At 39.7% G+C, this 144,179-nt stretch overlaps 1 protein-coding gene and 1 pseudogene across 4 annotated transcripts; both read right to left on the reverse strand.

Moving 5' to 3' along the window:
- Positions 1 to 23,751: 23,751 nt before the first annotated feature.
- LOC133752410 (U2 spliceosomal RNA) lies at positions 23,752 to 23,870 on the reverse strand (annotated as a pseudogene).
- Positions 23,871 to 41,158: 17,288 nt separating this feature from the next.
- SATB1 (SATB homeobox 1) lies at positions 41,159 to 121,035 on the reverse strand. Of its 4 annotated transcripts, none has more exons than XM_062215143.1 (12): positions 120,412 to 121,035; positions 117,564 to 117,798; positions 113,717 to 113,893; positions 112,839 to 112,965; positions 111,983 to 112,106; positions 91,686 to 91,797; positions 88,982 to 89,436; positions 81,975 to 82,187; positions 71,751 to 71,906; positions 45,751 to 45,954; positions 45,082 to 45,177; positions 41,159 to 43,510 (listed from the first exon to the last, which is right to left on the reverse strand). In XM_062215143.1, exons 2-12 carry the CDS (start codon positions 117,772 to 117,774, stop codon positions 43,004 to 43,006), a joined length of 2,382 nt encoding a protein of 793 aa, XP_062071127.1. In that variant the 5' UTR covers positions 117,775 to 117,798; positions 120,412 to 121,035; the 3' UTR covers positions 41,159 to 43,003. The 4 variants fall into 4 exon arrangements, with proteins under 4 accessions (XP_062071127.1, XP_062071134.1, XP_062071148.1 ...); XM_062215150.1 differs by having other exon boundaries at positions 120,401 to 121,035; XM_062215164.1 differs by lacking the exon at positions 45,082 to 45,177 and having other exon boundaries at positions 41,159 to 43,507; positions 120,412 to 121,034.
- Positions 121,036 to 144,179: the final 23,144 nt, after the last annotated feature.

Below are 144,179 nucleotides of genomic sequence, written 5' to 3' on the forward strand. Positions count from 1 at the left end.
AGTACCTCTTTATAACAGCCTTGAGACACTTGTAGATTACTGAAGGGGAAGCTGACTTAAACACACAGCTGGTCAGCTGTACCCTTGCCCTTTAGGACCCGCACTAAGGTAGTATAGGATGCCTGTTCGGCTATTGCAGGCCGGGTTCCAGGAGGAGGACGCACATTAAGTCAGCTTCGCTTTTCCTTTGCAAAACTTCGTCCCAAGTCGTAACAGATTCTCCTAATGAGCTCAGCTTACCTAGTAGTGTTGCCAGATAAAAGCTTATCTAGTAGGGCTGCCAGATAGAATACAGGGCACAGCATTAATCTGAATTTCAGACAAACAACAAATAAGCAGTGTAAGTAAGTATGCCCCAAATTTCACATTCCAGAGGTATAAGGTATAATCCATAGTCCACCAAACACCCAATGCTGTGTATGTAGACTTATAATGAAAATTTTATTATGATAAAATCAATTAGATTGAATATTATACATAGGAAACATTTCATATATTTTATACATAAATAACTTATACTATATACTTATACACATTAAGTCCCGAATATTGCAAGGAACATACTTGCATTAAAGATTATTATTATTTTCTTGAATGTCAGATTTGACTAGGCCTTCAGTTTTTGTTTTGTTTTGTTTCATTTTTGCCTAATCTGTCAATTCTACCAAGAAGAAAAGGATTCCCAATAAGCCAAGGTCAAGGCCCTCACGACCCCTTTCACCTGCGTGAAAGGGCACACATCATTACCAGCCCACTAGCTGGAAAAGAACACCCCAAAGAAGGAAGTGGAGGAACGAGATTCTCTCCCTAGGGGTCAAGCAGATGCAGGTAACCATTTCAGCTGAAGCTTCCCCACAAAGATGCCTCCTAGGAAATCAAGGTGGCCCCAGCCCCTCCACCAGGTCAACCCTACGTAAGAACAATGCATGGACTGGGAACAGCCAGCCTGCTTCCCAGTCTCTGAGCGCCAGCACCTTCATTCTCGCCGCCACCCCATCGCCACCTCTGAACAGCATGGTCCCACAGATGACCTTGGATAGAACTCACCAACATCAGCACGCTTCTTCCACAAGGGTGGAGAGCTGGCAGGTTACCAGATTTCTGGACATCTTCCAGTCCTTACACTATGATGGCATGCTGGTTAAAAGAAGGGTTCACAAGAGCTTTATAGGACACATTGTATTTTTAAAATTTCCCACCATAAACCCATGCGGCCAAGGACATAGGTCAAGTTCTCATTTCCTGCTGCTCATCCTGCTATTTGCAGTGGTTCATGCCTGCAGAATAGCTGTCTAGCTCAGCAGCAGAGAGACTTCGGCCTTGCCAAGTGTTGTTTCTTCGTGGTCATACTTCCAAACAGCTTTTGCGTTTTTGGTAATGTGTCCACAATCGTGACCATGGCAGTGACACTCAAATTTGCATATATCAGAGTCACCTGGAGGTCTTGCTATAACACAGAGCTTCTGAGTCAGTCGCTCAGGGTGAAGTTTGAGGGTGTGCATTTTTAATACCAGCCCTGGTGATGCTGCTGCTGCTGGGCCAGGGACCCCACTTTGAGAACCGCTGGACTACAGGTTAAAGTTTTTGCTTGTGACCAGATGTTGCCCTCTCATGGAGATACCAGTAACCTACTAAGGCGACATTCTATAGCCTCCAGTCAATTTTAGAAGAATCCTCTAAATATTATATTTATCATAATGTAATATTATAATCATTATAATGTTTATAGATCAATTACATTGAAGGACAATAAATCTGTGTCTAATTAATTACAGTAACAAAGAACAGTGTGGTTATTAAATCTTCTCTTTTAGTTGGACTTTGAAATTTCTCTCTATACCTGAGGATACAGTTGCCTTCCTACCCCAAACCACTACATATTTAGTATTAATATTTAGAGAAAATAAAGCCTTTGCAAATAAATTAGCTTGTAGTTATAAAGTGGTAATTAGAAATAAGGTTGTCTTCCTTATTTTAATAAGTAATATATATTTTAATACAAAATTTTTAAATAGGGAAGATAAAAATTAATTTTAAAGAAATAAGGAAAATATTTTTAAAAAGCCATTAAAATTACCATTACTCCTACTGTTTAGACAACCTCCAAGAATTTTACATATCTTTTGTAGCTTTTTTGTTTTTCTTCTTTTGTTCCTTAATGAAACCACATTGTACATGCTGTTTTATATTATTTTTAATCAAATAATAAATCAGGCATTTTCTTATGCCTGACAAACTGCCTACAAAGTTTTCCCTCACAAAGATATTTCATCATTCATTGCACTTATCCTCTACTGTTGGGTATTGAAATCACTTCCTTTTTGCAGTGAGCATTGTGGCACAGTGGGTTAAGCCACTGCTAGGGATGCCCACACCCCTGAATCCTGGCCCCTCTGCTTCTTTTTTTTTTTTTAAGATTTATTTATTTATTTGAAAGTCAGAGTTACACAGAGAGAGGAGAGGCAGAGAGAGATGGAGGTCTTCCATCAGCTGGTTTACTCCCCATTTGGCAGGAGCTGAGTCAATCCAAAGCCAGGAGCCAGGAGCTTCTTCTGGGTCTCCCACGCAGGTGCAGGGGCCCAAGGACTTGGGCCATCATCCACTGCTTTCCCAGGCCATAGCAGAGAGCTGGATGGGAAATGGAGCAACCAGGACTCGAACTGGCGCCCACATGGGACATCAGCACTTTAGGCAGTGGATTTACCCACTACACCACAATGCCAGCCCCCTCTCTGCTTCTGATTCAGCTTCCTGCAAATGTACCTGGGAAGGCAGCCCATGATGGCCCAAGCACTTGAGTCCCTGCCACCCACATGGGAGACCCGGCTGGAGTCCTTGGCTTCTGGCTTCAGCCGGGCCTATCTGTGGGAGTTGTGGGCCTTTGGGGAGTGAACCAGTGGATGGAAGATTTGTCTGTCTGTCTGTCTTGCTCTCTCTCCCTCTGTGTGTGTGTGTCTGTCATTCTGCCTTACAGGAAGTAAATAAATCATTCAAAATATATTTTCATTTTTACTAACATAAATAATGACATGAGAAATTTCCAGGTTGAAATATTATCCTGGCTGGTTGCCACAATACAACTTCATCTAATTTCCAAGCAGAACTTCAATAAAGACCAGAAAATGATAAACAGTTACAGAAATCTGAAAAATGTTGAGTTGTGAACAATGTAATGCTAGAAACTGGAAAGATGAACTTCTAACTAAAAAGAAAAAAAACCAAAGCTATTTAAGTTTTACCTCATGAAATGCCCAACCTTCACTACCTGTGAAACGGAAACCACCTAAAGGAAGAAGAAAAAGAAATAGGAGAAGGGGGGAAGGGGAGAGGCATGGGATGAAGGAGGAGGAAGATGAGGGAGGGGGGAGGGGAGGGGGAGGGAGAGGGAGGGGGAGGAGGAGGAGGAGAAGGAGAAGGAGAATAAGAATGATTATTTTGTGTACGCTCCTGTACTCCCATGGTCTGTGCCCTGCTGGAGTTCAAGATCTTCACTCAACAGAAAGTTAGAGCTGTTCCTTGCACTACTGTTGCTGCTGCGTGATGATGCCTCTGTTTCCCTGCATCACCCTTTACGGTAGACGCCGCAGCGACAGCTGTACCCCGACTGCAGGTGATAGAGCAGTGGGGATGCTGCTGGTCACGCTTCCTGCCGTGGTCAATGTAGGCCCACGAACAAGCCTGTGAGTCGTGGACAGGGACAGGCAGGATGCTGGAAAGTGTGTGCCCGTTCCCAGCATCGTAAAGCCAGGCTACAGCGGCAGAAGATACCACGGAGCTGCAGGAGGTGGATGCATTCCACCTACTTGGAATTGAACTTGGAGTGAGTTCATCGACAACCCAGGATCCAGTTGCCAGAATTAATAAGGAATTTATCCATTGTACAAGTAGACAGAACCAAGGAACCTGCACATCTTTTTGGTTGGCATATTCCAAGGCTATTACAAAAATGAAAAAAAAAAAAAGCATCAGTAAGTCTATGAGAAAATAATGCCAACTTGGAAGATTCTGGTGAGGAGTGTTGCAATGATATGAAATAAAAACAGATAAGGATCAAGTGTGGAAACACTGCAGGTCAATTAAAAATACAGCAAAAGAATTTAAAAATGATATTGGAGATCCAACAGAGCAGTATTAATGGAGAGTGCAAACTTGGGACCCTTGAACAGACTGCAGGAAAAATCCAGCTCAAACATGGAAAGAAAATCTCAAGGACATGAAAGTAAAGACAGAGATACCTATTGCGAACAGAAAGCTGAAAGCCATATTATCGAATAATCATAACTCGTAAAGAAAAGCTAAACAAATGCAGCGGGAGAACATACCACTGAAAACAATATTCCCAATCTAAGGAAGACTTCATGAGATAATAATTTGCAGGAAAAAAAAACACCTGCTTCGGGGCTTATTCTATGCAGTGGTGTAAAAAACATGGCCACAAATTCAGTGAGATTCCTCTTGTTAAGCGCTGGAGCTTAGAAGGTGTGTGTGTGGTGGGGGAGGGGCGAGAGGTTTAGTGACTTGCTTCCAACAGAATGTGGAAGTCACTGTATGTGACTTAGAGTTGAGTGCCATTCTATCCCTTGCTTTGGGAGAAGTCAGCTGCCATGATAAGCAGATTCATGGAAAGTCCCTGTGGAGAGGAAGCAGAGCCTCCTGAAGATGGCCAAACTGAGGCCGCCAGCCCACAGCCAGGAGCGTGAGCATCTCAGAAGCTAGGCTCAGATGCCACAGCTCAGCCTCAGTCTGGCCATGGGCTGGGCCAGAATCACCCAGTAGGACTCTACTGAGTTCTCATGCCCAGATACGATGACATAACAAATATTTGTTGTTGGCCGGCGCCGCGGCTCACTAGGCTAATCCTCCACCTGCGGCGCCGGCACCCCGGGTTCTAGTCCTGGTCGGGGCACCGGATTCTGTTCCGGTTGCTCCTCTTCCAGTCCAGCTCTCTGCTGTGGCCCAGGAGTGCAGTGGAGGATGGCCCAAGTGCTTGGGCCCTGCACCCCATGGGAGACCAGGAGAAGCACCTGGCTCCTGGCTTCGGATCAGCGCGATGTGCCTGCCACGGCGGCCATTGGAGGGTGAACCAATGGAAAAAGGAAGACCTTTCTCTCTGTCTCTCTCTCTCTCACTGTCCACTCTGCCTGTCAAAAAAAATATATATATATTTGTTGTTTTAAGCATCAAAATTTTGGATTAATTTTTTATGTAGCAGTAAGTAATATATCATGGTACCATTTTTGAACTATGAATGTATTATTATAAAATTATTACATCTGAAATATATGAAAAGGTAGTTATGTGCTTATAAGAAAACACTCTATACCTAAAATTTACTTAAGAGGAAAAAAATAAATAAAAATAGTCTCAGACTTCTCTTCTACAACACTAAATGACAAATATCATTAAAGTAATAGCTATTTAATTTGGAAACTATATTCTGACTAAAGGATTTTATATAGAGCAAAGACATTCCCAGGTATTCAAGAGCTCTTAAAAATATACCACACCATGGGTGCAAACTGTTGAAATCTTTACTTAATATATACTAAATTGATCTTCTGTATATAAAGATAATTGAAAATTAATCTTGATGTGAATGGAATGGGAGAGGGGAGGGTTGCGGGTGGGAGGGAAAAAGCCACTGTAATCCATAAGCTGTACTTCGGAAATTTATATCTGTTAAATAAAAGTTTAAAAAAAGAATTAGTCTACTACTTCAAAAAAATTTTTAAAAATATACCACAACCATTCACTTCTCGAGAAAAAAAAGACACCTTACAGGTAACTCAGCAAGAAAACAACTCAAGAAAAAGGGAGGAATTGATACAAATACATCAATAAATATGTCTAAAGTATCGTGACATTATTAAACACTAGTTACACAATAATTACAAGTGCTGAGTTGTTCTCAAAATCAATGATATATAATTTAAAAAATAGTTATAATAATGGACATGTGTAACACCAGATTATAATAAGACAGATTGAGCGTTGGTGTATAGGGGGAAGTATACCAAATTCTGATTTACATGGGGTGAGAGAAAACTCAGAATTTGTTGTTTTACCATAGTATTGAAAACTAGAGAAATATAGATTAAATATTATAATGCAATTATTTAAATTAATCATGGGTAGACTTGAAATCAGAAACTACCTTCATATACTTATTCAATGATGAAATATAGAAATGTAATTTAGGCTGCAAAAGTAAGAAAAAAGTGAAAAAATAAAGAAGTATAAAATAGATTGCTTAGAATAAGGGGGTAGGGGCTGGCGCCATGGCTCACTTGGTTAATCCTCCCCTGCGATGCCGGCATCCCATATGGGTGCCGGTTCTAATCCTGGTTGCTCCTCTTCCAGTCCAGCTCTCTGCTGTGGCCCGGGAAGGCAGTGGAGGATGGCCCAAGTGCTTGGGCCTCTGCACCCGCATGGGAGATCAGGAAGAAGCACCTGGCTCCTGGCTTTGGATTGGCACAGCGCTGGCTGTAGTGGCCATTTGAGGGGTGAACCAACGGAAGGAAGACCTTTCTCTCTGTCTCTCTCTCACTAACTCTATCTGTCAAATAAATAAAAATTAAAAAAAGAATAAGGGGATAGATTTTAAAACTATATTTTTAAAAAAGATTTACTTATTTATTTGAAAGTCAGAGTTACACAGAGAGAGGAGAGGCAGAGAGAGAGAGGTCTTCCATCCGATGGTTCACTCCCCAATTGGCCACAACGGCTGGAACTGTACCTATCTGAAGCCAGGAGCTGGGAGTTTCTTCCGGGTCTCCCACATGGATGCAGGGGCCCGAGGACTTGGGCCATCTTCTACTGCTTTCTCAGGCCACAGCAGAGAGCTGGATAGGAAGAAGAGCAGCTGGGTCTTGAACCTGCGCCCATATGGGATGCCAGCGCTTCAGGCTAGGGTGTTAACCCACTGCGCTACAGCGCCGGCCCCTTAAAACTATAAGTAAAGAGTAGTAAAATATATTAAAAGCCAAAACTTGTACTGGGCCAAAGACAAAATCCGACCATAGGCTGATAATGTCATATATCAAAAACTGACACAAAGTTGTACCTTTAAAGCATAGGTAAAATAGATGTAGTAAATATACCTTACATATAAAAATTTCATTATATATTTACTATATTCCAGCCAAAGAAAACTATTAATGGATTAATGTTATACAAGGTAAAATTCAATGCAACAGATAAAGGAAATCTTTCTCTTGGAGGGTAACTTTTATATTAATTAAAAGGTGTGTTTTACAAGGAAAATTAAAAATTGCAAGCCTTCCTGTGTCAAATAAAATTACCACCACATTTATATAAGGTGAAAATTCTAAATAAAGTAGAATTGCAGGTATATTCAGTGCAAATGTTTACTCTTTACCCTAAAGTTGATTAAATGGAAGGAAAAATATAGCATAATTGGGGACATCAAAATCATAATTTATAAAGGAAAAATAAGGCAGTTTTGACTTGTTTAAAAAACCCAACTATTTTTAAACCAAAATTATTCATTTATTTGATAGAGTGACAGAGAAGAAGAGAGAGAAGGATGTAGAGAGAGAGAGAGAGAGGGAGAGAGAGATCAACCACTCCTCAAATGGCCCCAGTGGCCCAGGCTGGGTCAGGCTGAAGCCAAGAACCTGGAACTCCACCAGATTCTCTCGTGTGGGTAGCAGGGGCATCTTTTGCTGCTTCCCAGGTGCATGAGCAAGGAGCTGGGTCAGAAGTGGTACAGCCAGAACCCCAACCAGCACCCGTATAGGGTATCAGTATTGTAGGTGGTCATTGACCCTGCTATGCCACAATACCCCCAGCTGCAACGTCAAGCTTATATAGGAAAAAAATACATAGTAATCAAATTAACAAATTTGAAAAAAAAAAAAAACCTAGAACATAATTGACAAAAGGATAATAATCCTACAAATTCAAATTTAAAAGATGAGCATATAAAATGATGAAAATATAAAAATAGGAAAAATAATAAACAAGAAAAAGAAATTAAAATTGGCAAGGGGCTCTGAAAAACATTTTTGTTGAGGAAAATAAAGGTCTAAGAGTTCAAAGGTTGAGCAATGTGTGGAATAATTTTACTGCTGAACCTAAAACCGAATTACGGAACTGAAGCTCTGAGAAACAAGGCCGGAGGCTGAGACAATGAGGTAGGTGTGCTAACGTCAGAACACTGCACAGCTCTCTGCCCCATATTAAGAAAGCAAATCTCTGTGTGCTTTTGGTGAGCTGGTGTTGAACTGGGCTTGGCTCTACGAGCACAAGCCGACTGCTCACCATCCGCTGCACAGAGAGGGTGACACCTGCTGCCCCTGCTTCGCTTCTGTGTCCTGAGGGAAATTCTCCCTGCCCTGACCAGCAGGTCAGGTGACCAGGGCAGGGTGTGTTCATTTCACAAGACTTAATTTTTTTTCTACAATAAGCTCGTATAACTTTTGTCATCAGAAAAGAGAATACATATATTTTGATTTGGAAAATCAAATGTAAATTTTGAACCAAATTGAAGCATGAAGCAATTCACAGGGACCTTCAAGAAAGCATTACAACATGAAGAAAATTCTTTTTAAAGACATCACTTAGGGCGCTGGATTCTGTCCCGGTTGCTCCTCTTCCAGTCCAGCTCTCTGCTGTGGCCAGGGAGTGCAGTGGAGGGTGGCCCAAGTGCTTGGGCCCTGCACCCAATGGGAGACCAGGAGAAGCACCTGGCTCCTGCTTTCGGATCAGCGCGGTGTGCCGGCTGCAGCGTGCCAGCCACGGCAGTCATTGGTGGGTGAACCAACGGCAAAGGAAGACCTTTCTCTCTGTCTCTCTCTCTCACTGTCCACTCTGTCAAAAGAAAAAAGAAAAAAAGACATCAGTTAGTCTTTCCTAATTTTGAGGGACAGAATTTAGGACTGGGACCAATTCAAGAAAAAGATTCAATACCTCAATGGGAACCCCTTTATAATTGCAAGTAGGAAACTCCAAGGTCATTACAGCAACACAAAAGCCATCAAACCTTGATAAATTTCATATTCCTCTGATCTGGTGTACAGGTGAAAAAATGGGGAAAAATTCCCAAGACCTACTGACCCAGTTGACAGCTAATAGCACAAGTCAACATAACTAGGTAGACATAGCACAGTAAGTTAATATATCAAGGGAGCTTTTTTCTGAAGCAAATTATGAGTTCATAAAATACTCATAAGCCTAAAATCTGAAACATGTGCTCTAAAGGCAATCCAGTATGGCCCAAGTCAGTGGAACTGATTTCCTATGGAAGGTTTCAACAAACAGTAGCAGATTGTAATACAGTCCAAAGTATTTTCACTCAGACTCTTGCGTTCCACGTGACCAAGAAGCTGGTCAAGTGAGCTGCTCAGCCCCATGGAAGACATGTTCTCGTGGTGTGTGTATGTGACCAAGGAGGAACATGGAAAAGGCAGAGTCTCCCACAGGTAGGGCCAAGAACCACGGGAGCAATGGACTGGGCAGTGACTCAGGGGCACAACCAGGGCTGTTGAAAGGACATTTGTTAGATTCTAGCTCTGGCACGCAGTAAGCTTTCTACATTGCAACAGATCAGCGGCCACTGTGGACTTCTCACTCTCTCCCTCTTCAAGAGGGTGTGTTTGCTGGGCTTACTCTGCCCCAGCGTCCTCTTCAGTTCATACGTCTCCAGATCAGAAAAAGCCACATGTACCCCTGGTGTATACCATCACAAGATTTCTGTTCTTTGAGCCTGGTCCTAGGATTTGAGGACATTTTTGTATTGTCTCCTTTAGGAAAGGATTATGTGGCCTTGCATACAGAAGGGAAGGAGAAGAAGATATGGTGGCCAAGATGGAGGACTGTGGTAAGATTGTATTATTCAAGATGTTTGCTATCTTTCCCTGTGGTTGAATTTAATGTGATGCGTCTTCTGTTGGTTGAAGTCAGTTTGGACCATGATAAGTGAGCAGGAGACATACATGCCACTACTGAGCAGAACTTTTAAGAAGTACTTTCCTCCCTGGAGATGAAGGGAAGGGAAAGAGTTGCAGCCGACTCATGGTGAGCACTTGGAATCCTTTCAAAGAATTTTTTTTTTTTTGACAGGCAGAGTGGACAGTGAGAGAGAGAGAGACGGAGAGAAAAGTCTTCCTTGTCCGTTGGTTCACCCCTCAATGGCCGCTGCGGCCGGCGCACCACGCTGATCCAAAAGCAGGAGCCAGGTGCCTCTCCTGGTCTCCCATGGGGTGCAGGGCCCAAGCACTTGGGCCACCCTCCACTGCACTCCCGGGCCACAGCAGAGAGCTGGACTGGAAGAGGGGCAACCGGGACAGGATCCAGTGCCCCGACTGGGACTAGAACCTGGGGTACCGGTGCCTCAGGCGGAGGATTAGCCTATTGAGCTGCAGCACCAGCCTCAAAGAATTTTTTTAATCATAAACCACTATGACTTTTACATCATTATTTTGCATTATCATATCTTAACCTAAGATGACTGATAGGGTCTACACACGATCTGGTTAAAGTGATTAGTATCCAGTTAAGGTCTCTTTCTCACCTGGACTAAACATTTACTTTGTTTTTTTTTTTAATCCTTTCTTATGTTAATGTGAGAATATATGCGCTTTCCTGTTAAGATACCTTTGACCCAGGGCCGGCACTGTGGCACAGCGGGTTAAGCTGCCACCTGCAATGCCAGCACCCCATATGGACGCCCATTTGGGGTACAGGTTGTTCCATTTCCAATCCAGCTCCCTGCTGATTGCCTAGGAAAGCAACGGGAGATGGCTCAAGTCTTTGGGCCCCTGCACCCACGTGGGAGACACAGAAGAAGCTCCTGGCTCCTGGCTTCGGCCTGGTCCAGCCCTAGCAGTTGCAACCATTTGGGGGCATGAATGAAGGAATGGAAGACCTCTCCGTATCTCTCCCTCTCTACCCCTGTGACTCTGCCTTTCAAATAAATAAAATAAATCTTAAAAAAAGATTTTTTAAAAACATATAGTGTTGTCATCGCTGTCTTTTATCTATAAAATAATAATAGTTATGTCAAGCAGATAACTGGAAGTTCAAATAAATAGTTGAGGAATGACAAAATTGTGGAGGTCGCACAGTTGTCCATACCGAACCCAAAACAGATCGGATTTTGAGGAAGAATGCCTTCATTGTAGTCTAATTAAACAAGCAACCATTGCAGCTGCTGTTTCTAATCAAAGCAGAGGAACTGACCATTGCTGCTGCTTACAAAACATATATTTTGAAACTACAATCGCAATTGAGTTTATATTGAGGAAAATTCCCAGTAAAGAGTAAAACTACTGCATTGTGACTATGTTTTAATTTTTCAAGTAATTTTTTTGTTAGCATGGCAAGTTAAAAAAATTGAGCAAAAGTCATATTAGATGCCATAGTTACATTGATATAGTGATTTAATATGTGAAATCAACTTTGGAGCATTACCATTTTTAATCTTGGAAATATTCCAATTCCACTGATTGGGACTTCATAACTTGTTTGAAAGCCTGCATTATATCTGATTGTTTACAAGGACTTTTTGGAATAAAATTGGATCAACATCCTTAAAGTTGTCAAGTGACCATGGTTGCTTAACTGTCACTGTTTCTTTTTTTTTCCAGAAGCTCTGTTTTAAAACCAGAAGCATCAAAGATCAAACATTTAGCCGGCGCCGCGGCTTACTAGGCTAATTCTCCGCTTGCGGTGCCAGCACCCTGGGTTCTAGTCCTGGTTGGGGCGCCGGATTCTGTCCTGGTTGCTCCTCTTTCAGTCCAGCTCTCTGCTGTGGCCCGGGAGTGCAGTGGAGGATGGCCCAAGTGCTTGGGCCCTGCACCCACATGGGAGACCAGGAGGAAGCACCTGGCTCCTGGCTTCGGATCAGCGCAGCGCACTGGCCATAGCGGCCATTTGGGGGGTGAACCAACAGAAGGAAGACCTTTCTCTCTGTCTCTCTCTCTCACTGTCTAACTCTGCCTGTCAAAAAAAAAGATACCGATGTGAAATTAAGGAAAAGTTATTGTTCAATTTAGCTAGAAAAGTCCATGTTGTCAATAAATACTCAAAGAAATGCAGATGGTTTCATCCAAGCTTCCTACATTCACCCTTATAATTTACGCAAATCTTTTTGCGTACATCAACATGCACATTCATTCCTCTATAGTGCTGAAGCTTTTAAAAAAGTTTAAAGGAATATGTTTTCAGACTTGGGAGCCAGGTGGCAACTAATAAGGATGACGCTCACTTCCAAATCACAGTCAATATCATATTTCATTCATTAATATGAGGGCTTTTGTTTATGATAAAATTTTGAAGAATGTTGGTTGATGGCAGAATGCCCAAAATCAGAAGAGAAGATGAAGATGCTGGAAGAGGTAACGGAGCAGCCAGAGCTTACCCGACTCTAGGGACTCCCTTCCAAAGGTCTTTGTGAAGCTCCAAAGCAAGCAAGTTTTCTTCCGGTTCTAAGGAGCAAATTGTGGCATGGAGTTGAGGCCAAGAGTCACGTCCCGCTTTCTTTGCACAGTGTATTGGGACAGCCTACAGACTCGGTGACTGTAGGATCACAGAGGGCAGACATGCTCACAGCGAGCTCCCCTGGCAACGGCAGGGGCACAATCTCAAAGCAGCTCCTTGAAAGACAGCTCCCTGTGCAAAGTGGGTTGGAGGAGGAACAGGAGGCAGCAGTTGTCCATAGCACACAGCCTCGTTCGTCAGCACACACTTAGCAATCAATGCAAGATGTTGAACCACTTGGATGCTGTTATCCTCTGGCTGTCAATCAGAGCAAAAGCCAGTTGTAAAGAACTGGTTCACCAGCACATGGCAGTGGAAGCCAAACCCTCTGCGGATTCCCAGACATGCAAGAGATTTGCAAAGAAGGTTCTAGTCTGGGCAGACAGGAGCCACAACAAGAGCTCTGGGTTTTTGAATATTCATCTGTACGTTCAACTGGCTAAGACCTTGGTTATAATAGCGTTACATCTGGGTCAAGTCTTAAGTTGAATGACACATTCGCCTTGGGAATACCAGCTGCCATCCTGAGGCTAAGGGGATGGAGAATTTTTTTAAAAAGCAGAAACAATCCTTAACTCACATCACTTAGGGAGCAATGCTCTGACTGAGAAGAGCACACTTCAAATACCTTCAGAATATGAGCTAGGAAAACATTTAATAAAGAACAATATATGATGCTAAGAATGCCTTCCATTATAAAACAGTGGAATTTCACCACCCATTTTTGGTATTTTGCAGTTTCAGAATAAAAACTAAAGCATTATGATTTAAGAAAACCCTGTTTTCTCACTGTACCACTTCTTTTCCTTGCAAGCTATGATCAAGTGCAGAAATATATAGTGATCTTATTGTACGATATTTAGAAATAACAGCAAAAATGGGACCTTTTTCTCAAAATGTTCCCCAGGTAGTTTCTCAATCACAGGTTTCCCTTTTCTCAAAGTACAGAACTTCTGAATGATTTGCATGCATCTATACTCAGACATTGATTTTGCTATTATCTTCATCGGGCTGAATCTCCAGGCATCCCTCAGTCCGTCTCTATCCCAGCGTTATCACACCATCTTCTGTACTTAACTTTTCCCTAAGGTCAAAGGAAGCTCTCACTTGTACCATTGACTCGACAGAAGGACACTATGACATAGAACATGTTTCTAGAATTGTCCATAACCCAGAAATTTTGGTGGCAGTGTGAGATATATTACAGCCAAAATAGTAAGGCAGGTTTTGGTAGAAGTTCTATTTCTGGAAACTTATTTATAAATTCTGGTCTGGATTCTGCCACAAATTAGCTGTGTAATGTTGAGTCTTAATTAATCTCTCTGGGCCTCAGTTTCCTGATAGAGAAATTGATCTAAATAGCGAAGCATAAATTATGTGAAACAGAAATCCTATGAGAGGCTCCTTTGTCAAGGGGGCCTGCAATCAAACAGATGCGGAAAATATGTCCTGTTACGCCCATTCTTCAAGTCTGTGTGATTTTTATCACAAGCCAACCAACTTACAAGTATTTAGTGGTGGAATCCTTTTTTCAGGTTAACAGCTTTAAAAATGCAGATAAATGAAGGATTCTTAAATGGTCCGCATGGATGCTCCCAGTTATGAAAATTCTTTAAAAATATTATTTTTAGGCTTTATGAAAAATTGTTGATAAGGAGCAAGATCATAAAACAAAATTACAAGTGAAGATGTCAATAAACAAATCTTTATTCTTGTAGACCAATAGTAAGGACATTCACAAAATCAAAAATAGTTCTGTTAGAACAAAGACAGGTTTTTATCTTTCAGACTAACTTTTTTTCTCAGCATACTGTTTGTATAATTAAAAATCATTCTGGGGGTGGGTGTTTGGCACAGCGGTTCAGAACAGCTTGGTATGACTGCATCCTAACTGGGAGTGCCTGGGTTCCATTCCCATCTCCATTTCCGATTCCAGATTCCTGACAAAATGCACTCCCTGGCAGGCAGTAGATGATGATGGCTCAAGTACTTGGATCCCTGCCACCCTTGTGAGAGGCCCGAAGTTCCAGATTCCTGGCTTTGGCCTGGCCCAGCCCTGGTTGTTGTGAGCCAATGAAGGACAGCAAAACAGGAGATAGACAATCATTAGTAGATAAAGATCATTCTACTGTTTACATCATTCTCTGTCAAACTTTTTGTTAGTTTTTTGTGTTGTGTGGCTTATATAAGTAAATGAACAATTTAAGTTTTCAGAAACTATTGGTTCAAGATGTAGCTGGAGCAGAAAGCCATTTTACACACACACACACACACACAAGTGTGTGTCTTCCTCTTGCACTTACGAACTTCCTCGGGTTGTTTGGTTAAATCATCCAACCACTGTGGGGCTTTGTCCACAGGACTAGAAAAGAGTTCTGCTGATCTCATCCACATGACCCACATTTGAAGTCTGTCCTGCCTTCCACGGCCAACTTCATCTGTGTAGCCACATGGGAATGCTGACACAATCTTAGTAGTTCTCCTTTGCTTAGTAAACTTTAGATAGAAAGATGGGTTTTATACTGTACCTTCAAATATAATTTGTTGAAAATGAAAAATGTTGTACTAACTAAATTTCTGTTTCAAAGGATGTCAAGGTGTATAGCTAACCAAAATTTTAGCTGTTTAATGCGTTGTCCTTTATAAGAGCCCTGAACTCTGTGGTTTAAAGGAAAAAAAAAAAAAAAAACAGGGACAACTCGTCCCAGGGGACCAAACAGAGATTTTCCTCTGGGAAGAGATAATTATTCATTGAGCCAAATACAAGGTAGGTTACAATGGAAATTAGATTTTAATATTTACTAATTCTAACAAAGCAAGAGCTGAAATATCCTATTTTGGTGCCCACAGTCCCAGAAGAGAGACTTCTCCTCTCAAGTCCTTCCATCTTGGTGGCGAGACCAACTGTGATACTGAACGTGTTTTGTCTGACATTTCTTTTTTTTTTTTTTAAGATTTATTTATTTTATTTGAAAGTCAGAGTTACACAGAGAGAAGAGAGGCAGGGAGAGAGAGAGGTCTTCCATCCACTGGTTCACTCCCCAATTGGCTGCAACAGCTGGAGCTGCGCCGATCCAAAGTCAGGAGCCAGGAGCTTCTTCAGGGTCTCCCATGTGGGTGCAGGGGCCCAAGGACTTGGGCCATCTTCTACTGCTTTCCCAGGCCATAGCAGAGGGCTGGATCAGAAGTGGAGCAGCCGGATCTTGAACTGGCACCCATATGGGATGCTGGCGCTGCAGGCCAGGGCATTAACCCACGGCGCCACAGTGCTGGCCCCCTGTCTGTCGTTTCTGTAAGAACAGTTCAAGCAATGTGGCCACAGCTGGTAATACCTTAGCTTCCAAAACGTCTCTCTTCTCCTGCAAATATTCACAGCCTCTGCCAGCAATGGCATTGCAGGGTGTGTGCCCACCATTTTTCTGGTAAGTTTGGGCTTTGGGCACAAAAGCAGGCACAGATCTGATTGATGACTTCAACCAGTTGACTGTAGATGTTTTCATCACACCAAGCTCCAAACAGCTCCAGCATTCTGTCAACTCCTTTTTGATACTCCAGAATGTTGACTAGAGAATATTGATTACTATTATTTCAAGATTAGTGGTTGGGGCCAGCGCTATGACACAGCAGGTTAAAGCCCTGGTCTGCACTACCAGCATCCCAAATAGATGCCGGTTTGAGTACCAGCTGCTCCACTTCTGATCCAGTTCTCCACTGTGGCCTGGGAAAGCAGTAGAAGATGGCCCAAGTGCTTGGGCCCCTGCACCTGCATGGGAGTCCCTGAAGAAGCTCCTGGCTCTTGGCTTCGGATCAGCTCAGCTCTGGCCATTGCAGTCATTTGGGGAGTGAACCAGCGAATGGAAGACCTCTCTCTCTTCCTGGGTCTACCTCTCTAAGTAACTCTGTCTTTCAAATAAATAAAATAAATCTTTAAAAAAGAAAAAGAAATAAAAAGCCAGGAAACAACTTGAGAAGGGGCAGAAACTTAAAAAAAAATAGTGGAACTACCTGCAGTTTGAAGGGCATTTGATTTTTAAAAAAAAAATTTTTGACAGGCAGAGTTAAACAGTGAGAGAGAGAAAGAACCCTGGGTGCTGGCGTCACAGGAGGAGATTTAGCCTAGTGAGCCGCGGCACCGGCCGAGGGCATTTGATTTTATTAATAATAATAATAAGGAATGGAAAAATATTTTAATATTTTTAAAAATACAGACAATTCTGGGCCAGATGTTTGCTAGAAGACAGTAAAGTGGTTGTCTTTTTCTTTTAGATCAACAGCAATGGAATATAATTTCTATAAGTTAAAATGTACCCATTTAAGTGGACTGATTAATTTTTTTTAATTTTAAAGGCAGAGTTACACACACACACAAACACAGATAGAGAGAGAGAGGGAGAGAGAGAGAGATGAATCTTCCATACACTTGTTGACATCCAAATGGCCACAGTTTTTGGCTGTGGCTGGGCCAGACCAAAGCCAGGAACGCCATCCAAGTCTCCTACATGGGTGGCAGGAGTCCTAGCACTTGGGGTGTCTTCCACTACTTTCCCAGGCACTTTGGCAGGGAGCTGGATTAGAAGTGAAGCAGCTGGGACTCTGGTGTCACAACCTGGGGCTTAACCCACTGCACTACAACACCAACCCCGAGTGGAATGATTTCAACTGACCAAATCCAAATTGTACAAAGTTGTACTGACAAATTCATCACCACAGCTGATACAACATTTACATCTCCCCAAATATTCCCTTATACCCCTTTATAGTCAACCACTGCAAAGCTCTGTCTTATTAATTTGCTTTCTGTCACTGTAGATTGATTTTGACTGCTGTAGAATTAGACATAAGTGTAATAATATTTTGTACACTCTTTTGTGTCTGGCTTCTTTCATTCAGTATAATGTTTTGCAATTCATAAGATGTGGGTAGGGAGGTAGCACCAGCAAAGGGGAGATGAGGTTTGCCAGTAGCCCCTGTGTTGCCCAAACCACTACCTTCCCTGCACCACCCCAAACCCTCACCTTTCTGTGCACTGTCCAAATTCTCCTTTCTAAGCACCACCCAAACCCTACACTTCCATGCACGTCCAACTCCCCACCCCCTTCCACATAGTAGAAAAAGGCAATTTCTTTGGTTTTGCCACTTAGAACCGATTCCATCTAAGAATATCCAACATAGTTACTGGCTGCCACCCCATGATAACCTTAAGTTCATTATCATGTCATTCTAGCAAACTTACTGTGGCCTCCGCTCCCACACCCATCCTACACTTAAGCCATGATATTTCTGAGATTTCCAAAAAAAAGGGTAAGGAAATGGATCGCACTTGGACCACCCCAAACTGCACCCATTTTGAATATTTGACTAAGCCCCACCACATGCCATCCCTTATGCTTCTAGATCATTCGGAGCTGCAGCCCTGAATCTTGCTGAGTGCTGCAGCTGTCTACAGAGCTAGCCCACACGCCTTCCTGAGGGTGTGTTTTTGCTTTGCGTGTACATACACTTGCTTCTCTACTGAGCTGTATCTACATCTCCTCCTTAAATTCCTTCTTGGATAAGGAAAAGAGCTGGACCCAGCCAACCCACACACATCCACGCTATCGTATGTATTAGTAACCCTCTCGTTTTCATTGCTACCTGGTATTCTATACTATGGATAAGCCACAACTTGTTGACCTGCTCACCGGGTAACAACTATTTAGGTTTGGAGCTATTATAAACAAAGCTGATTGAGGATTTGTCTACAAGTCTTCATATGCTTTCATTTCTCTAGGGTGAATATCTAGGAATGAGATGGCTGGATCACATGGTTTTGGTGCTTAAAAAAACCAAGGAGTGTTCTCTATAAATCACTGGTTTTTTTTTTTTGTTTTACATTATCCACTGAGCTGCCTCAGCTCCCTTAAAAAGTATCTGTTCTTAGAGCACATGAAGAGAAGTGCTGGAAGGAAAGAAAAAGGAAGAAAAAGTAGAAGTTCATCCTCTTGTGTCCTCTGTTCCATGATGCCTGACTTGCCTCACCAGGAGGAAGCCCCCAAACAACCCAAACTAGTTGTTCTGTCAATCTCAGCTAGTTCTTCCTCAATACAGTAACATCATCTTCTTTCTGTGCTTTTATACTGTCTTGGCTTCAAATTTTAGGTTTACAGTCTTCTCATGGTTCTAAAAATCCTTATTACCTTCAAAGAGAGATGCTGTATTTTTGTAGGCATTGCCCTAATCTCTAAAAATCTTAAATAAAAATATGTCCAGACCCTCTGGTGGTTTTAGTGTGGAAAACACCATTTATATTCCATACCAAGTTAAGTCAATCCAACAAATAAAAAATATATGTATAATATTCCAACATTTATACCACATAGTTTTAAATTAATAAAGAGTGTTGGCCGGCGCCGCGGCTCACTAGGCTAATCCTCCGCCTTGTGGCGCCGGCACACCGGGTTCTAGTCCCGGTCGGGGCACCGATCCTGTCCCGGTTGCCCCTCTTCCAGGCCAGCTCTCTGCTGTGGCCAGGGAGTGCAGTGGAGGATGGCCCAAGTCCTTGGGCCCTGCACCCCATGGGAGACCAGGAGAAGCACCTGGCACCTGCCATTGGATTAGTGCAGTGCGCCGGCCGCAGCGCGCCTACCGCGGTGGCCATTGGAGGGTGAACCAACGGCAAAAAGGAAGACCTTTCTCTCTGTCTCTCTCTCACTGTCCACTCTGCCTGTCAAAAATAAAAAAAAAAATTTAAAAAAATTAATAAAGGGCCAGCGCCGTGGCTCAACAGGCTAATCCTCCGCCTTGCGGCGCCGGCACACTGGGTTCTAGTCCCAGTCGGGGCTCCGGATTCTGTACTGGTTGCCCCTCTTCCAGGCCAGCTCTCTGCTGTGGCCAGGGAGTGCAGTGGAGGATGGCCCAAGTACTTGGGCCCTGCACCCCATGGGAGACCAGGAGAAGCACCTGGCACCTGCCATTGGATCAGCATGGTTTGCCAGCCACAGCACACTGGCCGCGGCGGCCATTGGAGGGTGAACCAACGACAAAAGGAAGACCTTTCTCTCTGTCTCTCTCTCTCGCTGTCCACTCTGCCTGTCAAAAAATAAAAAAAATTAATAAAGAGTGGAGGAATCCCTTGGTATGTACCAGGGGATTCCAATTCAATCCCATCAGGGTGGCATGTACCAATGCCATCTCACTAGTCCAAGTGATGAATTTCTGTTCACAGTTGATCATAATGATAGGACTAAGAGTCAAAGGGATTACATAAACAAGACTAGTGTCTGAAAATACTAACCGATAGAATAAAAAAGGGAGAGAACGATCCAACTTGGGAAGCGGGATACGCAGCAGACTCATAGAATAACAGATGTCCTAAACAGCACTCTGGCCTCAGAATCAGCCCTTAAGGCATTCAGATCCGGCTGAAAAGCCCATGAGAGTATTTTAGGCATAGAAAGCCAAGACACTGTGGCAAAACAAAAAAATGACCTAAATGAAATCTCCGTGAGTGAGATCCCAGTGGAAAGAACAGGTCATCAAAGAAGGAGGTACCTTTCTCTGAAGGGAGGAGAGAACTTCCAGTTTGACTATGACCTTGTCTAAATATGATCAGAGTCAGCGAACTCAAAAGGCTTCCACAGCCTTGGCAACTCATGACAAGAGCCTAGGGTGATTACTGATGCCATAAACAAGAGTGTCAAATTGTTAAGTCAACAACAGGAGTCACTGTGCACTTACTCCTCATGTAGGATCTCTGTCCTTAATGTGCTGTATATTGTGATTTAATGCTATAACTAGTACTCAAACAGTATTTTTCACTTTGTGTTTCTATGTGGGTGCAAACTGTTGAAATCTTTACTTAAAATATACTAAACTGATCTGTATATAAAGAGAATTGAAAATGAATCTTGATGTGAATGGAAGTGGAGAGGGAGCGGGAAAGGGGAGGGTTGTGGGTGGGAGGGTAGTTACGGGGGGGAAAGCCATTGTATTCCATAAGCTGTATTTTGGAAATTTATATTCATTAAATAAAAGTTAAAAAAAATAAAGTTTTGCCAAACATTTGTGAAAATGAAATTAAAAGATAAGTTTATTTTTATGCAAAAAAAATTAAAATCCATGCAAACCAGGGGTCTTAAAAAAGATCATGGAAAATATATGCTATGAGAATCCTTTGCATGTATTTCAAAAATTTTTTGTATCAAAATAAACTTTTAATTCATTTCCACAACAACAACAACAAAAGAGTGGAGGAAAGAAAAGCTCTAAACAGTAGTATGTGCTGGTGTATTTTTGTACAAATGTTAAATACCCATAGGAAATCCTGACCTCTGGTTTCTGGAAGGTAAGATGTAAGTATTATCTAAGTTGGCCACTAATGAGATGTTGGGTTTTATGTTTCTGCTTCACTTACGAAGCACTAGTAAGTTAGTTCAGTTCAAGTGTTTCTACAATTTCTAGCTTTGGTGGCGGTAGGGCTGGTTGTGAGCAAGTGAAGAGCCCTGTGGTGAAATAAAGACCTTACTTCACATACATGAGGAATATTGACCTTTTAATCTCATTTGAAACCATTTGACTTTAAGTGAAAGTAGATGTGGCTTTTTGGAAGAGTCCCAGAACACCAGTCCATAAACGATCATGAGAATGAATGCCACAAATATTGATTTTGAAGTCACAAATAAATGTTAGCAAGCAGTTGAATTCACAAATGGAGAATTGCTGAATAATGTGTATCAACTGTAAGTAGAGTCACATGAAGTGTAATGTTTTGAGACTGGCTGTACTCAGTGGATTGCTTTTATGATTTATCCAACTTGTTTAATTTATCAAAATTTCATCCTTTTTTATTGCTCACTACTAGTGTGTTGTATGCATTGACTACAATTTGCTTGTTTAGAGGGCATCTGGACTCTTTCCAGGTTTTGACAACTACAGATGCAGCTGTTATAAACATTTGTGTCTGAATATTTTGTGTAGACATACTTTTTCTTTTCATTAGGAGTGGAGATGTCAAATCACAAAGTGTGTATATGTTTAAAGTTTTAAAAACGGAACCAGTTTCTCGAAGTGGCTGTATTGTTTTCCATTTTCATCACGAGTGTAGCAGGGTTCCAGTAGCTCCACAACCTCTCCAGTTCCTGATATTTTCAGTGTATTTTATACTTGCTATGCTAATGGGTATGCAGTGGATTTCACTGAGCCAGTATTTCCCTGATGGATAATGATGTTGAAGATTTTCTCAATATCCTAGTACGCTCTTTGTTGAAGTGTCTTTTCATTTCTCTTGCTCTTTTTAAAAGATCAGGTCCTTTGCTTTATTGCTGAGTTTTGAGCATTCATATATACTTAAATATAAATCTTTGGTTGAATATGGGATTTATAAATATTTTCACCCTGTCTATACCATATCTTTTCTAAACAAGTGTCTTCTGCAGAGAAAAATTTTTAATTTTTATTGTGTCAAGTTATCTAGATTTCCTTTTATGACTTGCTTTTCTTTAACAATTTACTTATTTATTTATTTATTTATTTAGAGAGATCTTCGATCTGCTAGTTACCTCTTTCAATGGCCACATCAACAGGGGCTGGGCCAGGCAAACTTGGGAGCCAGGAACTCTGTCTGGGTTTCTCACATGGCCGTCAGAGACTCAAAAACTTGAGCCATCATCTGCTTCTTAACAGGTACATTAGTAGGAAGCTAGATCAGAAGTGGAGTGACTGGGACTTGAACTGCCATATGTCCCAATAAGGCATGGAGGCATTCCAAGCAGCACTTAACCTACTGTAGGACAATGCTGGAACCTATGGCTTGTGGCTCCACCTTACAGCATGTTTGACTAGTTGCCAAATTTGAGATGATATCATTTTCTCTTCTGTAGGTTTTGTTACTTTGCATTTTGAGCCATTGTTCCATTTTGAGTTAATTTTATAGAGATGTGAGTTTGAGTTTAATTTTTTGGATATAGGTTTCCAATTGATCCAACACTATTTGTTGAAAAGATTATATTTTCTTCATTGAGTTGCTTCCACATCTCTTCAAAGATCAGTTGGACATATTTCATGAGTTTTTGTGAGTTTATTTCTGGCTTCTCTAATCTGTCCCATTGGCCAATGTGTCTATCCTTTTACCAATATAACACTGCCTTGATTACTAATACTTTACAATACATGTGAAAATTGAAAAGCACAATTCTCCCAACCTTGTCCTTCTTTACAAAATTGTTTGAGTGTTGCTTATTCTTTTGCATTTACATATAAATTTTAGAATGATTATATATAAATACAAAATTTCTTTTGGAATTTCAACTGGTTTTGCATTCAATCTACAGATGAATTTTACACAAATGAGATTTCCACTATGCTGAATTTATCACTCCACAGACATTTGTTCATTATTTCTTTCATCAGTATTTTACAGTGTATAGTACCGGTCCTATAATTTAATTTATTGTAATACTATAAATAATTTATTAATTATTTCTTTCATCAGTGTTAATATGTATAGTATTGGTCCTATACACCTTTTGATAGATACACAATTATATCTTTAATTCTTTTACTTATTTTTTTATTTGTTTTTATTAAGGTGAACAAATTTCATGTAATTCTTACTTACAAATTTAAGAGCATAGTGATACTTCCCACCTTACCCTCCCTCCTTTCCAGACTCTCGCCCTCCCTTCTCCTTCCTTTCTTATTCTTTCTTTTACAGTGCCATAATTTCAGTTTATTTTATAAACACAAGCTTAATCCTCCACTAAGTGAAGAATTCAACAGATAGCACAAAGAAAAAAAACACATTGATTCCTGTGCCTTTACTAAATTCACTTAGTTATAGAAAATTTGGTAGATTCCTTTGGATTTTATAAATCGAAAATTACTTTCCAATATGGATAGTTTAACTTCTCATCTCCAAAACATACACCTTTATTTTTCTCTTGTCCTATTACAAGACAATACAGTGGTGATTGCTTCTTTCTGACCCTCAGGTGGAAAGCATTCAGATTTCCAACATTAAATCTGATGGTACTTGCAGGTGTTTTAGTACATCTTTTAGTAGCTGAGGAAGTTACTTTCAATTTCTTGGTTGCTGGGAGTAGGAGTTTTTCAAATGTTTTCCTGCATTTTTATGATTGCATAGGTTTTCTTCTTTCAGCTGATAATACGGGGAACTGCATTGGATGAATCTCAAATAATGAGCCAGTGATGCATTCCCTAGATAAGCTCCACTTTTTTGGAGTATATGATTCATTTTATATATTGCTAGTTTCAATTTGTTCTTTTGAGTATTTTTGTGTCTATATTCTTGAGAGAGATTCATCTGTAATTTTCTTTTAAACTGATAAGAGCAGACACTACTCTTGATCTTAGCCAAAAGGCTGAGAAGCGGTTGTAGTTTTCTTTTTAATGCCTTCGGTTCTGTATGAGGATAATGCTGAAATGAGAAGTGTCTTCCCATATTTCATTTTGTGGAAATAATTACATAGATGTAGTCCCTTTTTTTTCTCAATAAATATTCAGTAGAATTCAACAGTGAAATCAATCACCCAGAGGTTTGTTTTTAGAATTTTTCTGAAACTCTGAATTAAATCTCTTTAATAATCATTGGGACACTCAGGCTATGTGCATTTAATCTTGGATGAACTGTGGTAGTTTGTGGATTGTAAGGAACTGGTCCACTTCATCTTGGCTGCTGAAGGTATGTGCACCAACTGGTTCTAAGTATTGCCTTTACTACCCTTCTCCACCTGAGGATTCTTCAATGGTATCACCTCTTTCATTCCTGATACACATAACTTGGACCTCTTTTTTTCATTGTCATTTTAACTAAGGGTTTATCAATTCCATTGCTATTTTCAAAGAATCAGCTTTTGGTTGTATTTATCTTCTCTACTGTTTTCTATTTTTTATTTCTTTGATTTTTGCTCATTATTTTTTTTTCTTTCTGCTCAATTAGATTTACTTTGCTCCTTTTTTTTCTAATTTCTAAAGATAGTTACAAGTTATTTTTTAAGATCTCCTTTATTTTATTACATAAGAATTTGATGCTTTAGCTTGCCTTTTAAACACTGCATTTGTTAGAGTAGTTTTATTTTTGTTTACTACAAAATATTTTCTAATGTCCTTTAAATTTCCACAATCATCTCTGGATTATTTATAAATACATTGTTTAACTTGTAACTTAATCTGAGATGTTCTTTTTATATTTCTGCTAGTGGTTTCTAGTTTAGTTCTGTCTGGAGATAGACTCTGAGGGCAAGGTTGGGGCACAGCAGTTTAAGCTGCCTGCAGCACGGGCATCCCCCATGAGTGCAGAGTCCTGGCTGCTCCACTTCCAATCCAGCTGCTTGCTGATGCTCCTAGGAGAGCAGTGGTAGATGGCCCCAGTGCTTGGGTCCCTGCCACCTACATGAGAAACCTGGCTGGAGTTCAAGCTCCTGGTTTTGGCCTGGCACAGCTCTGGCTATTGCAGCCATTTGGGGAGTGAACCAGCAGGTGGAAGATCTTCTCCCTCTTTCTCTGCAATTTTGCTTTTCAAATAAGTAAATAAATCTTTAAAAAAAGACATATGCTCTGTATAATTTAGCCTCTTTCACTTAAATTCTCCTAAATTTAGCCTTCCTTAATTTTTAACTTGTCACCTTATTAATAACCTCACTCTACTGCAATAAATGTACTGAATGTGGGAATGCACCCTGGAACGGATTGAAAGCAAGACAGTATGATGCTTGAATCTCATTGGTAAAGATGCTTTTCTAGCACATGTTTTTAATGAAAGTGGATTCATTTTGTGCATTTGTTCTCAAGAAAAATTTCAAATACTGGGGACCTATTGTTCAGAGAGTCATACAGATGATGTACTTAGATTTGTGAATGGAATTCCCATTCCACCCTGCCTTCATCCCATCCATTTTAGGAAGTAAAAAAAGGAACTCTGTAACATTTTCAAAACAATTAGACAACCTTGACACATTTGCAGGAATAAAGGTTTGAAGTGGGTGTCCTAGAGAGAGATTTTTCGGCTGTCTTAGCATTTTTCTCATTGCAAGTTCTTGTATTCTTGTATTCCGATATGTCGTACTTTCCCTGTCAATAGAATTTTATGTTGGGGGGGCGGGGATGGGCCGGCACTGTGGTGTAGCAGGTAAAACCTCTGCCTGCAGTGCTGGCATCCCATATGGGCACTGGTTCAAGACCCGGCTGCTCCACTTCCGATCCAGCCCTCTGGAATGGCCTGGGAAAGCAGTAGAAGATGGCCCAAGTCCTTGGGCTCCTGCACCCATGTGGGAGACCCGGAAGAAGCTCCTGGCTCCTGGCTTTGGATCAGCGCATCTCTGGCCGTTGTGGCTAACTGGGGAGTGAACCAACGGATGGAAGACTAATCTCTCTCTTTCTCTCTCTGCCTCTCTTCTCTCTGTGTAACCCTGCCTTTCAAATAAATAAATAAATCTTAAAAAAAATAATAATTTTATGTCAGGGGTTGGAGCATCCCAACCAGCATCTTTCAGATTTCAATACCCTAGACATTTAAAACCTCTGCTTACCTCCAGTCTTCTGATACTCCACTGGCTAAAGCAAACCCCACATCAAGATGTGGGAGAGCGTCCTTGGCTGTGGCAAGCACGTGGGTCTGAGCACTGCCTCTAGGGAGTCAGGAATTGTGACCAATCAGTCAATCTCCCACAAGGACCTGTATTTTGCAATATTACCAAATATGGTCTTGTTTTAGTCTTGTTTCCAAAGAGGAACAGCCACAGGGTCTTCATAGGGGTCTCCAAGGTTGAAACTATACAACAGTGAGATGTTGTTTGTTCTATTGTATTCTTATTTTTTCATGAATGTGTGGTACGATTTTTCAGTCACAAATGTATGACATGATAGCAGACGAAATGCAGGAGAAGATATGAAACTCCAGCTTTTCTGAGGGGAGGCAGACATTTAAGAGATTTACAAAATGTAAAACGATATCACCGTTTTCAATAATTATTTTCAAACCTATAGTAATCTAAGTAAAGAAAAGTTCTTTTTGGTCTTCAATAGATTTTTCCCTGTTTTTTCTTGTGATAGAAACTCAGACAACATAGAGAGAGTATACCATCTTTAATATTTTTAAGTGTACAGTTCTGTAATGTGAAGTATATACACACTGGGGGCCGGCGCCGTGGCTCACTTGGGTTAATACTCTGCCTGCAGCGCCGGCATCCCATATGGGTGCCAGTTCATGTCCTGACTGCTCCTCTTCCAAGCTAGCTCTCTGCTGTGGCTTGGGAAAGCAGTGGAGGATGGCCCCAGTCCTTGGGCCCCTGCACACGAGTGGGAGACTGGGAAGAAGCTCCTGGCTCCTGGCTCCTGGCTTCAGATCGGAGCAGTGCCAGCTGTTATGGCCATCTGGGGAGTGAACCAATGGAAGGAAGACCTTTCTCTCTGTCTCTCCCTCTCTCTGTCTGCAACTCTACCTCTCAAATAAATAAAATAAATTTTTAAAAAATAAAAGTGTATTCACATTATTGTGTAACAACCACCAAAACTTGTTCATCTTGTAAACCTGGAACTCTATATCTATATAAAGCACAACAGCTTTTCTTTCCCTTCTTCCTTTAACCCCTGATCAACACCATTCTATTTCTGTTTATGTGAATTTAATCACTTTGGTTAGCCCTTAAAAGTAGAATCAAGTAGTACTTGTCCCTCTGTAACCAGATTATTTCATTTAACATAGTGTCCTCCGGATTCATCCATCTTGTAATGTGTGACAGAATTGCCTTTTTTAAAAAATTATTTTATTTATTTGAAAGACAGAGTTACAGAGAGATAGAGCCAGAGAGAGAGATCTTCCATCTGCTGTTTCATTCCCCAAATGACCACAATGGCCAGAGCTGAGGCGATCTGAAGCCAGGAGCCAGGAGCTTCCTCCAGGTCTACCACATGGGTGCAGGGGCCCAAGCACTTGGGCCATCTTCTACTGCTTTCCCAGGCCACAGCAGAGAGCTGGATCAGAAGTGGAGCAGCCGGGACTAGAACTGGCGCCCATATGGAATGCCGGCACTGCAGGACAGGGCTTTAACCCATTGCACCACAGCGCCGGCCCCATCAGTAACTTATTTATAACTAAACTTTTTACTTTGATAGGATTGTAGATTCATATGGAATTGTGAGAAATGATACAGAGAGACCTACGTACCCTTTACCGAGATCTCCCCAAGGAAACTGCGAAAACTGCAGCGCAATAGCACCAAGAGGTGTTATCACCAAGAGGACGATGACGTCCGCAGAACCCAAATTCAGAGCATCTCCATCACCAAGAGGGGTCAGAGCCACTTCCCTCCCATTTCCTTCTTAACCTTCCTATTGACATTTCTTTTATTTAGATATTTAAAAAGTGATATAGTACTCTCTGGTCTCCACAGTTGCTGAAGAGAAGTGTTCTGTTTATCAAACTGTGTTTTCCCTATACAAAGGACTTCAAAGAGTTTGGGGGCAAAATGGACTTTCTCATAAAGGAATGTTTATTTTGGTGCAAAGTTGTGTTGAATCCATGCATTTCTTTCATAATATGTAATTTTTCCCTGAACTCTTTGAGCACCACTCGTATGTTAGGTGCCGTTTCTCTCTTGCTGTTTTAAAGATGATCTTTGAGTCTTACGGTTCTGTAGTGTGATTAGAACACGTCTCTGTGTGGATGTGCTTGGCTTTATCATGTGTGAGGTTTGCTCAGCCTCTGGACTCTGTGGTTTTACATATTTTGCTCAGTTTGAGAAGTGATCCTACAGTTGTTGGGTCCTGTCTTCTTTGTCTTCTTTCTAGGACTCCAGTGATATAAGTAGTAGATGGTTTGTTACTGCCTACAGATTTCTAACATTTGTTTGATTGGGTGCTTCTTTTAGAGTCTTCTCTCTGTTGTTCAGTCAAAAACATCAAATATTGTGTTACCCAGTACTGTTTTTTTTTTTTTTGGGGGGTTTTTTTTTTTTTTTTTTGCCTTCTGGCTCCTTTAAATGGCTATTCAATATATCCAATTTTTATCTCCTTTTTGAAAAAAGATTGATTTTTGTATTTCTCAATTTAATTGTGGAATTTAGCACTTGTGACAGGACTGTTTTTTAAATATACCCTCTCCCCCAAATTTGCTCATTATTCCCCATAAACATGAAAAACTAAAACTTTCTCTGTTGGCAGCTTCTATTTATTAAAATGTACATCAATAATACTTGGGTCATAATGAAATTTTAGCCGACCAGTTTAAGAGCAGTTTTGAGTTCAGAGCAGAGTTGAACGGCAGGTACAGAGACTCCCATGCACTTCCCACCCTTATTCTCACATGTGCGTAGGCTCCTCTTTATCAACATGTTCATCACCAGTGCAGCGCGTTTGCTGCGGTTGATGAAGCTACACTGACACGTCATGACCACTCCATGCCCATCACCACATGAGAGTTCATTCTAGGTTTGTACAATTAGGGGTCCAGAAAAATGTGTATAGTTATGTATCGACTAGTAATGCTATGGCACGGAGTGCTGTTGTCTTAAGAATCTATGTTCCATCTATTGCATCTCCTCTCTTCTTGAACCCGGATTGATTTCTTCTTTACATCCAGTGTGAGATTTTCCTGGGTTTTCATATGATTGTGGTATTTTGTTGAAACCGGGGTATTTTGGGGTACTATGTTTCCAGACTATATCTTACTGGTTTTAGCTGGTTTTCAGTTGACACTGCTTCCGCAAGGGAATTGGGGATGCCACCTTTTTACTGTCAAGTGAGTGTAGGAGCTCTGGCTCCCTGCTGGGACCCCAGTGATAAGTTCCTGACTGGATGAAGTAGGAGTCTAGTCAGAACTACCCTGGGGTACTTCCTCTCATACCCTAGGTAGAGTGGTTTTGTCACCAGTGAGCACACAAAAGTCTTCGTGGTCTACCAGGCTTCTCCCCCTGGGGCTGCTTGGAGATACTGCAGCCTTTGGAGAGTAGAAATTGGTGCTCTGCGCTCAGCTTTCCTGGCCTGAGTGGAGGTGGGGCACTGTTTCCCTGTGTTGTTTGGCTGGAACAAGGGAATTATTGCCTAGGAGTTTTCTTTCTTTCTTTTTTTTTTTTTTTTTTTGACAGGCAGAGTGGATAATGAGAGAGAAAGAAACAGAGAGAAAGGTCTTCCTTTTTGCCATTGGTTCACCTTCCAATGGCCGCTGCGGACGGCGCATCTCGCTGATCCGAAGCCAGGAGCCAGGTGCTTCTCCTGGTCTCCCATGGGGTGCAGGGCCCAAGGACTTGGGCCATCCTCCACTGCACTCCTGGGCCATAACAGAGAGCTGGACTGGAAGAGGGGCAACCGGGATGGAATCCTGCGCCCCAACCAGGACTAGAACCCAGGGTGCCGGCGCCACAAGGCAGAGGATTAGCCTGTTAAGCCACGGCGCTGGCTGCCTAGTTTTCTATTTCGCTAGGTTGGCAAGAACAAGGTTTGGGCAACTTCTCTTGTCTCTTTCCATCGGTATTTCTACATTTCTGGCTTCTTTAGCTCTGAGCCTGGGATGTATAAGAGAGAGACAGAAAAGAAAAGAAATAAAAGAGAAAAAGAAAACATCCCAGAGAAATTACTACCACATAGTTCCTTGGTCCTGCGGTCCCCAACTAGTCTGCCTTCTTGCCAACTTCCAGAGTTTTAGCATTCGTTTTATGTACACTGTCCAGGGTTTCTAGTTGTCCTTGAAGAAGGAACAGGGAAAAATATGTCTCTTCTATTTTCCCAGGAGTGGGAAAAACCACTTCTCCATCACTTTTAAGAATATAAAGAAATCCCGAGACCAAATGTATTTGAGAACTGTTGGTCAAATTCAAAGGGTTCTTAGGTTTTGGAGTTCAGGAGCATGCAAAACAGAAGTGTTGTAAGGATGTTCTCCATCAGGTTGCCTTCTATTAACTGTATCACATCGAGACAGTAGAAGACAAACTGTTCCCTCATAAAATCTCGGAAGTTGCTATGCTTTTCAAATGTAACATTAGAAAATTTTTACCTCCATCATCTTTCGCGTTTTTTCTCTGCTCTCTCCTGTTGAGTGGAAACCCAGTTTTACATCAGCACCTGTGAAGAGACTGCGTGGGGAAGCTCCTCCTCCTGTTTACCCTTCCAAATATGCAAGTTTAGAATAATACGGCCTGTCTAATCCTCCGCCTTGCGGCGCCGGCACACCGGGTTCTAGTCCCGGTTGGGGCGCCGGATTCTATCCCGGTTGCTCCTCTTCCAGGCCAGCTCTCTGCTATGGCCCGGGAAGGCAGTGGAGGATGGCCCAAGTCCTTGGGCCCTGCACCCGCATGGGAGACCAGGAGAAGCACCTGGCTCCTGGTTTCGGATCAGCAGGATGCGCTGGCCGCAGCGGCCATTGGAGGGTGAACCAACGGCAAAAAGGAAGACCTTTCTCTCTGTCTCTCTCACTATCCACTCTGCCTGTCAAAAAAAAAAAAAAAAAAAAAAAAAAAAAAAAAAAAGAATAATAATACAGTAAGCAGAGGATAACGTTCTGGCGAATGAAACACTTCACAGGTTCATTTTGTGGGCTTGCGGGGATAGCATTTCACAGTCGCTTTGCAAAGTCGAGTAACTTTTTCTGTGCAGGACACTGCACCACACACACCCCAGGTCTGGGATGATCATCCAATGTATTCCAGGAGGCTCTCAGAAGTTGGCTGCTGTTTCGGGGTAAAATTGTATCATGTCTTTCTTATGTTTTTTCTTATGTGTCTCCTCCAGAGGCTATTGTGATAAACGAATTTATCACGATCAAAAATGAACGAATGCATGTATGTATAAATAAAATCCAAATAAATATTGGGTGCAATCCAGACACATTTAGGCTGTACAGCTGCCTCCCCTAGACACACTGACAGCATTCCTGCAGCTCTGCAGGGTTCATGAGCCAAAGAGTTAGGAGAAATGAGGGCAGTCTCCTTCCTGACTCCCCGGTTCTCCAGCGGGCAGGGGGGTGTGTCTCTGGGGCATGGCACCCAAGCACCAGCTCTACAGAAATAGCCTTTCGGCAACAGTGTAGGCTCTCCATGGAAGAAGGAAGCATTTACATCCCCATCTTCTTGGTTTCCTTCAATGCAATTCCCTCTAGACTGAATTATTTCCCAAAGGGCCATCAAGCCAAGTGCCGATTTAATCTTCAATCCTCCAAGGAAAATCTTGCAGTTGTCAGTGGCACGCCCTCCCCAGCGTGGAAATAAGAGAACGCTAGCTTTCTGCTGGGCCAGGCAGCACTGGTTGCAAATGCTCTCACCGTCTAATCAATCTCGCAGCGCAGATGGATGTGGCAATTAGTGCAAACACAATTTTGCCAAGAATATTAACACTTCAAGAAATCATGAAGAAAGGGTGAAATTTCTACTCAGAAATTTTCTAAATTTATAGACTATTTACTGGTAAGCAACAGTGGGGTAGGAGATCTGGTTTTAGGCTCTTGCGTAGGCCAAGGTAATTAGTAGAAACAAAAGAATTAGGTTCTTCATACATATCAAGTGAAATGTAGACTTGAGAATCAAAGAGTTTTCTGGTTGGTACATATTCCAATTCTTCTGAAACAACACCAAAATGATGACTTTGTTTTGATATAAGCTATCCAGAAAATTGTTTAAAATTTTTCCCATTGCAAGCCTAGGCACAACTTAATTATCCAGGGCAGGAGTTCACAATATTTTCTATGAAGGACCGGAGAGTAAATATTTTAGGGTTAGGGCTGCTGCTGTGGCTTAGTAGGCTAAGCCTCCACCTGTGGCTACAGCACCCCACATGGGTGCCAGTTCATGTCCTGGCTGCTTCTCTTCTGATCCAGCTCTCTGCTGTGGCCTGGGAAAGCTGTAGAAAATGGCCCAAGTCCTTGGGCCCCTGCATCCATGTGGGAGACCTGGAAGAAGCTCCTGGCTCCTGGCTTCAGATTGGCCCAGCTCTGGCTGTTGCAGCCATTTGGGAAGTGAACCAACAGATAGAAGACCTTTCTGTCTCTCCCTCTCTCTGTCTGCAACTCTACCTCTCAAATAATTTTAAAGCAGACAGAGGGAACGCATAAATGAATGGGCACAGCCATATTCCAGTTAAACCTATTCACAGACAGGTGGCCTCCAGCCTCAGCCCCTGGACCACAGTTTGCTGATTTCCAGTTGTGGCCACTGATATTATCATCCCATCCCTTCTAATCCCATATATAGAAATATGTTTTTTTCCAAAATTAGGGAATTTGCTGGAAGCACCAAAATTATAAATAGGTAATGTCTCTAGAATTAAGAAATCAGTTTTTCATGTGAATCTCAGATTTTTTTAAACTCATATTACAGAAATATGTAAGAAGCATGTTTTCCCTCTGAGTAATCTCACTTCCCAGCCTGGCTTTTTCTCTGCTTTCCAACGTGTCTCTCTTTCTTCCCTTCCAGCATCCTACTCCCTTCTCCTGGCACTCCTCTCTTCTCCCCTTCCTTTTTATTCTCTTGCACAATCCCCTTTCCATTCCCTTTTACACATTTCAAATTTTGTTCAGATAGGATTGTGTTGGTAGCATGACAACCTAATCAGAAGCTATGCCCCTTGTGGCTAGTAAGGTTAGAGCACAGGGTGTCAATGCAAAATTAGCTCCATTTTGAAAGGTGAAAGGCTTGTTGGGAGATGTACCTACCCACTGGGGCCAGGACACAACTTCTCTGTGCCTTGGTTTTACCATCAGTGTTACAATAATAACATGTCTACTTTACAGGCTTGTTACAGTTTCTTATAAATTTGTATTCAAAGGGCTTAGACCCGTGTTAGCACACAACTTTAGGAACAAAGCAAGGACACACACCCACTCTCATCATTTCTATTCAACATTGCACTGGAAATTCTGGAAAAGAAAATAAAATAAAGAAGGCATTTAGATTGGAAAGAAGAAATAAAATTGTCTTTGTAGAAGATATAATTGGATAGGAAATCTGGCGAAATCTACAAAAAATGATTAGGCAAGTTTAGACTAGGGTTCAGGATAAAAGATCGATATACAAAAAATGTATAGGACCAAATGATTGGAAATAAAAAAATTTTAAATGCAATTAAATATTGAAATATGAAAATATAAAATAATTCAGTAATAAATCTGACATTAAATACAATTAAATGAAAATATGAAATAATTCAGTAATAAATCTGACAAATGACTGGAAATCAAAATGATTGGAAATAAAAAATACAATTAAATGAAAAATGTGAAATAATTTAGTAAAAGTCTGACAAAAACATGCTAAAACTGTACATTGAAAACTACAAAATATTGTTGACAGAAATTAAAGATCTACAGAAATGAAGAGATATATTGTGTTCATGGATCTAAAGTTTCATATTGTCAATTGACACATTCTCCCTGAAATGGTCTATGCCGTTAAGGCAATCCCAATCAAAATATGGCAGATTTTTAATATAGAAATTAATAAGATTAATCCAATATTTGTAGGGAAATGAAAAAACCCAGAGTCACCAAAATAAGCAATAATAAATTTAGAAAATTATGATTATCTCGATTCAAGATTTATTATAAAGCTACAGTAAACAAGACAGGTGGCATTGGTAGAAAGGTAGATAAACAGCAATAAAACAGAGTCCAGTTGGAACACACACACACATGATCATTTGATTTTTGACAAAGAAGCAAAGACAATTTAGTGGAGAAAGAATAATCTTCTAAACAAGAAGTACTGGAAGAATGCAAAAAAGAAGGAAGAGCAAGAGGAGGAGAAGGAAAAGAGGAAGAATGAATGGATTTTGATCCAGATCTTGTTTCAAAAATTAACTCAGAATAGAGCCTAGACCAAATGTAGACCTTAAATCCTAAAGCTTCTCCAAGAAGAGATAGGAGAAAATCCTTTTCATCTTGGATTAGGCAAACAAGACCTTGAAAAGAAAAAAAAATATTAAATTGGACTACACCAAAATCAAAGACATCAGTTGCTCAAAAGACGTAAGAGTATGAAAACACAAACCATAGACTCTAAATATCTATGAATCACATGTGTAATGACTTGGAACTCTGATACATAAAGGGCTCTTAAATCTCAATAAGAAGATGACAAGCCAACAAAAAGTGGGCAAAAGAACAGATAGTCACAGAATATAAATGGGCAGCAAGTCAACTCATGAAAAGATATTCGATTAAAGAGAGGGAATTCAGCAGGGAAACACAAAATCATGATGAGATATCACTTCCCACTTGTCAAAATGTTTAAAATTAGAAAGACTGATCATATCGAGTGTTGACAAAGACATGGAACAAAGGGAACTCTCACAAATTGCAGGTGGCAACATAAAATGTACAACCAATTTGGAAATCAATCGATCAATTTCCTTAAGATGTTAAAGATATGCCTATGCTATGAAAAGCTATATTACTCCTAGGAATTTACTCAGGAGAAATGAAAGTATATGTGTTTATGAAGGCTTGTATGTAATGTTCATAGCATCTTTATTTGTAATGTGCAAAAACTGGAAATAATCCAAATAAGTGACTATTAGGTACCTAATGGATAAACAATTACACTATATCTGTAAAAGGGACTATTACGCAAAAAAGAAAAAGAAACAAATATGAATATTATAATAAGTATGCTAAGTGAAAAAAGCTAGCCAAAAGTGAGCACATTTTGAATACTTCTATTTAAATAAAATTATGGAATGTACAAACTAACCTATAGTGACAAAAAATAGATCGCTGCTCTGAATGGCTGTTCATCATGTTTCCCTTTGTGTATGTGTGTGTGTGTATGTGTGCATATACACATATAGGTCATAATATATTTTTGATACATACATCAAAATTTATACACATTAAATATGTGTAGTTTATCGTATGCCAATTATACCTCAATAATTTTAGAACCCCTCTAATAAATTGTACAGGATCTCATGTCAAGATTCCCTTTTAATTTGTATTATTTTCTATCCAAATTTTGCATTAATTTTATCCTATTTTATTGTAGCATACATGGAAGTCTTAGCAAGTTCTTTTTTTTCTAACAATAGTATTTTCTCTTTTAAAATGTATTTTTGTTTGTTTGTTTATTTGAAAGGCAGAGAGACAGAGAGGGATCTCCCATCTGCTACGTTACTCCACTAATACAACAGCTTGGGCTGACCTGGCCAAAACAGGGAGACAGGTGCTCAGCCTGGGTGTTCCTGAGGGTGGCAGAGACCCAACTACTTGTTGCCTGTCAGGGTGCCCATCAGCAGAAAGCTGGAGCGGGGAGTGGAGCCAGGTCTCGAACTCAGGCACTCCAGTTTAGCATTGCAGGCATCCCAAGTGGTGTCCCAACGGCTAGGCTATACGCCATCTCTTTTGAAAGGATCATGGGACATGCTCTTTTACAGACTAACAAGAGGGTTTTTTCACATATGTTTGTTTGAAATGCATGGCTAAGAGATCGGATTTCTGGGATTTCTCTCTTCTTTTTTTAAGACTTACTTTTTATTTGAAAGTCAGAATTACACACACACACACACACAGAGAAAGAGTGAGCAAGAGAGAGAGTGTGTGTGTGGGGGGTCTTCTATCCGCTGGTTCACTCCCCAATTGGCCACAATGGCTGGAGCTGAGTCGACCCAAAGCCAGGAGCCAGGAGCTTCTTCCAGGTCTCCCAAGTGGGTGCAGGGGCCCAAGGACTTGGGTCATCTTTACTGCTTTCCCAGGCCATAGCAGAGACCTGGACTGAAAGTGGAGCAGCCAGGTCTTGAACCGGCGGCCATATGGGATGCCGGCACTTCAGGCCAGGGGGTTAACCCACTCTGCCACAGAACTGGCCCCAAGAGATGGGATGGGTATCATTCCACACTATTTGCCCAATGTTTCTTCTAAATCATCTGATTTTACTCATTCATTCATTTACCAAACACCTTTCTGCAGCAGAATTTGAGTACTATAAGTACCTGATATGGAAGACATGTGATCTGATATGGTTGATCATAACGGTAGTTTCAGCATTCCAGGGGAAAATTTAAACACTAGATAAGAAGCCCTCCTTCTGTGAAGGCAGAACTTCATCTCCGTGACGTTATTGTCTTCTTAGGCACTCAGAATAATGTATTTTCAGAATCATCCTGACACATCTGACATGTGAGTGGTTTGATTTTACTTGATATAGTCCCCTTTTAAAAAAAAAATAGGATAAATGCCAAATGCCTATGTGAACTTCAGAATTTATAGCACAGAATTATTAATTACATTTAGTTCCTTTAAAAAAGTCAAACGGACTGTGAATTAATTCAATGTAGTTTGAAACACAGGAATGAACAAGTCCAGTTAACTTTCTTTTCGTGTTATTTCTATTTCTTGCAGCATATCTCTGCTAAGATTTCCCCTCCCCCAGGCTAAGATTTCTGTCCTTTTCAAGTTCACACCTCAAATATTCTACCTTCCTATGTTTTTCAGGTCTATTGTATTAGTGCCAATTCTGCATTCTCTCTGCTTCTCACCTGTTTCTATTTATTTGTGTATAAGATGTCAAAGGAAAATGAAAAGTAACACCTCAAAATACCACCTTGAAAAAGAAAATGCCAACAAATTCTCTTCCACACCTGAAGCTTTTAATTCTTTAATCCACCATGGAATGTTGTTTAATTACATATTTTATTATGCATAACTGAAAATTATGTACTTTAGTTTCGACAATGATATGAAAGCACGTATTGTTTATAAATAGAGAGCGGCTGCCTTGTCTCTGTTTTTTTATGTGCCAAATATTTGTGGAATTCTCACAGGTTCGAAAAGTTGGCTTTTTGAAATTCTGAGATCTCAGAGGAAGACTTTAACATGTTCTCTAGCAATCAGAGAATTCATTACTTTGCAAAGAATAAGATGACATCACAACATTTTTGTGGGCAAAAATCATGGAATAATTTGGATATTCTTACTGAAGTTTCACGTTAATTTGTTAATGAGTTTCACATACTATTGGAAGAATGTTACCATTATTTAACTAGGTGTCCATTTTCCCTTTCTGTGTGAATGAAAATCTCTTTTATTAGGTTTGTTCTTTGAAAAGTATTGGGTGCATATGGATCTTATACCAGGACAGCAGAATTTTGAGGTTAATATTTCATAATGAAAGATTCCATCTATTTAATTGCAATTACTTAGCAATTGACTTTTTCTGAAAAATTTGAATTCATTATTTTTTCTGCATTTCAGAAAAAAAGAGACGTAGATATTGAAGCTTAGAAGACTTGGGTCTTGGTCATGGCTACTGGAGAGCTGTACAGGGCTGGGCAGTTGGCGAAGCAGTTGAAATACTGCTTGAAATGCGCGTGTCCCACATCACAGTGCCCTGCGCCTCATTAAAACAGCTTCCCGCTAGCGTGCATTCTGGGAGGCAGTCCTGATGGCTCAGGTAGCCGGCCCCCGCCACTCCTGCGGTGGACCTAGACCTAATTCCTGGTCCCTGGCTTTGGCCTGGCTCAGCCTTGGCAATTGCAGACATCTGGGAGTGAAGCAGAGGTTCGTGGATCTTTCTCTCTGTGTGTGATTGCCTTTCAAATAAATACAAAGTAAATTTAAAACATTAAAGAGAGCTGAACAAATCAGTTAACCTATTTGAGTTTTCCTTCCCTTTTCTCTGAAGTGGGAACTTCAGTGCCTGCTGTTAAGTACCTCTTAGTCATATGGAGAGGTTTAAACAAGGTAATGTTTGTCTCAGTGCCTTATAAAATAAAGAATTCTACAAATGTTGTTGCTATTACCATCTTAAACACATTTGAGATAATGGTAGGAAGGGGCAGCGGCGGAGGGGGGGAACTCAATAGGTAAGAAGACTGTACTTGACCTGGCAAAGCAAATATTTGGAAATTAAGTTGCAAACAAAGGTGGAGTAAGTAGGTGAAACCCGTCTCCTCAGTAAGATGCTGTTTGGCAGGTTTATGCTCTGGGCACATGTTCATTTTGCATCACATCCTAAAGGCTCAAGGAATTGAGGGGCGCATTTGAGTATTTGAGCCTTCTTCAGCGTTCTCACCTAGTAGGCACGTCCAGATCTCTTGTGAGCGGAAAATCAGAGCAACACAAAGGACACCGTTTCTTTTCTGGGAGGTGTAAGGGCGCGCATCAGACTCACTCACTGGAATGAGAACTTGTTAGTCCCACAAAGGCAGATTCCCAAGTCAACAGTAAAGAAATACTGTTCGGCATTTAACTTAGAGCAAAGGACGCCTCTTCAGAGTTTACTCCACACAGCTACATTCCCTCATTCACCTTTACCATAGAGAACAGGGACCGAGTCAGTGCTTTTGATCACAGTAGGTGTATTAGGAGCTGAAAACAATCGATGGGGAGAGGGCACTTCATATACAAGCTTGGTACAAGGCAAGAATCTGTAACTGCATTTTGCTAAAAATTAAATTTGGAGATAGGTAGCTTCCACATAAGTAGGGTAATGTAAGAAAAGCTTATAAATGTTGCTCATTTTTTAAACATTAATTCCAAACTATTTTATTTAACATTTGTTAATGTTAAGACAGGTATAGTATTCTGGACATACACCTTCCATCACATTTATTGTTTTATATTTTAATAAAAATGTGCATTAATAGATTGTAGTTTAGTTTCTGTCGAAAGACATGCAAATAGTATGTACATTAAAAGGATTGCCTCTGAAGAAACACTGAAGCCATAATATTCCCTTAAAAAGTAAAAAATAATTATGTGAAGATTATGATATTGGTATCATCTTCTAATATTTGAGATATATTTTTAGACCTGCTGGTTTCCACATTCTAATGCAAATCTCCAGCTTGTTTAACACAATAGTCCTATTTCTATCAGTTATATAATAGGGTATTTCCATTAAGTGATTTTTTATAATTTCACCAGTTTAGAATACCTCATTTATTGAACTCTCTGAAATTTTACAACAATAAAGGACTTTAATAGCAGCCATATATTAACAATAGGGAATAGGGCAGAATTTCATAATGGGATGTATAGGATTCTCATTTTTATTGAGTCACTTAAATGTTTTCTATTTAAGCTATGTGTTTTAAATAAGTAGTTATAGATACCATTCCTTGGGAAAAAACTTTTAAAGTTGAAATTCCTTAGTACTAAATGCTATTACATGTTTTATACATAATATGTACAGACTTTGTTACCAAGTGCCCTAAACTAGGGCACACATATTGGTTACCTTGGTTTTCAAAGGTGATGTGTCAACTCTGCACATTGTGTGGCAAGTAGATACCATCAACATTATTTTCTGCATAATGTGCAAGTACTATATGGCCACGGAGTGTAATACAGATCAGTGGCAAAGTGCTGAGTGAAGGAATCCATGACAGATTCAGATGCACAAGGTCGAACATTACCCGTAAACTACCTGACTCTGCCAAGGTTGTAACAGCAAGAACCAGTATGTCATGCCTAGCTTTCGTTTCTGAAATACTTGGACACAACGAAACTTGTCAAAGCGATTTTATCACAGCCACAGGCAAAAAAAAAAAAAGAGTACTGAAAGAGTACTGACACTGGGAGAGCAATGTGGAAGATGACCTGGGCAAAGCGTGTCGTCTTCCCTGAAAATAATTTGGCTCACTCCATCACTGAACATCAGTCATTAATATGTGCTTTCTAAGAGATTAGTAAAATCATGCTGACTTTATAAAGAGCTACATGAAAATTTTGTTGACATTGTTGACTTTCATTGAAAACATTATTTCAAAAGAATTTAGGAAATTACTAGGAATGGGAAAATCTTATTTGCAACCTAACATGTCTTCTCTCCCAAATTACTAAATTTCATACCAATTTGACATCTTAGGCAGTGTTGGGCTGGTTATTAAAAAAAAAAGGACATAAATTGTTTTCTGCTACAGACTTTTCTTGGAGAAAAGAAAAAGTTTTGAAAAATTAAAAAGGCATAATAATTTCTATTTTTAAAATATATTAAATCTGGTTATTTTTCTAATTCAAATATCTTTGGTTCAAATAATTACTTTTCTGAGTTCTACTGAGCAAGAGTTGTTGCCTCATTTAATAAAGTTTGGAAACCAGTTTGCAATAAACCAGCTGCCTTTCGAGTAGCTCGGCTGTGCTTCAGAAGTGAGCAAAAATTTAAAACTTTATTGGGAGTTCTTGATGATTCCATTTCAGTTTCTTAAGTAACAACAGTTCATCATTAAAGCAGCCCAGCTGCCTACCAATGGGCTCTTCAGGACCTGGGGCAACAGTAGGCAGAGAAAATGGTGACTCCACAGCCAGATCTCAAGAAACCCAGATATCCCCATTAACATCAAGAAAAAAACCATAAAAGAGGAACAAAAGAGGGTAAAAAAAAATCACCAAGACCTGAAATACTGTCCTCAAACTTCCTGTGACCATTAAGCACACTTCCTTTTATATCCTGGCTAAGTTTACTAAGTCTTGTGTTACAAGAGTTTTGAAGATGGAGCTTAAACTCCAAGTGTGTTATTCTTATGTTCATCATGTGGTTTTTACAGTCTGGACAGAAACAAATGAATTCAGAGTTATTAACTTATTCCACTCATAACTCGAAACCAAACACCAGGGTCATCGTTGTAGCATACTGGGTAGGGGCTGCTGTGGCACCAGCAACCCACGTGGACACCAGTTCCTGGGCCTGCTGCTCCACTTCCCATCCAGCTCTGTACTGCTGCTCCTTGGAAGGCAGCAGATGGCCCAGGTGTTTGGGCCCTTTACCCAGAGGGGAGACCCGGATGAAGCTACTGGCTCTTTTACGGCCATCTGGGGAGTCAACCAGTGAATATCACTCTTTGTCTCACCCGCTCGCTGAAACTCTTTCAAAATAAGTCAATGAACGTTTAAAGAAAATGCTTCCTGAAGAGCTTTTATTCAGAGGGTTCATTTGCCCATCTACTTCATTTCTTACTAGTAATGGCCTTTAAAAATACTTATACTTTAGCTTAAGAAAAAGTGTTGCTACAGTTAAAATACTGTGAAATAAAAGCAGGTTGGACCACTCTAAGGACGTAACTGTCAGAGTGTGAATGTAGGTTTTTGTTGGAGTTTGCTATGTTGTTTATCAAGCAAAATATCAACCAAAAAACATGGTTATCATTTTCATTGTGAAATTTCATAACTCTAAAAATGAGCAGGTGTTTGTGACTTTTTACAATATTTTAAGTGACTTCTCAGTTGTTCTTGCGAAAATCAGTAAAATATCATCAAGAAAAATAGTATAAACATACACTTAGGTGAGAGGACCATCCTTTGATTCTTCTTCAAGGTGACTTGACATAAGCAGACAAACCCTACCATGTCATACCATACAAACAATTTTAATTGTGTAGTTACAGTCAATAACCACTCCTAATCAGAACGTTTCTGCATAAAGAAAATTGTGATACACTTATAAAAACAGCCAGCTGTAACAAAATAGCTGGTGTTTTCATAGCCATAAACTCATAAAAAAGAAATACACCTTTATACAGAAATTTTATACAGATGTACCTTTAAAATTGATTGTAAACCAAAGGAAGACACATTGCAAACATCAATTATTTCACATTAATTGCATAATTTTCTAAGGTGATCTATTAGTTTTATTTACCTAAGCTTATTTGCATGATAGTAAAAATTGCATACAACAATAAGAGTGAAGCTTATAGTATGAATTGCTTGGATAACATAGAGCACTTTTTATAGGCAACTGTGTAAAGCACATTTTCTCTATTTAAAACTTTTAAGACACTTTGTTTTACTGCCCATCAAAATACATTTATAAATAGAAAAGAATATCAGTATGGTAACAAGAGAAGCAATATTACATTTAACGGAAACTTCCAAAAAATTAATTACAACATGATGCTGCAGGATCTACAAATAAATAATGAGGACTAAATTGTGTTTCACATTTTCTTTTCTTTTTCAAAAAAAAAAAATAATAAAAGGCATGTAACAATGTGAATGAAAAAAATTACAGTGAACTTTTATTTCCAAAATAAAAACAAATTTGAATTACGGCAGTGCCATATAATACAAGGCATTTGTTGGCATATGTCATCTTTAAACTGCATTCCACAGTCTATAGTTCTTTTGTAACATACAATAGAGTAACAAACTCTTTTTTTTTTTCTTTTTTAAAATAAGGGGCGAGTTTCCAAAGATCAGTGTGGAGTGTTACAGAAATAATTAAAGGAAAGGAAATCATAATCACAGAAGTTATAATGCTTGTTTGAGGCTCCAGAATAATAATCATTGAAAAATAAAGATCACTGGTACCATGCTTACAGGTACACACCTCGGTGTGTTCCGTGAACACAAATTTTAATACCAAACAATCCTCGATGCTTCACCTGGGGCTGCCGAGCAGTCTGGAACACAGAGTAAAACTTCTAGTGCAGTCTGCATGACTCCTTTCCCAACCTTCCCGTCTGTGCAAGTTTCTGAAGATTCATTGGCCAAACAATGAACAACAAAGGTTTTCTGAGAGAACGCGAGGTGGACTTTTCATCTTGTTAGTAAATACCAGTGGCGCCGTTGAATGAAAACACTACTACTATCTCAGTCTTTCAAATCAGCGCTAATGTCTGTGTTCCCTTCCACGGACAGCTCCTCTTCTAGCTTCACCGAGAAAAGGGAGTTGGCATTTTTGTCTTGGACGCTCTCTTCCAAATCCTTCAGCAGCTCCTCCTCCTTGTACTCGGCCACATCCACCTCGAGACCGGAGTTGTCCTTCAGCTTGCCGTGGAGCTTGAGATAGTAGCGCTGGTTCTGAAAGAACTTGATGATGGTGTACTTGGGGAGGTCGAGCTGGGCGGACAGAGTCTGGATGGCCTCTTCGTCAGGGTACAGGCCCACGTCTTGGATGAAGCTCTGCAGGATGCCCAGGGCTTCCACCGAAATTTTTGTTCGCGGCCGTGTCTTCTGCCGGTTCTCCTCGTCGGACTCGGCGGGCGAGGCCACGGTGGGCTGCCGAGGCGGGAGCCGGGGGCCTGCCTGTGGCTGCGGCTGCGGCTGCGGGGGTGGCGGGGCTGGCTGCTGCGCCTGCGGCTGCGGCTGCTGCGGCTGCTAAAGAGAACAAGCAGACAGTCAGGGCTCTGCCTCCCCGCGTCTCACACAAAGCACACAGATAGCTGCTGCTTTCGTAGGGACATGCGTTCCAACTGAAAAGGCAGAACAGCTAAAATGGCCTGCAGCATTTAGAAAAAAAAAAAAATCAAAATGATACGCACTAGGAAGGTACGAATTAACAGGGCTTCGGGGCCTCCCGTGTTGTACGGAGGAAGTGGACGCTCAGTGCTCTGAACACCTGAGCCATACACTTCATCAGGCTCCATCCACATCAGAGGCAAAGACGGCAGAGCAAATTATGATGTCAATAATTAACACACATTCACAATGAAGACTGAGACGCAAAGATTTCAGACACATTTTAGAAAGGTGAGCTACAGGTCCGTGGGGACAAAACTGTGCGTTCTGCCCCCTAAAATCGGATCGCTAACACACGGAGCCAGAAGAGAAGATGAGCATCTGTTCTTACTCAACGTTAACTCTCGGGAGTACAAAGCGTTTTTTAAATTCTCATGTTTGTGAATTTTGTTAGGTAGTTATACTTTAAGACATAGTATTTCTTAGCAAATTGCACTAGGATGACACTGCAAGTTTTTCTTTCTTACCAGAAAACAAAGGTGCAATCCACCATACAATGGCTAGTAAATTGTTTTGTCTATAGTAAACTCAGATGTGATTAGGATTTAAATTTAGCATACAGACACCTTTTCATAATTAGTTTCTGCATATGCACCATAATTTCTATATACAGTTTTAACAAACGTGACACATTAATGTCCTGTACACTCAATATCCATGATTTTTATCAGCAAACTAAATCAATCTGGTAAGCAACAAAGTACTGGGCCTGAGCATTTTTTTTTATCCCTTTAAGAAGCGATTTTATTAAAAACAATTTACATTTTCAAACAAGTACTATTTTTTAATATTAATGTATGTCTTTCTCTTTTTTGTTTTTGCTCAAACAGTAAGTTTTTCAGCCTCTTGTGATTATTTTAGTGTTTGATATCTTAAGGGATTCTCTTTTTCAATTTGTTTTGTCTTTAGTAACATGCAAGGATTTTCCCCCCTGGTAGACAGATAACTCTATTATCGTTTTTAGCCACATATAGATGCTCCCCCACCCCACCCCAGCAATACTAAGAATTAATGCAGGGGATTCAACAGATATAAGGATCTTAAGACTCTGGAAGACAATGGCATTTTCTCTTAAAAGAGAAATCTAAAAACATTTCCTTAGATTTAAGAGAAACAAATTATACAACCCAAATTCAACTGCAATGCATCTTCTAAGCAATCAAAGCTTTATGAGCACCAACAATGTACCTGATCCTGGAACTCTTCTGATCTAAACTCACAGGGGAGTTCTCTAGGTGGACGAATGGAAGTGAGTTCCTTGCCATGGCAAACCAAGCACATGGCTGAATCTGCCGGCACAGTGCTCTTTGGCCGTGGCCATGGTTAGTATGTGCTTCGCAAGCTGGAAAATCCTAACCAAGGGAGCAGGTCTTTACGCCACCCCCTCTGCCTCCCTTTCTTGCTGGCATGGGTAACCTGTGCCCGCTCACCTGAGGAGCAGCACCGAGCCATGGTGCAGGGGTCGGCAGGCCCGGTAAGAAAACGCCTCTAGACTCTCCTTTCCCAAGGGTGGTGGGAGAGGGGCTCTAAAGGAAAGACAAACAAATATGACTCACCCCTAACCTGCACACTATGAGGGTGGGGAGACAGCTACGCGGTGAAGGCAGGCCCAAGGAGCGTATAGCAAGATTTCAATTAGAATTCCCTCCCGTCCTCTTTCTGGACAGAGCCCAGGTCTAAAACTCTGATTCCACAAACTTCCTTTATACAAACAGCAGTAATTCCTTTCCTCAGGGACAGTATGGTATTAAGAGGTGGTGTTTTAAATTCTGATTTAAAAAAAAAATTGACAAAAAAATTAAGCTCTCACAAAAACCCAATACGAGCAAAGACACACTTGCCAAAACAGAAGTGAGAAGAGGGGGTTCCTCTTACTTTGGGGTGGGAGATGAGGGAACAGAGACCCAATACACGCCCTGGAAAAAGTATGTTAATGTTTCTTTTATCTCCCCAGACAAGATGGCGGTGTACTGCTATTGTTATTTCCGGCAAAAGAGCCTTCTGTTTAGACGGATGCAAGAAGAGAAACACTAATTTCCCTGCTAAGTTTGAAGCTTTGTTTACTTGGTGCTGTACTGAATTGGCCGAGGTAAACGAACCTGAATCTGCTCTGCCGGAACATGGATGATGTGGGGAGGCCTGTCGCCATGGTGATGCACCGCGTTGCTCTCCTGTTCATAGATGGCATCCCGCTCTGGCTGAGGAAGACTGAGGAACCTTCGGATCATGGAGAGGTTCTCCCACAAGGTCCTGTTTTCTGGAGAAGGATCTTCTTTCCAGCGTAGCAGCTCACACAACCATCCCTTGGAGACAAGGGCATAATAGGTCAGTTTGTGTTGGGGGCTGTGGGGGAGGGAGCTGGCATTTTCCATTAGAAGCTACAAAGGAAAGGCTGTATGAATGAACTTTGTCTTAAGCACCAAACACTCCAATCTGTGCTATGATTTTTTTTTTCTTTTAACCTGTTAAGATAACTGTTGTCTTAAGGAGGCAGGCTGATTTTAATAGATGTTCAGATTTGCATCTTAAAGGAGGGGCATGTTTTCCAGACTCAAGTGCAACAGAGCTCTCAGAACACTCATCACAGACTTTGCAACATGTGGAACAGGAAAACAAAGTCAAGTGTGCCTCCAGGCTTGCCCAACTTTCTTGTCTGGTGAGTGACCACCAGAGGCCACAGAGGACATTCAATGGGTGGGGCTGATTTTAGCAATACCTTTTTTCCCTAAAAGGATTTCTTAAGTTTGCAATTTCTGTATTAAAAAGCAAACTATACAAATATAGCAAACTGTATTTGTGTGTAACAGAGAAAGGACATGTGGCAGTTGTGTGAGAAAAGGTATAATGATTAGAATGGTCAGGGCCGGCGCTGCTTGCAGTGCTGGCATCCCTTATGGGTGCTGGTTCCATTCCTGGCTGTTCCACTTCAGATCAGCTCCCTGCTAATGTGTTTGAGAAAGCAGTGGAAGATGGCCCAAACACTTGGGCCCCTGCACCCACGTGAGAGACTGGGAAGCTCCTGGCTTCAGATGGCTGAGCCCAGGCCCGTGCAGCCATTTGCGGGGTGAACCAGCAGATGAAAGACCTCTTTCTCTGCCTCTTCTCTCTCTGTAGTTCTTTCAAATAAAATAAATAAATCTTTAAAAAAAGAATGGGCATGGAAATTCTCCAGAAAGCAATACAAAAAAGGGACCTTGGAATCTCATATTTCTATCTGCTGTGGTTTGTGCATAAGATTTATCAGACAAGAATTTTAGTAGGTTTCCCAGGTTAACAGAGAACATGTCCAATGAACGTTAAAATCTGGATCTTTTCTGAAACCTCCTGAGAGCCAGCATTTGATCCTGGGATTACATATCAAGCACCAAACGGCCCAACACAGTGCCTTTTCTAGCCACTATCTTGACTGTCAGGCTCAGTGGGATGGTGATGGCCCGCTCAGACCTGCACTGGCCACGGCAGCCACCCCTCAGCTGTTGTGAGCCTGCTAACAGGCCTGCTCCACTCTGGACAAGTTTCTTGGAGCCATCTACTTGGAGATGCTTGGAAGGTTCCTTCACTCCCTCACGGATCCCTCATCTTGGGCTGCCAGTGTGGTATTGTCTCACCCAGTGTCACAAAATCCCTGGCCCCTGCCCTCAAAGCAGACAACTCACTCTACCCTTCAACCTGTTCTCTAGGGACCCCCATCTCTATTCTTCTTGCTCCCTTCCCTATCAGTCTAGTGCTGGATTTTAGCTGGGACCATGTCCTCACTGGACCCATTCTCCCCTCATTTCTTCCAAGGCCCCCACCAAATAAGCACCTGATTCCTCGTCCCAGGCTCTGCCTTTAAGGGATCTGATGTAAGCCAATGGAGTTTCTTGGGAATTAAGTAAATTAGTTTAATGGAAAAAAAAATTAGTCCAGTTTATTTTGTACTTTTTATACCTGGTTAAGGAGGGTTTTGTTGTTCACTTTATTAGAGGTGAAGGCAAAGGATAGCATGACTTCCCTTCCTTTGCCAGATGAAACCAATATGGAGAAAGGCCTTCTTCTGACTGCAATACACAGAGGACAGGAGCAAGATCTGTTTTTCTCAAAATAGCTTATTTGAGAGGTTTTAAAAGATGGAAAACTGATTTATGTGCTTCCAGGGCCCACCTCCTAGCCAATGTTAACTGTTGCTAAATCTCATGATATCTAAGTTTTCTAGGAAAGTTCTGATATTCTCCTCAACATTTTTTAATTAAACAAATATGTATAAGAGGATGATCTGATGTACTCATTCAGTGTCACTGACTACAAAATCCACAGTGAGGAAAACAGGCAGTAAACTCAAGATTTACCTCAAAGAGTATTAGCTAACAAGACAATAATAATCACTGCGATTACAGTGTCACTGAGCAGTCTTCTCTTCCAAACATGACAGATCTATGCTTATTTTCAGAATACAGGATGACATATTTCAGCTCTATAAAACCATATTTGAGTATTTGAGATCCCATTCATGATGCCCTGAAGACGTTTGTTTAGTTTTTTTCACAACTAAATATTTATTTTCTGGATTAAGCCATGAAAATCTTACATATTTTCCTACATCTAAGCTAGTTTGTTAGATTATTTGCTCCTTACTTTCGCTGTTGGGTAGGTAAGGAATACGTCTTCCTGTAGGCTGGGATACTGTGTAATGACTACTTTCCCTCTTCACCATTTCTGTTTCTTTCACCTATGACAACTGACAAGATCCCTATGTCTGAACACAGCAAGTCATATAATTTTATTTACCTTTCAAGAGAAGGCAGAAGGTTCATAAAGAACATTTTTTTTTTTTAACTTAGCTGGTATTCTACTGTGGCAAAAATTACTAAACATTGAACATCTACAAATTTTAAAAAATGCTGGTAACTAAAAATTGCTAAAAAGTTAAACTAAGAATGATTTATGTAAGAAAAGCTTGGAGAGAACTGAAAAATTCCAATGATTTTTCACATCCTTTAGAAACTTTTAAAAGTAATGCAGAGATCAGTTAGCGCCTGTATATATGTGAAAAAACATGTGGATCACAGATGTTCTTTGGAAAAGAAAATCATTAGTTCTTTTAAAATGGCTAATAATGATAGCTAATTCCTAAACAATCACATTCACACTGTTTTAACAAATATTTCAGAAAAAGAGCCCTGACTCATTCAACAAATATTTTGCTTGTATTCTCACTTCTGTGTCTCTGTACTTATGAGACAGATCTTTATTTTTATTAATTGCCCATGACTAACATAACAGTTCCAGTAGTTTGCTATTAACCTCTAACCTTAAATAATACTTCTAATTCCTTATCTAAAAATAATTTGATGAATTATAAGTTGAAGCATGTCTCTGCTAGCGTTTCAAGAGACATGATGATTTTAAGAGACTGAAATTGGATGCTTCTTAGAAAACCATTTAACCGTGCAGCTGGGAACTGTTAGTTCTACAAGGGTATTCCAAAAAACAAGGCGGGGTGGGGGTGTATGTGTGTGTGCTTTTCTTGATGTGTGTATCTCTTAATCAAAACCAGACTTTTTATATGTGTGTTCTTTGTCAGTGTAGAAATAAATGGGCTCATTCCCAACTTAAGTGGCAAAAATAAGATTTATTCTACTACTGCTACTTAAATACCTTGGAATATTTTGCCTACTTCAAATCCGATTGATTGTGACTCTATTAATGATGACAGTAATCTGATCTCTGTTTTATAGAAAGTGACTCAGGAAGCCAAATGCTTTCTAATTTCCCAATACCTTTTTCTAGGTCAGTTTTCACAAGTGCTATTGTCAGGGTAAATGAACTTGGGAAAGCAATGAATAACATGTCAAGAGTATTTGCAATATTTGACAAATAAAAATAATGACTTCCAAAATGACAACGGTATAGATTTACTTGGGATGAGAGATGGGTAATGAAACGCAGTCTTTTGTTGCAAGATGTGAACATCACCATGTTTTAAAGAGAAGTATCTTGCACTTGATTTACTATAAGACCAAAGGCAGGAGTAGGAAATTACTCTCAAAATTAAATTAGATCACAATTGTTTTAAACAGTAGAAAAGACAAGGGACTAAGAAACTTAAAACAACGAGACTGATGCATTCTCAGAAAACTAAAATGGTACAAGGAACAACCTAAACTTTAAATGTAGTAAATTTGCCAACCAACATTACGCTGCATATAAAGAGGGCAAAATATAAACAGTAGCCACATGTAAATAAATTAGTAAAACTTTCAGGATGTTACTACTTTTCAAACTGACAAAGTTTAATTTGACACCTTCTGTTCTAAACCCTTTGTTTCTATTCAAAATCACGCCTTGAGCTGTTGCTATCAATCACAGCACTCCCCCTATTACTTAAAAAAACTGGCATGGACCCTGAATAAGCTGAAAATGCCATGCAGATGAATTCTGGGATAATATGTTCAAACCTGTTATATACAACACAAATCCTGTAAAGTTATGTATTGTAAACCTACATTTTATGAGAACTAAAAGTCTTAAATCCATCTGCCACAAAGGAAATACTGTTATGTACTTTATAGTAACCAAGAACCATCTGCAAATGTCTTGCTACCGTAAGCAAGAAAACAGTGCAAAAGATGCTAAACCTGAGACTAAAATAAGTAACATTCCTTTGACTGGTTTTGGTTAGAGTTCTATTAAAGAAATGTATTATTTAAAAAAAAAAAAAAAAAAAAGGAAAAGAGAAAATGCAGAATGACTGCCAAACTAGCACTGCAAAAAAGCAAAACAAACTCAATGACAACACAATGGCAATTTATTATGGTCCATGAAACACATGACTGTATGCTCATTTTAAAGGAAAAATTAGCAGTTCTAAACTCAATATTCTAATGATGTGCTTTACTGACAGAATCTTGTTGTACCACATTAAATACAAATCCTGGCACCTTCATCTCTCAGCTGCTAATTTCCAACCAAACTAAATCTCTGATTTCCACTCCACTCTTTTTACAACAGTTAATTCAAGTCAATTCACTGCTAACATTTTAATGAATAAGGGGTGTAGCACAATGATTTTGAGTCAGGAAAGTAACCTGCTCCCACGACTGAATTTACTGTATCTATAAAGACTTACACACATAAATAGAAAACCCTTACAGGGCCTGGACTGTGACTTTTTTTGGTGTATGTAACACAACTAGTTTTCTAGAAGAAAACATACTTCAGCCATCTCTGAGAAAAAAGTAATTTAATGCAATATGCATATATTATCATTATGTACATATACATTTTAAAACTAAGAGTTATAAAAAGAGAAAGAAAATGACAATTCCTGCTGCAACTAAGAGGGAAAATACATTTTAAAAAATAGAATGGTAATTGGAGTTCTAAAAAGCAAAACATTTTATAGTCTGTATTTATTCCCTTTCACCCTCATCTTTTATGTGTTATTTGCAAGAGTATTTTGTTCTAATCTCTGGGGCATATAGTATAATAATATATGATATTAAAAGAAATCAATCTAAATAGGAAAGTATTTGATACAAACATTTTAGTGGAAAGCATGAATTACATTTTAGCAAGTAGTAGGAACAAGGATTAAGTACATAATCCATTAAATCGTACTTCTAACAAAAAATTCAGTATTGTAGACTAAACTACACCAGGCATTTTGAATGAGTACATTTTCAACAACAACTAACTATAAAGCTAGCAATTTATCATTCAGCAAATAATTTTCTACTTTTAAAAGAATCTGTAAGTGTTACTTATGCTAATGAAGACAGTTTTTAATCTGCCCACAAACATGCTAATAGAGGGCAATTTTTTTTTATTTACAAAGCTGTCGGCACTCAAGGGTAATTTCATATCAGTGTTCTGTAAGCTGAGGGAAAATGGGTTCTAATTGTCAGAGCTACTGAATCCTTCACCTTTCCTGGAAAGGTTTAAAGATATCACAAAGGATGCAAGGTGGCTAACGTTGCTTCCCACCACCCCTTTAACTTTACAGAAGGGTTTCATTTTCACATCTTTTATGCTTTATGTATATCCTGCTTCCAGTGAGTATTTAAACATACTATTTTTTGGGGGGACAGGGGGCGGGAGACACTTAAGGCAAAGATGGTGAAGACCTAACGGAGGTACAATCCCACTTCTGCGTATGAGGCTTGAGCGCTTTCTTCGTGTACCAACTTTCAACTTCTTCCCATAAACAACTAACACTTTGAACAGTGACAAACAAAACAGTGGCAAAGCAACACTGAAAGCATTTTAAATTATTTACTAGGTTAAAAGGGTGAAATGATACTTTAAATACATCAAATTTCATCATCTAGGCCATTTTTTGGTGGCAAAGTGGTATTGATCTTTCCAAATGCCTAAAATTAACTATTTTCCAGAAGGTCATTATTCGATTAAAGGCATTAAAGTTGAGGGCAAGAAGCGATGTACTTTTTCTTCTTCCCCATTTAAATCATCATATAATTTAATAGAAATCATCCCATCATGTACTGTAATAAAAATGCTTAAGATATTGTTCTTTACCTCACATATTAACCTTTAAATGTTATGAAATTCTTCAGAAGGAGAACCTTTGCTAAAGCAGATTATTCTATAACATAATGAGAGACCCCCACCATTAACATCAATAAAGATACGTATTCTCCTCTATGGAATTAGTAGAAAATGCATTAATCTTTCTCTCCAGTTTAGTAACATCTACTTTGTATGAGGAGAATCTCAGCAGGCACTTGAAAGTAACTATTCCTGTTAACATTGGTCTTACTAAAGAAAACAGGAGAAATAAATATGCGTAGAGACAATACCAGTAAATGCATTTGCTACTTACAAGTAGCACTTTACATCTACTTTATTAAAGATGGGCTTTAAAAGACACATTTTAAAAGACAAATGTGTGCATGTATTCCCCAAAATATTTATTTTCTAAGTTTTTAAAAGTCCTAATTTTAAACTCCTAAACTGTTACTTTTTACATTCTCTCTAAACCCTCCAGTTTATTTAATAACATCAACAATTTTACCAGAAATTTATGAGTTTTCATATTGGGGTTAACAGGACACAAAATGGCTATCCAAAAATTTCCCACTTGACTAAATTTTGCGACTTTGTCATTGAGAGTTTCAATACCTCCAGCAGAGCTTCTAGAGGTTTCTTATTAGCATAAAGAAATAATATTTATACAAACTGGGGAAAAGCTTTCAATAAAATTTAGTGAATTTAGAAGGAATACTTAGAATCACTAGTAAATGGTGTTTATTTTTAAAATTTTGCTTACAGTTCAATCAAATAAAGGAAAAATAATTTGTTTCCTATGGCTTTTATATATTCACTTCTTATCTATTTTCTCAAAGCCACTGACTTTAGGGCACACATAAAGATGGTGATTTTTCTTTTGCTATAAATTATTTGTTCCATAAAAAGATCATCAGATGATAACTAAGCCAGAGTAGATAAAAAATGGTTTTTAGTGAAAAAGATTGTCATGCAAATAATCTCACATTTTAAAGAATGTCTTCAGAAGGGACAATCTGAGAAGGTAAAGAGAGGAAGATAAAAGTATAAAATTCTAGACAACATATTAAAGTAGCAAACAAGTAGATCATCTCTTAATTCAACAGAGAGACAGAATTTCTAATGAAGACCTGAATTTAAAAATATTCGGAGAACATCTCATTAAAAGTTTACTTCTTTACTCAAATATTTCAACCCTCTTTTCTGAATAGTTTCTTCAAAGCTGAAACCAAACAAATAAAACTCTGGCCTATGTGACTGACGCTTGAACCGAGACTCTGAGAAAAGAATTTCTTATTATTTTTCTTCCCTCAGCCCAACACATATTTTTGACAATTACATAAATTTCAGTGATAAGATCTGGCTTCTGTTTAACATTTATACACTATGCTTTCAAATCCCGTTTTAGTTTTCTCATGTTTCCTAGCTGGTGTCATAGTCCCAAAGTTCACGTACAGTGTTTTCAGTCCTAGCCTCTGTTTCCTTCGTAAAGGACGGTCTATTCCTCCCCTCTGCTCACCATCAACTTGTCAGAGCTGGGGCACCTTCTCCTTGAATTACTCTCTTGGACACCACACACTCGAATTACTTGCAGGGAACAATTGTTTTGATTTCTGAACAAAAATGCTTTTAGGTAATCATTCTTTTTCCTCCCATAACTTAGGGTGAAAAGTACATCCGTGATGACTCCAGCTGTGATGAGGAATCACTGTTCTCACACAGAGCTGATGTGATTCCCACCAAAAGCAGATTAATCTGACATTTACTTTAGCCTAAGCAACTTCCTAATAGGTAAATAAACACGCTTAAACTTTCCTGAATCCTCTTAACTATCTTTGCAATATCCTCAATAAAGGGATCCCAGGATGAAAATCATGGTATTAGCCTCCTGCTCTCAAGCTCTCCAATTATACTGTTGATCGTTATGACCTCTAACGGCTTCCTGGTATAGGGTAAAATCTACACTTTGCCAGGACTGCATTCAGGGTTCCAGTCAATCATACTCAACGTCCTAATTCACTGGACTTTTTATTAGCGACTGCCCAACACTGCCCCACATTCTAGTCTCCATTCTTCATATGGTTCTAACAAGAAAGCCTTTTCCATTTTTTTTCCTGCCCATCCAAATGCTTTGTCATACTCTAGGTACTCTGTATGCAATAAAGGGTCATATCCTATACAGGCATTCATCTACGTGGACTTGAGCAAACTATTTTTCTGAGCCTCAGATTTATACTGTACAAGGTACAGATAATGTATTTAATGTTATTTAATCTCACAGGATAGGCTCATACAAATACAACAGCATACATTTAGCCCCTCAGAAATGTCTTCAATTTGTTCCCTTCTTTCCCGTTCCTATTACTCTGGCTCAGTCCCTCAACCTATCTTCCATTATCTAATGCTGATAGGGTCCTGGTCCTTTATTCTAGTCCACTCTCAACTCAGCAATCTGAGTTACATTTATCACAAACTAAAGTCAACATAAATAGCCTTTTAAGTGGCAAAGTCTTCACTTTCCTTCAAGCAAGGGGTCTAGAAACACCCTGAGGCTCAGACTTCAATGAGTGCACAAATGTGCCAAGACTCACCATGACAAACTGAAGAGGCAGTAATTAGGGGGACAGAGAGAGAGAGAGGAAAATGGCACAATCTGGGCCATTCAGTTAGTGGGAAGAGATTGTACGTACCACAGTAACTCCTGGAGGCTCAGGTAAGGTAGCAAAGTCCTACAATTTATGTTTATACTGATGTTGCTGCATTTTAAAAACGTTTCCAACTGAGCACAGCTTACTACGTGGTTTAAGGAGGCAGGGAAGCAGTCTCAAAAGTTTCTGTGAGAGGCAATTGCCATGTGATCATTTAAAAAAAGCTCAGGACAGGAAATTCCTTTTCCTAAACCCCTCACCCCAAATGAGTGTGTGATCTTATAATGTTATAAATTTATCATGTTGCCTCCTATAGTCACTATTGAAAATTTACTATATTTATTTTCATATTCAAAATTATGAAAAAAAAAAAAAAGCTGGTGAACCTCCATATAGCCACGTACAAAAAGTTTATGTAAATGGGTTATTTTTAGGTAGCAATTTACCTGAGAGGTGGAAAATTTACTACCTGGTTGTTTTAAACAAGTATTTCTGCTACTGTATTTTTAATTGATTTACATAAAACTTTCAGACACAGCAGCTATTTCCTAAAATGAACTATCCTCCCCATTACGCATATTTAGGGGCTTGGAATTAAAAATTTAAATCTTCCCTCTATGATGTTCTAGGAGAAATAACAAAGAATTTTTGAAACTAGGGGAAGGCAATTTGGGATTGTAAACGTTATGGGAATCATATCCTAAGAGGAACAATCAAGAGCGTCATTATGCACTCCCGACTTGCTTATGATTTTGCTGGTAAAATAACACCCATGTTGTGGCCAAAACCACATTATTTTATTCATTATGTAAACCTGCTAATCAGAACTTGGCTTAATCTGAGAGACCCATATTTTGCGACTCATAAGTAGGCATTAAAAAAAGAAAACATAAATATTTCTAGAAGTATCTTGTGGGTTCCCAGGGCAAGGGTCCGGTCACAATTTCCCCAATGAGAGGACAGAGGAGGCTGGGGCTCTGCACAGGCTGCCTCACTCTTTACACAACAGATCTCTTTTCACATCTGGGGAAAGCAAATTCATAAGGGGTTCAGTGGGGAGGACAGCAGGAGTTGGTGTCTGACCCTACTCGGTCCTCCTCCAACCCCCACATGGTCCCATTGACTCCTTTAGGAATATGCTGGTTTATATGAGAGCAAAACCATGAGCAGATGACATTTGCTCCTAAGTCACTCCATCTTTCCACAAATAATTACAGAGTGCCATCTATGAGCCAGCCTCTATGCAGACAGAAGACGACAGAGATGTGGGACAGATGTAACCGTGATTCATTTCTCCTTTTACTTCTGGTCCAGTGATGGAAGAATCACGTACTGTTCAGGGTTAAGCTCATAGTTAAGGTACAGTTCAACCGGTAAAGACTTTCTAATCCACAGGCAGAGGCCCTGGCTCACAAAGTCCAGCTCTGTAAGTGAGCATCTGAATGCTGGAGAAAAGGCTGCACATTAACTTTCTGCTTTTGCTGCTTTAAACGTGATTGGGATCCCCGCTAATGTGCTTTACGGCCGGGCTGGAGAACTTTTTTTCTGCCAACAGCCATTTGGGCATTTATAACATCATTCATGGGCCGCACAGAATTATCAACTTAAAAATTAGCCTGCGACAGATTTACTGAATTTCAAGTCCTGTCTGCAGTTACCTTGGCAGGGTCAGACGAAATAATTTTATGTAACTTTTATGACCATGGGCTGGACATTTCCCACCTCTGCATTAGAGTGAAGGATACTCAAAGAATAAGCACATTATAAATAAGGGAATTTTAAAGTTTTCCAGGTAAACTTAAGGGTTCCTTAGCTAAGGTTTTAAAAAATGTGTAATTCCCCCACACCTCTGTCCAATTAATTGATACTGTCTCTTTAGAGCCATAGAACCTTCTGGTAGTCTGGTGGAGCTTATGGATGCCTTCTCAGAACAATGCTTTTCTGTGCCTTGAAAAATTTTATGTATTAGATTACAAAGAAAATCAATTACACTGAAACGTGGCTATCAACGATTAGTTAGAGTTATATATATGCTTCCTTGTCAACACACTAACTAGCAAGATCTAGTAACATCTAATAACTATCAAGTTTACAGTAATGAGCAAAATTATTTTCAAGATCTGTTTAACAATTACTTGATATGAAAAGTCTGATTTTTATTGGTGTCAAATTCTTATGTATTGGTAATACTACGATTTTTTGCCTATATTAATAAATGAATAAAATGCTAATTTTCACTATGAAGTTAGAGAAGATGAAGTATTTTTTTTCTCATCTCTATGCATGGTCCCATTGTGGGAGGTAGGCCACAGGTTAAAAACTCCCGAAGGACATGCTTCCTTCCCTCCACAGGTATGTGTGTGTGTGTGCACCTGTGGTGCCAGCTTCCCATATGGGCGCCGGGTTCTAGTCCTAGCTGCTCCTCTTCTAGTCCAGCTCTCTGTTGTGGCCCCGGAGGGCAGTGGAGGATGGCCCAGGTGCTTGCGCTCCTGCACCTGCATGGGAGACCAGGAAGAAACACCTGGCTCCTGGCTTCAGATGGGCGCAGTGCTGGCCATTGCAGTCATTTGGGGAGTGAACAAACGGAATGAAGACCTTTCTCTCTGTCTCTCTATCTATATCTCTACCTCTCAAATAAATAAATAATATTAAAAAAGGTCCTAGTAGACAGAAAAACTTGGTATTTACACATTCATGAAACAATTTCCTTATCACAATTTTTGCCACACAAGCATCATGCCTATTAGAGTTAGGATAGAGGAAAACAGCTAATCACGAGGGCAGTGCCCAGACTGTCTTGAGCAGCCCCAGGTTCCCAGCAACGTTAATTTCAGTAGCACCCTTGTTGCAGTATATGTAATGTGGTAGGAGTGGAGAGGGTGGGAGTTGATCAGAAGTTTCCCACCCCTACCAATCCTCAGATCAATCAAAACAGGAGACTTTTATCTGACTTACATATTCCAGTTCTGGCTGAGATGTCATTCATAAAACAATGGTTCTATAGCTTAAAAAATTTTTTTTGATTTTCTGGTTCTGTAACAAAATGGGTTTTACAACCTTTAAATAAAATAGTCACATTCTAATGTGGTTAACATCATGCCATCCAAAACTCTAAAGGTAAACAAGACTAGCAGACTGTCCTTTGAGAACTTTTTCAAAAACCATGGATTTCTGAGACAGGGCTAAGGTAGCAGGGGCAGATACAGGATGGTGGCAGAGTAAGGATGGAACAGCAGCACAGGCATTTGATGTCAGGGCTGTGGGGGGATGGGGATGGAGTAGGTGAGTGGCTATGTAAATACTAGAAAACCAGCAGCTATCAAACATTGGTCCTTGCTCTTCCTACCACTTCACAGAGAGCAAATGGCTAAGAAAGCCTTTCAGACTGGATGACAGGGTAGAAGGCAACTAGTCAAATGAAGGATGAAAGAAGGAAAAGAGATTAGGAAAGTTGGCAAGGAGAGGCAATAGGTAGAAAATAACAGCATGTAATCATTTCACAGCTATATATTAAATGCAGCTCAATATTAAATTTACTCAGAAATATAAACACAAACTTCTGTCTTGAAACTAAGGTTGATGGATAAGGCTATAGTTCTCATGATTATCCAAGAGCCAATTTAGTCTCTTTAATCAAAATACTAAAACAAAGCCATTACCCATTAGGCTATTACCCTTCTCCCCATCTCCAAACACAGAAGCAAAAATTAATTGTAAGCCAGAAAGGGAGAAAGCAATGTAGACAGTAGTAACAGCTTGACATGGACAAAGCTGGATTTGCTAATGGCATTTGTCTGTTTATGAATGTATATTTTATTTACAGCCTTCACTTCCTTGACCTTATTGAAAGCGATTTATTTTTATCTAACTACACTTCATTTAAACCACCAAATACTCCAGCAATCAATCAGGCAAGTAGCACCCATGACAAATAGTACTATACATAAAATGGGCAGAGATTTAAAGGAGATGTTTGGAGACAGACACTTTAGGTAGCTTTTAGATGCCACAGGCACCGATTTATGAACTTGCAAATATGGGTTTAAATGGATCTCATCAAATGAGTAGTTTCTCCCTATTCCCTCTTCATTTTCCTCCCACCCTAACTTCTTCCAAACTTGCAATTTCTCAGATGCTGAATATTCTCACCCGGCCTCGTTTTTCCCTGTTTCATGTGTTTCTTATCTTTCTCAGAAAACTTCTGCCAATTCAATGAGAGAAAAACAGCCATCAAGGGTGGAACTTCAAGCATCAGTTAAAAAGCAAAAAAGACGTATTTAAGGCGGAGCCTAACAACCTTCATCATGTATCACGCTGACAATCACGGCTCTGCTCACTGCATGTGAAGTCGTCTACACTTCAAGTGAATTCAGCTCCTATCGTACTCCATGCCGCACTGACAATAAAAGAGAGATGTTCCAGCCATCTATTAACAAGTCTCACCATCAGTCTTAAACTCAGCCCTTGCCACATACCATGAAGTTCATAGACTGGATCCCAACAATTAATTCCACTAATTAGATGCCACCCATAAATAACCCTTCCTGGCTCCAGACCCCAAAATAACTCCATACCCTCAAACTAAGCTGGTTCCATTATTCAAACCTTATCTCCTCGGTGAATCGTTCCCAGACTAACACACCTGTTGGTGTACCCTCAATCAAAATGGCATCATCTTTCACACTGTACACCTGTCTCAATCACAAAAAACTCACAGGACCTGGATCTGCAGGGGACACTAGACATAATATGACCCAACCTCTTCTTGCTTCCTGAAGAGGAAATTCAAAGTCTGGGAGATGTTAAGCGACTTGCCTGGGGCTGCACAGCACGTCAGCACTGAAACTGGCACCATCACCACATTCTCAGTGTTTTTTTCTGAAAGATGACTTTCATATACAAATGGTTACATAAAACTGTGCGTCTGCACATTAGCAACCATACCCTGTTTCTAACTAATACAATCGGAAGCCATGTCCTCTAACTCTTTTCAACTCTGAATAAAAATCTGAGTTGTAAACAATATTGATGATTTCAGTAACAGAAAGTGAAGATAATGGCTCCAAAAAAAAAGAGTTCTAAGGAGTTGGTTTTCCTCCCTGTACCTCACTTGAGGGTCTGCAAACATGCAGGATGAGCACCTGCAGGAGGGCTGAGGCCGGCAGGCCGACCTGGGCAGGATGAAGTTTGTAAATTACATTTCCACTCAGTCTTACCTGTGACTTGTTAACAGACACGTGGAAACCATAATCTTACTAGACAGGAACCTAGAAGGGTCCATAAAGGAAATTTCCTTCAAAATATTTCCTTCAAAAAGTAGACTCCTGTAGTCTTACAATTTAATGAAAAGATGCAGTCTTCCCTCGCAATCAGAATACTGAACATTCTCAAACTCTGTAATGCCACAGCATCCCTAAGCACCAACTCGTTTTGCTCTCTGTCTGGTTCTTGTGTATCAATGAGTGCTACGCACAAAGTCTAATACACAAAAACTAAAGTTTAGAAACATGAAAGGCCAGCGCCGCAGCTCAATAGGCTAATCCTCCACCTGTGGCACTGGCACACTGGGTTCTAGTCCCGGTCGGGGCACCGGATTCTGTCCCGGCTGCCCTTCTTCCAGTCCAGCTCTCTGCTGTGGCCCGGGAGTGCAGTGGAGGATGGCCCAAGTGCTTGGGCCCTGCACCCGCATGGGAGACCAGGAGAAGCACCTGGCTCCTGGCTTCAGATCAGTGCGGTGCACTGGCCGCAGCGCGCCAGCCGCAGTGGCCATTGGGAGGTGAACCAACGGCAAAGGAAGACCTTTCTCTCTGTCTCTCTCACTGTCCACTCTGTCAAAAAAAAAAAAAAAAAAAAAAAGAAAGAAAGAAAGAAAGAAAGACAGACAGACCAGGGCCTAGCTAGGGTGATTTTTCCCAATGTAGGTGAAATCTTTCATTTGCAAAGAAACAATCCAGGGCTTCTTTAAATGGCAAGTTCCACCAGCGATTATAAAACATGCCTCAATCTGCATGCAAGTTTCATCTCTAACTTACCTTGCAGTGGCTACTAAAAACTTTACGGTTAGTAAGGGGATGAAGAACACAGTCTTAAGTTTTATTTAACTCTACTTATTTCTTAAAGTCATCCCCATATAGACTCATAGCAAACCCCTTATCTGGGAGCCTAACATATAAGTGACTACAACTGGTAGGGATTTATCTCATGGATTAGCAATGCGTGCTTTCACTTCCGTGTTAAGAAGGATTCTGCAGTGGTATCTGTACTCAGCAGGCAAATGTTTTTATATGGAGGATGTTGAGATTGAATCAAATATTCCACAATAACCACACCTGGCAAAATGACTACAAAGGTAAAATGTTTCTTTAAAAATATACTGAATCGGCCAGCGCCATGGCTTAACAGGCTAATCCTCCGCCTTGCGGTGCCGGCACACTGGGTTCCAGTCCCGGTCGGGGCACCGATCCTGTCCCGGTTGCCCCTCTTCCAGGCCAGCTCTCTGCTATGGTCCGGGAAGGCAGTGGAGGATGGCCCAAGTGCTTGGGCCCTGCACCCGCATGGGAGACCAGGAGAAGCATCTGGCTCCTGGCTTCGGATCAGCACGATGCGCCGGCCGCAGCGGCCATTGGAGGAAGACCTTTCTCTCTCTCTCTCTCTCTCTCTCTCTCTATATATATACATATACTGAATCTCCAAAGGTAGAGTAAGACCATGCCAAAAAACAAAACAAAACAAAACAAAAAAACCCCAAAACAAAACAAAAAAAAACCCCAAACCCTAAATTAACCATAAGGACTATTTAGCAGCTTAGAAAGAAGAAAGGTTATAACTAAAGGGCAAATATTTTATTTTTCCTCTAAAGTGATATTCAGGCTAACAGAACTTGAGAAAATTACTAAGCAAGAGGGAAAATGAAGTGAGACAACAAAGGGAGATGCTCACTGTTCCATGGGAAATGGCACCTCTTATCAGACAAGAGGAATCACTGTAGAATTCCAGGGAGCTTCTAAGCCAGGTTCATAACTGAAGTAGTAAAGCAAAGATAAAAAGAGAGTGTATTTTATTTGGCATTAAAAGACATGTAACTAGGCTATATCTATGTTTAAATGTTCTCTAAAGTGGGTTGTTGTGAACCTACGCTGGAGGATGGCTCTAAATCACCGCTGGTCGTAGTGCTTCCTCCTTTCTTAGAGTTAGCTTTCCACCAGCTTATTTGCCTTCTTATGGCTCCAATAATTTAATGTTTTTTATGGCTGGATTCTTTTGAGACTGGCGATAACTTTGGCCTTATATGGTTGCCTACTGCGCCTGTACCTTCTGTCTGGTATCCCCAACGTTTCTACAGAAACAGAATTTACTGGTTCTCAACTGTACTTTTCAAAATGATTCCGCAAATCAACAAATGTCTAGATGAAATATACTTCCTGTTTGGCGCCATTCTTGTCTTTGGATTGTCTGGTATCTGACCATAAAATAACAACTTTTCACTAAAAAAAAGAAAAAGAAACTCTCCTTTAGAAAAACTGCATGTGCCCACTTTTAGAAATCCTTTTAGAAATTGTGTTCAAATATAAGGTTGAACTCTGAAAAAAATAAAAAGGCATAGGAGCCCTTTGATTACCCCCCCTCCCGGGAAAACAACAAAAACTTTACAGAAAACAAAATGGAAAACCCAAAGGAGCATACAATCTTTTTCTCATTTGAATTTTGGTAAAAGTATAAAAATGGAATTTGATGACAATTTTGACAAACCCTAGAAAACACTAGGTAACTTTTCCAGTTTTCTAGGCACTTAACTTCTTATGACTGCATTTTATTTTATTTAAGCACATCTTAAATACACACACATACCCCAACCCTAAAAAAAAAAAAAAAAAAAAAAAAAGGCCTGAAATTTTAGTTACACCACATGTGGTTTTCATTTGTGAAAAATGAACAAGCTGTTTGTGGTTAAACTGTCTAATCGCCTGTTATCAATCTAGCGCTGCATTCAAGATTTACAGGATACATCAGCTTCTGTGCCACATTAGCTGTAAAAAAAAAGGGGGGGGGGGGTGGGAGGAAAAAGGAGGAGAGAGTTTATCCCGAGGAATAATATTTCCAATGCAGCCACACTCGCACTACATCTGGTTGTGCTGGTAGCGGCAGTTAAATTGAAATATTTCACAGCGTGTGTCAGAAACATGCAGAATGGTAATTATGACAGATCTGATTAAGCCGGAGTGCCACAAGCTCCCTGGCCAGCGCCGGTTGTGCAGGTGTGACCTTGTGCGTGCCTGCGTGTGTAAATAAAATTAATTACAAGCGAGAGGGTGAAGGCTTCAGTGACATCACAAAGCGGAGGAACTCCCAAGGGGGAGACCTAATGGAATATTTTCCCTCAGTCTAATAATACAGTTCATATTGACTTGAGGTAATTAGTGGGATCATTAAAGCAGTTTTCCCGGCGTATTTGGCTGCCTGATCAGATTAGTGAAAATGTTCTTCAGAACAAGCCCTGTGTGGTCTGCCAGAGAGGAGGAAATAAAAAGCAACAAAGCATATTTTGGAATGATAAGCAGCGCTGGACTTTTACTCCAGCACAAAATCTCTACTTCTCTCTGGAGCCTACAGATCTAACTGCCCTGTCCATTTTAATTCTTCTATTCGACTTGTGTATTCTTACACATCTCCTGAATGATTTCTTTCGTCTCCTCCTTCCCTCTGTTAAATCAGACTGCTTTATCACTAGGAGCCATCCCCAACTCCCCAACAAATCTCTCCTAAACAAGGCAATTTTAAAATTGGGGGAAGTATCTTAAATGACTGCTTTACTGTTAACAGACACTATGGGACCAATGGGAGAAGAAAAAAAAAAAAAAAGCAGGGGAAGGAATGCCACTTAGAATTCACCTGCTAAACAAAAGATTCCTCTTACAAAACACATTAACAGAAATTTAAATGTTTCCTCTCATTTGGATCTCAAAATGGCCTTAGTGTAGGACAAAGTTGGGGCATGCATTCTTCCAACTGAATAGAACATAGAGCCCTCCTCAAGAAATGGGCCATTTGTTTGAAAATACTCTATTGAGCATGCTCTACCTTGCCACTGGAATATGCCAAGCGCTGTCACAGATGGCAGGCTCTGACAGTTCCCATCCGTAGCGTCGATACTCGACAGTTCAGCACAAGATCAGTGACATTCTGTCTCATTAGAACCACGCTAATTATCACAGCTAGTTTCAGGGGAAACCATGTGTTGCAATGGTCAATTTGAAGGAGTCTGTGCATCAACAAACTGGTAATAAGGATCAGACACCTTATTATATGACAGCATGCTGCCTATGATCTGATTTACTGAATCAGAGGCACTGAGGCGGCCGAGGAGGTTGGCAGTTTATGAAACAGTGTGTTTAAACCCAATTCCTGGAGCACGCTGGTTGAAAAGGGAATTATTTAAAAAAAAAAAAAAAAAAAAACCACAAAGGCAACTGGAATTGTTGAATCAAGAAATCAAAGGAGAACGATTTTGTATTAACATTCAATGGTAGATGAAGACTTAGAAACAAAACCAACTTCATCCATTTGACAACTATGTCAACTCCACAAATGGTTTGGGCCTTGTACTTTTTGCAAGGAATTTAATAAACTGTAGAGTGGCTAGATTTCTACTAATCTCTGAAATACAGAGTGATCTATGAATTGGTTTGATCACTTTGCTGAGTGAAAAGAATGCCATGTGTAAAAGCACAGGAAGCATACTTAAAAAAATAAGCAATCTCTGAGGTTACTTCTTAAGATACTGAAGGTTCTTCAGGGCAGAACAATATCTGCACTAGATCCGCATGAGTATTACCAACATAAGTTCTTCCATTCCTCTCCTAGCACCTTCACTGATGTGAAATTTTAATGGTATAGCTTCTTCCAGAGCTATTTTTCTATTGTCATTTTGCATAAATGCATTTTCATAGCTCATTCATTTCATAGGGCCTTTATTTTCATTTCTCATGTGAGGAAAAAAGAAGATAAAGTTAAAATAAAACCTACCTTCATTATCAAAAACATAAAAGATAACTATTGAGACTTCTGAGAAAACACGTTGTCTTTTAACTTGGGAGTTTGTTAAAACGATTCTATCAGTGTTATAGCTGTATGCTAAGTTTAACTGAATGACATTCAGTTGTAAGATTAATTCCTATTATGAGTTAAGTTCCGTTAGTTTGCTCTTTTCCCTACTCTTTTAGCTACCTGATTCTGTCCTGAAGAACTCTTTAACTTTCAAAGCTGAATACAGAAGCACTACTAAAGAGAGGAACTTTCACAGGATAGTCTTAGTCTATATCTTTCAGTTCATGCTAACATTTTAGGAGCAAAGGTGACCGCTGATTAAAGCAAGTTCTATACATATATAACTGGCATACCCATGCTTCAGCACGTGTACGCTGCACTGCTGTGAAGTGACCACTCCATCAGCGACTCTCCTTGTACTCTCTTGCGTGATGGACCTCTTTCAAGAGCTGGCCCTGGGGCCTCCTATGCCTGTGTTGTGTCTTAGCAGGTTCAGCTGCCGCCTTCAGTGCCAGCATTCCATATGGGCACCAGCTGAGTCCTGGTTGCTCCATTTCCAATTCAGCTCCCTGCTGATGTGCCTGAGTATGCCGCAAAAGATGGCCTAAGTGCTTGGGCAGAAGCTCCTAGCTCCTGGCTTTCGCCAGGCTCAGCACTAGCCATTGTGGCCATTTGGGGAGTGAACCAGCAGATGGAAGACCTCTCTCTCTGTCTCTGTCTCTACCTATACCTCTGCCTTTCAACTAAATAAAATAAATCTTAAAAAAAAAAAAAAAAGACTTCACCCAACATTCACAAATTGATTCTCTTCAAATATTGCATAAAATAGATTTTGTATCAATGTCTAAAGAGGAAGAGACTGGGCTGAATGAGAGCAATGGAGTAATGACTATATTTTAACAGTTAAACTTATCTAGTGGGTTGAACAGGAAAATGTATTTACAACTTTCAGCTCATCAATAAATCAATTTTATATTTAGGGAGAAAGTTATCTGCAAGCAGAAACAAGCTACCACAAAACAATCTGTTAAAGTAGATGACACCAACTGTTTATGGAGAAAAAAACACCCTTTTATATGACTTTGAATCAAATGTATGATAGACAGTATTTTATTTAGTAATTCTGGACCTCCTTGATCAACTACAGATTTATTGAAACATAGGCTTATTAGAATGCACAAATCTGAAAACATCTCACATTCAGGTCTACAAATTTCATTTGGTCTTTAAGAAATTCTGTAACATGCAATGACGTACCTTTAAACTATCAGAGTATTTAATATTTACAACCATTGCTTTCAACAGTTCTATTGGCATTCAACCAGAAATATAACCGAATCTAATATAGATCTCCAATGTGTAGAGATTTTTAGAAGTGGTTACAAAACATAAACACCTTAAACAGGGAGACAGTGAATGACACTTTTCTTACTCAAGAACACAGTACAGGAGACTCCAAAAACATGTGTTAGACCTAATGTGGGCAGGCTGCTGAGATCTGGGAGTATTATATGGGGCATCTTATTTCTCTCCTTGCTCTCCCCACAAGTGTTCCTCTTAACCCCTCTACCTCCAGGCATGTGGATCCAGAGAAATCTAAGTTGTTTCTCTCCAGGGCTGGTTCTCTCCTCAGACTCTGGCTGAAGAAAAGTGCATTTGCTCAAGAGAAGGGGCTCTGAGGACACACGGCAAAGATCTCACAGATTGCTACCAAAGGATCTGGTACCAGGAATAAGAAAAGCTGTGACTGTCAAATCTGCAGGGCCTCCTGTGTGCCTTAAATAGGAGGCTCACAGGTGAATTCTCGAGGCAGCAAAGGCTGTTCACCAGCATTTCAAAAGAGTGATTCAGCACAGTTTCAAACTGTAGGTTCTATGAAATTTTGTTAATTCTAACAAAATAAAAAAAACGCCGTCACTGACATGCTAGAATACGGATGTGATGTCACTGGCTCTACAATTTAATTCTTGGATTCTAATTATCAGCAATGAAATTATACTTCAGGCCACCTGACTTGTGACTATGTCTTATTTATAATTATGACATTCCAATCACCATCTAAAAATTTGCAAAGGTCAGAATGATGCTTTTTTCACTACAAATCCAAGAAGCACTGAATTATTCTTTTACTTTCTTTTCCACTATCTCTTCTTTCATCCTACAGGCCCTAACTTTCAATGACAAAAAGGAAGAAAGCAAGTGTTTAAACTACTTGATTTTATTTTTACTAGTCTTGCTATTTTTGCATAATTGAAATCCCCGCTCCCTCTTTTTAGATTCAGAAACCATACCTATCAATTGATCATAGTGGTAAAAGAATTCTATGAGGGACTGTTTGTTGTGGCATAGTAGGTTAAGCATTCTCATGTGGCATGGGCATCCCACATGGGCACCGGTTTGAGTAGAGGCCACTCCACTTCTGATCCAGCTCTCCGCTATGGTCTGGGAAAACAGTGGAAGATGGCCAAGTGCTTGGGCCCCTGCACCCACATGGGAGACCCGGAAGAAGCTTCTGGCTCCTGGCTTTGGATTGGCCCAGCTCCATCCACTGTGTCCATTTCAGGAGTGAACCAGTGGATGGAAGACTTGTCTGTATCTCCCTCTCTCTCTCTGTAATTCCGCCTCTGAAATAAATAAATCTTAAAAAAAAAAAAAAGGGAATTTTATGAAATGTGGAGATTGTATTGTTGCATTGGAAAACATTACACTGAGAAGTATGTTCAGTCAAAAAAATTTACTTGAAACATCCTGCTCAATGAAGCACTCGAGAGAAATAATTTTCTAAACACAGTACAGATACAGTGTGGCTATGTCAGTGTCCTTCACTCGCTCTCTTTTTGCACTACTGTACCTGCAAGCCCCACCTCTGCACACATGAAAATCAATGTAACAATTCAATGTACAAGGCAAGGCCTGTGGCGCTGCTAATGTCCCCTTGCTGGACACACACCTTAAGTCTCAGAGCTCTCAAGGGGTTTGCTGTAGAATAAAATTAGATTCCAACATCTGCCACTATTAAGGAAAAAATTCCATTTCCATCTCCCATATGAAAACACTATAACCAATGAACAGTAACTGAACCTTGATACTGTAATGGTTATTACCCAAATCAACTATTTTTTTTAAACAGTAAAATTAGCAAATTCTGCTCTCATAATTATTTGAATGTTATCAGACTAAATGTTTGATAAAATTCCAATATGATTCACATGGAAAAACTTCTGCTTATTTGAATACTCAGAATATAAAGTGTATTCATTTGTAGCTACTCACATTATGTTTAAAGCACATCATCTTTTTAAAGTTTGCATTAGGCTGCTTTCCTAACCAAGCAAAAAAGTAACCTACCTTCACTTTTTACTTGCGTATTTTATTCAGACGTTTCTATTAGAGTTAAAAACAACCTCATTTCTATTATTGAAAGCAAAGAAGAGATAATACTTGTGCAATGGCGGAATCCATGCAAGTTGTTTTTTTTTAATTGAAAATACTTCGTGCATGAGTCACTGCAGAGCATGCTTTACCTTTTAAAATGAAGATATCTTTGATCCATAAATATATGATAAATCAATCCTTCTTATTCATATAGAGGACTGAACCTCTTGCTTTAGCACACTATAAAATGTTATCCATTTTTGTATAGGGATACATAATTTTAAAGCTCTTGTGCATACCTTATAGCAGGTAACTTCTTATGTTCAAAGAATCTTGAGCCCAAAAAGGTTAAATAATTTCCCTGTATTATAATGCCAGTGACACAGCCTGGACCACAGCTATTCCTCTGACTTATAAGCCATGTATACCCACCTCCACTGCCATAGGCACAAGAAAGTCTGGAGGCCAAGGGTCATGTGAATCTGTGTTCCATGAGCATTTCAATAAAGAAAGAAAAGCTCTCACTGCTTCTACGACCAATCAGTCCAGGACCCCTAGTATTTCTTTCCTGGAGCAGAGTGCAACTTCAGTTCCTGGTGCTGCCTTGAACTCTGAAGAGATACTAAAACAGTAGAAGCAATGCAGAGAATTTGGAGTTGGTTTTACTATTTACTAGCTGAATAACCCTCATGTGTAATAAGGAATATAGTGCTAGCTAACAGAGTTACTAAATTAAATGTAGATAATAAATACACAATAGGATTCAGCACGAAAAAGGTGATTAATGTTCAGACAACCCAGACAACCAGGGGGAAACACAGGAGCAGATGGACGTGGTAGATGGGCTGAGAGAGAAGCGGCTTTGGTTCTTCCAGCTTTACACACACTTCATCTTGGGAGAGTATTGACTCAGTCTGACAAACCCTGGCACACATATTTGAGGCAAAAACAACTATTTCAGAAGAATTTTGACCATGAAAAAAGCCCAATTTGGGAATACTTGCTTATATACCAGTTTTTTCCGTTTCCTTTGCAAAATATCATGGCAGCAGAACAAAACATAAGTAAATGATCACCTTTCCTTGTTAAGTCAGATTTGCTGTTAGTGATATATGCATTTATTTTTGAACTCTTATTTTTAAGTAATCATCAATCTTCGTACATACCACATTTTCATAAAATGGGTAGTCCTGATGTCTAAACTGAATAAAACTAGGACAAAAGAACAACAATAAAAGATCTGCTAGGAGGTTAGGAATAAAATAGAAGTGAGGAACAACTAACTATTCAAGGGACTGAAAGTTCATGGTTTGTTCAACCCCACAGTCAAAGTGGCCCCTAGGATTCTCTCTCAACTAGAAATGAGGAGATTAGGGAAAGCTGTAGGGCCTTGGGGAATCACCATCACAGCAGATGATAAGAAGCTGCCCACTGACCCTGCTGAAATCAAGGCTCATGAGGAGCTGCGCAGGATGGGGTACTAAAAATAACAATGTTAAGAACTCCCAGAATTATTATTCATAGGCATTATCAGTCAGCTGCTGCTACTTTTTGAATAGTTCCAAAAAAAAAAAATCAGTAACTCCGCCCAGGTGGGGACCATCTGGATTTTGTTCAAGGAAAGAATCAAGTCAAAGGTAGCAAGGGTATGCTGTTGAGCATAGAGAGCCACACTCCATTCAGGAAGGAAGTAAAGGGGAGGGCAGAATCTAGATTGAACTGCATGACAGATCACAGGCGACTAATTGACTGTCATTGAGAAGTTTTAATATAAATGCTTGTGTCTTAAGGCTGACCCTTACTATAATAAATGCATGTCTACATTTCTCCATTTTGGGAATTTGGGGAAAGGGCTTGGCCCTTACAGGAATGCAGTCGGTTACTCTTGATAACTGGAGAGGTCAGAAATAAAAAGATGCAGGACTGGGAAGAAAGGCGAGAAAATATTTATTTAAATATGAGGTCCTCATCATAATTAGACTAGGCAGCCAAAACAAGACTATCTGGGGTGGCTGGGTGAAGTGAGAACAGGACATTTCTCCTTAATGCGTAGTCTCGGCATGTAAATGAAGACGCCTGAAGAAGCACACAGGTCTGAGGCGGCTCTAACATTCTATCATAATTAGAAACATTTCAAGAGCCCTGTAATTTCCAATCAAAATTACAGTAATTTCCGATATACAAGCCATGATTCATGACAGAATTTTACATTCCATGAGAGATTACGGTGGCCTGATGTATGACACGCTGAGTATAGCACTAACATAAACAATTCAGTTTAATGTTTAAACAGCACTTGATGTTTAGAATCTCACAATAAAAGAAACATATTATTGTAGAAATTATCACTTTGACAGTGATTGAAGGGTAGGCAGGCATGTGGCCTATAAAGCTATAATTTTTACAGTCCACAGCTTGAGTTTAATCATTTTTATATAACATTTCCAAGATATCCCTTAAGTATTTCATCCAGCCTATAACTTAAACAGGAACAATATTTTTCTAAAGCAAAACTCCCATCAGGTACCACTATTAACGTTGGCAGAGTAAAATTTTAAGAAAACTGTAAAGGCACTGTGTATTCCCAAGGTTGTGTATTTTGTCATAAGGTGACACTAGTCAGGCTATTTTATAGAAGATGGTTCGTTAGTGATAATGAAAATATACTTGTTTGCAATTTCAAGTTGTTAAAATCTCACCTGGAGCCCTTGAATGCCTCTAAATCTCACCTTGATAGTGTTATCAGATCCTTTTACAAAGTGAGCTTAGCATTCTTCTGGGCCTTTACAGAGGATTCACAGCTTTGGAGAGGACTTAGAGATGACTGTCAGTTTGTGCATATAGCTAAATCTATTTTTGATGAGCAGAAATGATTAATATGACAATTATACCGATAAAAGACTGCATTATTTACCCTTTGCTTTTATTCTGTTTTGTAGAGATTTGTAACTTTTCTAGTTCAAGAGTATTCAGCTAAATTTCATTAGGTGGACAAGTTTTCCAACTGTGGTACAATTAGTGTGTCTTACATACATCTACAGAAAAACTAAAATTGTTAACTTGAGAAGATACTTCTGTGTGTGTATGTGTCAGTTTAATAGTGCACCAACAAATAGCTGTAGGGAGCCAAGTTGGAAAAGAAACTGTAGATAATATTTGTAGTATTTCAGGATGAAAATCCAAGCCATCTAAGTGATAATGAACAACAGGAATTCAAGGCGTTTATTCTACCACAGGATACTAAACTGAGAAACCTTCTGTGCCATAGAGCATTCTTCTAAAAGCAGCTAGTAACTAACTTAGGGATTCACCAAGAAATCCTTGGTCTGCTGTGTTTCTGTTGGAGGAAAGAAGACCGAGTGTCTGTAACCTGAATCTGAACAACGCTTCATTTTACAGCTCTAAATAATCCTAGAAATTGTGACTGCTCAGTGATGCAAATTCATACCGAACACAGACACCACGTTCAGTGAAAATCCCACAAGCATCACAGATAAACATTCTCAACGCCTAAAAGAGGCTCTTACCTGGCTTTTGGTTGCCGCAACCTTTGCAAACAGTGCTTGGGACACTTTAGCGCGCTTCATTTCCTGCTGAATCTCATCATAAATGGAAGCATTAATGTTCATGGTATTGTTCTCTGGTTTCCCATTCCTCTCAGTAGCAATAGTAGCTGTTTTCACCTACAAACATTTTGAACATGGCTGTCATTTTTCATTGGCCAAATTGTTTTGAAGCTTTTCAGGCTCAGCATCCAAACTAGACACTGTTGCTCCTTTTATCACCAAGGTGGTCAGCAGTGAAGTCATTCAACATTAGTTATTGCCCTGAGATCAGATTGCTTAAGTTAAGGAAGTCACATTGTCACAGGTGATTGCATCTGTAATATGACAGCAACTGCCAGCTGACAACCAGGAATTATAATGCCATAAAATAAGTTTTCTGGAAAACGAAATAGTTTCAAAGACTTGAAAACCCTAAACTAATTGTCTTCCAATTACCTTCCATTGCAATGCTAACAAAGGAAATTCACAATTAAAATCATAATGCTCAGTGCTGTATCTTCTTCTCTGGGTGCCCAATGCCTAATAGACAATTGCATCACTAATAGCTATTATATACTATGGCCTTTTTAATTTTAGACTCTTTTTTATGCCTTTTCCTCTTATGTTTCATTTTAAAAATCTTCCATAATAAAGCCATTTGCAGAACTGCATATTTAAATCTTCTATCCATCCATGAAACAGGTAGAGTGCCTTGCTTAATTATCATAAAGGCTGGTTGCATTTTACACGTGCATGTCCAAGCTGTTCTGTATAATTATTTCATCTTTTCCTGGCACCCCTGTATAATGATTTCCTTTTGACTTGTGAAACCAGATAATAAGGAAATATTTCACAATATTTAATAGAACATTACTGTATATTACACAAAATATATAATCAGTGACTCTATAAATAAATATATAATCTTAAGTGAAAAATCAGTATCAATGCCTTTGGTATTAATGTTAAGCAGATATTAAGCAGGAAAATGCTACAAAATCTTAGGGGGAAGGCCTCAAAATTTATTGATTCTATTATTGTTTAAAACCCTAATTTTTATTATGCAGATGTATGAACCAGCCTGGAAAACTTGTGTATGGACTATGAGTATTTTTTATTTTTAGGGGAATCTAATGAAAATGTAAATAAAAAATTACTATACAAACGGGACCATGTTTCTCCCAGCAAAACTACTTACAAGGTTCATTTCTTAGGGGTTCTTTATGCTATGCTCTAGAAACTTACCATCTTGGACAATTTCTCACATAAACAACAAACAACAGAAAATTTTAGGATAAATGATTTTTTGGCATTAAATGACACAAACACAACCCTAGGTAAACTGCTAGTCTTCTAGGCGTATTTCATCCTGTTCCCAAAATATTTGGTATGAAAAGTGGGACAGGGGTTGCTTGAAGCAATCCAATTGTTTCTACTCAAAGAATAATTATGAATTCCTTTATGATGTGCCACATGAACCCTCTCGCTTGTAGCCAATTGGCAAGATAATTGATCTCTTGCTTATTTTGAGGAGGTAAGAAGATCACTCCACCACAGCTGAACTCTTGTAGGCATGGAAAGAATAATACTGTGAAAAGTGAAATGGCTGGACCACAGGCCTGAAGAGGGCACAGTGGGAAAGCAGGACAGACAAGTGACCAGCTGCTGGGTCACTTCTGCTAAACTATTAACTGGAGATGGGTATGGGCAAGAGATAAGGCTCTATCTCCAGAATTCATTTTCTAGCTCTGGGACTGTAGTTAGCAAGGACATTCACTGAGGTATATTAAGGACTAGAGGCCACTAAGAAGGCATACAGGGCTTTGAAGCAATAATCTGCTAAACACCACTTTAGGAGCCAGAAGAGTTAACGCATTACCATAAATTGTCTACAAAGTTGCTTTGGTGAGATTCAAAACTTTGCTCTGGGGTGGTCTTGCTTTGAGGCAGAGGGATAGATTTGATCACCCCATGGGGTCTCTTTTAATACCTATTTTTCTCACTGCTTAAATGAAAGAGAAAGAAAAGCCATTTCAATCACTTTGAAAATTGAATGTTATGGAAATGGGGGCTCCAAGTCCGGTGCATTGGAAGAAACAATTCCTTGGTAGCAATGTGCTTAGCAATAGTTAAAGACAGCAGGCTTTGGAAACCTGGTGTTTTGCTATGTTTTTATAATAATTTTCATTCTTTTGTAAAAACTATATTTAAGAATTTATCTTTGAGGTGGGTTATAATTATTAAACTGTTTCTAAAACATTTTTGTTAAATTTTTTATATGAAGCAATTACAACTTGAACCAAAAATAAAGAACTCTAAATCATAAAAGAAAAAAATAATTTCCTAGGAGCCAACACAAAACAAAAGAGGTAAACAAGTACACATGAAACAATTAAAAAAAAAAGAATTTAAGGGCAAAGAGTTAAGAAATAAAGTTACAGAGTATCTGTCTGTATTACTCATTTTAAAAATATTTAGAAAAGATTGTCTTTACCATCTTGTTGGCCCAGATACTTATCTTATCACAGATAAGCTATTAGAATTCTTGAATCGCATTTTTTCCTAAACACAAGCTATCGCTTAAGGGGAACTGACTTGGACAGCTTTTCAAAAATATGAAAGCTGAATTTTTCCCCAGGTAAAAATGGAAACAAAAATCTTTTATACCTCACTCTACTAAGTACTATTTTAGCTTAGTCAAAAAAAAATCTCCTTTAATCCTGGTTTAGCTTTTAATATTATATCACACATTAAAATTCATAAAGTAGTTCATTCCAGGCAAAACAAACTACTCTCCGGTTCTTCTCTGCAAATAGCACAGGAGGTAAAATGAATGCAGTTGCTTTCGGAACAGCTTTTATCAGGTAGGCTGTACCACTCCATCCTTACCGCAGCGCCGGGGAGCAGTTAAGAACTAGGGTTTCCACTATTTACCCTCCCAGGTGGGGTTAGGGCAGAACACTAGGGTTTGCTCTTAATTTCAGTAAAATTGAGTAGTGGAATCCAAATTTTCAATGAAAATTCCACTTTGTTTCTACATGGATTGTTAAGTCCACAAATCATACTTTCAAGTTACACAAAGCGAACTCTACTTTGGTTCTGATCGGTGAATGTGCTACTGTTTGATGTGAGAGAAACTGCCTGCAAGCATGCATGCAAAAATTAAAGTTTTATGTGGTTTTAAAAATTATGACAATAAAGGCTGACATGTTGTTTATTATGTGCTGGGCATTATACTAGTGTATATTAACATAAACTATACCTACTATTATCGCCCCATTTTAAAACTGAGAGAACTGTGAAAACAAAGATATTAAGTAATTTTTCCATAGGTGAGGCTGAGATGTGAACTTAAGTTGGTCTGATGCTAGCGCTGGTTTTAGAAATCACTGAATTATAATAAACTTATGATATTATATGGTCCCTCTTTACTTGGAAAAATTCTTCTTTTAAAAACATGCTAGACCTGTTTTAGATTTAGCCCTTTGCTAAATCTAACTGACCAATGTCTAACTTTGAGTAGCCAATTTTTTATAATTAATATTAAAAATCCAACTTGAGTTTACTTTTCAAGGTGTGCAAACTACAAATATTTTCCTAGTAAGGTTACATATGAAACGTGCTTTCTGTGGCAAACTTAATGGTGTTGGAAAATAGTTATCACTCACAAATCTCTACATATTAACACTGTCTATGGTACCAAGGTTTGGTCTTTTTTTTTCTTCCTTTTCTACAAACTATATTTATTATTTTCCAAATCTAAACATAAAAGGCTTTTAGCTTTTTTAATTTTTTTTGAAAGGTTTATTTATTTATTTATTTGAAAGTCAGAGTAGCACAGAGAGAGGAGAGGTAGAGAGAGGTCTTCCATCCACTGGTTCACTCCCCAGATGGCCGCAACAGTCAGAGCTGCGCCGATCCAAAGCCAGGAGCCAGGAGTCTCCTCCAGGGTTCCCACATGGGTGCAGGGGCCCAAGGCCTTGGGCCATCTACCACTGCTTTCCCAGGCCATAGCAGAGAGCTGGACAGGAAGTGGAGCAGCCAGGTCTCGAACTGGCGCCCATATGGGATGCCAGTGCTCCATGTCATGGGCGTTAACCCGCTGCACCACAGCACCAGCCCCAAGGCTTTTAGCTTTTTAAAGGATGACGATTAGGGGCGGGTGAGGCTGGCGCTGTGGCATAGTGCGTAAAGGCCCAGCCGCAGCGTAGTGCCGGTTCCAGTGCCGGTTCCAGTCCTGGATGCTCCACTTCTGACACAGCTCTCTAATGGCCTGGGAGAGCAGTGGAAGGTGGCCCAAATCCTTAGGCCTCTGCACCCACGTGGGAGACCAGAGGAAGCTCCAGGATCTTGGCCTAGGATCAGCCCAGGCTGGCTGTTGCAGCCATTTGGGGATTGAACCAGCAGACAGAACTCTCTCTCTCTCTGCCTCTCCTCTGTAACTCTGCCTTTCAAATAAATAAATCTTTAAAAAACAAGAAACAAAAAGATGACAATTAAAGGGAAACATTTTACAAGCACATAAGTGAGATCTCAAAACAATGATGTTTAATGGATCCATTACAAATAAAACCTTTATCAAGCATCTAAGTTCCTGCCTGTAACTGAACCTGAAACCAAAATGAACCTTTATTTCATTATATCTTAAGGGGAATTGTTATAAAGAGATAGAATTGTACAGTCACTAAATTAATTATATATTCCATATATATATATATGACCTTGTACATTCTCTAAGTCAGCATTATAAAATGTCACATATTACTTTAGAAGAAACTAAAGAATTACATAAAGATATAAAAAATGAAGGAAAAAAGAATTGCATAGCTCATGTAAAAGTTATAATTTGATAATTATATGCTTTGAAACATTTCTTATGGAACCTTAAATTTCTAAATTAATTTTAACTCCGCAACTTAACATATATTAAAATACACAAATGAAACCAGAAGTATACACCTAAGGCAGAAATAAGCCTAACCCAGATTTGTCCTATAGAAGAAATCATCAAAAACCGATCATTAATTATTAGTAAGATTCCTCTGATGAACTCACCAAAGAATAGTTAGATTCAAAACCTTCGGGTGACGCTGGCTTCCACATCAGAATGCCAGTCTGAGTCCTGACTGCGTCCAGGGCAGCTCCCTGTCAATGCTACGGGGAAGGCCACAGAAAATGGCCCAGGTACGTGGACCCCTGCCACCCTTGTGAGAGACCGGGATGGAGTTCCAGGCTCCTGGCCTTGGCCTGGATCAGCGCTTGGCCACTGAAGTCATTTGGGGAGTGAACCAGTTGGTGGAAACTTTTGCTCTCTTTGCCTTTCACATAAATGAATCTTTTTAAAAAAAAATCTTTAAGAACTTTGGAGAGATTGGTTTCTCCTAAGATATTTTCTCACAAAAGTTTCAGAAGGGCTATTTTCTCCACAATATCAGAAATGCCATGGTACCAAGTCTTCCCACATGGATCGACCATTTGATTTATTCCATTAGGACAGCATTTGAGGGTATGCCCTTCTTCCCAATCTAACAGATTTTCCTTCTATGGCAAATAGAAGTCTCCTCGTTGGCCGGCGCCGCGGCTCACTAGGCTAATCCTCCGCCTTGCGGCGCCGGCACACCGGGTTCTAGTCCCGGTCGGGGCACCGATCCTGTCCCGGTTGCCCCTCTTCCAGGCCAGCTCTCTGCTGTGGCCAGGGAGTGCAGTGGAGGATGGCCCAAGTCCTTGGGCCCTGCACCCCATGGGAGACCAGGATAAGCACCTGGCTCCTGCCATCGGATCAGCGCAGTGCGCCGGCCGCAGCGCGCTACCGCGGCGGCCATTGGAGGGTGAACCAACGGCAAAAGGAAGACCTTTCTCTCTGTCTCTCTCTCTCTCACTGTCCACTCTGCCTGTCAAAAATTTAAAAAAAAAAAAAAAAAAAAAAAAAAGTCTCCTCGTTTTGTTTTCCCCTTTCTAAAATAAGGTTGCTTTATTTTGAAGAGGTAGCTTGAGGTAGAGAAAAGAGCCACATAATTAAAGGATTTGAAAACTGATTAAACTTTACATTCTAGTTTCCCATTTCTCTCCTAGAAAAAGGCTGGGATGATGACTCAATGCATTCATATATGTGAAGGTGCTTAGAAAACTGAGTTGTTATTAAGTACAAGGTATTTGTATTTCTTGAATTAGAACATGTAAGGTATGTAAACAACATGCAGCTAACAGTTCTGGCCCAGAGCCTACTGTCTGAGGCACAGGACAAAGAACACGCCCAGCTGCCCTGGAGCCCCAGGGACACCTCTGTGTAGGGGCACCTCAGAGGGGCTGGGCACTTTCCAAGGCTAGTCCAGGTATCCAAGGGAGGGTGGTCCTGGCAACCAGACCCACTGCCTCACTATCCAGGGCAGTCCATTCTTGAAGACTTAGAATAAAGTTCCTCAACAGGCTTGCAGTCTGCTATGCTACAGGGTCATTCTGAAATCTTCTCATGTATGACCTATATCCTGCAAGGAGCTGGAAGAGAACCCAGTCTCTCAAGCCTAAAGGTGGCTTAGGTTTTCTGTGAGCCAGGTAGGTCTCTGCCCTTTTCTTTTTCCCCAAGTTTTAAAATTATTTTTATTTCTCTGAAAGGCAGAGTGAAAAGGGGAAGAAAGGGAGGAGGCAGAGAGGGAGAGAGGGAGAGAAGATGGGGAGAGGGAGAGGGAGGATGAATGACTATCTCCCATGTGTTGGTTCATCCCCAAATGCTCACAACAGCTGGGGTAGGGCCAGACTGAAGCCAGGAGCCTGGAACCCAATCTAGGTCTCCCATGTGGGTGTCATGGACCTCAACAGCCATTCTCTGTTGCTCCCAGGTTCACAGTAGCCGGAAGCTGAGTTGGAAGCAGATGAGGGACTCAATCCAAGTCACTCCAACATGGAGGCAGGCATCTCAAGCAGCAGCCTAACCTGATGCGCCCAACACAATGCCCACCCCAGTGCCTCTGCCTCTAACATGTGATTCCTTAGAAAGAAATCAGGGTTCAAATCCAAGCACAAGGTTGTCTCAGTTCTGGGGGAAGAGAAACGCACAGCAGTTTCACAGACTCCTCTCTGGCAAAACACAAAGTCGAAACAAAATTTGCATTTTGCCTCTGTATCATGGTTTCCCCTACGCTTGCTACTCTGATTCCATTTTAGTCATCCGCAGTAAGAATATTTTGTGGCAGTGGCTTAGGAGGCCTGCATTCCAATGGAGAGTTCCAGGCTCCAGGCTCTGGCCTGGTCCAGTCTTCATTGGTGTGGGCATCTGGGGAGTGAACCAGCTGATGGAAGATCTCTGTCTCTCCCACTCTGCCTTTCAGATAAACACAAATAAACAAAAAATTTAAAAAAATAAATAAAATTAAAAAAAAAAAACCAGCAACATCAAAAAGCTTTCTGTGTAATATATTGGTTCCAGTTTACAGATTTGATTCTAACTACTGCAAAACAGTACTGACCCGATTGTTCTATAGCCTGTTTTTCCAAATCTAAAATACTCCTACATTAAGAATCTCTTGCAATCTAATTTATTGAGCCATTGTTAAAGGATAAAATGTGATCTAATTGGAAGTGAGCTCTATTATAATAATATAAAGTAATGCAAAGGGATTCTCCTATGAGGTAAACAAGATAATTTAAGATTTATCTTATAGTAGTGAAATAAAATTACACACATCAGATAATCACTTTGGTGTTTAGTTAGATAGCCAGGAAAATTGCTTTAATAGGGAACATTTCCTTTGAAAGAGTTTTACATATTTTATACTTTCATCACTAGGTGAATGCCCTAGCTAAGGGCTTAATCTCAAGCTCTTGAGAACAAACATATACAGTGAAAGGTGGTTGAACCAGTTACTTGATAATTCAGGCAAAGTAAACTATATATTATTTCCTATCACAACTTATCATAGCAGACAAAACCTTAAAACACATACATACCCAATGGTATGTGAAAATAGGTATCATTTAGTAAGAGTTAGTACACCTTTCCCTAAGAAAAAATTTTAATAAGGGAAGCAAAATGATTTTGGAAAATAAATAAAACAATTAAAATCTTAGAAAAATTAGAAAACAAAAGCTATAGTATAGAACCACTATGTCAATTATTTATATAGATTTTTTTTTCAAAAAAGCTCAACGTGAAGTCCACATTGGCCTTAAGATACCTTTAACAACATTGCAAATTAAATTACAAATAAAATAACTCTGCCCCAATGCCTATGGGTAATGATTACTGAAGCAAAGTTAACTGACAGTGTGTATACTAACTCTAAACATTTCAAGAGTGTTAAAATAGTCTTTAAAAAGTCATATGTATATAAAGTCCCCATTCTTTATCTTGAGAAAACTTTTTATAGAAGATTTTAGAGATTAAAGTCAATAGCTGTGTCTATGTACATAGAAACATGTCTTTCTTTACTCAATTACAATGAATTCCTTATAGTCTTGTTCCTATAAAGATCAAACTTTCTATAAATAAAATGGAGAATGAATTTTTGTGACATTTCTGAAAAAATTCATTTTAGAACATAAGCAGTTTAATATCCTCAAAAAGTAGTTGACTATTGTATCTACTCCTTACTTATGAAGTATCTAAAGCAGTTTCATTCTTTAGGGTTTTTTATTTTTTTTAAGATTTACTTATTCACGGGGCTGGCGCTGTGGCACAGCGGGTTAACGCCCTGGGCTGAAGTGCTGGCATCCCAAATGGGCGCTGGTTCAAGACCTGGCTGTTCCACTTCCAATCCAGCTCTCTGCCATGGCCTGGGACAGCAGCAGAAGATGGCTCAAGTCCTTGGGCCCCTGTACCCACACGGGAGAGCTGGAAGAAGCTCCTGACTCCTGGCTTTGGATTGGCACAACTCCGGCCATTGCGGCCAACTGGGGGGTGAACCAGCAGAAGGAAGACCTCTCCCTCTCTCTGCTTCTCCCCTATGTAGCTCTGACTTTCAAATAAATAAATAAATCTTTAAAAAAAAAAAAAAAGATTTATTCATTTGGAAGAGTTACACAGAGAAAAAGAGAGAGAGAGACAGAGAGATCTTCCATCCATACTGGTCTACTCCCTGGATGGCTGCAACCACTAGGGCTGGGCAGTGGAAGCCAGGAGCTTCTTCCATATCCACCTGGGTAATAGGGGCCTAAACATTTGGGTTATCTTCCACTGCTCTTCCAAAGCCATCATTAGGGAACTGGATTGGAAGTGGAGCAGCTGGGACACAACCTGGGGCCAACATGGGATGCCAGCATGGCAGGCGGTGGTGGCTTTATCCATTAAGCAATGCCAGCAGGCTTTTTCCAGGTTTCTTTATTTGGGATTGTATGACAATTTTTTACTATTAATGAAAAGAAATTAACATAAAGAGATTAATTTTATTATATTATTCTGTCTCATATTCAATTTTTATCCAGGTTACTGACTCAAATTTTGGAGAGTTGTGCAGGCCACCAACTAAATATTAGAAAATACATTTGGTTGAGGATTGAGTTTAATCCACTATCATACTTTTACCTGTCAGTTTATATTGAGAATTTATTGAATTCTCATAACAGTTATGAGGCTATTTAAAAATGAATAAAAACACACAAACACACATACATACACTCATACATTAATACCTGGGAGGTGACTTTTTATCTTGCTAGGAAGTGCAAAAATTTGGAGAAATAGAAAATGTACCCATTTCTGGGAATAAGCATGGAATTCCCTATCAGCACCATTTAAACCTGCCTTCAAGGATTGTATTAAACTTAATTATGAAAGTGAAATGATATGTAATTGGAACCAGCTGCAGTTTGTACTGGAAAGCATAAATACAAATGGAATTACTTATTTATTTTTATTTATTTGCTATTCAAATGGTGCTTCCAAAACTGGTAGAGATAAAATTCACTTTATTTTTTTATTTTTTCCTATTGAGTATAAAACATTTATTTACTGAATAGTAATAGAGATAAGTGTCTCATTTAAGGACTATTTTTACCTCCAAATAATGAAACAGCCCAAAGCAATGGTCTTCCCTTTATTTATTTATTATCTCACCATGTTTATATAAAAATTAGTGATTTGGAACCAATATCTCCACAGGTTAAATATAATCTAAAAAAAAACTATGTCTGTCTAATTTCTGGTGAAGATTCTTCCCAAATAATTCTTTTTAATCAGCAAAAACAACTCTGAGGAAGACAAGGAAACAGTACCTGGGGAGGACGGCTGGGCGGTGTGCTTATCAGGGGGGCAGGACCCATGGCTGAGGCCGCATTCAAGCTCCTCTCCCTCTCATCCTGATAGATTCGATCTCTTTCGGCTTCCGGTAACTGCAAGAAGTTCTGCATAGCCCGAAGGTTTACCAGCAAAGACTGGGACGCAGTCTTGGGGTCCTCTTCCTTCCGGAGGATTTCTGAAAGCAAGCCCTGCAGGGGAGGAGAGGCACAGGGTGAGCGAGCTTGCACCATGCCCTGGCTGGCCAGCGGTGATCCTTCCCCACTCAGTAGAAAATGAACCGGTCAGAGGCATTCATTCTCCATAGGAATAGAGTTACAATTGAAGTGGTGGAAAAGACAGTCTCAATTGTATTCTTAATTTTATTAAGCATCTGCTTTACATATACGATAAACTGAAACTGCTTAATTGGTCTCCTTCCTTTGAGTAGCTTAACTTGCCATGAATTCTTTCACAGAGAGAGGATCTAGGGAAGTTCAGAATAAATGAAATCCTCAATAATACAACAGCATTGAGCTGTGTAGTTCACAGGCTGCCTAGACAAAGGCAGTGGAATGCCAACAGCCTGATTTGTAAAGATAGAGAGCCATTACCAGAGAATAAGTAGAACTTTCACATCAAAAAATGAGATGTAACAAATTCTAACAAAGGAGAAAAAAATACTTTTACTTAAGCATCACTTAGGACTCATGCTCTATTTTCATAGTCAGTGTGTAAGTTATTCCTTAATCTTCAAACTGTAAACTAAATGACACCAAGTGACATTTTAATAATACTAACTCAGATTATTCTAAAAACACTCTTGCTATACCATTCCACTGGCTCTCAGACTGATATTTTGAACTTCAAAAACCACAGATAACATCTGAAATATGTAACTAGTCTTCCACATTGTAAAAACTCATCATAGCATGCCAAGGAAAAGAATATCCTAAATTTTCTGTAATCATAAAATTTCTTTGAGAATACAAATGATTATTTAGTGATAGAGAAGAATTTATAAACCCATTATAAAACCCCTTTAATGTACCTTTTTCCCCTAAAAAATTCAGCATTAAATTTTCAACTAATTTTTTGTTAACATTTAAAAGAACTCTTTCAAAAAACAGGTGGCTTTTCCCAATGTGTTAAAGTATAGAAAAAATTTTTCTGTTTCATAAGGGCTGAGCAACCCTTGTCCTTTTGGTCTTGTACATGAAATAATGCTTTGGAATGCCAAGACACATCTGTTTTCTTCACTTAGCTGGTATCAGCTTCTTGTAACATAGCTCAAAATAAAATTTTGTCAAGATTTCTATATAATTTGCAAATCTACTTTCCAATAATGTTCAGGAATGGCTACTGGGTATATTTCAGGGAGGGAAGGTTAAGTGTCTTCCTAAAGCACTAGAGCACAAGGCTACAACATCTGAGGTCTCTTCATGGTTTCCTAGAAGTGCAAACCTGGTTTTGTTTTCAAAATTTCTCAAGGATAATGTACCATATTGCCTAAATGTAAGAGTTGAGTGCAGACAGTTTAAAAGTACTGTCCACTTTGAAAATGATTTATAAGCTTGTATTAAAAGAAAGCCACCATCACAACCAAGGGGCCCAGGAGTCCATTTGAAAGAAGTCTCTCACTTGTTCTATTGCAACCAAAGCCTGAAATTGAACCTAAACTTTCAGCTTTGTCCTAAGAAATGTGACTGAAGAATGAAGTCATATCCTTTTATTGATGATAACAAGGAATGCTACTATTGTGTCTACACAAGAGCAAAACCCAGTCAATCCAACTAAAATTCAGTTAAAAAAGGAGTCAATCATCCAGCTATTTAATCTGTACAAGGTCAACGAAATCAAGCTGGGTCATATTGAAATCAAAATATGCAGATCTCAAAAAAAGTTTGAAAATAGGTGCAATAAAATAGCCTTGCTCTCCACCCCTTCCTGCCAAATTTTATGTTTAACAATGTGCTTGCCAAAGCAATATATGTATATTAACTACACAGAAACAGATGCTAACATTCAGCATATATGTTATAATATCCTGGAGTATAATAATCTGATATTCATTTTTATTATTCCAGCATAACTATAGGTGTTTGATATATTTACTAAATGGGTTAATTATGTACAGATGGACCAAAAAAGAAAAAAAAAATTCCAAGTAGGTGGTAGAAATTAAGAACAAGATATGCCACCCGTAGCTAGATCCTACCAGTGATTTTAGTACTCGGGGAGGGCCTTCAATGGAAAGTTATGTGGCACTTTGTGTGATGTTTTATTATATTAATTGTACAGTGATTTTTTATAAAAACAGATTAGGGTAAAATATATCATATAAACAATTGGGATATTATATTTGAGAAGTCTGAAATTAGACATTTTAAAAATCTTAAATCGTAAAGTAATCTATCACACATTTCCTGAGGCAGCGGAGGATTCCATATAGTGAAACACACACACACACACGAAAAATACCTAATAATAGTAAGTCAAGTCTTGCTAAAATGAGACTAAGTCATCCATGTATGGATTACAGCAGAAGACACCACGGGGCCTGGGGAAGAATTTAGGAAGTTCTCCACCCATCTTTCGATGTTGGCATGACATCCCATTTAAGTACACAGATGTTTTAGGGGCAAAGCATTTATATCAACTTCAGTTAATTATTCTACTGAGAGAAGTGCAGCTCATCTGCCTGGAGTATGTTGATGGTCTGAAGAGATGTTTCAAACCCTGGGACACTCAAGAAGCCAGTGTAGACAGTCTCATGTGTTTTAGAAACCTTCTGGGTTTTGTGGGGTTTTTTTTTTTTAGGCCCAGAGCTTTCAATGAGGGGAGTGCCCCCTGGTGGAAATGCTTGAAAAAATTGTTTAAAAAGTTTTGATTAGTGCTAATTAGAAAACAAAACAGATCATGGCACTTTACAGTAATTCTGCATGCAAAATGACTGCTATCAGAACCCAGGAATGCTGTCTGAATCCCATTCAGGTCGTTAATTGAATAGTTGCATTTCTGGATTCAAGATGTATGCAGCTCATTTCCCATTTCCCAAAGATGAAAATACAGTACAGATTTGCCAAGCTAGGTCAAGGTAATTTGTAGTAATCCCCCATGGTGGATAGTAAGAGGGACCTCTTAACAAAAATCCTTTCTCATGCTAAAATGTAGCATGTCAAGGCAAGTATGTATCTAAGTTACTTGCTATCATAGAATATGCTGATACACCAGGATTAAAACTATCATCAGCACTGTGCACAATAGTTGCTCAATAAATTTGTTGAGCTAAATTTAACAAAATAATTAGTCTTTTTTTTGTTTTCCTGAAAAGAACGTGAGAATTTGTATAGTATGCAGGAAGTTACCAGCACCTCATGAATATCAACTTTATTGGAAATAGGAAGCTGCCTTTCCTTGGAACTTTGCATGTTACAGATAATTAGATGTCTGGTGTATATATGACAACACAAAATCATTCCACATTGTTACATCATGGTTAAGTGAGAATCATAATTTTTTTTTTCAATTAAACAGTGGATTATCTGACAAATTCCTAAACCTTTTTTTCACATTTCAGAAACAGTTTATTAAGTTATTAGAAGTAAAATTCATTAGAAATTGTAAAAGAAAGAAAAGAAACCTTCAACAAATATTATCAGTACTTCCAAAAGCTAATTGTGAATTCTTTAAAAGAGCAGATAAGTGAAAGAGACAGCCAATCTGAACAAAACGTCTGTCTGGCCTCCCGTTTGTCTCCTCTTTGAACATAATCAGTGATTCAAATAGATTTTTATCAGCTTCATGGAACTTCAAAGCCCTCAGAGAGAAAATATGACTTGATGAAACCTCTCTCCTACAAAGAAAACAGGCAGAAAAGATTACCGGCCTCTGTTTTGTGAATTTTTAATCACATGTCCAGGTGAAAGACTATTTTCAAACTCTACCTACTACATTGGACTCATGCCAAGTAAGTTTTAAGTAGACACCATTTATCTCTGTCCTCTGCTAAGCTAATCGAGAACTGTCACATAGGGGTAATAGCACCTTTTTACCTTTTATTCAATAGTGATATGGATAGTGGACTTTTCTTAAATTACACTGTGAAGAATTATAGGAACACAGCAGCAATTTCTGTTAGACTTAAGCAGGCAAATTTCTCTCCACCACATAATTTACAGAACTCAAATTCAATAAAACATTACATGATGGACCATTACGGTTATCAGTTTTGAATAATCCATCTTCATTCTTTATTTTACTGGAAAATAAAGTGTGCCAAAGACCAGAGGAGGGGAAGAAAAAGGGAAAAATGCCAAAGTGGAAGCAGAATTAAACTCTGGGTTTTATTTAAAAAAAAAAAAAAACAAAAAAACAAAGGGCATTAAAGAATATATTTTCTTGAATCATAACCTTTAAATAGTAGTGTTACAGAGAGGTAAATTGAAAAGTATAAATCTAGAAGCTTTGGCAATTACTTTTAGCCACAGGTTTCCATTAAGACACCAAGTAGGCATTCTGAATGAATGACATATGCAAAAAGCTGATGTGTTCAATAGCAATTAAAGAACATATGCCCATCAATTCAGGGGGAAAATTCCTTAAAGCAAGTAATTACATAAATTTCACCATAAATTTCCAGAAAAGGTAGATTTAAAAAAATAGTAACATGTGAAAGTCTTGAGAAGGTTCTATGTTAATTTAGGAAACCCTAGTATGATGATGAGAAAATTCTCCATTAAGAATTGAAACCTGAAATCCAAGATTTTAAAGTTATAGAGAGGTGTCAATGACCAAAATAATTCTCAGTTTAAAGCAGTGCTATCTCTCATATTAATATTTTAACATATTGTTTATAGGGTACAATGTATTTATGCAACAATATCATATAACTTTGCATTTGTATGTACATATTTTACATTAATTTTTTTAAAGTTGGAGTTGGAAAAGCACATTGTAAAACATGCACACAAATGTGTGATGTGCAATTTAACTCTGCAGAGCTCTTTGTCTATACATATGCATTAGCATGTGTATTTTCGTACTCCACACTCACACCATACTCTCACTCTGCACCTGCTTTTATTGAAATGCATACACTTTGAAATAAACACACTACATGCATTCATATGAATGCATAATCACTAAAATAAATGCAGCTGTGTGTGTGCGTGTCTGTGTGGTTTTTACATGCATGCTTGCGTGTGCAAACACTTGTTCTCAAAGAGTGAACACTTAAATATACATGTAAAGTCACTCTTATTTAAATCAAACCGCTTTCAAGTATTGTTCTACATCTACTTCTACTGAGAAGTACCGATAGTCGATGTAAAGGTTCAAAACCAATCCCCTTTATAAACCAGGACTCCAAATAATTTTTTGGTAATGATTTTTTCAAATTGACTTCATTAGTAAGGAGCTCTCTGTATCTAGCTACACCAGGTTTTCCTTCTCAAAAAGTAAGTTACTGTTTTTGATGTTAACTAGAGAAATAACTATTTTTCTAAAGGGATAAATATGGCATAAAAAGAGAAAAAAATTCTGTCCTTTCTGCATGACAAATCCTAAACATATTCATGTAATTTGTCTGTGTAAGAACCAAAAGCACCACAAGGTCAACTCTTCATAGCAATGGCTACTGCAATATAATCCAAAGCAAGGAAAAACTACAATGATGGCTGGTGATGATTCTCTTGGCATTCTTCATCTTATAAAATACACTGTCCTTTGTGCTGTAAGAAATAACTATTTGCTCAATTGAAAAACTATATATCTGTATGTAAATCTATGTCGTTTGTGTCGATGTCAGTGTTGACTTAGTTTGTCCAATGTTCAATTCAACAAGCATTACTGGACTTTGATGTAGAGACTTATTTTTTGTCTAGTGCTGAAAGCTACTAGTAGTTACTTTAATTACAAAACTAAAGCAAAACTACCAGAAAAAGGAATATCTAGAGGGTTGCCTTTGATTCACTAATTTTATATTTTTAACAATTACCCCTCAACTGAATATGGGTTTGGTACTAAATTTATTAGCTAATAGTGAACAGTTTTTAAAATGTAAAAATATGGAACTAGGTAAAACCATATAATTTTAACTTGAGACATAACCTTATACAACCACTCTTTTAAAAACAAATGATGTAGAAAAACACAGATGAAGAAACGTTTACAACACTGAATTAAAGGCTTTGTCAGGTCCTCTACCTCCCAATCTAGTCAAGGCAAGCCAAAAATAAGTCACAGCTGGGATTCTGCTAGGTATGGAAACTGCCAACAAGGAATTAATCCTAGAATATATTTGTACCAGAATTTTATTATCATTAAGTAATAAACAAAAAAAAATATATTTGAGAGGAAAGCATGACAGGCCAAAAACAAACAAAACAAATTGACAAAAGAAAGAACAGTGGTAAAACAAGAAAGTTAAAAAAAATTATGTCCTCATTCTAATCAAAGTTACAGTTCTTTTGTTTTTTTAGTATGCCTTGGCCAAAAAGAAACATCATATATATCATTCTGCTTTCCAAAAAAAAAAAAAAAAAAAAAAAAAAAAACCCTCATTCACAGTTTAATAGAATCAATTTGTCTAGGGCATCTTAAGCGAAATATCTCATGATTCCTCGTATCATGTATCTCCTATTTTCCCCTGTCCCTGTTAACATCTCTACAGGAATTTTCCCAAGAGGACAAAGGTGCTTTTACTACTAAGTTTATGGTTCCTTTTTATGAAGGTACAAGGTAGTGCCAGTTTGAAAGATCTTTGATATTTATTTTTTCAAGTCCCCTGAATAGGGATCACTCTGTACATAGCATTGCCCTGATACAGACAAAAAAAGGAAGAATAAAATCTAAGTGCTACCTGTAACAAGCAACAAGATTACATGCAGGAAAAGACATACGTTAGTACAGAAGAAACGAACACACAGTATAAAGTGGACTAACAAATGGAGAGACAGAAAAGGGGAGAGAGAGTGGGATGATTTACACAAAGAACAAAACTGACCTGAGTTCTGTTAAAAGCCACACGTGCAAATACTGCCTGGGAGATTCCTGCGCGTTTCAGTTCATCACGTACCCACTGGTAGATTTCGGAAGACACCTCTGTGTTGGTTGAAACCTGTTGCTCCAAAGGCTTATTCATAGATCTACTGACAGGGGGAGGATGGTTCAAGTATTGTTGGTTTAAGGACTGCTGGGCTAAGAGTCTATTCACTGCATACTGCTGGTTCAGCAGCTGAGCCATCACCAGCTGCTGGTTGACCAACTGAGGACTGATAGGCGTTGATACAAGCCCAGGATGCAGGTTTGGAAGAGGGGTCCGGACAGAGGGTTGGCTGCCATGGGAAAGCTGTGCGGGGGACGGAGGCTGCTCGGCTGTGTTCCCTGGGACCGGCTGCTGGCCAAAGTTCACATGGTTGGCACCTTGCTGGGATAGTTCAGAAAGACTATCCATTTCAACTACAGTGGAAAAAAAGTAAAATCATGTTCAGCGAACAATGATGGATGCTGATAAGGCTTCTGATAATTTTGTAAACAAGAGGAGACAGCAGGCACAGACCACACCAATGGTCCAAGGAAAGCAAGACAGTTTCAAGATGGAACTCACCAGGCTGTGTGTGTGTTTTCCTCTTCTGAACAATTCCATAAACTTTGAAATTAGAAGAACATTCTGATCTCATTTTTTAAAAAATGTTAGATTTACAACATAAAATAAAACATATACAAATTCTTTGCAACTAGCTTTAGGGTCAACTGTTATTCACTCTCACTTTTTACAACAATACATTTATACACAATGTTTATTTTAAAATAACTTCTAAAAATAAGCTAATGATAACAAATTACTAAAGAAAATTTACAAATATTTTCTCATAATATATATTAACTTTTACACTGTAGGCCAAAGATATCAAAGGAAAAAGATGACAGAAACTGTTACCAATGTTCAATTTTCAGAGTAGTGGATATAATAAATAAAAATGAGTATAATAATAAGTAATAACAACAGAGTGTATATTGAACACTGTGCTGAGTATCTTATTTAGTTCTAACCATGGGCATTAAGCATCTGTAACTATCTCTTAGAAGTAAGCAAGGTATTATATGGCAAGGCAGTAAGCCAGTGTTGCTAAGATCCAAATGTTTTTTCCAGAAGCTATCGCTACCACCAGAGACCAAAGATAAATCTTGTGAGGAAGGAGTGGAGAGTCATTCTGGTACATGGTAATGCTGTCATGATGGTCATGATGTTATAATTTATCCCCACTTCCCCAGAATAAATGCTTCTCCCTTGAGTAGATCCCTCAGGTAGATTGGCTTAGAGTTGGCTTTTAAGTAAGTATGTCAATGCTCTGCTACTACAAGAAGGAGACTGGGTTGGTGCTCTTGTCCTGCAAGTCTGATTATGGATCATAGACAAGTAGCTAAGTCTTTCCAAATCGTACACCACACAGCACTTCTCAAGTGTAGCCTCTAGTTTGACTTTAATCATCATTTCTCTGTTCATTAAATATGCAGGTTTTATATTTAGTGGAACTTACCATATTGCTATAGTCACTGATACACGTAAAATATAACTAAGAATTAGGGAAGAAACCTTCACTTTCTACCACTGATATCAGCCCAAGTGGGCCATTCACAGAGAATAGTAATTCAAGCAATTATTCCAAAAATGATGCATTGTCTTCATTACAGTCCTAAGCTATAAAAGGCAAAGGATCTGTTTTGGTAGATGGATGGCTTTTCTTCAAATATTAAAAGCTAAAACATGCTCAAAATTTGGGTTCTCTTGTCTCTTAAAATCTACAGGAAAAATTATTACTGTTGTTATTATTAAAAGAATGTAATGGAAGTAAACAGAAATAGACAAAGCAAGGCATAATGTTATGCATATTGAACATCCAGTTCCTCCATTTATTCTAAAATATATTATTTGGAAGGTACAAGTACGTGAAAGAAAACATTAATAGAAATTAAAACATTAACCTTAATCACAGTGTTTGCTTTTGTGAACACTAACAAACTCAATAGGGAGAAGATGCCATAATCTAAAATGCTCACATGCAATCTATCATTTTACACTGAAAATAATTTTAATGTATTTCCTGTGCAACAAATACTGACCTAAAGTTACATGTTAAGATCGGATGTTATTTTGGAATTAAAACTTTAGAAATGATGCAATGATTTTTCTGGTAAGGAAATATGCCCACCAAAGCACTCATCTATGGAGACCAGGGGCTAAAGGTATGAAAATCACTTGATCTCAACTGTGGAAACTATAAATATAATTTAATTTTACAAGCGTAATCTCCTTAAAAACTGGGTGTAAAAATAGGATCTTCCTATTTCTCTCAAACAAAAACAGAAAGCTTAAAAGCGTGATTTATCTCAGAGAAATCACAGCTAATATTAGTTATTCAAGGCTTGGTTAGGTCTTCACTGAGATGTTAAAAACTGACAGCTCCCCTCCTCACGCCTCGATTTCCTGCATGTCTGACAACCAAGTCAGTTTGGCTGATTTAAACACAAACATTTATTGAATTTAATTATCTCATTATACTCATACCCACTCCCCACCCTCAAAGAAACATTCTAAATTGATTTCTAATTGGGCAATCAAAAGACCTGGCTTTAGATGTGACTTTGATAAAACCCAAATGACATGTAATGGTATGTAGCCACTGCTGCAACAGTTTTTTGCTTACCCATCATATCTTTTGTCTTCTTGAAATGTTTGTACCACCTTCCAAATTCTTGACATTTTGCTGCTGAGACATTTGCATAGTAAGTGCTGTTCACAATGGAAGAAATCATACTCTGCATGAAGAGGGGGAAGAACATTTGTAATACATAGCAGCACAAGATGGAACACAGAATTGTAGAAACTATATTTTTTAAAATCAACTGAGTACCAATACATTCATTTCACACTTTAGCCTAAAGCTTTGACTTTTTTTTTTATCTGACAGGTAGAATTAGACAGTGAGAGAGAGACACAGCGAGAAGAGTCTTCCTTCCGTTGGTTCACTCCCCAAATGGCCACTTCCGATGGCTCTGTGCCGATCCGAAGCCAGGAGCCAGGTGCTTCCTCCCGGTCTCCCATGCGGGTGCAGGGCCCAAGCACTTGGGCCATCCTCCACTGCCCTCCTGGGCCACAGCAGAGAGCTGGACTGGAAGAGGAGCAACCGGGACTAGAACCCGGCGCCCATATAGGATGCTGGCACCACAGGCGGAGGATTAACCACGTGAGCCACGGCACCGGCCCCAAGCTTTGGCTTCTTAAAATAAGACCATGCAGTACTTATTTAAGTAGAAAGCAACAGTCCACTGAGACTAGTATAAAGCTATCAAATTCACAGACTTTACTCTAAACATTTATCAAATCTCCATCAATGTCATCTAATCCTAGGCTGACAAACTTTCACTGATCCCAATAAATCCAAATTCTTGAAGATGACTTTATGATTGCAACTCAAAAATACATGCTACTTCCTGGTTTAGTGACAACTCCCTCTACATCCTTACTACTCAAAGTATGCTCCAGGGACCAGCAATATGGGCATCACCTAGAAGCTTATTAAAAATACAGAATCTTGGGGCCAGTATAATGGCATATTAGATAAAGCCACCTGTGATACCAGCATCCCGTCTGGGTTCTGGATCGTGTCCTGGCTGCTCCACTTCCAAGCCAGCTCCCTGCTAATGGCCTGGAAAAAACAGTGGAAGGGAGACCTGGACGAAGCTCCTGGCTCCTGGCTTTCGCCTGGCTTTGGCTTGGCTCAGCCCTGACTGTTGCAGCTATCTGGGGAGTGAACCAGCAACAGATGGAAGATTCTCTCTCTCTCTCTCTCTCAAGGACTCTTTCAAACAAATAAATCTTTTAAAAAAAGAAAGAAAAGAGAATCTTGGGTCTGAGCCCAAAACAAGGTATCTGCATTTTACCAAGATTCCCAAGGGATGCACATATACAATAAGTTTGAGAAACATCACTTGTACTTTCCATTCTTATTTGGATTTGAGTTAGAGCTGTGTTAACAACGTTCAAAGGTTAACATTACAACATTTGAGAATAAACAGTCTATTCACAGAGATCTTCTATTAGATGAAAAACATTCTGCAGTCTTACTGTTGGCTTCTAGTAAAGCCTGAGTTTTGATTTTCAAACTGATCATATAAAGTTATGCATTTCATGCCTACTAATATCTCCAGGATACCACAGAAAAGAAAATGACCTATTTTGTCACTTTTCTCTATTCCAGTCTTGAAAATACTCAAGCATTTAACACATAAAAATGAAGACAAGAATGATTTTAGTGTGTTACTAGGAGGAAAGTTTTTTTAAAGTCATTTTCAACAAAGAAAAATGTTTTCTCCCCAGTAAATTTTGGTTATGGTTAATATCAGTGATGTTATTCATGATTCTTTTCGAACATAACACACATATTCTCTAGTAGCAGCTAAATTAATTTCGTATTGAGTCTTAGAAACAATCAGACTTCGCAGCACCAATCCATCCCTCACCCTATGTGTCGAAAGAAGAGACTTTACATTTCAGACTTCAGTTGCTCTTTGGGGAAACAGTTTACAGAAGGCAGTATTTGCAGACAAGCAGCAAACAACCAGAATGGCCAGTTTGGGGACAGAAGTAATTTTATATCATTATCATCTTTTTTTTAAATGGATACAGAAAATGATTTTATTCAACTTACAAATTAACAGAGAAATAGTAAGGTGTTAAAACCATTTTAAGTGAGAATCCACAGCAGATACATATATAGAAATGCTTCAATGAATATAATAGACAACAGCTTTTTTGGTGGGATGGTTTACATCCCTATCTTAAAAAAATAATTATGTTAATACACACAATCATTTGTATAACCAATGGTTTTCTAAATTTTGAAGAATTTCAAAATAGCTCAAAGGCAAAGTTCAAAGTGCAGATCACTATAGATGAGATAACGAGGAAGTAGGCACTAGGTATACCTCTAGCATTTAATTCTAAATTCCTAATTTAATATCTAGCACTTAATTTTGAAGTCTTCCATAATTTTGTCTGAAAGAATTCAGAAGTAAGGTGATATGAAAAAGTCAGAGAACAATGCATTGATTATATTTAATTGTTACCATCATAGAAACAACTAACATTGAGTGCCTAAGGTGTTTGAATGTTCAATTTTATTTAATTTTCAGAACAAAAATTTTTAGGTTAATATTTATTGTGGTTTTGTACTGTAACCCATCTTTACTCCACATAGAAGGAGGTGTTAAAGTTCAAACTTCAGGTACACGAGAGATATCTTATTTGGTAATATGGTCCTTGTAGATGTAACTAGGATGTACATTAAGATGAGAATTAATGATGAACGCTCAATCCAATATAGCTTTATAGCATTATCTTCTTTAAGCAACTTCTAATATAAAGTTCTTTTTGGTTATCATGTGCACATTTCCATGATATGTAAATTTGGGGGCTCTCTAAAGGAATTCCAGCGAAGGATAGTTAGAATTGTATTATTTATGTAAAACATGGCTATCGTTCCTAAAAAGTACTTGTGATGAAAATTTTTTGACACTTCCTAGTTTATAGTCATTTTCGCCTTTCATTTCCCTAAAAAGGCATTCTTAATGTGCTCCTGATGCTCTGCCATTAATCCAATAGCTTGCAATTTCACTAAGAGCCTCCCACAGTCCACAGTGCAAAAAGACACTCAGTAAGGTTGCCAAAACCACAGAGATTACCTGATCCAGTTAACAATCCGTCAGCTGCAATCTCACTCGGTTGCAATAATGGATCAATAAATTCAGGCACTAATAAAACTATTAAGATCACTGATGGATAATGGTGATTCTGCAAATGGATGATAGCTGATATTCTTTCTCATTTGGTCCAATTTTTAAAAACTATTACTCTTTATCTAGACATTCTGACAGTTTTCTTTTTTAAGAGTCCTCTTTGATTTTGTTCCTTTTTTTTTTTTTTTTTTAATTTGACAGGTAGAGTTATAGACAGTGAGAGAGAGGGAGAGAAAGATCTTCCTTCTGTTGGTTCACTCCCCAAATGGCCGCTACCGATGGCTCTGCGCCAATCCAAAGCCAGGAGCCAGGTGCTTCCTCCCGGTCTCCCATGCGGGTGCAGGGCCCAAGCACTTGGGCCATCCTCTACTGCCCTCCAGGCCACAGCAGAAAGCTGGATTGGAAGAGAAGCAACTGGGACTAGAACCCGGTGCCCATATGGGATGCTGGCGCTGCAGGCGGAGGATTAACCAAGTGAGCCACGGCGCCGGCCCCTCTGAAGTTTCTTACAGTACATACCAGGGTACTTCAAAAAGTTTGAAGAAGATGGAATTATAAGTTGAGCAAAATTTTATTTTGGTCCAAAGAATTTTAGAAATTCACACATAATTTTTTCATAATATGAACTTTCTGTAAACTTTCTGAAGATCCCTTATATGCAAAGATTTCACATTTTTGGACCAAAATAAAGTTATCTTTTAATTCAACTTCCCATGAATCTTCTGAAGTACCCTCATACAAGTTTTTTTCATAGTTTATGTCCTCCTTTTTAGAAATGTATGGACTACCCAAATTTTGTTGCAGTTTTGGGACAAATATTCAATCCATTTCAGTTTGCCAACAGCTTTATACAATGCCGTTTGCTTTTTATTGCACATCTAATAGATGACTTGCTGGTATAACGGATAAAAAGATGGATAAGATATAGCCTCTGCCTACAAGAAATTTATTGCTCACTAAGAAGACAGGTACATAAACACATTGTTTCAATTTAATGTGCTTTTGTACACCAACGTTGGAAAATATACTGGGGGAGGCGGGGAGAAGAACTCACATTGTTTGTGTGGGAAAAAAAGTCTGAAGTATTTTTATAAAACTAGAGCCCATATGTAATAGTGCTATGTAGTTCATTATTATCCATATGTGGAAAATCATATCCATATGTGCATTATAGTCAAAGCTTCTCTCTGCCCTTGTTTAACCCTAAATTGGTAGGCTCTGTCCTCGAGTGATTTCTCTGGACAGTTTCTGCACTGTCAAGTGCTATGTACTTAGGAAACTCTGATTAATGTAAATATTAGTCTAAGCAAGACATAAATCAAAAGGCTAGACGACAGGTTATGCACACCAAAGTAACGTTCTGTTTTCTCTATCTTTCTATGCTTTTGGGGGTCTGGGAAATATTGCAGGTAACCTGGTGTCACCTCTATCTTTATTGGAGCAATATTCATAATCTTACAATTACATTGCTCATATAGCCACTTCATGCGGTCTTTCTTTTCCTTGTGTTGAAATCTTTATTGACGACTTGGGCATGGCAACTGAGAACACTAGTGACTTCCAGTGGCAGTGAGACATACTCCTAAACCTTGAAGTGCACATGACTTCCAAAACTGTAATCTTGAATTTGGAAAAAAAAAAAAAGACACACATCGTTGTGATAATACAAATAAGAGAAAGTCAAGGTTAGCAGTACTTTTCTAGGTGGTGGAAGATGTAGAGAGGGTGACCAAGTTCCACGTTTTAAAAGAGAAAGGTTTGGGATTCTCATGCCAGTCAAAAAGCAGTACTAGCTTAAAAAAGACTGCACTAAACTGTGAGTCCATACATGTCTGGGTTCAGTATTATTTTCCAGCCCAATGTCTGGCATATATCAAATATGCATTAAATGTTTGTCTGACAAATCAAAACAGAATACAAATAAATCTGCATTCAAGTGAAAGATATGTCACACACTGGAGGTGTGACTTGTGTCAATTAATGGATCCTTCGATCACAATTCACTATGCTGACTGGGAAAGACGTTAGCATTCGTCTCATAGGGTTATTTTGGGAATCCATTCATTCAGGTATTTTTTTTTTAATTCATTCAACAGATATTCATTGAACTCCTACTATGCACCAAGCAGTGGACAAGTCAGTAGGAAAATAATGACTTGAAGAGACACACTATCTACCCTTGGACAGACAATAATAATGGATGTGATGCAATTAGCACAGAGCCTGGAATATATCAAATATAGACGTAAGAGATGTTAATTACTATGACAACCTTCTGCCTCTTCTTCATTGGGCTTTCACTGTATGATCACATTTCAGATCAGTGGACTATGCTTTAAATAAGACGAATATCAGATAACATTTCCAAATGATACATTTTAAGTCACATAAATTTTCATATGAAGAATGAAGAGTGTACTAATTAAATTATTAAGTCACAAGTCGGGTCAAGAGATAACAGAAAATACCAAGGGAAAGTATTCCTATTTGTTCTATTATTCCAATTTCGTGGTATTTCCTGAAGCCGGCCTGTGTCTGTGTGCAACACCAGGAAGATATACACCACTCCTCTAATGTGGAGGCTAGGCTTGTGCCCTGCCCGCTCCCATCTCCAGCTAACAGCTGCTCATTCCTCGGGATACATCTCTGGCATCCTTGCTTCCGCCACGCACTTCATCCCTTCCCAAGCATCCTGCAGATAGTGCCACCATAGCACCACTCACATTTTGTTTATTTTCTTACTAGACTGTGAGCCTTATCTCGACACAGCCTGGACGCATCACAGGGCTGGGCACATATCAGGCGATCAATAAGCAGTCACTGAAAGTCACTGCAGGCCAGCAGAATATCCATCTCCCTTTTTTCTCTTTAAAGGTGAATGGTAATGGCAATTTAACTGTCACATGAATCTTTAAAATCCATCACTTTCGGCTGTCATCATGATAGAATCAAAGTTTCAAGAACCTATGTTCATTAATTTGCAAGAGATCCCTTCCCAGGTTTTTCAAAATATATCCACACAGATGTCTCGGAAGTTGCAGTGCTCGCTGGTTGTTATTCCAGTTCTCTCTGTGTCTATTTATATGAGCTCTCCAAAGCACTTTGAAAAACACACAACTTGTATGGCAAGTTTCCTATTCAGTGGTTGGTCTGTATAAAAATCAATGTTCAGGGAATAAACGAATCCAACTGACAAAACTCAAGCGGTTGAAATCCCAAGTTCAAATTCTATACAGCACACCAACCAATAAATAGGCCACAGCTTTCAGTGTTGGGAAATACAATTGGAAAGTCGGCAGAAATTGGCTGTGGGTCTCATAACCCCAGTGTGACACAATATTCTCATCCTAGGAGCCAAGTTGTAAGCTTTTCTAAGATCCATAAAGCACATGTCTACTCCCTATGAGGAGCTTCAGTGCTTTCTGAGAGTCTGCTGAAGTTCCGATCTGAAAGAATGCCATCTTCACAGAAACCCCAGTACTCTAGAATGATACCATCTGCCACAGGCTGAGCTTCCTTTTCAGCCAAATACATTATTTATAACCTTTCTAATTGTGAAAAGGTAAGGGGAATTTTTTCTAAAGGCTGACTTAGATATAGTTAGAACATTCTGAACCTTTGCTCTAAAATCTGCAAGTCTTTAAATATGAACAAACAAAAAATACAAGGAATTGGTTGAGGTTATATAATTTTTGAAAATGTTATATTCTTTCAAACCCCTGCTGGAATATCACATATACTATAGGCATACATTTATAACACATTTAGAAAATGGAGGAAGATGTTTTATTTTCTCACTTGGTCATCTTAGTAACAATGAATACACAGGGTCTGGGAGGGGTGAGGCCATCTCAGAAAAGATTCTCCAGCTAGGGAAAGGCAGTGATCTGATTCCTCTTAAAAATGCTTTGTTGTGCCTTTAACAACAACCAAAAAAAACCCACCCCAAAACAATGCTAATCAGGTTATTCAATCATTTAAACCAAAACTGTTCATGCTTTTCTGCCAAATCAACCAACCACAGCAAAATCTGTTATCTCTGATTGCTCAGCTTCCAGTCAAAAAACAGTTAACCCACACTATACCAAAAGTTTTCCAAAATACCCTCAGAGCTCTGCGTGCTCACAGAGAATAAAGAGAAAACCATGCCATCTTTAAAGGGTGACTGGAGTGCTGTACTGTATTTGCATATTACAATATACTCTAATAAACTAAACAGTCTGCACAAGAAGCCAGCAGCTCCCTTGCATTTCATCATTTCATGTGATCTTCACACTTGCTTTTTGTGCACCTTTTTTTTTTTTTTTTTTTGAAAACCAGAACTTGGCATCATGATCCAAACTTACTAAGGACTTGCTTATGGGTAACTGAAGTGGGAGCAGGTAGTGAGAATATCTACAAAATGGTGGTTCCCCATGTTTAAAGCTTTCAGGCTCCCTCAGCAGAGAGGGCAAGGGCTACAACATCTTATTTACACAATTATCTAAATACGATTAAACAGCTGATGGACAAATATTAAACTGGAAAATGTATAGTCATTTCAGCTTAATGTAATCCTCTTTCTGTAAACACCCAAGATGATTTTTTTCAACCAGAACAGTCCTGACATCTCATAAGCCTAAGGGTGAATAGCAAGAGATTGTTTTTGATAGTTATAAATATTCAAAAGACATGCAGACCATCTGCTTTCATAATACAGGTAAAGCAAGACTGAAATGGTGACTGCTGTATAAAAATGATTCTTTTAACAAAGTCTTCCTCTCCTCGAAAACTATAAAGACAGATGTCAAAAACTGTTTACACAGAGCAATCAGGAGCGTGCAAAATGTAATATTCCTTTTACACACAGTGCTTGCTAAAGAGATTTTTTTTTTCTTTTTCTTCCCATCTGTGTGTTGCAACACATTTCTACAAGTTAAAAACATTTTTTTCAAACAGAGATCTCATGAATACCCAAAAACATGCTATCTGGTTTCTGAATGCTAATTAATTTCAACTAAGGAATCTGAATATCTTTTTCTGTAGGAAGGAATGTATGTTTTGAATTGGAATACTCTAGAGACAGCAAGGGGAATAATCTGGCACAGGTTTACAATTCCATAAGGCAAATTTCATGGTTCTACCTTGTCTATGATACCTCATCTACCTGTTATGTCCATGTTTTAAATGAAAGCATATCATTGCTAATGTCTTTGGCATAAAGTCTAAAACAATTGTTCTCTGAAACAAATGCCTGCACATGCAAAATGTGTATCAAAAAAACGTTTAACTCCTCAGTTTAGGCAAACTGACGTCTGAAGCCCTACAGCTAATTTTCAGAGCTAAAACCAATCTTGATAGAAACCTTCTTATGTACTGTATTAATGGCACAGAGGCATTAAGCACTTTTTAATAATGTTCAATAAAATAAGCATTTACTGAGCAATCTGTCAAACTACTGGCTTTTTATTATAACTTTATTTTTCGAGAAGTACAATGTCACACACTTTGATCTCCCTCACCTCTGTGCAAGACCTGTTTGCTTATGGCCTGAATTTTTATAGCAGTTTTTCACATGCTGTGGAAAAGCCAAAAGCGAAACTTTAACTTCCGATCAACTTCACATTCAAATACAATTGAATTGACTCTATAATTCAAATATAATTTTAATAGAGATTCTCTGCAAATGGAGTTTTCTTTTAATCCCAAAGGACATCAAATACTACAAACATGCTCTAAAAGGCATATGAGATACTGAAAGAGGATTAATTGTTGAAAATTAACAGGTAGTCCCCATCTGGTATTGGGGGTGGGAAGGATGGGAAATGGGCTTCAACTAATGCAGCGAATGACAGGATTTCTAAGTGTACTATTCTGTTTGTGCTTGTTAGCTTATGTTCCCCAAATCTTTCCCTCTGGATCCTCTATTGCTTTCTAAGCTATTCTCTTGGGAAATACAACTGGGGCATATTCTGATTCTCAATTTGTTGAGAACAGACTAATCACTTCTAAATTTTACTTAAACTCCAAGTTGTCAGTTATGACTCTTGCCATCTTGATCAATCCCAGTGCCTGGAAATCACATTTTCACACAAAATAACCCTGGCACATCACTAAAAATGGAAACTCAGTACAAAGTTCTTAAGGAATACAAAAGGAAGCACAAAGAAACATATCCAACTCTATTTTAATTTTCCTGCTACATTTCCTAAAGGTAAAATGTAGGTGGAAAATAAAAGTCCAGAAAAAAGATCTCAAAGATTTTTATTAAATATCCAATTCATAACTTGTAAAGGAAATGTTGCTTCACAGTTTATCTGGTTCTTCTAAATTACTAAGATAATTTTATGTAATGCCCTAATATCTTTTGACCAGATTCTCTTAGTCTGTCCTTTTGTGTAAGTACCTATCTAGATTTTTCTACATCTATATCTTCTTATCAAACAAATGGACTATATTAGTAAAGAAATTATGCAATATTTAATTTAAAATGTATTGTTATTAAGGGCATGTAGTATTTAAAATTAACTGCATGTAGAGGCTATAAAATACAAGAGGACTGGAACTAGATCATCTCCATCAACCCTTCCAACAGCTTTAAGAGTCTATGAAATCTATGTGTCTTCCCAAACTGAGTGACTAATGAAGAGTCAATTATAATATACATCATTCCTCTCCAGGTACTCTCGGTGTAAGCACCAACTAGAGATTTACTTTTAAGAAGGTGACAGTCCTTGAGTACCTTACTTACAATATGATTATTAAAAATATACTTGTTAAATATTACACTAATATAAAAAAATTTGACAAGCTTTTCATTACATAAATCTGAATTCAATGGCTTTTGATTTTATAGTAAAAATTAGTTCTGAACATTACGAATCTTAAGCACTCTGTACCAACTTATATACTTGAGGAATGCTTGCTAATTCTCAGATGCCCTTGTGTAGTTAAACCTCTCATCTCCACAGAGATTAAAATGTCTAGTATCTGTGCTTGAAACTAGAAGGAGGGGCCGGAGCTGTGGCATAGTGATAAAGCCACCACCTTCAGTGCCAGCATCCCATATACGTGCCAGTTAGAGTCCCAGCTGCTCCACCTTGATCCAGATCTCTGCTATGGCCTGGGAAAGCAGTAGAAGATGGCCCAAGTCCTTGGGCCCCTGTGCCCATGTGGGAGACCTGGAAGAAGCTTTTGGCTCCTGGCTTCAGATTGGTGCAGCTCCAGCTATTGCAGCCACCTGGGAAGTGAACCAATGGATGAAGACTCTCTCTCTCTCTTTCTCTCTCTCTCTCTCTGCCTCTATTTCAAATAAAAATAAATCTTTAAAAAAAAAAGTAGAAGGAAAAAGATATCAAATTTATGTTAAGTTGCAGAGGTCCTAAGAATAGCATTTTGAACATACTCTAAGCTGGAGTGAAAACAAGAACTAAACTGCATTGAACAATTCAATTTTCCAAAAGTAAATACTAGAAGTAGGCTCTGCAACTCTGCACAGGATACTGTGTATTCCTGCTTCGTGCTCTCCATGTGAATGCTATTAGATTTTAGCCATATTGCCTAAAAATGGGGGTATGTGGAGCAGAGCGAGGAGAAATACCATGCTGGCTTTTCGCTTTGTTCAGCATCACTGGGAATCTCATGAAACCTATGGAGGCTCTGGCCTCTACAAAGTGGCTTACAACTTCAGAGTCTACATAAATCCCTGGAAGCCTGTCATAGGCCTGGTCCGTGTACCACATTCACATCTGCTCCAAGACTTCATGGAGGTTTTGAGCTACACTACATCCTTGATTCCTGTGTTGTTGTCACTGTTAGCTTATAGCCGAGAATTTTCATGTCTACTAAAAAATATGTATAAACCAATGTCACCTCTGGATTGAGCCATAAGGAAAAAACTCAAATTTATGTCTTCATCTCAATCAATATCATGGAAATCCTTCACGGCCTAGGAAAATGTCATCTTCTGGTACCCAGCTCTTCAGTAGGAGTTAGGGTGGAATGGTCAAAATGTACTTCATAAAGTAAAGAGCTTGGTCCATCAGTGGATGCCTGGGACCAGGGCGAGGTGGGGAGCACAAATCAAGTCCAAAGCCTATGCTGGAAGAGCTGGACAGTTATCTGCACTTGCAGCTCTCTCTATATTCAGATGATTCTGGACCTTGATACAACGGACTTGAAAACATTGCATGTGTATGGTCCTCCCTGGAGTATCCAATGCCAAATACGGACTTTAGAACACCAACTGAAGAATGGGCATTATGAATGAGCATGGGGTAACTGTAGCAACATTTCCACGCTGGCAGCATCAGGATCTTTGTCTATAAATCACTTGACACTGTTACTAAAATCTCTATTTTTCTCTTAAATATGAGAAGAAAATGGACAGGCAGAGGTGACAGTCAAAAAGTGTTAAGTCTCTCTGTCTCTGCAACTGTGCCTTTCAAATAAATAAATAAGTCTTCAAAAAAAGGGGGTGGGGGTAGGGGTTATATCCCATATGGGCGCTGGTTTGAGTCCCACTTGCTCTACTTCTGATCCAGCTCCCTGCACCTGGGAAAGCAGCTGAAGGTGGCCCAAGTGTTTGAGCCTCTGCGCCCATGTGAGAGACCTGGACAACACTCCTGGCTCTTGGCTTTGGCCTGGTCCAGCCTTGGCCTTTGTAGCCATTTGGGAAGTGAACCAGGAGACAGAAGATCTCTCTCTCCCTCTCTCTTTCTCTCTCCCCCTCCCCCCCAACTTTGTCTTTCAAGTCTTTTTTTTAAAGCATAAGTCTCAAATATAACAAAAAATTGAGACAAAATAGAAATCATTAGATTGAAATACATGTTCAATTGTAGAAGAAAAATTTTAAATGTGCCTAGAAATGCCAGAAATAGTTGGTTAAAGCTGGTAGTTAACTGTGATGTATAATTAGGTCTTTTTGAGCAGTTTTTAGATGTTTGGTCCCTTGTACCTCTCAGACTATTGTTTTACTTATAAACATATAAGTTTTGTACATATATCCAGGAACTTTATAAAATGAGCAAAAATGTGAGAAAGTCTGGAGCATCAGGTTTTCTCAGAGGAAAAAAAAAAAGAGAATTAACTTACCCTTGGTTAGGTAAACTAAAAACTGCAGGATTAAACATAAAAGGAAAGTATGTCAGGGAATATGCTAAAAAGAGTATCCATAAAGTAGTACTAATAAAACTGCTGACATCTTGTATTGGTTTATGAAACAAATGTGGTATAAATCCTATGAAGTTGTTTCAGTTTAACGAATATTCCTGAGTTCCTACTACCTGCCAGGATGGTCACAGGACTGTGATGATGAATAAAACTTAGTTGCTTTGGGATAATCAATTACAACATACACAGTCCAGTTTGCCTACAGAGAATTTCAAAACAATGTGGAAAATGCTGTCTATTATGGGTGAAGAAAGGGAGGAGACAGATAATTGGGTACTGGGACTGGGGTGAAGGTAAAAAAAAGGCTCATATCCTGATGACAATCCCATGAAGCACCTTTATTCGTTTTGATTCTCAAGTCTAAACTATCATATTTGATTAAGCTGCAAATGAAAGCACAAGCCTTGAATTCTTCCCTACGACAGAACTTTACACTGACTGTAGGAATGGTATTAAAATTATCCCTTGAAGGTGAGAATGATTTGAAATATGGTCCTTTCATTTTTTTCACGAAATTTTTTTTTTTTCATTTTCCAGTAAAAATGAAGATTGCATTAAGACCTCTTATGTAGCAACAATACTTCTCAGAGAAACCAGGGCCATTAGATGAGGATACTGAGGAGACCAAGTCAGTTCGTACAACTGGTCACAACACAGCTCACATTCCTGACGCACATAACGCTTTGAGCCACTAATTAAACGAGTGACAAAATGAAGTCACTGAAGATATACACCACCTTAAGAAACAGTCCCCTTAAAAAGGAAAAATCAAGCTCTAACCTATATGAACATAAGCCAGGAACTTCAATATAGAGGAAACTCCCATTGTTAACACTCACTGCCAGTTCACTTTGTATTTTTTAACTACCTAGGAATAAATGCTGGATTGATAGTAAGATGTGACAAGCTTGGAACTGTCAGTGGTACCCAATAATGAAGTAGCATGTCTTGTTATCCAGATAAGAATGTGATCTCAAATGGTACTAGCAATTAAAGCTTTAATCTCTTCTTAACTTCCAATGTATCATCTGGTTTGCATCTTTAACCCCTCTGGGTAAACTAAATCACATTAGCATTTCTAAGGGAAAATATTATAATGCAAAAGAATCAATATTTTTTTAAAGAAAAGATGAGGACTAAAGACAGAAAAGAATGGGAGAGAGGGGTTGAAAAAAAGACTTACAGCCAGCCACCTTCTCTACAAAGAAGAATTCAGCAACCTTATGAATTGTCCATGATGAAATCCAGCACCCCATAATACTACATATTAGAACACAATGCAATCTTATATTTCTATAGCGCCCTTCATGCAAGCATCCCAGGGTGCTTTACAATCATTATGAGTTAAAATTAAAACTGAAGCACATACAATTCCTAATAGAATCATTTTAAAAATGCTAAACAGAACAAATAACTTTTAAGTCTAGATTTAACAGTCCCAACAGCCAGAGCGTTCCGTACTTCAATTGGCAATGAGCTGCAGAACCAGGGCTGCGGCTCTCCCCTGTTATGTTAAAGGCTCTCTTATGTTTTTTATACCCACAGCATGTTATAATCAAGCAGTTTCCAATGAAAGAAGGAAAAATTGGATGTACGTATCCGTTTGTTTAGATTATTCTGAATTTCGGATTTGTGTTTGTTTGTTTATGAGTTTGTCTAAGGCCCATATCTGGCATGAAATAAAACAGATTTTTAAAAGCAAATCCAGATGAAGTCCAACTTGAAATTTAAGTAGTAATTGAGAAAAAAGATCTCAAAAAAAACACTTGAAAACTAGCCCTGCTTTAGCAGAAATTAATTTGATTAGGATGATTTGGTTAAACTCTTTTAAATAACTAGAAAATAGCTTTAATAGGCTTTCTCTCAGACCATGTCTACTCCTAAGTCTCAAAAATATTTATTATTCTGCACGTCAGATAAGAGAGAGAGGGAATGCTCTGATGATATGGTAATTCTCCCTGCGTTAGTGATTTTGAGGTCAAAGGAAACCTGTCCCTATCTAAAACAAGTCATAGGTAAAAATCTATTAAGTGAGAATGAAGTACTTACATGCTGCTAAGCACTATTTAAATTGGCATGGTTTAAACTTCTTTATGTTTTACCATTGTGAAAATATAGTGGCTATAAAATATTTGAGTTCAATCCATTTTAAGTTAGATGCTTTATTAAGTTTGGCTTTTTTGATTAATATATCTGAAAGGTTACAGAAAGCTAACATCAAGCTACTGTAAAACCCTTATGTATCTAAATCGGCTAAAAATGAGCTTGATATATTAGATTCAAAAAGGAAAACCTGCAATTTGGAGAACACTTCTATTGTAGATTAGATATATCATAATATTAACACAGAACAGACATCTCACTAAGTTGAAAGAGGAACAAGAATGATGTCATGACTGGTTGAAAAGGAGACAAAAAAAATTATTTGATTATAAGTCTTATAATTCACACAACTACCCATAGAACAGTTTGGTTTACCATTTTCTTTATGGATCTACCATTAATGCAATTGCTGGAAATGGTAATAATATCTAATCTGTACAAAGTAGTTCGGTGTCTGACAAAGCAGATATTCATAACCTCAGATTCCCATGGTCAGCAGGCTAAGAATTAGGAAACGTCTGCAATTTTAAAAAGGAAAGATCTTTCATGAAGCTTTACCCTAAAACACACAGTGTTTAACCACAAGATGTATATAACCTTATGCTGGGAAGGGGCAAGTACAAAATCCTCCAAGCACATTTCAAATATGAAACTTCTATTTTTAAAGGTAGCTACCAGTTATATTCTTGTCCATCAGATGAGGTCAGTCTGATGACTACGGTCCGTACTTTCAATAGACCCAAGAAATTTAACTGCCCACTTTTCCAATAAAAATGCCTAACATTGGCCGGCGCCGTGGCTCACTAGGCTAATCCTCCGCCTTGCGGCGCCGGCACACCGGGTTCTAGTCCCAGTCGGGGCACCAATTCTGTCCCGGTTGCCCCTCTTCCAGGCCAGCTCTCTGCTGTGGCCAGGGAGTGCAGTGGAGGATGGTCCAAGTGCTTGGGCCCTGCACCCCATGGGAGACCAGGAGAAGCACCTGGCTCCTGCCATCGGATCAGCGCGGTGCGCCGGCTGCAGCGCGCCAGCTGCGGCGGCCATTGGAGGGTGAACCAACGGCAAAAGGAAGACCTTTCTCTCTGTCTCTCTCTCACTGTCCACTCTGCCGGTCAAAAAAAAAAAAAAAAATTATAAAAAAAAAATGCCTAACATTGCCTTAAGGTCTAAATGAAAGGACTATTCGCTCAATTATATCTACTGATCTTGAGGGTATAGAAAAGAAACAACTACACAGGGTTACCTATCTAAACCTTCTGGAAACTCCCAAATGCAAGATTATGCCACAAGTCAGTTCCAGTGGTCTAAATCACTCCCTTATATCCTAAATTAGGAGCATGAAATGATGGCACTTTACAATCAATATACAAAAAAAAAAAAAATTCAAAGACACAAAAGTAAAACACATGTTAAATGTATTGAAAACACAAAGATAATTGGAAAACTACAAGTACATAAGAGAAATAAAGTGTATTCTGATAATGAAACACATCAAATTAATCTGAGAAAGGCTCATCCTTTTTTTCTTTTTAAGCTTCTTTTATCTGTTTATGTGACCAAGAACGATGCCTAGTTAAGCTCCCATCATGGGGGTATGAAGTCTTACCTTTCCACTTTAACAGCTACATACCCAGGGACATTCATCTAAATATTCTATGCCTCAGATTTCTAATTTGAAAATGGACGAATAGGGTGAGAGAGGCACTCTTCCCATATCAAAAGCACTAAATGAAAGCTAGCATCATTTTTTTCAACTATTAAGAGGTGTTGTCCTTATTGCTACATAGAAAATAGGCTACATGACACATGACAACCCGTCAATGTAGTGAGTGAATGTATGAATACATGAACAAATTTCACAGGCTAAGCTTTCATGTAAAATACAATATATGAATAATGATGTATTAGAAATATTAAAACATGTTATTTCAGTTCATTTTGGAAAAAAGTTTGCTTTAAAAAATTTCTATAACATAGATTTTTAAACTATTGCTCCAGTGTTACTGATAAAACATACTGAAAATCAACTGAAAACTTAACTTTAATAAATGCCTATGGAAATGACTGTCAAATGTCAGAGATTCAGCCTGGTTAAAGACTAAGCTTCAAAAGGGCAGGATAGTTGGGTATTTTTTAAATCTTTTTCCAGATGTTTCAGGAAAATGAAAATTGAGAAATTATCTTCTTCAGTATTACTTTTAAGTAGAATGTTCAAATTTAAGTTTATCATAGATATTTTTTGCTACTTTGAAATATAAATGACAATTCCCACTCACTTTATGTAGGACTTGGCTTGGAGATACCTTCTTCTCCCCAGGTGAGAGATGAAATAGAAAATAACCCAATGTCTTAAAAATGTGACAGGTGTGAAATGTTCCTGCAGCATACATACATGCATATGGTGAAGGGAGAGGGGGGTAAAAATGCATATAGCAGATTACCATCTCCCAGGAATATCTGACTTAAACATTTTTAGTAGGAAGACATTAGGTTGGGGTAAGTAATGCTTGACCTTTTCCTTATGGTACTTTTAAAAGATCAATCTATCCATATATCAGAATTTGTCCAGTGTTTAAATTCAATTTGTAGGGCAGGCACTTAACCTAGTAGTGGATAAGACGCTATCTGCATCTCACAGCTGAGTACTTGGGTTTGATACCTGGCTCCACTACCAATTCCATTTTCTTGCTACTGCAGACCCTGGGAGGCAGTGGTGATGGCTCAAGTAGATTGCATCCTGCCACCCACAGAGGAGACCTGGATTGCACTCCTACTCCTGGCTCCAACCCCAGCCTAGTCCTGGACTTGCAGGCATTTGGGGAGTGCAGGGGATGACCCCTCTATCGGTATCATTGCCTCTCAAATAAAGAGGGGAAAATCATTTTCTGAAACTAAAGGAAAAACTAGCATCAAAATTCAATGTTTTATTATACACCAAAATATTTACTTTTTTAACTTTCAATTTACCCTCCAAATCATCAACCTCAAAAGTCTCAAAGCTATAGGTTTTCTTGCACCTGACAGGTTTTACTCTTTCCTGTTTAGTTGAAGTTCAGAATGCAACACACAATTACCTAACCACATCCACTGAAAAAAGCAAAAGCCAACAACAAAACACCCAACCTCCAATCTATAATGACCTAAGACTTTTAAAACATTTTGCAAAAATAAACAAAATACTTGGGCAAATTAATGATAGGAAAGCAGTATCAGAAATAAAGGTATGACTGCAAATCCAATCACATGCTCACCTATGAAATTTCCGCAGCTGACGAAAACCTTGCACATATCAAATAAAACATTGCACCAAAATGTTAGTATTCATTTTTAAATCAATACTTACTTTAAAATTATCATTGGGCAAGGACATAAGCTTAGCAAATCAGAACTTTTGGGTCAGTCATTAACCTTGAATTTAATCTTTAGGGACACTGACTCCTTCCTTTGTCAAAGGAGGTGGCTGGGAAGGATAATCCCTTCTAATTCTAAGAATCCAGGTCCAATGGAACATTTGATTAGCAGGTGTTAGACAATCCTCCTAAGGGGGCTTGAGGCAGGCATCAAACATCCACGGTAAATTCCTGGTGGCCTCCCATTTCCTCCTAACCCTCTACCCTACATAGTGGTCTGCTTGCCTACAGGGTGGACTTTCTACTAACCATAGTATTTAGGAGAACTGTGGCCATACTTGACACTGAAATATTTTATTATGCTAAACTAAACACTTGATGTACAATAAAATGTATACACTGAATTGTAGGCAAAAGCTCTTACATGAATGAAACAAAACTCCACAGGAGAAGTAAAGCCTTGATACAGAACACATTTTGGATGAAGGCCTAACTTACGGAGACTGCACCTTAGGTTTAATCATTTTAGAGAGAGAAAAAAAAAAATAAACAAGTGAAAAGTAGTTTACAATAAAAACATTCTTAGTTCAGTATCAGATTTATGGATTCATTCTTGAGAAATGGGTGACAATACAGTCAAACATAAAATAATGGCTTCATTCAGAGAACAAGTTAAATTTTTTCATAATATTAAATATTAAATTAATTTCAAATATTTGCTACCACTCACTTCTAGACCACCCATAAATGTTTTGAAAGTTTTTTTTTAAAGAAAGAGAGATTATAATTATAACCGTTGGTGGAATTATAGCCTAGTCCCATCACCTAACAATTACAGAGGAATCTCCAGCTACACCAGGCCACGCGTTCGTCTGAAGACCTTGCTGTGGAAATTCATCAGTGCACGACTACAAAGCCACGTCCTGGATTTCACTTTGTCATTCTGTTTAATGTTATAATAGCCTATGTTCAATTCATTTCCTATGACAACATTAAGTAAATTCACAATTATATATGTAAGTTATAGTGAGGTGGAGCTTACCGGCTGAATGTTGATATCAATTAGCAATTAGTTCTCACTGTCTGTATTCGCATTTATACTAGCATCCTCTTCTCCAGCTCGTAGTAAATATCTTAAGTCTTTGTCTAAATCTACTTCCAAAAGTCAGTGGAACATCGAGGAACATGAAAATATGCAAAATTCTGACAATGTGTGTTTAAATTATGTTTTAGCTCTGAGTTTAATGTTGATTTCTAGATTATTTCAAATTTTCAAATGCTACTGATCAAATAACATGTTATCTGGAGTTGTCTGCAAACACAAAATCCCAGCAATAAGGGTCACCCTGCTTTATTATGTCATTCTATTGATTTGACTGTATTCAATTAATTTAAATTACTTTTACTCAAAGGTTATACATTTACAACCTCTCTATTCCAAGGGTGAGAGAAGCAAGAAAAAGGATTAGCTGAAGGTGTAACTGAATTCACGAAAAAGTTTGCTCTGAACTCTAAGAAATGGACTATTCAACATACAGTAGAAACACATTTTGAGAATCTCTCAATTGCAGATATGTTTACAGCAGAGTTATACAGTTCAAATGGCTGACAGACTAACATTCAGAATTACATTTTAAACTTGCAATAAAAGAAAACTTGAAAAGTTTAGTAAAAACCTAGTTAGACCAGCACTTTAATTAGACTTTGCCATGGAATAACCTTAAAACTGGTTTGGCACTAGGAGAGGGCATTATAACACATTTATGTGGTGACCACTGGCGCAGCCCAGTGAGAGCAGGTATATAGCATCCTTTTCCTATTTTTTTATTTGAAATCAACTAGCATTATCAAAAATGCTTGATTTTAAATCTACGAAGAAGGGAAACCTCTACCTAGAGTTTTGGTTGTCCTCTATCAATATTCATTCTGAAAACTGAAATACAATAATAATGAATCTATTTATCATCTCAATGGTATGACAGGCACCTCGGATGCAAAAAAAAGAAACAAAATGCCACTTACAAAACAAAAATAAGAAGTAAATTAATGCTACAGAACTGGTTACAAAATCCTTTCAACCTTTAGCTATGGGAAAAAGATTTTTTCTTGCTTTTCTTGGTATTTTTACTAAATATTTCCTTTCTGACATTTTGGTATAAACAAAGTACCCAAGAACTGTACCTTTGTCTCCTTTAGAAAGCATGTTGCAGTTTTGCACATGAACTCTACACTGCCATTCCCACTCACCAAAGCTCTGTGTAAGTCGTACCCGCTCAACACTTTCCTAAAAAGGGCACTCAGGAGAATGTAACCAGTACGCTTAGAGCACTCTGAACACAAATCTAAAAACCAAGCAGAATAGTCTTCTGCTAGACTGTTTTTCCTGTAAATAGTCGTTCGTCCTTTTCCATAAGGGAGGAAAAGTGTAAAGGCTCTGTTCAGAATGAATCAGGCACATTTTAAAAGGTCAGCAGTGGTCAAGCCACTTTGCATTCTGGCAGATTCTTGCTTCCGATACCAGTTGCTTTAAACTATGGAGGCCTATCAGACCTCAGATCAGGGCTGCCCATGAAGTCTTATTATTTATTACATGCTATGCTAAGTACCTGTGAAAGGGGGCACTCCTTGGCCAACGAACTCTGATTCATATCTTTCAGTAAGTCCTTCAGAGCATTCCTTACTGTGGTGTGCGACCATTGTTCGGGAGGCAAGTCTTCTAGTTTGGGGCAACTATTGGAGACATAGATTAGAAAGGGGATTATTACAAGATTGCATCCCGCTGCACAACATTCCTTTAAGACAGACAGATTTCATTTTGCGCATCAAACAGATGCATCTGGAGATTGCTCTCGGTCTCCTGATTGTTCCGATTAGTTAATTACTTTATACAACACATCTGCTGTATCGATGCATGAATTATACATCAGCTGCCTGTGGTGGCTATTTTTTCATGTTACTTCTACCTTCCTGCTCTGATGCGCTTGGGAAGACAATTTAAGGTGTACTGCTTTCTCACGAGCCATCGTGAAAGGCATTAACTTATTAACTGATTTCCTTTCATTACTCTGTTCATACGAATTAAAATGGTAAAAATATATAAATAAATAAGACTGCGGCAATAGCAAGGAAGGCATTCTTTCACAAAATGTACACAGATGGCACTGTTCATGATATGCAAAAATATTTTTTTCTTAAGTAAACTTTATGTAAAATGCCTTCTTGTAGTGCATCATATAATCGACTAAATGTAAAAGTCTCGTCTTTTGATAACCTGCATAAAGCCACAAACTGGGGAGGGGGGCTGCTTTTAAATTATACACTGAAGACATGGGAAAAAAGCAAAAGGGATAAGGTAACAGAATCACTTTGGATTCATCTTTCCGAAATACAGGCTGAATAAAAATGGAAGGTTTCAAAACATAAGGTAAGAGGCTTCTCCCCAGAACTGCCGTCTTGACTCACCTGTGTAACTGAATTTTCAGTGTGACCACATGATACACGTCTTGCAGCATATCTGCTACCGTGGCATCAGGCGCATCTGTCACATAAGAGAGTGGAACTGGATTCCACTTGCCAACCTGGATGAGCCCTATTCCAGATAAAGGGAATATGTCACTAAATATGTCACCCTCAGATAATATATCTAGTAGGTCTTTTTCCCCCCCTGCCCCCACCACAAGCAATATTGTTATTTCTGTTTGAATGATTCCCTTCCCTCTAAAAGGCAGGTCAATGAAAATATTCGCAGCTTAGCTTTCCAAATTGTGAAATTATGTAAATGACTGTAGGGTTGTTTATTATTTTGGAAATAAAACCCCATCAATAAAACCTATGCATAAGGCCACATTTTCCTAACTTACAGGAAGTTCTAATAAGACATAGCCGAACCAGTTCTAAATGGCTTTACGATTTAGATAAGATTCTCTATTGCAGTGGGAATCAGCATTGAAAAATACTTTACAGCCCATAAAACCATCAGAAACAGAATAAAAGAAACAGAACTAGATATTCAGTCATAAATGCAAATTGACTCTCAACAGTCCATCTGCTCAAATACGCTCCTCACTTCCTTGTGGGTCCTCAGTGGAGCAGATTATTAAGGTCAATAAGCATACTAATGATTCAGCTGAAGTAATTTAAAAAAAAAATCTACCTCGACATTCCACATGAGCAAAATGTGTGTTAACTAAACCAAACTGAATTAAGCCAATTTTTTAAAGCCACAGTCTATAAGGAACCAATGTAATACAGTTCTTTGAACAAAAATATTCAGTGCTTTCTCTACGAGGTAAACAAAGGAAGCCAAGCAATTTTCCCAATCCCACGTATGCATTATTTACCTTTGGCCTGGGCAGCAGAGCTATGCGAATAGCCTAGCGACAGCAGTGCCATTTCTATCAGCTGGTTGAAAAGCATATCCTTTCTCACCAGCACAAATTCCGCATGCTCCTCCTTGCAATCATATTCAATGGCGTTTTCATAATGTTCTACTACACAGAAAACTGGCAGCATGGTTCCTATCAAAGAGATGGGGAAAAAGGAAACCAACAATCTTCAGAAATACAGACTTGGGGGAGGAAAAACTAAATGAAAATAAATCCTGACAACAGTGAGAGAACAGAAACCTGTGCTTCCAGGGCAGGCTGGGTACAGAAATACAGGCAGCATACAAGCACACACATATACACACAAATACGTATTATTTTTGTTCTTTAAAGTTGTAAGAGAAATAGCCACATGGAACGCAAACTTGGCCCGAAGGCAATGTAGGCTCTTGCTCTAATTTTAACAGTGCATTTTCCAAAAGCAATGAATGCAGGATTATCTTTTTGATCAGATAACAATGCTGATGAGAGAGAAATAAGTGTGTCCTATCTGATTTGCTATGAGTGGCATACAACACGCAAACAGAACTCACTACAGTCATCTTCAGAAGAACCCACCTTCCAACTGCCTTCACGCTTTTGTTAGTAATAAACTTTCCCTGCTTGTGTCCAAATTATCTTTGACTGTAAAATGATGATTTTCTCCTTTTTTAGATATTTACTCTAACTGGTTCCAAACTGATGCCTGATAATATACCATTTCAGTATGTGCACAATGTAGATAAATAATGTTTATTTTTGTGACTGCTCATATAATCTATCTGATTAAAAAGATATCACAGTAACTAAGAGTCTTAAAAATGAACAATCTTTGGTACAACAAATATGATAAAAATACGTCAGAGAACAGGAAAGTCGCCTCACCAGCATATACTGGGATAAAAGAATCTGCATGCATTTCATATAGTCTCTCTTTATTTTAACCCGGTGTAAGAACCTAGCAGCCATATTATTAAAAAGCACAGGCTAAACCACTATTAAAAAAGAGGCTTCTGACTAGAAACCAAAATTATGAGATGCTGTGATACTCAAGGTATTACGCAGCACACCGTCAGACTTCCAGTGACAAAAGAAAAGGGTTAAAAGCAGATGCATCTGAACTCTACCATGGCCATGGCAAACTGCCAGGAGGGTATCATCTTTAGCATAAATGATGACAAGGGTTACTTTAACAGGGCACCCAGGATCCCCAATTAGTCCTACAACATTATTGCCTCTATACACTCTGTTCTCTGGACTTAGAGAATTCTACGAACTTCTGAAGATGTCTAGTGCCTACCAACCATAACTAAAATTCAGGATTTCCTACTGACACCAGAGAGGCCCTTTAAAAATTCTCTATTTGCTTGTTTCTGCTGAACAAAAGCCGGCAATAAAACAGCTACATTTTTCTACATGTGTGTCTTCACCAAAGCTTTAGTGAACTGTTCACAAGAGATTCTAGCTCTGACAAACAAACCCCTTCAGGTTTACTTAGAAAAGCTCGCAAACTCATTCGGAAGTACCAACAGGCTAGGCATGAAAAACAAGCCGCAGAGCTTGCCAATATTCTTGTCATTCATTCAGCTGTTTTATACCAGAGAGAGAAGCCGTCAGGGATCAGAAGACGACTTGGGGAGACCACAGCAAAAATAGCAATATGCAAACTGGTGATTTCTTCCTTGGCTTGAAGGTATTTTGGCAAAATCTCCTAAGCAAATAAAAACATTCAACCCCTTTTTCTTAGCCGTGCTTTCTCATCTCAGCCACAATTTTTATCTAGCACCTGTCAAACAGAAACTATGCACATAAAAAAAAAAAAAAGATGAAAAAAAAAAAAATCCACCAAAAGGCTTTAGTAATTTTGTTGTCTGGAGTAAACAGAGATCCTTCTACAATTAAACTGCATTTTTAAAATGTCATTATGAATGCAATGGTATCACAAAAAAGAAAATTGGAAGTGCAAGTACTATACTTTGGGTTTCTCCCCCTCCTGTCCCTGTGTCTTCAAAGAGTTGTGTCAGAACAACAAAAACATACATTTTCCCTCTGAGAGGATGGAACACACGTGCTCTACCACACCTATGACCCTACGCCTCAGGCCTGTGAAGTACTCTAAGTAGGCTTTCCAAATTATTAGAAAATACTGGATTGATTTTCGACTTTATTGATCAAATTCTGAGGTATCCTACAGATAATACTGGTGGCTATACATGAAGTAACCCAGTATCATCTAAACACAAAGCTAGCTGCTGAATCGTGTGGCAAACTGTCTTGGTTGTCCTCCTCTTACTGGGAGTCATGCAGAACAAGAGCCTTCTCTGAACTGATTATTCGTGCTAGTGTTTGCAAGACTTCCAACTACAGCAACTTCATAACCTTCCAGCATTAAAGGGGGAGAGCACTGGTCACTGCTGAATGCTAAAAATACCACATGATTTAAACCTGAAGGCAGTCTTAGAAGCTTTTGCTGAAGGTTTATGAGCCTGTGTAAACAGCACGTCTGCCATAAGGAGCAGTGAAGTCTGTAGAATCCTTGTCTAAAACTGTCCTGGCATTAAAGTTTGCTGTGCAAATATCACATAATACCAGAGACAGCTGAAATCTCCTATTTAGGAATTTATGGAACTTATATGTTTGCAGGCGTCAGAAAGTCTTTTTTATAGAGCCCCAGTGCTTCACAGTACAATATTAATGCACTCTGTTTGAAAAGCCATAATAAATTATATTTTTAATGCTCTTACCCTGGCTTTCTTAAGATGCATACATTCTTGGCAAACAATCAATAAATAGGGTAATCATGAGTAGAGGCCAAAGAATTTGCTGAAGTGCTGTTTTTCCATTTTTAATAGATAAAGATCTAACAATACGGACTGCTGTGTCTGTTCATTTCAGGATCAATATATTCTTTGTTTTCGCCAAACCAAGGAAAAAATAAATGATTGTATGATAAATGTTATGCATCAAACACAATGAAATTCCTCTGCCTTCTAACTTTATCTACTTAATATTCTTGGCTGCTAAAAGATGCATTTTTATCCTTCGCCTAGGAAATGTAAGGAGAATCTGATTCCTGTACATTTTATTCAAAGATAAAATAAAGACCCACATGATACACATATATTACCCTCAGTACAAGCACTACATTACAGTAACAACAGTGTCAAACACATCCCAAGTTGTTAAACTTCGTCACTTTAATACTGGCAGGAAGGAGTCAACACTGTTACATATCTTCCCCTTATAAACCTGCCTCAATCTGTCTTTCATTTATCAAAAATATACAAATATAGCAAAAATTAAAAATTAGAATCATCAGGGTTTTTCACTACTAAACAATAGATTTGTTCTTAATAAACCACAAAAAAAGGCATCATAAAACTTTTACATTATCTTATGTAAAAGATTTCGATGATCCCTGAAACTGCCTTACAAACTGGTAATCCTATGAAAAAGCTAGGGTGGTTCTCAAACAGGCTAAATGTCTTATCCTTAATCAGAGTTAGGTTAAGCAACAGCCACCTACATATCATCTACTACAATAACCTTATGAAAGGACCCCAGTGTAAACGAAGACCAAGACAATCCAAGTCAAGTCTTTATCACCTTAAAAGTTCAATGATTCTATAGTGGAGTAAGATGATCCAACAGAGTCTACACTTTCAAACCTGAGTGACATTACAAATCAGAATGTAGCCAATTTCATATCAGAAAGAGAATCAAAGAAAGGAATGTACAAATCATGTTCTGCCACTCCACCCCCACACAAGGTGGCCTTGGGTACACACCAGGGCTTTCCAGGATTTGGCTCGAAAGTATTTACCTTTCCTAAGGTTGGTTTTCATCAGATGGCCCGAGTGTTTTAAAGGCACTCCCTGCATTTTTGCACCTGTACTCCCAAGCCTTCCTCTTCCTAGCGGGCTCCCGTTCTGCTCCAGGCGGGCAATCTTGGCTGGTGGACCCTTCGGATCACTCACATTGTTAGACATTTCTGAATGTTCTTTCCCCTGAGTTGCCTCGTTCAAATGATCCATACTCAGTCACTGTCTAAAGATCACCTGCCAGAATTTAAAAAGAAGATATGTTATAATTGGGTAGGGGTCTCTACCTCTGTGTGTCCCCTGCTCATGTTTTACTGCTAAATATCTCTCTCCACAAACACATTTGTAAAACTGCTTACCTAGATGTAATATAATACAGATGTTACTATATTTCTAGATAACAGCACTACATTTCCATTCAAATTAACAGAATAATTTGCGGAAACTGTACCAACATACATGAATAAAAAAGTGATTTGTCATCTACAAACAAAACTAAATGGGGGGAAATGGGCTTGCTTTTACAATAAGAATTACTGCAAGTATAGCTAAAAAGAAAACAGCAATTTCTATTTACATATTCCTAACTTTTAAAAATTAGAAACTCATTACAATAGCAACACTTTAATAAGGGTGAAAAGATAATGACAGACTAAAATATCTAACAGTTAAATCTAACACATTTTTATATTTTTACATATATTTTTGTTTTATGAGAAAAAACAAGTACCACCTCCAAAGAAGATAGGAAACATCTGCTGTTTAAACTCCATACTGGCTTTAGAAATTAATGGGAAGGAAAAGTTTTCTACTATCAAAGTTTCAAGAGTTACATGACCTGTTAAATATCTAGTCAAGCCTTGGGTCAAACATGTGATCGGATCATTTCACCCCTAAACAAACAGGAAGACGCAGAAGAGTTCTTCGAACATTCCAGACACTCAAGCATTACAATTCATGTTTTAGAGTTAGCATTTATGTGTCCACTAGTAATAGAGTACTAGTTGTTTAAGTAACAAATAAAACTCTGTGATTTACACACTATATTCATGAGTTAAGTTCACTTTAAAAAAAAAATCTTGATACTGGTAAAACACAATCTCCAGTATTCAAAAGTAATCTCAGTATGCAATGGAATTAACATCATAATTAACTTCAGAAAAAAATTAACAGATAATTATCTTCAGCTATATATTAGACATCAATTTCATACTGTTTACAATAAAGTAATTAGTGTATTATCAAAGTCACTTCTAGAATACAATTTTAACTAGACTTGATAAGAACAGGTGAGTAGAATTATTTTCTAAACTTTTATGGTACTTGAAGGATTGTGTTTACCAAAAAGGAAGGGGATCACACTTAGGACAATCAGAAAGAACAGGATAACCAGAACTTTCCGCCAGCTGTCTAATAATCTGACAAATCTTGGATTTTTAAAAAATTATTATATGGAACTACTCAGACCTGGATTTGAAAGCCAATCTATACTGACTGTTGAAAGCATGGCTTTTCTGTAAACATTTGATTCCTCCATTTAATCATAGACTACTTTGCTTCATTCCATGTTTTACTGTAGAAGGGTGCAATGTTAATCTAGAGGTTTCAAAGCAACTCTAAGAATGTCAATTGAAGAACTATAAAGTTTGAGAAATAATAATGGCTATTTATCTTTGTACTCCAGGGTGGCACGCTGAGAACTAAAGGTTTACCGTTGATCGAGGTCCCATCTGTTTTTGGTTATGAGGTTCATTAACAATAAATGTGCCTTTTTTAACCACTTTTTGTCAAGATTACTCTTTTCCATTATACTAAACTGCAGCCTAAAACCAGAATTAACGATACTGACTTACTCAGTATTATAATGTTTCACGTGGATTATAATGCTGACCTGCTTTTTCTGAAATGGGCTGCCTTATCCCACAGCAGAAGGCAAATTTTAAAACACGATTTAAAAAGAAAATCTTTAAACCCTGGGGCAACTTAAGAAGGGAAAAAATGGGAAGAAAGTAGACAACAGTACCAAAGTTAATGCTACAAAACATATTAAGTAGTCATGCGGCTTAACAGCACTTTAAACTGTACAGCAAATGAAAGTGATAGATTATAATTTAGTTAATGTATTGACAATGAAAACATCGTACAGGTCATGCAAAATTATCTTTTGAATACCCACGTTTAAGCGTCTATTAAACACTAAGTCATCCTGTAAAAAGCTTTACGTTATAAAGCAAAATTATATGCACATAAAACACCCAATTTACTCCTTTAAATTCTATGCCCAAGGCTAAAGTTCACCAAACCACAGTTTGGAATGGAAAAGAGCAACCTCCAACCAGGCCTGCCTGGACTGACAGTAGCGGGACCAACTCCGGGCTCACAGATGCCAGGCTGCAGAGTTTCCTTTGAGTTACACATTTTAAGACCCATTTTAGTGGAACGTCTGGTTGGCACACAGAGAGCAAACTACTTTCTCAAAACCCCATTTCCCTGCCCATGAACTACGACCAAATCTGCCGATTTCTGAATCACACAGTGAACCCAGTTATAGCAATTATTTCCCTTAAAAAGAAAGAAAGAGGCGCACGGAATTCCGGTTTCAAGAATCTATTTTTCTGCAAGGTGGGATCCTTTGCAACGAGTTCCTGGCTGCATCACCTCCCTGGCCCCCCCGGACCCCCTTTATCCCATTTTAAGAGCCGGTGCCCTTATCCGTTCCATAGGGCCGGCACGATCCAGGCCAAGCTTTCCCTGTGACCTTTTAAAGAGACAAAGAAGCAAAGTACTATCTAGAAACAGAAACACTGCAGTTTTACTGAGTGAAATTAGCAAAACCGACCTGAAACTCACCACTTCAAAACTTGACAGCATATAAATAACAAAAACAAAGGAGATTTCCTTTGCAGCCGATTTCTTGAAGAGAAGTTCAAGACTGATGTTTTTCTACGTCCTTTTTTTTTTTATTACAAAAAAAAAAAAAAAAAAAAAAACACCCAGCCAGCAGCAGACCTGAAGGCGACTTCCCCTGAAATTGTATTATTTTCTCTTCCCCTACCCCCGCCCCCCTAAGCGGGGGAAGGGCAGAAAAAAACGTCTAGAAGAGTAGCCATGGGGGGGGGGGCGTTTAAAAAAAAAAATCACAATTCGAAAAACAACATATATGGTTTGTAAAATGTCTAACCTCAGAGAACGGGGTTTCCGAGGGGGAGGAGGGGAGAGTGGGGAGGAGGGAGGAGGGAAGAAGATAAAATTGATCTGACAAGTGATTCGTTGGGGGGAAATCGTAAAAACAAAGCAAAAATCCGTTTGGAGCCGAACACAGCGGCGGTGCTGGGGCGGCGAGGTGGTGCCTGAGGATTCGCTCCAGAAGGCGGGGGTGGGGGGGCCGAGAGGGAAAACGGCTGCGGACAAGGTCCCCGGGCAGGGGCAGAGGGGTCCCCCGGCGTCCGCGCCTCCCCGCTGCGCGCCCGGGCGCCCGAGTGCTCCCGGGGCTGTCACTCGCGGAGTGGCCGTCCCCAGCCCGCGGCCCCGCGCCCCCGCCCCGCCGCCCCCGCCCCCAGCACCTGCGACGAGCTAGGAGCAAACCCCAAACTTTTGCCCGCAGCCTCGCGCCCCCGCCCGGGGCGTCTACCAGGGCACGGCGCCGGGGGCGGGCAGAGGGTCGCGGGCACAGCCCCGGGGAGGCTCGGAAGCGCCACTTGGGATGCCGCCCTCGCCGACCGCAGCCCCGCGGACCCCGTCGCTGCCCATGGACGCGGGGCTGCAGGGAGGGAAGAGGGCGGGGAGGGGGCGCGGAGGCACCCCCGGACGCCTCACCGCCTGGGCAGCCACCAACTCCCCGCCCCCTCCCCGAAAGTCGCCAGAGTCTGAGGTAAACACCGAGCACCACAATGGGCCGGCACTTGGGGGGCGCGCAGCCCGCCAGCCGCCGCCGCCGCCGCCGGCCGGAGGAGGAGTTTGCCGAGCCGCGGCGGGGTCGCGCGGCCCGGGCCCGGGGGCAGCCGCTGCGCCGCGGAGCTGGCGAGGCCGCGGCTCCCGGGCGGCCCAGGGGAGGCGTGCGCGCGTGTCTGTGTGCGTGTGAGCCGAGCCCCCGGACGGGGCCGCTGCTCCGCGCTCGCTCGCTCGCTCGCTCTGCCCCTCGCTGCCGTCTCTGCCCCCATTAAACGATCACGAGTGACTCATCCCGGCCGCCGCCGCCGCCGCCGCCGTGCCCAGCTCGGCCCCGCGCGTCCGCCCGGGCTGCAGCCCTCCACGCCGCCGCTGCCGCCGCCGCCGCCGCCGCCGCCGCTGTGGCTGCCTCCTCTTCCTCCTCCTCATTTTAATACCCGGCACCCGCTCGCAGCCCCAGCCCGAGCACGCAGCCTCCTCCCGGCCGCCCGCCGCCGCCGCCCGCCGCCTTCCCCAGCGGGGCCGGCTCCTCCGCCGCGTCCGGGGAGCGGGAGCGAGCGGCGAGCGGCGGCGGCGGCGATGGGGGGAGGAGGAAGGCGGCGGGGGCAGGGTGCACGGGGAAGGCGGAAAAGGGATGGGGATTAAAACCCGGGCTGGAGGGCCGGGACTGGGGGAGGGGGCGGGGGCGGCGAGCGAAAAAGCCTGAAGACAAGTAACTAGTGAATGAGTGCGCGGAGGGGGTGGGGGGGGAGGCGAGCGCTCCATTTCCGGCCCCGGGCGCGCAGGAATTTGTAATGAGCTTGATTAGAGTGAGGCGGCCCGACATTTATTACACACAATACCCGGAATAACAGGGCGCCGCGCGAGGGGAGCGCCGGCCGCCGCCAGGCGCGCGGGGCGGGCGCGGAGGGGCGGGCGGGAGCCGCGCGGGCCGCGGCCGCCGGGCGGGAGGGAGGGAGCGCGCGCGCTCCGGAGGGCGGGCGGCGGGCAGGTGTGCGAGGAGCGCCGGCCCGGAGGAGGGGCGGGGGCGACGGCGGTGACGGGAGGGCCGGGGCGAGCGCGGACCCCCCGCCCGCGCGCCGCGGAAGCCACCGGCACGGTGCGCCCGCTGCACTCGGGGGTGGGGGACGCGCTGGCCGGGGCCCGGCTGCAGGTGACAGGCGCTGGGCACCGACGTGGGGACGGGCCGGAGGGAGCCCCTTGTCAGAAACGGTGGCAGGGCGCGAGGGCAGCCTCGAGCCGCTCTCTTCCCAGGGTGGCTTCGCCAGGAGGGTGGTCCCTCAACTAGCAGGAGACAGCGTGATAAAAAACTGGGAGGTTTGGGCACAAGTCCGAGGGTGGCCCCACACTTCCTCGCCGCTTCGGACGAGGAAATAGGTGGCCCACAGGGGCCCAGTGAGAACTGGGTCACTACAGAGACATCTGACCTGTTATTAGGGAAAGATTGCCCATCGTTTTTCCAATCTGGGCGCGAGAGAGAAAAGTTTGGGTTGGTAAGTATGCAACTGTTGTAGCAAGAAATACTTCTGTTGTAATCCAGGGTAAACTCCCCGGGTACACCAGTGGTCAGTATCACCTCAGTATGCACCTCTTAGGGAATCTATTAAACACGGTTCTTATGAAAATGCAGAAACATTACAATCTCGACCAAAATAGCAATGCATCACTTATCGCTTAGGTTATGGTACCCACCACTCCAGCCCCCTGAAGGCAGTTAATCATTAAACAAAAGCAAAAAATGTTAAAAGTTATTTCTCAGAATATACTGGCAGAGAAAAGAGAAAAATCAGTCAGATAAACATTTTGTTACACATTTAAAAAAAGCAACAAGTTAGCACAAGTACTGAGATAAGAGGGAAAGATGCAAATGAAGCTCCTTAAAGCTACCAATACACTCGCAGGCACACTGTTTACATTAGAAATCTAAGAAAAGCAGAAGATAAAGTGTAGGAAATGATGGCCTCCTGGGGGAAGACAAGTTTAGGAGGAACACAATGAAAATATATCACTCTAATAGCACCCAAGTTTCACCCACAAACCGGAAAGGTTAGTCAAAATCGAGGAAGGCAACCGTGAATCTTGGCACACAGAAACCCAAGCCCTGAGCAAGAGAAAGAATACGCGATAATAAAACGCACATCAAAAACAAGACATTTCAGCAATCTTGTCTAAAAAGCCCAATCGATAAGGCATTTTTAAAAGGGGAAATGTGAAGACATATAGAGGAGACAAATTGAATGAAAGTATACAAAATGTAAACAATAAGGAAATACACAAATAGTCACAAAATGTAGCACTTTGGTCAGAATTCTTACTGTGGGAGGAGATACTTAAATTTATAAAAAAAAGATAGTTTATTTTAAAACCTATAATTATAGTGATGATTTTTTGCAAAAGGATAGGTTAAATTTGAAATTCCCGACATGGGTAATTCGGCAGTTACTTCAAACTGGTAATGCCTGATGTGTTTCTTTGAAACTTGGTTTGTTCTAAGTAAGGATAGTGCATCGCATTGTACAAACTTAAATAGCAAAGTATCAAAGTAAAGAAAAATTCAGTGGATTACAAAAGAATGTGGAAATTGCCTATGCAACTTACTTTTATCCAGGAATCATAAACCTATTCATAAACACAAAACATAAATGTATATAAGGATATAGCTTGGAAAATGGTAAAGTAAGTGGGCAGATAGACATCTAACAATATTATCAGGAGTAAAAATATAGTACAACCATGAATCTATCAATCATATCTACATATTAATTTTCCCTTAAGACATTCTTTATTCCAGAACTATATGTCTGTAAGAAATGTCAGAAGTAAAATGGCACACAGAGGTTCTACGCCTCAGTGGTAGTGGTATACTACACAGACGAACTTAATTGCTATATGTATGTATGTATATATATATACACACACACACACACACACATATCCCTTTAAAATATTCATTATAGTCTGTGAGTGTTGCCCATAGTAAACCCAGATTGAAAAAAGGGAAAAAAAAAACAAAAAACAAAAAACAGAATATACCACCTTCCTAGGTATATGTAAGCATAAATTATCATGGTGGTGGTGGGAGCAACATCAATTGATTCTATATAGGCATCTTATATTTAGCAATAAAGATGTGAGCAGAGTTGAGAAAAGTTAAAACAAAATAAACTTTATAAATCTTGCTATCAAAACACAAAACCTCAGGAGCAAGAAATACAGCAACTGAAACACATGACCTGTAAATGGACGTACAGTGAAAACCAGCTTTCTGTCACACGGTAAGGTATTCATACTAGCTGCACAAAGGAAGCAAAGACAAAATATTGTAACAGACACACAGGATTTTTCAAAGCTTAATGAAAGGACTACTGCATGTTTCAGATGGCAACGTATTAAGATAAATATGCAGGCAGATATCCGAAAGCATTAAAACACATTCAGAGTTTTGAATAGCACATACATTTGTAATAAACAGCGAAGCATTTAGAATTCGAATGCTTTTAAGATATAGCAACTCCGCCAGTGACTGTGTTAGCAAAGCAATGCTTACCACCATAACACTTTCTAAGGACATGGCTTTTTTTTTTTCTCTTTTAAATTCAAATACAGTTGGCTATCACTCTATACTCTTAAAGCAGCACAATTTATGTTGCATACTGCTCTTTTTGTCATATCAACTCTTTGTTTCTGGCTTTAGCTGCAGGTGGTGTTTTCCATATATGAATTTCTGGGAATATGGTCTGTGTTGGCCATATAAGGATGTCTATTTGAGCCATATGTTTTTCTATCATGTGTCTCATTTTGTCTGTCTGGGATGTCAAGACTGATTTCCACATAGTTTCTTGAATGGACCAAACACCAATTTCTAAGAGCAGGGAGGAAAAGCTGGTGCTACAGCCCAAACAACTTTGTCAAAACATATATTGGAGAGGAAATGCAATATCCTGTAAACATCTGCACTCATCTTATCACATATTATCTATGACCAACATCATATACTTCAGGAAAGAATTTACTGGTACTTGCTCCAGTTCAGAAGTCTGCAGTGTGTATGTGTGTATGTGCACGCAGCTTCATTAACCAGACCCCACATCTGTGGAGGTCATGGCACGCACATCCCAGCTACCCTACTCTGAGAGATGGGTGTCCTGCTGCCAACCTGACCCAGCCTTGAACTTAGGGGAGGGAAGTGCACCATGCCTTTCTTCTTCAGTTAATAATCATAACACTGATTAAACTCTATGACTAATCCATCCTACAAGAAGTTCTGGCCCCCATTAGGTACTCATAGAATCTTGTATTTTTCCTTTGTGACAGTCACATCTTGTCTTTTCCTTTATTAACAGTCATCATGGTACTAATCAACAACTTGGATAATTATTGGTTTAATAAATGTCTCCCTCATAGACTGTAAGCCTCATGAGAACAGAGATGATATGTCTTGTGTACTGTCATATACTTGGAACTTACATAGTATCCTTATAATATTTACATTTATGAATGTATAAATAAGAGCAAAAATCTCGCAGTGTCACTTGCAACCAGTTTCTACTACTAACTGTGCTGACAATACATTTTACTGATTGCAGAAGTAAAGAGGAGGGACAAGTAGGGAGGGTAACTATATCATTTAAATTTGAATTAATGAAAATTAAATTTGCAATTCACTTAGTCACATTTCAAGTACTCAATAGCCCCAAGTAGTGGGACTCTGGCACTGCAAATGGTGTAGATTCTTGAATACGTTAATGCTTCCTGGTTGCAGAGTTCCTCTGGACAGCTCCTACCTAGAGAACTCTTGTAAAAGACGATTAAGTGAATTCAGGACTGAACTAGGAAGAGTCGTCAAGGTACTGAATGGCATTCAGACATTTTAATGATAGCCAAAGTGAGGTCAGTTTCCATTTTAGAAATTATCCCATAGATTTGTAAGGTTGCATGGAATGAGATCTGTGTACTGCTTGGCACAGATTTAAGACAACTTTCTAGATATGCATATCCTTGAAAGGGCCCTGTAATATATTTGGAATGATACACACAGACTCCAAACACTGCTTCCCAGTTGCATTTAAGTATCCCATAGCTGAAGGTAGAAATCAGTCATCCCTACCCTTACCCTGGCCTCCAGATTTAACAAACACAGCTGCCCTTGATAATAACTGTTTTGGGGACTTTAACATAGAGATGAGGGGCCTTCAAAAAGTTGGTGAGAAATGGAGATTATGAAAAAGCTATCCATGAATTTCAAAATTCTTTCGCTACTCAACAAACCTATCTGTTAATTACATTTTCCCAGGAACTTTTTTGAAGTACCCTCATAGCTACGCAAACTGGGAGAGCATCCAGGTACTAAACAAACAATAGTGTACTGTGGAAAATTATGGCAAAAGGCTCGAAAATGTTGCAAGGGAGATAGAGGAGTAGTGATAATGAACTCTAAATACAGAGCTTAAAGGTGTTTTGTTTGTTTGTTTCCCCTAATAAGTTAGGTTTCAGTTATAGCCAGGAAGATAGTGATCAAAAGTTGTTTCCTAATTACTTTGGGGTAGATGTACATACCCACTGGTAATTTATGACATGGTTCTAATAGACAATGGCTATTACTACAGTGGAGCAGAGCAAACAAAGGCATTTTTTTCTGCTCATTTCAGGAGATCTGCAAAAGAGTAGCCACTGTAACTGGCTTCTAGAAGCTGACAGGGTATCTGGGCCTTCTACCTAGAAAGTACTTTTTTTATTAGCCAAAATGTATTGGACAAAAAGTTTTAAAACCTACCTTTCCTTCCACAGATGTCAGTACAGATCCCTTCTGCAATAAGGCACAGCAGCAATAATTCTATCAAAGTTGGCACCTCTAACCTAGACCCAAAACTGAGTAGGGTATGGGGAAGAATTCCGGCAATTGCTGTCTGTCAGTGTAGAGAATGCCACCAAAATACTTAGTGTCAGGATGTCTCACTTTTTCCTCCTGGCTCTTAGGTGCCCTTGGCCAGGAGAGTTGGGGTGAGTGGATCTCCTCTCTGCCTTTCGTGTACACCTTGATTGTGCTTCTATCCCAAACCTCAATGCTCTAGCACACTACGTGTTCTGCCAGCAACATGGCATTCCCTGTTAGTGTCTCCGAATGTCAAGACTGTAAGGATCCTGAGGAGTCATTGAAGTATGTATTCCTGGAGACTCTCTCACTGTGCCTTCCACCACAAGGAAGGAATTGAAAAACTGTTTTGATGAGTGTGTCCTTCTAGGAACATTGCTTGGCAAACGTAGGAAGTAAAGCCGGTGCTGGGATCACAACCCAAGAGTCCAGGCTGCACCCACTGCAATTAAGAATGGCTAAGGGTGGGAGCAAGGCATTCAGTTTTTGAAAACTCCTAAGGTGATTCTGATGTGCAGCCAGGTTTGGCATCTGCTGAATTAGGTAATGTTTGGGAGAGAGGGAATCAAATATTCCTTAGCAGCTAGGATATCCCCAAGTTGAAGGTGTTTAACCCCATACCGGAGTCGCTTGGAAAAGTGAAAACTACTCTAGGCGCCATCAGTAGCCCCAAATTTAAAAACATTGCAGGGAAGCCACTTGTTTCAAACAACAAAAATTAAACAAAACAGAACAAAAAAGAAGAAAGAAGGAAAGAGCTTAAAAAAAAAAAAGGAGGGGCAAATTATGAAATCATTGATTTGCTGAATAAAGATGTGCTATTTGAGGAGCCATGATAAATTAGCATTTTGGCACTTCTTGAGATTTACTGGGGTGCCAGAAATCCTGTGTAGGTATGTGATTTATCATCACAGACAAGCAACTAACCACAAAATTACACATGGAAGTATAGTTCTAAAACCAGTCTAGTATTTACTGGAGCCAGAACCATCCAGGCTTCCTCTAATTTTTTTTTTTTCCAACATAGCTGAGTATGAGTTTTCTCCCTCCCAAAAAGTTTAACTTTGAATGGGTTTCTCTATAAATTGGCTGTAACTAATCAGCTTATATCCAGACCAAGTCATTGCACTTGACCACAATCAAAATATTTTCAATGTACTTTCGAAGGCAGCCATAGATGCTCTGCCTTTAACAATCTCGGGAAGCTCAGAGATTTTAATTCCAGTGAAGGTAAACAACCATTCGCAATCAATCTACGATCCCAGTCGAGATGTATCAACCATATTCCTTAGTAATGAAAATATTATTGCTAATCTTTCCTGGCTTACTTGGAGGGAGAAAAAGCTGGAGGTTACAATGGGCTTCAACGCTAGTCCAGGACATTTTTGAGGGAACATCAGCCAAAGGCAATACCTGATATTGTACTGCTGTGTCCACTGCCACAAGGTCCTGGGCCAGGGATTATCCATTGGGAAGGAAAGCCACCACCAGAAACAAATGCTTCACTCCTGGACAATAATCATTACTGCCACAATGCTTAGAATTTATCAAAGTGAAGGAGTTTAATTCAAAACTAAAGCACATTCTATTTGAGTTGATGGAAAAGAGCTGGGAACAGATTGTGGTGGGTACATAACAATAACAATGTGAATATTATTAATGTCACTAAATTGTACACTTAAAACACCATCAGAATGGCACATTTTGTGTTATATGTATTTACTACAATAAAGGTTTAAAAAAAAACAAACAAATCTAATGCAAAACAATTTTTCATGTATTCCTAACATCAGCAGATATATATTATCATGAAAATACTATGGCAAGCTTCAGAAAACTAATAAGCTAGAACACACTCAACAAATGCCACAGTCCAGTCCACGCTAGATAATTAATTCATATGATGAATACTTGACCCAAGGATAATTAACATGGATTGATAATTAGAGACCAAGATCCCACCCAATTTGAGGGCCTCCCAGGGAAGGAAAGTGGTTCTCTTTTTGGGTTATAGTCAATATAATATCTTAGCAAAAGAGAAAGCAGCATAGATAAAAACAAACAAGAACACCTAAGACCCCAATATTATTTGTGAATGCTTTTCAAAAGAGTAAAACTTAGCTATATTCATGAAATAAATAGTAAAACAGTTCTTATAACAGATGAACAGTACTTAAGACTGTGACCTATGACCGTTACAATATAAATGTAGTCTATATAATAATTTCTAAGTTGTCTATAGATAAAGCCTTTAGAATCTACTCATTAGACAAAAGAAAATAGTTTTTGCTAAAAAATAAAAGGCTTTCAAGTTTAATTTTGCCAGTTACTTAATGATGAAAAAGAGCTTTTCACTTCTGCATACAACAATTTGAAATATCTTCTTTTCCTATAATATATCATTCAAATTCTGTTTCATATCATCTGTTTCTACTGATTTCATATTAGAGCCTTTTATGTTAATAAAGGAGTTTTTAATGTATTGGAAATTCATGTATAAATTCTGTTACTGACATTCATACCCATGTATACGTACATGTACTGTTTTTGATACACAAGACTACAGAATACTATTATACAGTGAATCCAAATTAAAAATATATATATTTACTATATGTAAAAGCATTAAATAAAATATTGAAAAATAGCTTCCTATTTCTATAGCTCAAGCCCATCAAGTTACCTATTTTGCAGGTGTCTCCTTCTTCATTACTGTGTTTATTGTGAGATTTAATCCATCAGATAACTAACATGGCCTGTGAATATACATGCAAATTTCCAACGGATATGAAGCAAAAAGTTGACAAATAATACTATTGTGTAACTTTCTAAAAAAGAACTAGAGAGCCTGGAGGCTACTCTCTTAATCATTTATTTTTTTCTGTAAAGACTTTTCATTTGTATTTATATATAAATATATATAAAAACATGTACATAAATGCACTTAGAAGAGAAACAAAAGTGTATTTATGAAAAATTTTGACTGAGAACAGCTTGTAACTGTTTTGGGACTGTCTTGCTTTAAAGGTGGTCAATACCCACTGTTCTATTAATCCTATGATTGCAGCTATACTACATAGCCACTTTACATCTAATGAAAATTAAACTTCTTATCTCTTCTATGAAGTAACAAGCGCTCATCAAACATAACTTTTATTTCATTTTTCACAAAGAGTCAGGTCACTAGAAATTTACCACACTGCAGGCAACTGTAAATGCATCTTCAAGGCTGGCATATGCCACAATTTAGGAGATAAAACCAAATCTTGTGGTATTCTCAACAGATTTGAGAAATGGAAGTGTTTGGCCAACATCCAAGTATGAATGAATATATATGCAATAGGCACAGAGCATAGGATGATATACACACACAGATGATACCTGCATGCCATGCAAGGAAGTAGTACACAATCTGAAAGTAGTCTTCCATGGTTTTCATCTAAAATCCTTGAAAACGGAGAGTCAATGGTACACCCCTTAATAAGCAACTTCCATGGAAAAGTGGATAAATGACATAAGTAGGAAAAGTAGTGGAGAAAGGGTAGATAACCTAGATTTGGATCTTGCTTCTTACCGTACTAGTCACACTGAGTGAACCTTCATCCATGAGGAAGGATTGAGTTCCACATCTATAAAGTGATGGAACAGAATCTGATAATCTTTAAGGCTTAGATATTCTCTGCCTTTACATTTAATTTAAATAGCAAGTCCACTTTAAAGAGAAAACACAGAACATTTCTCACATGCTATGTTAGATGTTTATCTATATGTAAGAGACAGGTGTCAAACAAACAAATAAAAAAAAAAAAAAAACCACTAAGGCAAAGAGAAACTTTAACTCACCAGATTCCATCTGTTACATTTGAATTCATGCATAATTGATTATCCATGACTGGTGAGTTCTTTTCTCACTAGCCGACCAGTTTTCTAAGCATTATGTATTAAATCACTACTAAAGTAGACTGCATTTCAGAAACAGCAAGGGGCAGAATAAGAATATTTTAAATGAAAAATTACATGCCGGTTAATAATAATACAGCTGACCTATGTTTAAGGGAGAGAAATTTTAATCATGTGCATATTAAATATTAATAACCTATTCTGTTATTGTTATAATAAGGTTAAGTAGGCTTCTCCAAGCTTAAGGAAAGAGAAGCAGGAATGCATAATGGTGCAGAAAGATACAGAGAAAGGAGACAGACATAAGGAAAATGTGTCAACAATAAACAAGAGGAAATGAGAAAGAAGGAAAAGATGAAGGTGGAAACTAATCTCTATGTGTCATTATGACTGCCAGAGTACTGGCAAAGAAGCAGCATCCTTTTATTTCAATTTTAATCATTTCTGAATTTTAATACCCAGCTCCTTTTGTAATTCTCCTGGCATTCCCCATATGCCTCCATCCCAGCCAAAACACCAGTGTAAATTAAATGGCAGGCAACCACACCACTGATGTAGCCTCCCTAAAGAACCCACCAGGTGACCAAAACAAAAAAGGTATGTCTACCTTAAGTCCCTGAGGACTTCCAGCCAATGAACTGGGTGAATGTTTTCTACTTTCTTTAATTTTGAAAAGAAGGCAGTAGTGAGGTAATCTACAGATAGAAAATCGTTCGAAAAAATAAAGCCAGCCAGTAGTAATACAATAATCAGTGACCATCAGAGCCTGGAAAAATGAGTTTGCTCTCACTGGCACTAAGGAGCATCACATGATTATTTAATTACAGCTCTAATTTTTGTCTCGTGGATGGCAACATATCAACAATTAATAGGGCAAATAGAGGAGACTGTGTTTTTTTAAAGAGACAGAATGTGCATGATAATGTAATAGGTCACACAGCAGTACACCACTTAAGGAAGACTTCTTTTGTGTAACTAAATAGGACTGTTCTTGCAATAGCCCTGCACACATTTTAAAAAGAAAATAAATTGTAAAGCAAAGGATCTTAACTTTTCAAAATGTTTCACATGCAGTACGCTGCACAGCCTTATTGCAACTCTAGCATTAGTTTTAAGGAGTACAGTGAAATCTTCATTAATATAAATGACCCAAAATCAAAGAATATTATAAAATAATATAGACAGCTACAATGAAAAATGTCTTTTAATGCAATAATTGTGACCAATATTTACTCAGTGGGATACTGGGGGAAAAAAAAACACTGCAGGAAAGAACAGGCAGAGGTCAATCAGCCCTGGGCCACTAGCCCATAGTATTTTTGGTCCTGGAGCATGAAAAAGACCACTGCATGGCAGTGCCAAGAATTCAGGGGCGTGCTCTATGTTGACTCCAGTATGGTTCGTTACCACAGCCAAACACCAAAGAATCATGAATCTTCATAGAGATACTTAACCTAAACCTGAAGGTCAGACAATGACGATAAAACAGAGACCCTGGAGCTACTCTCAAAAAAAAAAAAAAAAAAAAAAAAAAAAAAAAGGGCATGTAGTTAATGGAGAAAAACATCATGTTATCCATAAATAGGGGCATGTGTAGATTAATTATTCAGATAACCTCAATAAAAAATAGAAAATTAGAAAGAAAAGTCTCTTTCGCCAATAAATCTTTATCAGTACAAACCACATTCAATATTTTACCATTAATTTAGCAATTCTTTAATGAGTATCGACTATGTGCAAGGCACAGAATGCTAATTGTGTAGTGTCTCCTATTTTATATAACACAAATATGTACCTTACACATTTTCCCTTTTGTAGTTAAGTACCTTGCAGAAATAAATAATAGTATCACCTACAAACTTCATAAAGTAGAAATACTAGTGCATTTTTATGCACCATATTACAAGGTCAACAAATTCCAATTAGCCAAGGGAATCACCCAATTTGATAGAATTTTCTAAGTAGGGCTCAGTCCAGCTTTAAACTCCTCTGGTTCCATTTCCCCGCTGTTTTGCCTAGCTAGAAGCCATTGTGAAAATTGAGGTTTGAGAGTTGGACAATGAAACAATCTTAGAGCTGCCACTGTGATCAAATGCTCAAATGTATTTAAATAATTGGTTATATTGAATTCTAGGAAAACAATTTGGCTAAAGATGTCTCAGTACTGTAACTGACAAGTTTTCACAAAAAGTAGTAGTAAGAGGTGCTAAATCAACTCAATAAGCTCTTAACAGTTTATATTGGCCAAAGCAGTCAAAATCAAGAAAATGTGTGTCTCAAAATACAATATGGGAAACCTAAAACTGCTGAGAGGTAATGATTTCTAATGCCACTAGCAAAATCTCTCATGACAAAATTAATTGCAAAAGAAAAATAAAATACAGGAGAAAAATTTTATAATCCAGTGGAAAGTGTTCAAACAGAGCTGTTTTAGTAAAACACCTTTGATGATTCTGAACCAAAAATCTGACTCTATACATTCTAAGAGAATTTTTTTAAAGAGTCTAGCAAGCAGCAGCTTGCATGTAAGAGTATACATCATTCTTTTTTAGCATGATTGCTAATATACAGGTAACATGTCTCAGAAAAGGCTGTAATTAACTGTCTACTGCTCTAATAACACTAATAAGCATACAGTATTATTAAAATACAATGACTCCATACAAACTAAGGCTGTCATTTTTAAACTTTTAAGATAATGTTCTAAATTGTTTTTGAGTCCTCTTAAACCATCCAAAAGGAAACCCACCTCTAAGAATTTTGTTTCAAGCATAGTTATTAAAATGCTGTTCTTTCCTTCCACAGTCTGGAGAAATCGCTAACATTAAACAACACATCTAAGTATCACGTCAGTTGGTGAAAATACAATAGGAAGCACTTATATTATTTTATTAACTCTATAGATTCTTTTAAAATTTAAAGCTGTAAGTATTTTAAGTTAGGACTCCATACACTGGGTACAATGTTTTCTGGGAGAAAGAAAGGCCTGTTATATCAAGAATTACATCGCCCTGTTGTTAATCCCAAATGATTTCCATTGTCTGGTTCACTGGAACAGGAAAACTCAATTGCATTCAACATCAAACAGCTAATTATGGATACACTATATTCAAGACTATCTCCATTTCAAAAGATATCTGCCTACACTAGGTTTCATTTTATTTATTATAATTATTACAATAAAATATTTATAACATAAAACCTCTTTTACCTTAAAGTCCTTAATATTATAAACATTAAAAGGCCAAATTGTCATGTACATGCTCTTAACGGCATATCAGAAACCATTGAGTAAGACTAGAGAGAAATCTCCAGCAATCAACTCTACTACATGCCTGGCTTCCAGGAAAATTGCATCTAAAGAATTCCCCATCACAGAGATTACTGGCTACCTTCTCTTTAAACATCTCAAAGAAAGAATGTCTAATAGTTTCCCCCTGGGAGCTTGCTACCGTATTTCACCCCTCAAAAAGGAATGTCCACTGAAGAATTTTTGTTGGTTATCTGATCCCAAATCATCTGCCGCTGAGAAAAAAAGTAATATCCCAACCCGGAGATCTCCCCCAGACACTAAAGGTCTATCTTTCACAGTGGCTCTAGCCCCGATTCTCCACATACAATTGACTATAGGAACTTTTCTGGCACTTACCCTCCAAATATCAGAGGTTCTTTTCCAAATCTAGCCCTACCGGAGAGGTCTAAAAAAGTAGTAGCCTCTGCTGAGGTGACAGTGACGAAGTTCTCTCTGGCACTTGCTAGCAAGGCAGAAGCATCCCCAAATGAGGTGGTTACCAGTTGCCCGGGAAGCAGCTGGACCATTACTGCAGTTCTGAGGGTGCGTCACAAATCAGGTCATAGCTCTGGGTTGAGTCCACCCACTTCACCCGGTACACCGCCCTCCACTTCCTGCACACCTGGGGGGAAGGGGTGCAGAGGAGGGGGCCGGCTCAGGTCCACAGACAATCGAGTTAAGGTACAACCAGCTGCAGCCTGACATGGGCTTCTTCTGCAAGCATTTAAGCCTCATTTTGGGGACCTGCACCCCTAGGTACTCACAAATGCATACAACAATAAGCTGGCTCTAACATGAATGATAAGTGTAATAAAATATTGCACAGTTAAGTGTTTAATCCAGCAAGATTTTTCCTTCACTGGAAAATGAACCAACTCTTAATTTCTAATTACAAGACACCTCTCTACCAATTGTCAAATAACTGGACTGAATAAATTTCAGCAGAAACCAGGTACCTAAAACTCGGGAGCACCAGTGAATTCTCAGCTCTCCTCACTAGATCACCACCATATAAACAGAATTGCATCCTTGAAAGTCCACTGAAAGAAGTGACTAGAATCTTTTACAAACCCTCAGACAGCAACAACTGTGGAAGTGATACAGTGTAACTTGAAAGAGTAAAAATAGGCCAATATGCTAGAGAATCGCTACACTACTAAATCTCACCCTGAATATATATACACACAATCTGTATCTATTTACTCTCGAATGAAATATCCGATCTTAAAAAAGACTTAAAAAAATAAACAGCAAAAGGTACCGTTGGCATAAGTTCAAAAGTATGAAATAAAAAAATGTGTGTTAATGTGTTGATCATGCTCTATGAAGACATCAAGTTTAAATAGACTTACCATTGAGAACAGCAGTTAGAAACAATATGTAAATTGCAATAGTAGACACTTTTTCTTGGTATAGTGAAGAAGAACCTTGTGTAACAGATTTGATTTATATGCTGTATTAAGACCACATTCCACTCTGATGTCAGCAGAATATGTGATTAGAGATTGACAACTGTGCGTAGACAATGTCTGTAAGAGCTTCTTAGGTAATTTAAGGGAAAACAAGCATTTTCTCAAGTGAATCTTGAGTTTAGAAATTCAGCTTTATCAGTATATTGATGCTTCAAGGAGGTCTTCAAAGAGAAAGGACTTTTAATTTAAAAGAAAGCAACAAATGCATTTAGTACACGTATCAAAAGAAATCAGAAATCTCCCCTATCTTAAAGGACGGCAGATTAATAAGAAGGCAAATAACGGAGAGGGCAAGGGTATTTTCCGAGGAAAACCAAGAGAATTAACCAATCATTGAGCCCTACTTCATTCTCATATGTGCAGGTCTCCATTAGAAACTAACATTCTATCAAAGACTGGGAAAGGAAGATACTTTTTCAAAGTTATTATCTAAGAAATCAAATAGCTTCATCTATTTGGAACTTTGTAGAAAGTTAATTCAGCAAACACACACTTGAATGTGTTTGAACATACGGTATCCTGAGGTTGCTGTAAGATGACTATTTTAAATGGCATGCGGATTCTTTTAGGGTTTGATGTTATAGTTGAGGTATGCAAAGTAAAAGTGCATAACATTTCTTTTCAACTGGTTCTCACACAACAGAAGCGAGAAGATAGAATTACACTCCTTTAAAATTTTGCCACTGGAAAATGATCAAAACTCCTCTCGACCCCTACCCCCAGCCAGGAAGAGTCTGAAGCCCTGGATTACAGCACAGGTAGATATTAAAATGGAGACAGAGCCGTTATTTAGTGGTGACAGGAATATAAATACGTGCACTAACCTATAAACTGGTATTTACTTCAGGAAGGTAAGTAATATTTTTCCTCTGATTGCTGAGCTGTCAGTTTAATGCAGCGTAAATAAACAGTAGGTGCCTGCTAGCTCTAAGTAGGAAGTGTTCATTCCACACGAGGAACAGATTACTGAAGCCTGATGCTCATCATGCTGAAACGTAACTTTCATTTTACCAGAAAATATTGTGGATGATTTTTCGTGCCTGATCTATTAATTAACTTAACTCTGTTCTGTCAAAATGTAAACCAATTTGTAAAAATCATCACAGAGTTTTTGGAGTTTGAAAACCAAATCAATTTGAACAGTAAGAGTAATGACTGCTCTGTAATCTGATCACAAATGCTAAAAGTGAATACTTCACATCATCAGCAGAAACTCACAAAACCAAAAAAAGACAAAGACCGTATGTAAATAACAGGGTTTACTAATCCGAGCTATCTAATTCACTCACAATTCTCCTGCTTTACTAATTAAAAGCAACTGGCACCTTTAGTATTTGGCAACCTTGTGCTACTTGGGTCTTTCCAATATGCATGCTAACTGTACTCTCTGAAATATCCAAGGGTCAACCATTCATGAAAATCAAACCACTTTCCCTAATTCCAACGGAAATACTGCCGAACACACCCAGGAGAAGCAGCAAGTTTGAAGATAAAATGATGATACCCTTTCTAACAGCATTCGTGTAAAATGTGGCTTGCTTCCTGTGTGTGCCACAAAGCTATGGAGATATACAGCAACTGATTTCCTCCTTAAATATGAGTATCAAGCAAAAAATATTTCATGGCACATTTAAAATGGGAATACATCTCATCTAAACAGTATGAAAGGCAATTTTGGGAGGTTTCTATTTAAAATACGAACAAAAAATTCTGGTAATTAATCAATAGATTATAAGAAAGGAGGTGTTTTAAAATACACTTTTTGACTGCAATATGTCTAGACATAATCTGAAGATTGATTTAGTCACATGCATTTATTTTACATACTTCATCAATTCCAAGTACTAATATAACATAAATTACAGTCATCCAAGACAACATGTATGGAAGAAACGATGTATTTGTGTAAAGGGCATATCTATATATGGCCCTTCTGGAAATTTACAGAGCAGATGAAAAATCACTAGAGTGCTTTAGAGAGTCCCTGCTGTATATCCATGTTGTGTTTAGCTTCATAGTGTTTGTAACCAAAAGATTTTTACAATAATGAGGAACAGGTGCCTGTCACCTGACCTTTTAGGCCTAATTTACAATCCACAACCTGTCACATTAAAAAAAAAGAAGAAGAAAGAAAAGAAAACAACTGAAATTCTCCTCCAGATATCTCAATCTTTGCTAATCTAATGTACTAGAGTTCCTAACCCATCACTCAGCATATCATATCATCTTCAACCACAGGTTCATATGGCTGGCAACAGACTTCTTTGCAGCAATAAACCAAATAATCATTTTGTTGCTGTTCTTGTTTAAGATGCTAGGAGACAAAAGAACTGGTTTTCTAGATTATCAACCAAAGAATATATTAATTTATTACAACAACTGAACAAAAGGCATTCCTTTTGAATACTTTTACATACAAAGAACTATTATTTATTACATATTTCAACTTGTGGGAAAGTGAGGAATGCATTGATTCTGAAAATAACTATTCAGACTTCTGGAAGTTCTTTAGGTCTTATCTATTTCTTCCCTCTCCCACCACCACAACACACACATTTTAAGGAGTTTGCACTTTAGGAGGGAAGCCCCTATTCTTCTTTTTCATCCATCATCTGTATTTATTATTCTTCAGAAGGGAATACAAAATTGAGCAATGATTTTACTTCTCTCGTATTATCCTGTTACATGTAGCTATATTCAAATTTAACAATGCTTTGGATTTTATAGCTACTGCTTACATATTATGTACTACATTTGACTGAACAACTCTACATTTAAAATACTGTTTCCATTAGAAAAAATATGAAGTAATAAGTGTCAAATGGTGATGAAGAATAAACATTTGGTATATTTATAAAGTGCATAGCCATTTAAAATGTGCACAAGTAGGATACATATTTTGCTACAGTTACATTTTACATGACATGCACATTGTCTGAAGTGTATTTAATAATGTGCTTAACCAAGTTAATTAAAGTATTTACGTCTGGTGATTGTGTTAAACACTTGGTGAGGTAGTGAAAGATACAGCCAGTTACTTCTGCTAACTAAAGTTGAAATTATGCACTTATTATAACCTTTCCTAACAATGTGAGAAAAACAGAGTAAATACATTAAATTTGTTTCACAACAGATGCTTAGGTTGTTAATATTTAAGATGCCTATTCATGCTATTCCTGTCTGCACATTTGTCAAAAATGTAAGCTTGAATGCTAATGTTTGCCAGCAGACTGGAGCAGCCAGTATATGAATGTACTACTGTTCCACTAAAATAATATGCAATAGAAATAAAGGCCGGCTGCTAAATCATCACGCTAATACCACGTAGGGGACTGCAGGTTTTCAAAGCAAATACTTCCAACCTTGGCTTTCTCCAGAGTTAAACTGCGGGGCCTATTTATTTATTTATCTAGCAGCTACATTTGAATATAGAATAAACTTCACATTCCTGATATCTCGGAAAAATCCACCTTAGATAGGGTGTCAACATCAGGTAAGTTTCAATGGGACGAGTTACTCATCACAAACCCTGCAGATATCAGGGGCTGCTAAGGACAAAACCCGCTCTTGACTTACTCTCACCCCCTCCTCTGTCCTCTGGGGAACCTCGGGTCCCAGGCCTCCAAGGATGCAGGCGTGGAAGCCCAGTCAGTCTGGAAAGAAAGGTTCCCTCCCTGCCAGCATCAGATCTTTCTGTCGTCCCTGCTTTTGTTTTTTTAAACCACTACGTGGAGTTCCAGTCTTAGAGCGTTTGCCAGGAAACCCCGGACTGCCTTGGAGAAAGTTCTCCGAGGACGGGCGCAGGGGTCAAAGTGGCCAACCGGAGCACTCTGCGACACGACCCCGTGGCTGACGTTCGGAAGGGAGATGTGCGACGCCCCGGTGGAGGCCGGAGCCAGAACCTCCAACCCGAGTGCCACGCACTTCGGCCCTCTCCGTCTTCTAGGGTCACCTCGGGAGGGTCCTGCTCGGCGCCCCCCCTCCCGCGCCCAGCTCCCCTCCTTCCCCCCGCCCGCAGCCACGCGCCCCTCCCCGGGCTGGCCACCTGCCTGCTTCTTCCCTCTCCTCGTGGTTTGCCAAGCCCCGGAGTCTCGGCAGGGGAGAGCACCTGGAGGAGGCCGCCGCGCTCAGGTCCTGACCGCAGGAGGGGACCTCGTGGCTGCACCTGTGACGTCCCGATGCCCGCTCCGAGGGCAGCACGCGCCCCTGCCTCCTAACCCGCATCCACGCCGCAGCCCCTCCGGGACCGGCCTCGCCGCGGCCAAGCCCGCGAGGGCTCGAGGCGTGGAGTGCTGCAGCTTTCCAACTCCCGGCCCCGACGCGAGCGCCCAGGCGCCCGAGCGGCTCCCAGGATGGAGAAGTTGCCACAAACTTCCCAGGCCCCTCGCCTCCGCCGCTCGCGGCCAGCCGCTCCAGCGGGCGCAGAGGAGGCGGGGACGGACCGGCCAGGGATGCTGCGCGGACCGGCGGGCCGGCGGGGGCACATTTCCTCTGCCCAGCCCGCCCAGCCCGGGGCGCGCGGAGAGTCTGCCCCTTTCCCCGTCCGCGTCCTCTGGTCTCCTCCGTGCCCGGTTTCTCTTCTGGCAGGGGCTGGACCGATGACCTGAAGGGAGTTTGCCGGGCAGGTGTGTGCGCGTGTCCACACCTCGGGAGAGGGCGAACGGCGGCGGCGGCCAGTGCCCAGCGCGCCGCTCTCCCTCCCGGGAAGGCGCACCCCTCCGGGGGCTCGCGAGCCCCGGGGCCCCGGCGGCCGCCCGCGAGCGCTGAGCCGAGCCGCGGGGCGCGGGGCGCGGGGCGCGGGGGTGGGTGTTGCAGAGAAGTTTGGGTCGATCCCGGAAAAAGAGGCAGGCACGGCCGGGAAAGAGCAGGAGCAGCGGGGAAAGGAGGCAAAGGAACAGAACTCACTCAGGCATGGGTGCTGGGGGCGGCGGTGGCGTCGAGTGCGGCCGAGAGCAGGCACGGCTCCGGGCGGGCGCGCCCGCGTCCGACTCCGAGGCGGCGGCTCTGCCTCCCCAGCCGCCGCCGCCGCCGAGCTGCGGCTGCCGCGGAAGTTAATCGCAACTTGACTTCAAGTTGCCTTCTTTTCCCCCTCCGAAGTGGGCGTTTAAAGGGGAGAGCGAGGCGAGGAGCGAGGAGCGAGCGAGCGCGCGGGGCCGAGGGAAGGAAGAGCAGGGGGGGGAGGGAGGAGATGTTAACGGGGGAGGGGGAGGGGGAGGGGGGAGGGGGCGGCGGGGGCGGGCGGGGGAAGGGGCCGGCGGGAGCCGCGCTCGGCTGGGCGGTCGCCGCGCCCGCAGTCTGCAGGCGCAGCGCCGCGGCCGGGCGCCCCCGCGGGAGGCCACAGCCACCCGGGCGCGCATCCAGCCGCCGCGCCTCGGCCGGCTCGCTGCGCCCGGGGGCTCGGCGGACCCCGCGCCGCCGCTTCGGAGCTGGCGCGGCGCGGGCTGCCCGGCGGGGCGGCCGGCCGGGGCCCGGCCCGCCTCCCCAGCACCCGCCCCGGCTTCTCCCCCTGGCGGCGGGAGCCTCCGCGGCCGCTGGCAGCCCTGGGCGCACGGGAGCCCGAGCTGAGCCGAGCCCGAGCCCGAGCCGCCGCCGCCGCCGCCGCGCGCGCCGCTCCCGGGCCCCCTCCCAGCGCGCCGGCCGGGGTGGGGGCGGGGGCTGGAGGGCCCGGGGTGGGCGAGGGGCACGCGCCGGGGTTAGCGGCGAAGACCGGACCCTGGGCCGCTAGGGGTAAGTGTGGGCGCTCGGCGGTGCGCGGCGCGATTCCCGACGCCCGCCACCCCTGCCCCCTCACCTCTCCGGGCCCCACCACGCGCACCCCTCCTCTGCCGCCTGCGGCTTCCTCTTGTTGTTCGTTGTTTGGCTGGGCTTTTGGGGAGGGTACTGAGAGGGGGTGTCAGCGGTGTGGGTGCCGGTGGAGGAGGAAGTCAGGTGCGAGGCCCCGATGCGCCCCCCTCCCAGCCTGCGTGGGGTGCATCGCTCCCCACCAGGGGCATGTGGGCCAATTTTTTTTTTTTTTCCGTCAGTGTTCGGTCGAGATCTTTCCTAGAGGGTCGCTTTCCCTCTCAGCCTGGCCCGTCCGTCTCTCTTCATCCCACCCCCGTCCCACTCAGCCCCCCTACCCCCATCTTGGAGTGCTGCACCCCGGCTGAGCGGCGCATGGTGGTAGGACAGAGGGGCTCACTTGCCGACCCCCGCGGTGTGCCCCAGCCCATTTGTTTCAGTATTCCTCCTTACGTCAGCAGCTGCACTTTTGAGCCCACTGGAATGAGGACGCCTAAGCTGAGGTTCGAGTCCCCCCAAAAGCTGGGGGCAAAGAGGGCGGAAGAGATGAGGATTTCCTGGACAAGGGGCTAAGGAGAGGAGGGTCCAGGGAACCTCTCCAGAGCGGGGCGGAAACTCCACAAACCTCTGCCCCACCAGGGTGCGGGTGCCTGGAGGCTCCAGTCCCCAGGCTAAGGAGAAACTGGAACTCCATCAACTTTTCCCTCCTTGCCCTGCCATTCCTGCCCCCAGCTGTAAGGCTGCTAACAGGTCTTTTGTGCGTGTCGCCTTTGGGAAATTTGCATTGAGTGTGACAACAGAACATTACTACTGTTTACCTAAAGTTAAGGGGAAGCAGACTCTCTACTTCTTCCCTTGGTGCAAGTGTGTCTGGCGAGAAATGGAGTTGTGATTCCTGATAAGCACTGCAGAGCGCAAGGGTGTAACAATAAAGACTGTAGAGCTGCCTCGCTGTATTTTTAGAAGCTGCACTTTCTTCAGTTCCTTTCGCACAGGCTTGCTCGCTCATTAAGTCCCCATAAATAATTGTATTTAGAGAGAGAGAGAAACTATGGAAGCAGGAGGAAGATTGCTAAAGATTTCCATCGTGCCAGCACAGAGCGCTGTTCACAGGGAAGTTCCTGGAAAGAGTGGGCTGAGAATCCAGTGCTCCCTAAAAGCTCTGCTCGGTCCTGCTCCTCTCAGATGCCTATGAATAAAGCACGCTGGGAAAATCCTGATATCCGTGCTGTCTTATTTTATCTTTTACACAGGGGTTGGTTCCATTTGCAAGCCCTAGTAGGAATGCAGCAACTGTGCTGTAATTTTGTATGTTTTTCTAAGTAACGGAGAAAAGCTCATGTATTCGTGCTGCTTTCTGATATCCCCCCCCCCTTTTTTTTTCCTGTCAATGGATATTGAATTCATTGGAATTGGAATTTATCCATCTTTTTCGGTTACTCATCATTTGGTGCAGAGGCAGTTTCAAAGACAGAGAATATCAGAAATTTGTGAATTAGTGTTCTTTCAAGGGACTAGTTCCTCCTTTTTAAAAAGACAGTGCTCACCCCAACTCCTAATTCTGTAAAGCAAAGTAGAAAGATATGATTGCAGTGGACCAAAAAAAAAAAAAAAAGTAAAACTCAAATTTTCCTTCCTGCCCCACTTTCTGTCCCTCCAGGTCCCAGAAGACAGACCCTTTTGCCTCAATTTACCAAAATGCTGAGTTGCCTAACAAGTAGCAAAAATACTTGAAAGACAATCAGATTTGGAAAAAATATATTCTAAATCTTTAATTAATGCTTAGTAGTACTTTCTTGTAGTATGCACCAGATTCGCCAGTTCTGAAAGCCTGCAAATGGAGCTTAACAGAAATTTGAAATTTTTTATAAAGGATTGTTTGTTTTCAGTCTTAACACTTGCTCAGATCATCAGCTAAGCCTCTCGAATTTAAGGGGTGATCTGCTCCTCTGAGTCAAACCTAGAAAACATTTTGCCCACCAGCTTTGGAATTTTAGTCTAGTACTGGGAGCTCGTAAACTCTTATTACAACACAGGATTATGTAATTCTAGGTATAGTGCATTAAATACCACAGTTTGATAAACTCTTATAGACACCTTACTCTCTAATACATAGTAGTGATTCATTAAATAATTACTGAATTAAGATGTTAATCAGATATTAAGACTTGCTACAAACTCAATAGCAGGGCATTTTGCCTGAAAGTTTCTAGGTTGATTGCTACAGTTGTTGAAACTTCCTACCCAAAGTAATGCTGGTAAGTGGTGGGAGTTTGGGAGAGGATCAAGTCACACAGGCTCCGCCCTCACGAATGGGATTAATTCTCTTACGATATAGGCTCACGCGAGCACCCTTGTCCCTTCTGCCATGGGAAGACTCAGCGGCTGGTGCTATCCATGAAGCAAGGAATGA

This window comes from Lepus europaeus, chromosome 2 (genome assembly GCF_033115175.1).
Source record: "Lepus europaeus isolate LE1 chromosome 2, mLepTim1.pri, whole genome shotgun sequence".
NCBI classification, from domain to species: Eukaryota; Metazoa; Chordata; class Mammalia; order Lagomorpha; family Leporidae; genus Lepus; species Lepus europaeus.

What these genes read in the sequence shown, in the direction of transcription:
- SATB1 (XM_062215143.1), bottom strand. Translation starts at nt 117,774, where the DNA reads ATGGATCATTTGAACGAGGCAACTCAGGGGAAAGAACATTCAGAAATG. An exon ending in CTCTGCTGCCCAGGCCAAAG is followed by an intron (nt 112,966 to 113,716) that starts GTAAATAATGCA and finishes TATCTGGAATAG; the next exon opens with GGCTCATCCAGGTTGGCAAG. An exon ending in TTCCGGCAGAGCAGATTCAG is followed by an intron (nt 45,178 to 45,750) that starts GTTCGTTTACCT and finishes TCTTTCCTTTAG; the next exon opens with AGCCCCTCTCCCACCACCCT.